General features: G+C 44.8%; 4 protein-coding genes across 12 annotated transcripts; 1 reads left to right on the forward strand and 3 right to left on the reverse strand.

The window, feature by feature from the left end:
- Positions 1-17,305: 17,305 nt before the first annotated feature.
- Positions 17,306-31,033, reverse strand: ROGDI (rogdi atypical leucine zipper). Its single transcript, XM_062503653.1, has 11 exons — positions 30,992-31,033; positions 28,567-28,638; positions 27,189-27,271; positions 25,821-25,875; positions 25,227-25,307; positions 22,807-22,902; positions 21,418-21,516; positions 20,826-20,939; positions 19,432-19,481; positions 18,772-18,898; positions 17,306-18,269 (listed from the first exon to the last, which is right to left on the reverse strand). The coding sequence occupies exons 1-11, from the start codon at positions 31,031-31,033 to the stop codon at positions 18,228-18,230; spliced, it is 861 nt and encodes a 286-aa protein (XP_062359637.1). The 3' UTR covers positions 17,306-18,227.
- Positions 31,034-32,095: 1,062 nt separating this feature from the next.
- On the reverse strand, positions 32,096-58,115 carry GLYR1 (glyoxylate reductase 1 homolog). Of its 6 annotated transcripts, none has more exons than XM_062503648.1 (16): positions 58,054-58,115; positions 56,125-56,161; positions 55,120-55,199; positions 47,747-47,885; positions 46,933-47,175; positions 43,858-43,944; positions 42,918-42,974; positions 41,833-41,883; positions 41,620-41,693; positions 39,779-39,878; positions 38,473-38,565; positions 38,071-38,172; positions 36,909-37,071; positions 36,315-36,494; positions 35,722-35,846; positions 32,096-35,382 (listed from the first exon to the last, which is right to left on the reverse strand). In XM_062503648.1, the coding sequence occupies exons 1-16, from the start codon at positions 58,089-58,091 to the stop codon at positions 35,308-35,310; spliced, it is 1,644 nt and encodes a 547-aa protein (XP_062359632.1). In that variant the 5' UTR covers positions 58,092-58,115; the 3' UTR covers positions 32,096-35,307. The 6 variants fall into 6 exon arrangements, with proteins under 6 accessions (XP_062359632.1, XP_062359631.1, XP_062359636.1 ...); XM_062503647.1 differs by having other exon boundaries at positions 38,473-38,583; XM_062503652.1 differs by lacking the exon at positions 46,933-47,175.
- Positions 58,116-58,210: 95 nt separating this feature from the next.
- On the forward strand, positions 58,211-62,131 carry MRPS34 (mitochondrial ribosomal protein S34). The gene is made up of 4 exons (XM_062503654.1): positions 58,211-58,687; positions 59,570-60,080; positions 60,188-60,230; positions 61,090-62,131. Exons 2-4 carry the CDS (start codon positions 59,763-59,765, stop codon positions 61,365-61,367), a joined length of 639 nt encoding a protein of 212 aa, XP_062359638.1. The 5' UTR covers positions 58,211-58,687; positions 59,570-59,762; the 3' UTR covers positions 61,368-62,131.
- A 2,258-nt stretch (positions 62,132-64,389) lies between these two features.
- Positions 64,390-121,609, reverse strand: MAPK8IP3 (mitogen-activated protein kinase 8 interacting protein 3). 4 transcript variants are annotated; one of them, XM_062503846.1, is made up of 32 exons: positions 121,278-121,609; positions 114,196-114,316; positions 113,375-113,445; positions 112,529-112,620; positions 106,839-106,980; positions 101,374-101,623; positions 98,630-98,732; positions 95,481-95,599; positions 91,774-91,785; positions 90,131-90,148; positions 87,794-87,851; positions 86,679-86,831; positions 85,305-85,386; positions 83,446-83,576; positions 82,812-82,868; positions 82,168-82,338; positions 80,619-80,745; positions 79,778-79,873; positions 78,406-78,567; positions 77,290-77,455; positions 76,637-76,822; positions 76,079-76,262; positions 75,207-75,326; positions 74,858-74,938; positions 74,104-74,171; positions 72,864-73,012; positions 71,859-72,030; positions 71,645-71,758; positions 70,396-70,434; positions 68,645-68,824; positions 68,247-68,390; positions 64,390-67,219 (listed from the first exon to the last, which is right to left on the reverse strand). In XM_062503846.1, exons 1-32 carry the CDS (start codon positions 121,593-121,595, stop codon positions 67,098-67,100), a joined length of 4,008 nt encoding a protein of 1,335 aa, XP_062359830.1. In that variant the 5' UTR covers positions 121,596-121,609; the 3' UTR covers positions 64,390-67,097. The 4 variants fall into 4 exon arrangements, with proteins under 4 accessions (XP_062359830.1, XP_062359828.1, XP_062359829.1 ...); XM_062503844.1 differs by having other exon boundaries at positions 106,839-106,983; XM_062503845.1 differs by lacking the exon at positions 90,131-90,148.
- Positions 121,610-121,896: the final 287 nt, after the last annotated feature.

Raw genomic sequence — 121,896 nt, forward strand, 5'->3', positions numbered from 1 at the left:
TTTGCTTACATAATACACGTCTCTGTTTGCTTAAAAGATATTTACATTTAAACTACAAACTCATATTCTTGTTTTATGTATATTTTACTTTTAATGCTCTAATTCTCCAAACTTTCTCCAGGGTCTTAGGTAACATCTTGCTTCCATCTCTGTCTGTGAGCCTGTATGCACAAGGCCTTGAGAACTCTCCATGCCTGCATTTCCAATGCCACCTGTCATCTCTGACTCCAATTTCCTGCTCTGACTGGAACCTGGGGACACTTTCTCAGTCACGCGTCTCAGTGGGACCCAGGAATGTTATCAGAAACTTTGGAGTTTCATTATGACTGAATTCTTGAGAGGTTTCCTAGAAAACCACGATTCTGCCTTGATTTCTCTCTTGCCTAGTGCCATTCATCATTAAGGTTTTCAACTCCAGTTATGGAGAAATATGTCTAGGAGCTTCTAAGAAATATCCGTCCCTATTTTAAAGGGTATATTTTATTACTGTTGTCTTTAGAGCAGAGGTGATTGCAGCATTCTGTGATGGATATTTGTGTGAAATGGACTTGTAAAGAATTCTCAAAGCCTGACTGAAAGCTCACACAGTCTTGTACATCTGTATGCAAACTCGGAAATAAGGTGTGCTGACTAAGAAGGGCCATGGAAAAAAGAAGATGTTGAGAGAGAGATTGAACTAGAAAAAATTTCAAATGATGACCTTGCAAAAAGACCAGATATTTTGGAGAATGAGAACTCTGAAAGATGCATTGTGGCCAGACCACTTAGGGTAAAACAATAGGTGATTGGTATTAGAAATATTAGCACCATTTTGTGGCAAAAGCTAATAGATTGAGAAACATTTATAAGATATTGTAACCAGGAAATAATTTGGCCTCTTATTGAATGGCACTGAGTTCTCCATATCTTATGTTTCACCTTTTAACAAGACTGATAATGGAATAAAATATTTTTTTTTTAAAAAAAGCCTCTAAGTTTCCCCATCTCTATAGAGCTGGGATTTTCCAACAGTGGTGAGTCCCTGTACATCAGTCCCTGAGAGGGAGCTGAAGGAAAACTTCTCAAGAACTCAAAGTTGTATTCAAACTCCAAAGATTCTTGAAGTTTTAATGGGTCCCACTGAGGGATATGACTCAAAAAAGGTCCCTAGGTTCCAGTTAGAGCAGAACACTGGTGGCAGTGAGGGCAGGTAGGGACAAACAAGGGAAAGGAGGCTCTGGTGATGAGAAAATCAGGATGTGTTTCAAGAATGCAGAGGGCCAAGGGCTGAGCTCCAGCCCCTGGCAAGGCAGATCCTGTCCCTCTCTCATTGCTCAGGGCTCTTCCCAGGGCACTGGGCTCTGGGGATGTGCAATGCCAAGGACCATGGAGCAGCCCTTGCCACGCTGCTGAGCAGGGACAAGGAGGCAATGTGGCCCCCAGCACAGCAAGGCTCACTTGTCCCCTGCTGGCCAAGGACCCAGGGCCAGCAGCCATGGCCAAAGTGCTGCAGCAGTTGGCTCTGTCAGGGCCTTTCAGCTGCTGCCCATCCCTGTGCCCTCTCCAGCCCAGGCTGTCCTATGGTGTCCATGCTCTGCACCTCTGTCCTTGCAGGCGGTTGTCGTCCTGGAGGAAGCAGTCAGAGAACTGCTGAGATCCTAGGATATTCATAGATCTATGGGACCAGATGGGATCCACCCCAGGGTGATGAGGGAGCTGGCAGATGAGCTTGCAAAGCCGCTCTTCATCATTTATCAGCAGTCCTGGGTCACTGGTGAGGTTCCAGATGACTGGGAGCTGGCCAATGTGACACCCATTCACAAAAAGGGTGGGAAGGAGGATCCTGGTAATTATAGCCTAACCTCAGTACCTGGTAAGGAAATGGAACTGTTTATACTAAGTGTCATCATGCAGTACTTACAGGATGGCCAAGGTATCAGACCCAGCCAGCATGGGTTTAGGAGGGGTAGGTCATGTTTGACCAACCTGATCTCATTTTATGATCAGATGACCCACGTGGTGGATGCAGGAAGGGCTGTGGATGTTGTGTACCTGGACTTCAGCAAGGCCTTTGACACTGTCTCCTACAGCATACTCCTGGAAAAGCTGCAGCCCACAGCTTGGACAGGAGCACTCTTTGCTGGGTTAAGAACTGGCTAGATGGCCAGGCCCAGAGAGTGGTGGTGAATGGTTCTGCATCCAGCTGGGGATCAGTCACCAGTGGTGTCCCTCAGGGGTCTGTGCTGGGGCCAGTTCTGTTCAATGTTTTTATTGATGACATGGATGAGGGTGTTGAGTCTTCAATTAGTAAATTTGCAGATGACACTAAGCTGGGAGCATGTGTCACTCTATTGGAAGGTAGGAGAGATCTGCAGAGAGACCTGGGATGTTTGGGAAGATGGGCAGAGTTCAGTAAGATGAAGTTTAATAAGTCCAAGTTCTGCATTTTGGCCACAACAACCCCCTGTAAGGTTACAGGCTGGGGACGGTGTGGCTGGACAGTGCCCAGGCAGAAAGGGACCTGGGGGTACTGGTCAACAGTTGAGTGAACACGAGCCAGCACTGTGCCCTGGTGGCCAAGAAGGCCAATGGCACCTGGCCTGTATCAAGAATAGTGTGGCCAGCAGGAGCAGGGAGGTCATTCTTCCCCTGTACTTGGCACTGGTCAGGCCACACCTTGAGTGCTGTGTCCAGGTCTATCCCCTCAGTTTAGGGAGGATGTTGAGACGCTTGAGAGTGTCCAGAGGAGGGAACAAGGCTGGTGAGGGGCTTGGAACACAAGCCCTGTGAGGAACATCTGAGGGAACTGGGAGCTGGGCTCATTCAGCCTGGAGAAAAAGAGACTCAGGGGTGAATTTATCACTCTACAAATTCCTGAAAGGTGGTTGTAGTCAGGTGGGGGTTGGTCTCTTTCACTGGGCAGCAACTGAAAGAACAACAGGACACAGTCTCAAGCTGCATCAAGGAAAAATTAGATTGGATATTTGGAAAAAGTTTTTCACAGAAAGAGTGATAAAGTACTGGAATGGTCTGCCTGGGGAGGTGGTGGAGTCACCATCCCTGGATGTGTTAAAAAAAAAGAAAGGATATGGCACTCGGTGCCATGGTCTAGTTGACGTGCTAGGGCATGGGCTGGATTCAGTGATCTTGAAGGTCTCTTCCAACTTAGTCATTCTGTGAATTCCGTGAATCCCCCGGCTGCCCCACCTTGCTGGCCCCTTCCTTTGCTGACAGCTCTGTGTCCTGCCTGCCTCTACCTGGGCACACAAAGACTTGGGCTGCTCCAGACTCTTTCTGGAGGACATGTTGCACCACAGCCCTGCACTGGGACCAAAAATCCTTTCTCCTTGTGTCCATTCTGGGCCTCCCCAACTGCCCTTGGCATCAATTCTTTCTTTCTCAGGCTCTTCTCTACTATATCAAAAGGATACAGCATCCCTGAAACTGCTCTTTAATCCCTCCAAGGGGCCTCCTCTGCTGTCCTCTTCTTCACCCCCACTGAGCATTGAGCCCCTCTGTTCCTATACAGGGTTCATGTGCTTGCAGCCTCCAACCCCTGCCTTGGGAGATCTCTGGACCCTCTCCAGTGTGGTGGCAAATGAAAACATTCTGCTTATAATCTAAGAAAGTCACAAGAAGCCAAGCCCTCCAGACCTGTCTGTCCTATTTTTTTCAAGGTACAGTCCGTGGACAGACACAATTTTGGAGGCAGAATCCAAGTTTTGGCCATTGACACCTACGTAAAAGGGCAGTTCTTTTCCACTGGAAGGAAAGCACTGAGCCCCAGAGATGGGTGGCAGATGAAAGACAGCCTACAGGAGACCAAGGCCAGCCAGAGCTGTTTGTCCTGGCAGATTTTAGCTAGGAGAAACCCTTGCATATAGTGATTTTTTTAGGGGAACTATCAATTTCAGTCTTGGGCAGCTGGAAAAAGGGGTCATTCTTTTCCCTTAGAAGGAAGGCACAGAGCCCCAGTACTCCAGGGGCTGATGAGAGGCAACCCTTGACACGCCAAGGTCAGGTGGACCTGTCAGGTGGTCCACAGGAGGCCAAACCAGCTAGACCTGTTCCATCTCCCCTTGATTACAGGAGACCCCACAGTGTCACCATGGCCCCTTGGTTCCATTGAGCCCGACAGTGTCACTATGATTTCCTTGCTTTCATAAGGCCCTGAAACGCCACAATAGCCTTTTGGCTTCACAAATCCTCAAATTGTAAACATGGCTTCCATGGTTTCACGAGGCCCCGCTGTGTCACAATGGACCCTCAGCTCCACGATGCCCCATAGTTTCACAATGGTCTCCTTGGTTCTGCAATGTGAGAATGCCCCCTTGGTCCCTTGGAGCTCACACTGTGACTCTTGTGCCCTTGGTTCCATGAGGCCCTGCAGTGCCACAATGGTCCTTTGGTTCCACGTGGCCTCAAGGTGTCATCATGGTCTCCATGGTTTCTTGAGGCCCTGCAGTGTCACAATGGCTCCTTTGTCCCATGGAGCCCCACACTGTCTCTGTGGTCCCCTTGATTCCATGAGACCCTGCCATGCTACAATGGCCCCAGTGGCCACAGTGGTCTCCAGTGAGACTCTCTACAACTCCCTGAACAGAGGCTGTAGTCAGGTGGGGGTCAGTCTCTTCTCCCAGCAACCACTGACAGAATGAGAGGACACAGTCTTAAGATGAGCCAGGGGTAGTATAGTTTTGAAATCAGGAAAAAAATGTTCACTGACAGCATGATTGGGCACTGGAATATTTTGCACAGGGAAGTGGTGGAGTCACTGTCATGGGAGGCATTTAAAAAATTCTGGATATGGCACTCAGAGCCCCGGTTTAGTTGGTGAGGTGATGGTAGGTCATAGGCTGGACTTGATGATCCCAAAGGTCTTTTCCAACCTTGTTAATTCTGTGATTTTGTTTCATAATATTCTCCATTGTTCCATGAGGCCCTGCAATGTCCCAATGAGCCTTTGGTTTCATGAGTGCCCACAGTGTAACAATGGCCCCTTGGTCACAATGGACTCCTGGTTCCATGAGCTTTCATACTCTCAGCAGCAGATATGCAGTGTCACCATGGACACTTTGTTCCACGAGGTTCTGTAGTATAGTTGGGGGTTGGTTCTCTCCCTTTTCCCTCTGTGGAATTTTCCCCATTGTCATGCTAAGATACCTGTTGACTGGGCCCTGGTGACAAGGGGGAGGGGAAGAGAGAGGAGGGAAACCCCGCGAGATTCAAACATCCAGAAGAGGAAGCAGAAGGCGCGGAAGCCTCTTGGAACCCCCAACATTATCCACCCTAATTTTTCCCCTACCATCATGCTGCATCAAATTAAAATTTTCAAATTATAGACATCCATACAGTTACAGATACAGGCACAGTGTCATAAGTAGTTCACCCTAAAACAAGGTCTCCTTGGGGTTTGCATCGGGTCTTTCCATCCCTTGGCATCACCCACCAGGTAGAACCTGGCCCTTGAGCGAAAACCACCCCACGAATTGGATTGTCTTTGCTGGAGGCAGGGTTCACCCAAACAGTTTTTCCTAGCATACCTCTCATGTGCACTACTGGAACCTTATCTACATCTGCTGTTCTCAAGGGCTCAGACTGGGCAGGGCCTGCTCGATTAGTGGAACCTCAGGTGTTCACTAACCATGTGGCCTTTGGTAGATTAATCTCCAAGTTCTTGAAAGTCCCCCCCACCCAGTGCCTTCAAGGTGGTTTTAAGCAGCCCATTGCACCGTTCCACTTTCCCAGCCGCTGGTGCGTGATAAGGAATGTGGTACACCCTCTCGATGCCGTGTTCTCTGGCCCAGGTGCTTATGAGGCTGTTCTTGAAATGAGTCCCATTGTCTGACTCAGTTCTCTCAGGGGTACCATGTCTCCAAAGGACTTGCTTTTCCAGGCCCAGGATGGTGTTGCGGGCAGTGGCATGAGGCACAGGGTAGGTCTCCAACCATCCAGTGGTGGCTTCCACCATGGTCAGCACGTAACGCTTGCCTTGGTATGTCTGAGGCAGTGTGATGTAGTCAATCTGCCAGGCCTCCCCATACTTATATTTGGACCACCACCCCCCATACCAAAGGGGCTTCACTCACTTGGCTTGTTTGATGGCAGCACACGTCTCACAGTCATGGATAACCTGGGAAATACTGTCCATGGTGAGATCCACCCCTCGGTCTCGTGCCCACTTATAGGTAGCATCTCTGCCTTGATGACCTGAGGCATCGTGGGCCCATCGAGCCAGGAACAACTCTCCCTTGTGATGCCAGTCTAAGTCTGTCTGTGACACCTCTATCCTTGCAGCCTGATCTACTTGCTCATTGTGTTGGTGCTCCTCATTAGCCCGACTCTTGGGGCCATGGGCATCTACATGATGGACCTTTACGGGTAGCTTCTCTACCCGACTGGCAATGTCTTTCCACTCATCAGCAGCCCAGATTGGTTTTCCCCTACGTTGCCAGTTAGCTTTTTTCCATCTTTCCAGCCAACCCCACAGAGCATTGGCTACCATCCACGAATCAATGTAAGGGTAAAGCCTTGGCCACTTCTCTCTTTCAGCAATGTCCAGGGCCAGCTGAACGGCTTTGAGTTCAGCAAGTTGACTTGATCCACCGTCTCCTTCAGTAGCTTGTGCAACCTGTCGTGTGGGGTTCCATACGGCTGCTTTCCACTTCCGGTTCATCCCCACGATGCGACAGGAACCGTCAGTGAAAAGAGCGTAGTGAGTTTCATCTGCTGGCAGTTGGTTGTATGGCGGGGCTTCATCAGCCCGGGTCACTTGTTCTTGCTCCTCTTCCTCGGCAAGACCAAAATTTTCACCTTCTGGCCAGTTTGTAATTATTTCCAAAATCCCAGGGCGATTAAGGTTTCCGATACGAGCACGCTGCGTGATGAGGGAGATCCACTTGCTCCATGTGGCATCGGTGGCGTGGTGGGTAGAGGGGACCTTCCCTTTAAACATCCACCCCAGCACTGGTAGTCGGGGTGCCAGGAGGAGCTGTGCTTCTGTGCCAATCACCTCTGAGGCAGCTTGAACTCCTTCATAAGCAGCCAAGATCTTCTTCTCTGTTGGGGTGTAGTTGGCTTCAGACCCTCTGTAACTTCGGCTCCAGAATCCCAGAGGTCGGCCTCGGGTCTCACCAGGTACCTTCTGCCAAAGGCTCCAGGACAAGCCCTTGTTCCTGGCTGCAGAGTAGAGCACATTCTTCACCTCTGGTCCCGTCCTGGGCCCTGGACTGGGCCGAGGGCTACAGCATGAGCGATCTCCTGCTTGATCTGGGCAAAGGCTTGCTGCTGCTCAGGGCCCCAGTGGAATTCGTTCTTCTTCCGGGTGACCAGGTAGAGAGAGCTCACTATCTGGCTGTACTCAGGAATTTGCATTCTCCAAAAGCCTATGGCACCTAGGAAAGCTTGTGTTTTCTTCTTGTTGGTTGGTGGAGACATCGTGGTGATCTTATTGATGACCTCAGTGGGGATTTGGCGCCGCCCCTCTTGCCACTTTACTCCCAGGAACTGGATCTCTCGGGCAGGACCTTTGACTTTGCTCCTCTTGATGGAGAAACCAGCTCCCAGCAGAATCTGGATGGTTTTCTCTCCTTTCTCTTTCTCCTTTCTCCCCTCATCTCTGAATGTTAAATAGAACAGGTTTACAAGGTCTATTAGCAATGCCAGCCACTATGTGATATAGTTACCATTTAGAAGAGATTTGAACCCTTCAAAAACTGGTGGAGCAGAGCCAAAAAACTGTGTAAGGGGTTGGGACAAAATTTTTCCTGGTGTCATATCCTCACAGTATGTACCATTATTAAAGTAACCCCAAAAACATACGGTTAGAGTATGAAAGCCCTGAATCCATGTACCCACCTTCCAGAGGAAGTTAAAAATCCATGAATTTCTCACGTTATCAGCCCACAAAAGGAACTGGATAATAGTTACAGCAGCCTGAGTTATAGGACCCATGTTCAAGTAAGGGATTGCAAATGTGAGACATAAAGCTGTGGCCACATGGAGCCCAAACCACGGTAAGCTGGACAACATGATGCCACCTAACACAAAACTGAGGTAACTCAAGAACTGTTATTCCTTTTTTCACCCTTTCCTCTCAATGCCCTTGGGCCTCACGTTGGGTGGCCAAAATCTGTCCTGGTTTGAAAAACAGGTGTTTGCTAACGAAAGCAGAAGCTTCCCCTTGGACTGAAAAATGTGATCCTTCCTTCCTACAGATTATTATGATTTTGAAATTAAGGGAGCTCTCAGGCAAAGATATGGGGGTAGGAATAACAGTTCTTTACTAGTATATCTAACAAGACAAACAAGAACAACAACAGCTATGAAATTACCCACAAACAGAACAGTAACTCAGTCCCAGTGTTTTTTGGCTGCAGGCACCTTTTCCCTGAGCTGCAGTTCCCGGTGCTGGGGGCGGGCGGGTCCCGCAGAGCTGCAGGAGGGCTGGGGGTGATGGCAGCGCTGTCCCAGGGGGAGAGAGAGATGGAGAGAGAGCTCTCCGCTCATGGTGTGGATCCCGATGATCAGCAGAGTGCTGGATGGTGGCAGGATAAGGAGAGAAAAAACAGCAGTGAGGATGGCTCCCAGCGCTGGGATGGCAGGGATGGGACTGAGGCGGCGATCGTCCTTATCCGAACTCCGCGGGGGAAATGGGGCGAGCCAGAGCCTTCCGCTTCCTCTTCTGGCTGTTTGAATCTTGTGGGGTTTCTCTCTTCTCTCTCCTCCCCCTTGTCACCAGGGCCCAGTCAACAGGTATCTTAGCATGACAATGGGGAAAATTCCACAGAGGGAAAAGGGAAAGAACCAACCCCCAACATGAGACCTGGTAGTTTTCTTCCTTAAGTTCCTTTTTTAATTTCTGATGGCCCTCTTCAATCAAGCTGTTGAGGGTTAGTTCTCTCCCTTTTTTTTTTTTTTCCCACTGTGGAATTTTCCCCATTGTCATGCTAAGATACCTGTTGACTGGGCCCTGGTGACAAGGGGGAGGGGATGGGAGGGAAGAAGTAAGCCCCGCGAGATTCAAACAGCCAGAAGAGGAAGCGGAAGGCTGGGCCTCGGCCCATTTCCCCCGCGGAGTTCGGACGAGAAGGACGATCGCCGCCTCTCCTCCACCTCCGCCATCTCAGCGTCAGGAAACCATCATCGGACCCTGCCCGGCTGTCTTCTCGCCGTGAACTACCACCATCCAGCACTCTGCTGAGCACTGGGACCCACACTGTGAGCAGAGGGCTCTCTCTCCATCTCTCTCTGTCTCTCCCTGGGACAGCGCTGCCATCACCCCCAGCCCTCCTGCAGCTCTGCGGGACCCGCCCGCCCCCAGCACCGGGAACTGCAGCTCAGGGAAAAGGTGCCTGCAGCCAAAAAACACTGGGACTGAGTTACTGTTCTGTTTGTGGGTAATTTCATAGCTGTTGTTGTTCTTGTTTGTCTTGTTAGATATACTAGTAAAGAACTGTTATTCCTACCCCATATCTTTGCCTGAGAGCTCTCTTAATTCCAAAATTATAATAATCGAAAGAATCACATTTTCTTTCAGTCCAAGGGGAAGCTTCTGCTTTCCTTGGCAAACACCTGTCCTTCAAACCAGGACACAAGCTCCAGACTTGCTCCACCAGCCTTGTTTCCACGGACGAGACATGGGTACGAAATGGGGCAGTGACAGTGTCCTCATAAATTCTTAGTTTATTGGCCAAGACGCCTACCATGTCCTCACCTTCCCTCCATTGCAGCGTTGCCAGGTAACGGGAGTACATCTCTGGGTCAAGCCGTGCGAATCTCAACCACATCTGTGACGTGCACCGGACACAGTCTGGGCTCTTAGGAAATCTCTCATCTTCTGAGAAAATGATCTCGAGCACAGCCAATTCCCTCAGGCATCGGATACCTTGTTCCATTGTGCTCCATTTTCCTTGGTGCACCTGGAGATCTTCTTTACAAAGGTATCTGTCCTTCGCACTTGTCAGCAGTCGCCACCAGAGGCTGAGGGTTTCTTGGGTTTTCCCGATCCCCTGGTCAATGACCACATCCCGGGACAGAGATCCCAGTTGCCTGGCCTCACTTCCATCCAGAACTGTGTCATTGGCTGCAGCATCCCAGATGCTGAGCAGCCAGGTCAGGATGGACTCGTTTGCCTGGCGGGTGAATTCCCTCCGCAGGTCACGCAGCTCACCCAGGGATAGAGAGCGAGTGATGATTTCTGGCTCTGTCTCTTCTGCTGGGTGCGAAGGTCCTGCCACGTCCTCATCAGTGACTATGCGAACTGATTTGCTTTTGATTTCTTCTTCTGAACGGGGGCAACTTCTACTGGTCTGGGCTGTTCTGGTTTGGTGACAGTTTGTGTGGAGATGCTGATGGCAGTTTTGGTTCCTTTCTCCTGGGTGACAGTCTGCGTAGAGACAGACGCTGTTGCTTTTCTTTTGGCTTTTTTCTCCTCTGTGGCAGTCTGCGTAGACATGGATGCAGTTGATTTGTTTCTTTTTTCCTCTTCCTCAAGAATACGCTGCACTATACCATGTAGTGTTTTGTTTCTAAGCAATGTGAAGGCTGTGCAGAGGAGACAAAGCAGAACTAACAACAACACTATGCTGTCCTTGGCATCCAGAGACAACTCAACATTTCCAAAAACTGCTGTGCCAGGCCTGAAAGACTGGAAAAAAATCATCCTCTTCCCCTCTCCCCAGGGGCTGGGTGCGATTGTTGAGACCCCAGATGTGGCAGCCTAGACTAGGACAAAGTTGAGTATATATTCTGAATGATGTTCATTGCCTCAGACGTTATCATGCAATAGACATAATAGACCAATAAAGCAATTTTTTTACCATACCCTGGTGTACACAGGAGCATTACAACTGGCAGAAAAATATAGAGATTAAGATATAAAACCCACGTAAGCATGTTGAGAATAATGGCAAATAGGTGGCTTCCACAATTCAAAATTGTAATGCTGACTTTATCTTACTACCTTCACCTCACGTTGGGTGCCAATAAATGTACTGGTTTGAAAAGCAAAACCAGTGAGAGTTCAAGTCAGTAATACAATTTTCAATAGGGAAGAGAAAAAGGAAAAAAAAAATACCTGCAATAATAAAAAATAAAACCACTGACAGAGTCAGAATACAACCTGATACCCTGTCAGTCAGGGTGTTGGTGCAGTCCGATTAGATGGTGGTTTATAGTCCTGAATTACAGATGTGATTCAGTTGAAGCAGTGGTATTGTAGAAGGTGCAGATTTCCTCCAAAGGGTCCAGCGATGATGTGGAAAAAAAGCCTGGTTCTTCCTCTGGAATCCAGTGGAAAAAGGCTGCCTTTGGCGTTCTAAACCTCAGTTTTTATCTAGGTAGGAAAGGCTTGGCTCTGGCTGGAGCATCTCCCAATGGGATGATGTAATCTTATCAGTTATAGAGTAGGACTCAGTGGCCCATCAACAGAAGATGCTTTCCACAGAGATAAGGATGATCACCCTCTCAGTTACACAGTAGGACTCAACGGCCCATCAACAGAAGATATTTCCCACAGAGATAAGGATGATCACCCTTCTCAGATGGTAATAAAATATATATCTTGTATTGCAAACCAGGACACCTCCTTTACCCTATATTTTCCTATCTGACATAAATTGTCATCAATTTTCTGCACTAATTCAACCCTTGGGAAACTTTCTCATTCATGTTTATCAGTGGGTCTCACTAAAAGTAGGAGAAACTTTGGAGTTTCAATCTGACTCTGAATCCCCGAGAGGTTTCTTCAACTCCCTCTCAGGGACTGATGTTCAGGGACTCAGCCCCAACCCTCAAGAGGGTAATTAAAGTCCTTGTGCTGCATCTGTGCTGCTGAGCTGGGCCTGGCTCCTGGCACAGAGACAAGGACAGCGCTGCAGAGACAAACAATATTTCCAAAATATTTTTTTGAGCTCCTTGGAGCACCAAATGCACCACAGGGCTCATTAGGATCAAGCAAATCCTGACAAACTATGGCTCTGCTGTGATTTCCCTCTTGTCCAGTGCAGTTCATTATGCTTTTCAACTCATTATGTTTCATTATGGTTTTCAGCTCCAGTTTTGGAGAAATAATTCAAAGAACTTCTAAGAAATACTCATTCCCATTTTCAAGGGTTCTCTTGAGAGATGATTGCAGCATTCTGTGATTGATGTTGATCCAGGGCCTCTACTCAGGAGGTCTGGCCTGCTCAGAGAAGCTGTGCCTTGAGGTCTGACCCAGTGTGGACAACTTTGTTCCACATTCCCCAACCCCATCCTGTCTGTCCTCACTCACCTGGGACGTGCTTTGCTTGGAGAACTGGATGCACTCAGGCAAAAAGCAGCTTGTCCTTTTTGTATTTTTGAAGGAATCTGAAAGTTTTAAGTTTCCCCATTGAAAACAGACACACTCCTCAGGTGTGTGCCAGCCCAAGTTGCCACCATGGAAGTTTCCTTTCCCCAAGGCAGAACCCTGCAAGGAATGTTTAAGACCTTTGCACTCCTTGGTTCCCTGAGACCTTGCAGTGTCACAAAAAGGCCCCTTGGTTCCATGAGGTTCCGTACTGTCACAATAGAGATTTGGGTCCATGGGGCCCCACGGTGTCATAATGCTCATTTTGGTTCCATGAGGCCTTGATTTGTCACAATGGACTTTTGGTTCCGTGAAGTTCTGTACGCAACAATGGTCTCTGGACTTCCAAAGTGTCACAACTGACCCTTGGTTCCATGAGGTTCATTGGTGTCACCATGGTCTTTCTCCTTGGTTCCAGGAGCCATCACAATGTCACAACAGACCCTTGGTTCCATGAGGTTCCTGCAGCAGGACTTCCCCTATGGCACAGCAGAGCTCATCTGTTCTGTCCATCATCTGGGCCATAACTCAGGGCATCTTCCCCCTCTCAGGAATTGCTGAGATAACCCAGGCCAGACATCTGTCCTGTCCTCAGTTATCTCTGGTGCCAGGGAGGTGGAATTCCCAGCTGACCATGAACATCTTACCGTGAGAGCAGTCTGAAGGGAGATAGGCCTTGAATTTCTGAGTGACAAACACTTCGCTTTACAAACTATAAAAGCTACACAGAATTTCACAAAGCAAGATTCTTCTGCATAGTCCCTAGAAATGAGCAGGCCTTCTCCCCCAAGTCTGGATGCATCTGCGTGGTTCCTTTTCTGGAAGCTGAGTGAAAGGGCTCCATGTGTACTCCCTCATCAATTCAGTGTAAGTTGACTCCTGATCTCTGCTACTTCTTCACTAGCTGTAATACAGGTAACTTTATTGTGCACTGGGTTTGTATCTATACTGTACTTCTTTTGTTTATCCTGTGCAGTAAGTAGTCCATTTAAAGTCTCTTGTCTGTTAATCTTGAGTCCATTCAGTGAATATTTCATTTTATAATACACATATTCAGCCATTCTGAAGAACTTGGGAGCAAGAGCAACTTGGGGTGCAGGTGACCAGAAACAGAGCTACTGCCAGAAACCTGAGCATGAGCCAGGACTTGTCTAAGCTTTCACTCCATTCGAAACATATTTAATTTATAAACAAAAAGAGAGATCTTTTTTTCCCATTTATTCTTTTCCTATTTATACACTAATATCAGCAATCTCCAGTCAATATTGATCCCCATCACCTCCTAATGCAGTCTGAATAGATATGAAAATCAAGACCCTTTATGGTGGACACTCATTCAGTCTCCCTACCCCCACCCCACCATCTCCCTCATCCAACCCCTGGGACTCAGAGCGGCCCAAATCTGAGTTTCCTCCACTCCAGGCTGTGCTTGCAGCTTTCAGCTCCTTGGCACCAACTCCCACCTGCTTTCCTTGGAGAAGGAGCTGCCCAAAACACAGAGGAATGTTCATTTATTGCCAGCAAACAGAACCAAAGGCAGGCGCAGCTCCATAAAAAACAGAAGTCCAGCCCAAGCAGTGTTTCGTGTCCTGCCCACGCCCGTGTGCACCCGAGCGCGCCCCGCAGCACAGAATGCAGCGGTTGCTGTCCTGCGGCCGCCCTGGTCCTGCTTTGCCAGCGGTAGCTGCACCAGGAACGAGAAAATCCATTTGGCTCGTGCAGCTGTGTAGTCTGCCTCCGAAACTCCGCACTCTTCACTAAGACCTTGTTGAGCCACACGAGCAACTGAGGGTACTGGGCTTGTTCATCTGGAGAAGAGATGGAGATGAGAATTCCTGAGGGGTCTGCAGCTTCCTCCCGGGGGGCAGCTCTCATCTCTGCCCTCTGTGACCTTCCCTTCCAGGGAAGGGCTGCAGCTCCGTCAAGGGAGGAGTAGGCTGAGTATCAGGAAAGGCTCTTCCCCCACAGGGTGCTGGCACGGCCCCGAGGCTGCCAGAGCTCCAGGAGCGTTTGGACAGCGCTGCCAGGGATGCACAGGGTGGGGTTGTTGGGGTGTCTGTGCAGGGACAGGGGTTGGACTGGATGGTCCCTGTGGGTGACTTCCAGTTCGGGATATTCCCCAGTTCTATTCCGTGACTGCTGTCGGGAAGACGCCGGCTTTAGCCGGCTCCCACCCGAGCCGAAGCGCGGCGAGTATCGCAGCCCTTCTCCCACCGCGGTGACTCAGAGGCGGCTCGGTCCGCACGGCCGTTCCCGAGCCTGTCCCAAACTCCTCGTAATAATCCCACGGCGGGACTTGCGGCTGGCTGTGTTCAACACACGGCTCGGCTCGTTTAAAGCGCAGCTCCGTCCCGCCGCGGTCACAGCGCCCGCCCCCTCCTTGCCCTCCTTTCCGGGGCGGGCGGCGCGGAAGGACGCGGGGCCGGGAGGAAGCGGATGGCGGCGGATGGCGGCGGATGGCGGCGGATGGCGGCGGATGGCGGCGGATGGCGGCGGATGGCGGCGCCGGGCGGTGAGCGCGGCGGTACCGCGGGGCCGGGCCGGGGCCCGGGCGCTGCCAGGCGTGTCCCGCTGCGCTCTGCGAGAATGTGGCGGCCCGGCGGTGGCGGCCCCGCGGCTCGGCCGTGCCCTGACCCCGCCTAGGGCCGGCCGTGCCGCGTCCGCTCCGGAGCTCGGGAAGCTGCCGGGGAGGGAGCGAGGAAAGCCCTTAAAGATCTCAGTCGTGCGTGGCTGGCGGGCAGCGTCACCGCTACGACGCTGCGATGTTTCAGCCGCCGCAGGGCAGGGTTTAAATCCAAAACAAACCCTGGTTTCGTTAAAAAAAAAATAAAGAAAAAATAAAAAAAAAAAGGAGGAGGGGGCAGAAACTAAAAATAGGTCGACACTTTTGTATGATCCTTTAAAATATCTTAAAGGCTTCAGTGTTTAAAATATACTGTTCTTTTTACAAGGTCAGAATTAGTAAAATAGATGTGAAAATTGAAGGCTGTCCCTCTGCTTTTGGCACTAGTTTTCCATTAAGCTGGTTGCTGCTCTTCCATGTTGCTGGTAGCTGGAAAACTTTTATTTTCTTCTTTCCCTAAGAAAAAATACTACTAATTAAGTATTTGGAAATAAACTGCTTTAAACTAAAAGAGAAGCAGAATTATATTTAGATCTGTTCCCTGACAAGGTGATGAGGCCCTGGCACAGGGTGCCCAGAGAAGCTGTGGCTGCCCCTGGATCCCTGAAGTGTCCAAGGCCACGCTGAGCATAGCTTGGAGTAACCTGGGATAGTGGAAAGTGTCCCTCTCCATGGCAGGGGTTGGAATGGGATGAATATTAAGGTCCCTTCCGTGTTTCTGTAAAACCCTAGTTGTCTCCAAGAAGCTTTTAAAAAATCCTGTATTTTAAAAGGTGTTTCTCTGGATAGTTCTTGTTTTGAAACACTCTTATGTCATCTTTAGATAATCCCTGTATTTCTTCTAGAACACAGATAAACTAAGTCTCACACTAAGTCTCACGAGGTAGAATGAGGGAGATGGGGGTTTTGTTGTTTTTGTTGGACATGTAAAACCTAGGAAAGGACCCGAGTCAAACCTGCTTTGCAGGAGGTGTCCGGAAGCGTAGGGACGTTTCACTGACACCATCTTATGTTAGACAGGGCTGCCTGTGTTTGAGGCAAAGTGGCTTTCAGTAAAGGATACCATGTCTGCCACAAGCTAGACCTGCTTTCCTTCAGTGTGATGGTGGAAACCACATACAGAGAAGAATGTCTCATGTTTGAGTCTGGAGCTGTGGCCATCCTCTGTAAGTCAATCTGTTTTGATAACTACTGTGTTAGAAAAGTGGCAGGCTTGGCATTGTGTGAGCCATTTATTTGTGGAATGGGAAGGAGCAACTGTTATGTTTCCCTATTTGCTAATGGAGAAGCTTCTGATTTAAATGAGAAAAGAAACCTTTTCTTCATCAGCTGAGAGAATTTTACACATTTAATTACATTTCATTATGCAGGTACATTTTCAAGTCCTATAAATTTCCTTATAATTGCTTCCAACAATATCTTACTTCTTTGGTTCTGAACAACCCTATTTTGAATATGTGATATCTCATTGACAAGCCGATTCTCTGTGTTGCATAAAAATAAGTTTTATATTCCTAAATGTTGTATTATAATTTGGGTTTTTTATCTTTATTTTTTTACAGTTTTGGCTTTTTAAAAAAAGCTTTATTTTGTCCCTGTATTTTAATCTCCCTTGAGACTCTGTATGGTCTTGTAATACAATGAGTAATATTTGGAGCAAGATGTCTTGCATTGCCACAGGAGCTTGGCTGTACTGGCCCACAGCATGCCTGGCATGCATCATATGCTGCCTGCCACTACTAGGGCTCTGTGTGGGGCTTTATGTTCACCCCACCAGCTGTGTATTTGGAACACCTCTCCCAGCCAATCCCTTACTGAATCCTTGCTAGCAAAACCAGGTCTCTTGAGGCCAAACTTTTCCACTGGTTGGGATCTCATCCCTGGGTATTTTTACTTCTTCCATCACATTGCCTCTGCCCCTTCTAGGTTGAGTAGGAGATGTGGGAGAGGAACCCGACTGCCTCTGCTCTCTATTGTACTTCCTGTCAGAGTAGCTGTGCCTTTCACTGTTCCCTGAGGCTATTCAGAACCAAGTGAAACTAGGGAGCATTTACAAATACCTGTTCACAGAAACGTGTATGAGAAGGTTGCAAGAGACTTCCAAGGGCAACAGTCATTTGGGTAGGTGGCAGCTTCCTGAGAAGATCCTGGACAGGGACCTGGAGACTTCACACTCTGACAGAGATGTTCTGAATGACTCTATGAGCCAACCCACCCTAGTCGGAGCTCCTACAGCCTCTTCCAAACACGACTGTAAAGGCATGCTTGGAAAACTACTTCAGGTAGTATTCAAGTATCATATAGCATTGGGCTGAGGCTATGCAAACAGGCTCAGCTTTTGAAGAGCTGCCCAGCTAGTAGTGCCTCCACTACTGTCCTCCCCAGTAAAGCAAAAGACAACCCAATATGCATAACCAAGAACAGTCACTCACTTGTGAGAGAGCACAGAATTTCAGACATTCTTTCACAGCCCACATGAGCATTGCAGGTATAAGGGTCTTTATTTCACAGTTAGCAGTGGCTAAAGGGATGAGTTGCACATCGTAGCATCCATAGGCAGCAAATCACAGTAGCAATGTGGTACTCACTTTGCATTTAATGACAAGATGAAAGATTGCACAAGGTACACCAAGGCAACTCCAAAGGCTGGCAGTGAAAACAAGATACTAAACCTGGAAAAGACCAATTGGCCCAAGTAGGGCTTAGGAAAAATAATAATTATCACACATCATGGATGAGGGGGGAAAGAATTCAAACACCAGCAAGAGCATCCCCAAAGGGGAATGGGCACAACAGGCAGAGGAAGGAGCCACTCAGGGTTAGTTATAAGCACAGCTTGATCAAGTAAGAGAAACTTACTTCACTACATGAAGCAACATGCCCTACCTTTAAGAGGTGTGTTAAGTTAGCCTATTTTCTCCCCTTCCCAGCCACTTCACATTCAAGGAGTTATTTGCAGCACAATGCACAGATCTAGTCAGTGAGGGTGGTCCAGAGCACCTTTTAACAGACCTGTGTAACTCATCAGAAGCTTGGGAAGTGTGAGCCACACACTGCACAAGAGGGACCAATGGAAGCTCCTGCCAGCTACCCAGCACTACTTGGTGCCCTGCTTATGCAGCAGTCCCAGACAAGGCTACTAAAGCTGTGTCTCTGGGTACACTGACTCTGCCCTGTGCAGGGCATCTGGCAGTGAACCCCAGCACTCCTCAGGCTGACCTGGACTCCTCTGGCATGAGAGAACAGAGAGAGACACTGAAAGTACTGTACAGGCTTAGACCATCCCACAGAGAATTAATATGTCCTGTAGTTCCAGTAACTGGAGAAAACGGAGATCTAGAAATTAAGAACAAAAGCAGATAAGTTCCTATACCCCTTGTACCACCAAAAAAAAAAAACCAAACATATAATATGTGAGGGAGAACTTAGCTTCAGAGCATTACACACTTCAGCACACTGCTGAAGGGCATGTTTGCTGCCACTGTCACTCAAGGAGCACAAAGTTACTTGCTCAAGGAGGCAGTTGCAGAGCTGGAACTCGGCACTGATCGACTGGAATCTAGGTTGCTTGTTTCCTCTCATCCCCCTCATGACTGAGAACACAGAAATGTCTGCTTGCTCCTTTCCATCTAGTCACCAGCTAAGCCTCGGCAGACATCTGCCACACCACTATACTTATCCTATGGCTGTTTGCTAGGCAGTGCCAGCCAACACCCCAGATCCAGAACACTGACTCATCCCTTATTTTCAGCAAGCTGAACAGAATAACATCACATCAGGTCTGAGGTCCTATAAAAATCCAGAGTTAAAAACAAAGCCACCTTTTCAAGGCCATTACCTTGTCCTTCAGTTGCTGGCAAAGCTGCAGTGAAACTGTGAAGAAGACAAGGGCATCATTTAACCATGGGACAACACATTCCACTTTATGCACATGGGTGACTTCATATCGCTGGCTGCCAAACTCACTGGAGGGGGGGGAAAGAGCACAGCTTCACACACAACAGCACAGAACTCAACTGTCATACATTTCCATTGAAGACATGATCATGAGTTCTATCACACTGAAATCAGCACCTGGCAAAGTTACAGAATGCCAGTTTTGCAAACTGGCAAAGTCACAGAATGGTCCACCTCTGACCAGATTTACAGTTAAGCTAAAGGGTGAAAGTAGGAACTTCATTCCAGACAGGCACAGAGGGAATGCAGATGGCAATGCCAATAACCAAACACTCATTTTCATTGTAAACTCTCATTGCTACATAAACTCATAGCACTGTCTAGGTAGGCTGAATCCTGGAAATTCATATATTTCAGCCTTTAGTACCACGTCATTAAAGAGACACAACAGAGCATTCACAGGCACAGCAAGTGACTCAGTCCAGCTTCTCCACTTCGGAGATGCTACAATGGAAACTGTACACAGCTGTTTGGATTTCACCCTCAAGGTATACCAACACCTGTTATCCAGGTACACTATCCTTGTAGTGACTGTACTTACAACATGGCCCCAGGGTTGTGCAAAACAGACCCTCCAGCAGGCTTGAAGTTCTAGAGAAGGAAAAGGTCATTAGGATTTTGATGTGGTAAACCACTTAGAAGAAAGACATTTAAGGTTTACACTTTCAGTAGCCTGACCTCAAGAAACACCACACTCTATTTGCCTGGACACTCCATCAGTATGGAACCCCTTCTGTTAGAACTGTTCCTGCTCCTTCATGAAAGAAATTCTACACATTGGCTGAGTTCAGTGTAGCTACAAATTTTATCACTACAGAAATAAGATGAGAAGATCCAGAAGAAAAACAAAATATAGATTTTCAGGAAAATCTTCCTTATGGAAGGAATGCATTTCATAAAGCTTAAGAGTTTAAGGCTATGTCTTGAGTTGCAATGCAGGATGGGACCAGGGATGTGTATTCCATCACCATCTGTTAAAACCAGGTGGGGCAATGCTCTTTATCTTTTGCACAACCTATCCTTCCTCCAGCAGATACCTTCTGTTAATGGGCCATTGAGTCCCACTGCATGACTGATAAAATTACATCATCCCATTATAAAATGCTCCACCCAGGGGGAGAAGCCAAGCATTTCCTACTTATATAAAAACTGAGATTTGGAACATCAGAGCAGCCTTCTTCCACTGGATTCCAGAGGAAAACCACACCCTTCTACATCATCACTGAACCTTCAAAGGAAAACTGCATCCTTCTACAGGACCACTGCTTCAACTGAACCACATCTGTCACTAGAGGACTGCAGCCATCATTTAATGGGACTGCTACCGACACCCTGATGGAGTGTCAGGTTGTATTCTGTCAGTGTGTTTGTTTTGTATTACTATATTTTTATTTTAATTTCTATAGTAAAGAACTGTTATTCCTACTTCCATTTCTTTGACTGAGAGCCCCTTAATTTCAAAATTGTAAGAATTTGGAGGGAGAGGATTTACATTTTCCACTTCAAGAGAGGCTCCTGCCTTCCTTAGCAGACACCTGTCTTTCAAACCAGGACACACTGTTTTAACAGGACATCAAGTTGACCTATGCAACAGGTGAAGCAGAAAAGTATCCATCAAAACTCCATTTGGAAACCCATGACACTACTCTGATGTAAACGGAATTAATGTAACTATGCCCTTCCAAAATTACACAAAGTTATCTAACCATATTTTAAGTATTTGGTAAAAAATGGCTTACTCCAGAGCACGGGTATGTTCTGGGCTAAGCAGCCATGCCCCAAACTAGATTTAGAGCAGACACTTGGCACCAGCTGAACTAACTTCTGTATTATCTTATGAACATAACATTGCACCAGGTAGCAGTGTGATAGCCTCCTCACAGTGGAACATAAAGAGAGGAAACTAAACAAGGCTCATGAGACAGCAGGCATCACCTTGGTTGTGCTGGGCTGCAGCATGTGGAGCTGGTAGACAGTGAGGCACAGCTTGTTAAGGTTAATATAGAAATTCACAAGGATGTCTGGAGGCAGCGCAGGGGTGAACATTTTCTGGCAAGAAAATTAGTTTATTTGTCAGTGAAAAGATCATAATTTCTAATGCTGGGAAATAATTCCCTTGTCCCAAGCTACATTACAATTATCCCATGGCAAAAAAAAAAAAAAATCACGAAGAGAAAAACAAAGACTAAGCAACTGCACGCAACCATTGAACCTCTTGATACCCTTGGTATGTGTACGACACTGACAAGTGAGGATGGAGCAGTTTTCACAAGGGTAAATCATCCCTGGACAAGACTCTTGGGCAGAGAATATAACTTATTCTCAGAGAACCAGAGTCCTCGTGCCCAAGTCATCTGCATTCCCACAGGAAGATACAGAGCATCCAAAACCACCCAGGATTCGCACTTGCTTCAGTTCTGCCTCAGGAAACACTTCAGAAACCCACTTCCACCAGGATGCAGCCTTGCATCCACACTATTGCAATGCTGCCAGACCTGTATAGAGATCTAGACCACCACACACTTACTGTGAGACCACTGGAGGCAATTTCTGGTAGTGTCAGAGTCGCAGGAGTGGTCAGCCGATTTCGGGCTCTGGAGAGCTGCAACATCACAGCATCCATAAGCTACAAAATAATGTACAGAACCACTGCTGAGTGTGATTCCTGGACAGCTCTGGACAATGTGCTGCAGAATCCCACAGCCTTCTACAAGTGTTAAAACAACAACTGCCACTACCCCTCACTCTGCCAGGAATTCAGGAACTTATTGGGAAGGGGTGGCTCCCACATAAATGCAGTTCAACTGTTACCATCGTCAGAGACTTATGAGACAGGTCAGGAGTGTTCAGTACCAGTGGCTGATGAGAGAACAGCTATTCATGGTAAGAATACCAAGGAAACATAAGACCAATTACTGATGCCACAGAGGCATCAACAAACTTATCACCAGCTCTTCAGAAGAACAGGCATTAAGGAAAAAACAATCTGCATTCTCTGTCTCCTCACTCCCACGTCACAGGTACAACTGCTGCATGGACTCCCTCCATTAATAACCAGCTATGAGCGAGGCAGTAGAATAAAGAACCAGCTCATTGCGAGGCCATTCCTGCCAGAAACCACAGTTTGAAGGCTCTATTCAGGCAGACTTCCTCTTCCAGAATAAAAGGGGGAAGGAACGTGTCTGTTATAGAGCTCATGACTGCTAAGATGAAGGCACTTTGTAGTATGACTAATACCACCCCCCCTTACTTCTACTTGAAAGTGAAAGGAAATAGTTTTACTACTTATTTTCTTCCTATGAACAGCCTTTGCCCATATGGAAACTAAAAAGTTTTCGTTTTCTCATGTTTGATGTTGTGATGGATTCCAATAAGCAAGCTGAAATTCTGGTGCCTTCAGAGAGCATTTCCAAGCAGAAGGTTGGGCTTGACTGCCATGCAGCAGCTACTCTGTATTAGATCCCAGGAAATACTACTGGCAAGAGAGGTCACTTTCAGATTTTCAGTAAATCACAAGTACTGTCATCTTCTGTTTACTGATGGCTGCCTCACTGCTGCTCTCACCAGCAGCACTGACCAACAAAGAGCATAAGTTACATAACAACATCATCCACAGAAGATCAAGGAATATCCTCCCAGATTATCACTGGTGTGTAACAGGGCACTGACTGCTCAAATTACTGTTCACCAGGATATACAGCCCTCTTACTAATGCTAAACTAGTACAGATTCACATAAAATATGAGGTCACGTGGACATGAGGACACTTCTTGACATGGGTACATACAGGTAAAACTGTGAAGTCTGTTTCCACTAAGAGACTCAGACAGTAATGTGCATTAACTGTGTTTAAAACAAAAAATTAAGGGAAGAAAAATGAATGCTCCTACCCAAGCAGTAGGGGCTTTCTACTCACCTTGAGCACCTCCAAGCCTGTTTTGAACTGGTAGTTCACATCTCTGCTCGTAAGGAGGTAAATGGCTTGGTTCACATGGTTTCTAGCATCCTGGATCTGCAAAGGTACAAATGCAGCCTTATGGAAGAAACACTCCATATTAACATATGCAGGGAAGTAAAGGTTTCCCCAGTTATCTCACTGACCTTAAGAATGGCGTCTTCTCAAATGTAACACCACATCTAAATGTCAGACACTCTCTAACACAAACCTACCACTGCTGCCCAGAAACATTACTGGGTTCTCCACTCATTGACTGGAGATGCAGAACAGTCTGACATCCTGGATTGTCAGCACAGATACTGGTCCTGTCCTGAAGTGACATCAGGCACTCATCCTGGGAGCACTCTGACCACCACCGCTTGGCAGGAATTCTCACTGCTAATGGCATACAGCAGTCAGCTCTAGCACCATGACAATGATTTTATCTGATCAAGGGCTAAAACAAACTACATCAACGAGCAGCAATGAACAGCAAGCACTGATTTCTAATACAGTGTCTCTGTCAGTATCCCAGAGTCCTTTTAAAGTAAAATTGTTGGGATTGAGAGTTATCTCCAGCATCAAGAAGCTGTGCCAATGTGTGGGACTGGACCAGACTCAGGATACAACTGCCTTGAGTTCTTCTCAAGTAAGAGGAACACAGTTATAAAAGCAAAGGTGATAGGTGTATCCTGGCTTTCATGGAAGCAAGGACAAACCAGAGGAAAGACAATAGCCTTAGGAGAAGCTGACTTGTGCTCAATTTCAGGTAGCAGCATGAAAATTGAAAAACAACCCCAAGGAGTAAACTGGAGGGTGCAAATGAAACAGCTAAGCAAAGAAGCTTGTACGACAAGTGTCTGTTGGGAGATGGACAACAGAGCTTGGGTATTTGTACTTGGATATATTTACAGTGCCTTCCAGCAGTTGCAGCTCCCAGCTCTGCATCTTTGAAGAAGCCTCCCTGGCATAGACCTGGCTCTGGCTCCTTCTAATGCAAAACTCAGGGAACACAACAGCCCTGCTCTGAGAAAGCTCTTGCACTGGAGGCCACAGAGAGAAAAGTGAGACTGGTAAGCCCACTGTCAGACTGCAAGACTGCAGATACTTGGGCATCTTCAAATATTCCCACCTCCAGCCTTCACATCTCCCAGAGGCTTCTGAGCAAGCTAAACTGTTCCTGGAAGCACTACCCAATCAAGCAACACAAATCATGTTATGATTTACTTCATTCATATTCCCCCTTGATTTTGCTTTGTTTTCTAATCAACTTCCTCAAAATTTATGTGCCTGCACTTGGGTTCCTCAAAAATGTGCCTATGCTACAACTTCTTACCCATGACTTCACTTTGTACAGAGAAACAGAATTCCAACTGACATCACTCATTAAGGGAAGACATTCCTTTGAGATGCTAATTTTTAATTCAGACAGGCCAAAGATCACCATATAACCATTTTAAATGCTTATGCCCCCCCCCCCCCCGTCCTTTAGGCACTCACACTCCATATCTGAACAACGTTAGAACAAATGATGTAAGTAAATAAAGGAAGTTGTTTTCCATAAAAGCTGGTAGAAGACTATCAACCAGGCAGCAGTACAAAAGAACAACAAAAGAGGAAGCACTGCTGACTGTTGTCACAAAAACTTCCTTGTTTTGTTGCAAGGCATAAACAAACTCAATCAAGTTTGGTATTAAAATCCCAAGTGCACAATTTTCCAGATTTCTACAAAGTCACTAGGAAGAGCTTTCACTGCTAAAGCAGACTTTTGGAACTACACTCAATGCCAAATGCACTCATCACCTAGAAAAACCTGAGCTTTTTCTGGTACAAGGAAGCACACTGAATCAATTTTCCTCCAACCTACTCAGTTGCGACAAAGTAATTGAGGAAAACCATGTCTTCAGACACTAGGTCAGGTCCTGAAATCATGCATGTGCCAGCAAAATGATGGAAAATAGATTCTGGTTCTGGATAGCTGCATTCTTTCAACTTCTTACTTGAGGGAACTCAGACATGCTACCGGGACACAATAATTTGTTCTCAGTGTAAACAAATGCGTCTGTAAGAGAATGAGAGCAAGCTACTCAAAGCCCCTGAAGCTGCTCTTTGCCCTGCTAGTCTGGGGTGACATGGGACAGTCCTGCACAGGCACCTCAGGCACTCCTTTAAAGGATCATGACTGCTATGCAGACAGCCTTCAGACCAACTAGTGTGTCTGGAATAAGCCCACCCAGGCATCCCAACTGAATTTAACTGATATAATTGCACCTGCTTCCTCCTTTAGCTTTTACCACTGTAGCTCATGTGGAATGGACAAGTCTCTCTTGAAAGACAAAAGATACTGCTCAGAGAGCACTGAGGTTATGGATGGGTGGGGATCTAGAGACAACAGATACCTGCTGCAATTTCCACTGCTTGTCTTCCCGAAATGCAAAATGCAGAAGCTGATTGTTTCTGGGCATTTTCAGATTAACATCCTTGAAAAAAGAAACAAACACATGAGAGCAAAAAATGCCCGTCTGCAGAAGATGGGGGCTGGCAGTCGCATTCCCTTCTTCCAGACCATCCTGGCAAACTGCCTTCTGCAGTCCTGGCACAGCCAGAAGCTCAGTGCTTCCACAGGATGATATTAATAAAAAGAATAGGTTGAAAGGCATTGAGTGAATCGGGATCCAGGCAGGACACATGACCTCAGCCCAGAAACTCCCCAAGGAAACTTATTATTACACAACAAAGGTGGCAAAGGCAAGGAATCCCCATGGAAGTTGACTACAGCACTCACCACCATATGGTGGTGGTAGAAGGGGATGTCAGATGCTGGATCTTGACAAATTTCAATGGTTGCTGAAACATCTAGGCCAATTAGGGAGAACTGACAAGGAACACTGATCACTGGTAAACACATAACCAGGATGGCCTCCCTCCCTCCCTGAGGTGATCAAAGAGTGATATACCCCTTGTACAAAGCAAGAAGTGTGGCAAGTACTCACAGCTTGACACAGTGCCTCTCCCTGCAGTGTCATCACACCTTTCACCTGGTCTGTGCTGGAATGAGAGGAAACATTTGGGTAACACATGTCACAAGAGGCACCAATCGACTGCCATCTTAATTAAGACCTCCCCTCCTTGTCTTGTGTAGCCAGCACGGCTCCTCCTGCCCAGGGTCCGAGCACTACTCCTGCCCAGTAGCTGAACACCACACACATTTTCAAGTCCCCAGTTCTTGGCCTGTGGTAAACTCCTGTCATACTCCTTACAGGCCCACCTCACCCTAACTGCTCTGCCTAAAACATTACCTTCATTTCTGATCCCATTCTTACTCCATTTATCACCTGTCAACAATTTGTTTGGTGTTACAAACAGCTCTAGCAGGCACAAGCACAAGACAATAAATTAATTACTGACATTGGAGTGTTAGGTAATTCCTACAGGAGTTGAAAGGTACAAACCACACCCCATTCCAAGACAAAAGACCCTAAATAAGTAAAGCCCCAGAACTTCAAATAAATAAAAAACCCACACCCCAAACCTTTTGAAAGGTCCTGCAAGATTACTCACACCTACAACAAACATTGTAAGTAGAGGACTGAATCACCTGGTTGGGCCACACTTAACATTTTACAATATTAGAGACTCTTTAGATCAACACTGCAAGATCCACCACAACAACAAATGAAAACTAAATTAAATTGAAGATCTGAAGAAGACAACCTTCAAACTTAGTACAGAATTACTGCATGACTCCTTGCAATGCTGTAACATTCCTAATGACTAAGGTTAACTGCTTTATGGCAAGCTTGTGAACTCTGCCAGAGCATCTACTGAGACCAAGGGCCACACTGAGGATCAGAAAATGGGTATTGGTTTCAGAAGAACTGCACACCAATAGCATCTTTTGCACGAGCCTCAGTTTGCTTTGTGGGAAGGAGATTTACTATTGCTGTTTGAGAGAGATTATGACAAATGTTAAGATTTCTTCATAGTCGGGGTCAGAAACTGAGCCAAGACCAGAATTCAGATCTTGTAACTGCAACTCCCTGTGTCACAATCAGAAAAATGCCCCTTGGCAAACTTCCCACAGCACCTGAGGCACCACACAAGCATGTGGTCAGGAATCAGTGACTGCCTTCTGGGTGTCAGTAGGAAATGGCACAAGGCTGGATCAGGCAGCCCTGGAACACAGCTACAGACTGTTACCTTTACCTGCCATGAGAGTTAGTTTGTTTTCCTTAAGGCAAAATCTCCTATTAAAGAAAACCCATTGTTCCAGGGCTTCTGCAAAGCCCTTCACCACAGAACTCCCAGGAACTGCACCCTTTGCTGCAGAGGAAAGTGACCTGCTGACCACCACAACTTACCCTGATGTGCTTAGTACAAAGTTCTCTTGCTTGACAGCTCCTCCTGAGCCACTGGTGGGCAAGGTAAAGCGGTGGGAGGCCTCCTGCCCGAGAGAGGACACAGTGAGTGCTAGAGCATCTGCCTGGGCCCAGCACAACATGAGCCAGGTACAAAGATAATAGGGACACTAGCAAGTGGCTGAATATGTAGCAGTCACCTTTGCCAGCCTCCTGAAGTCCACCAAGCAGAGCACTTGGATTTCACCCTACCGCAGGACTGGTGAAGCCCAGGAGAAGGCTCAGAACATGCAACCCATAGTGAAAGGCATTTGGAAATCTCACACTCTGGAGCTGGGCAGTGCCAGCAGGATCCCCAAGCTGCCCACAGGAGGAGCAGCACCCAAAAGCTCAGCTCTGCACAACTTCAGCCATCATGTGCTGCCCCTTATTACAGCTGGTCTTTACACATGAAGGAAGTTTGGAGTGAAAACTAACCCTCTCCAGCCCTGCACCCGGTTATACTGGCTGGTGATGCCCTTTGCACACTTCACCCTCAAAACTATAGTAAATTCTTCAAAATGGGTACCATATATACAGGTATTGCAGTCTACCATCACCTGCTACTGACTTCAGTCCTGGGGTTTTGAGTAAGCACTATGGCACTTGCACCTGCTCTGCCACTTACCCCTCACCTCCACATTTTTGGCCCTGCTCTTCCATCACTCCATAACTTCCAAACACCAGGGAGTGTTAAGGGCCTGGGCCTGTTGAACACTGACACAGCAGACACACTGTGCATTCTCAATGCACACAAGTCCCTTTGGCCCGTTCCCCATGGCTGGTTGGAAAGATTCGGCCCCACAGTGCATGCTCAGGCTGGAGAAAGGTGAGAAAAGTGCTGCCCATCTGCTTCAGTTGAACATGTCAGGCCTCTGAAAGGGGCAGGTACCAGCAGAGGAGTGGGGATGTCGAGGAAAGGATGGTTTTGAAGAAGGTGAGTGCATGCTAGTAATTACTGCACAAGTAGCAGCTGTCAGCTAAAGGCCAGGTTGCTTGCACAACACAAGTCAGAGCTACACAGGCAGATTCAGATTCTCTGTTCCAGATATTACTGATATCTCAGGCAAAAGCCTGGCAGATAGGTCTGGCTGCCTCCATGTGCCTTTTCAAAGCCACTCTCGGCAGAGGGTTGAGAATAGAGCAATCTTGGGGAAATCAGCTATACTGGGAGTCCTCAGGAGCAGAGGGCAAGCAAGCACTAGGGACAGAACAGGACATACATGGATGACCTTTCTGTGCAGCCTCTACCAAGAATTTCTTCCAGCAAGGGAAACTTATCACCATTCCTTACACAGAAAGTCAAAGCCACAACACAAAACTCAGACAAAATTAACCTCACCTTCAAAATATCCTGCAACTGTTTCAAAACAGCATGGACCTCTTCTTGTAAAAGCCATTTAAATTCTTCTTCCTGTGTTGTAGGAAGATAGCAGTGGAATCATTAGATATCAAACACTGGAAGCAAATCTCTCAGACACATGGGAAAATTATGTAAGTTCTAAGAGTATTGCTGTTCCCATACTGTTTAAATAAAGGAGACCAAAAGATTTCTTCCTGATTTGTTAAAACACCTCAGTCTCCACATCTCTACTTCTCCACCCCAGTCCAATGAACTGTCCTAATTCTTGCCCTGACTTTGTTTAAGAAAGCAACATTCACACCAATCACTGTACCAAAAAACCTGTAATTGAATGCAACTTTCAGAACAAAGTAAAAATGCTACTGCTTCAAAAGCTGGGGCATCCTTTTAAGCTGTTGGGATGGACTCACCTGGATGCCAGACATCCCTCACTGCACATTCCTCAGTGGGTCAGGAGAGGGAATAAGACCATGGGCCAGTGCAAAGCTAGGGAGATCCATTATCAACTCCTGGGACAGGCAAAACTGAATCAACTTGCAGACAAATTTGTTGCTAATCAGGTGGTAGAAACAAAAGACAAAAACTAAAAAGTGTCCCCCACCCCCATGCCCAGCAGTTCCCCAAGCAATAGCAGTCTAAAACCAAAACCAGTTAAACTGAAAAGGGGGTGGAGGGGGACACAGACTGGCCCAATCATTGGGGCAAATTCAGTAATGAACAAGTTTGGATCTGATCTCACTGCCTTGAGCCTCCATTGGCTGCTGCCACAGAGAAGCCTGTATAAAGAAGATCCTCAAAGCACATCTAATGTTCGCGTTAAACCATGAGTCCCCATGCAGGTCATCAAAGAAGTGGGGAACAGAAGCAAGCGTGGGACAAAGAAAAGATTGCCACTTGTCATCCAGTAAGAAAAGAGAAATTATCTATGGGGAGAGTTCTGAGCAGGTTGCCCACACAAAAATAGGCATGCTATGGTCAACTAAGAACTTTAAGCTTGCGGTTCCTCTGCTAGACGGTTCCTGTTCACCATGAAAACACAACCCCCACTGATGCATCATCACCTTAGGCAAGAGTTATCCCAACAACCAGCCAGACAAAATGAAGTTTGTTTCAGCAAACATTTATCCAAGGCAGGCACACACAAAGCCAGGCAGAATTCCCAGTTATCCTTCAAAGCAGCTGGGGTGCAGGATCACTGACTTCAAGCCTTTAACACTATTCTGGTTTCTGGGGTTTATACTGATCATAGAATGTTCTTAACTGGAAGGGACCCACATGGACCATGAAGTCCAAGTGTGGGTTCTGCACAGGACAGCCCCAGGAATCTACCATGAGCTTGAGAGTATTGTCAAAACCCTCCTGAAATTTGTCAGGCAGGGTGCTGACCACTGCCCTGGGGAGCCTATTCCAGTGCCTGACCACCCTCTGGGTGAAGAAACTTTTTCAAATATCCAGCCTAAACCTCCCCTGACAGAGCTCCATGCTGATCCCTCAGATCCTGTCACTGATCACCAGAAGATGGATCTGCAGTTCTTACACTATGTCTGCCCTCCTCCAGGTTATCAAAAAAACAGTGATCCCATGGGTGCAGCAGATGTCTTTAGTACCTCCAACACCCACCAGCATCATGCAGATATTTCTACTCAAAATGCCCATTGGTGTTTTTCTTCCCTTTAAGCACTGGAAGAAATCTCCCTTTCCCTGTCCATTAATTTTGAACTAAGTCAAGTCCATGCATATCTGTGTACTGCACACTTGTATTTTTGGAGAATGCTGGTCATAGTATTCTAAACCGTATGACATTAGAAAAAAATATTTTCCTATGTGCCTTTCCACCGAGACCGATGGACCTCTGAAGCCCCTCTCCAGACTGGAGATTTCATTCCTCCTCGGAGATCCCGTCCCGGGGAGGCCGCAGTGACGACTGGTCTGCGCTGTCCTCGCTGCTACCAGATCACTGTGGCGGTTCAGCGGGACACAAAGGCCAAAGGGCACATTCACGGCGGGCCGGGAGCAGGGTGGCCCCGGCCCTTCCACCCCACCCCGCCCGGACCATCAGAGGAGCGGCGCCGGTGGCAGAGAGACCCGGGCGCCGCTGCCGGGCGAGGCGGGAGGAGGCCGCGGCCTCCGAGGCACGCGGCGACAGAACCCGGGCACCGGCCCGAGAGCCCGGTCCGACAGCACGGCCGGAATTTGAGCAGCGCCTGCAGTTAGGACAGTTGCTCTACGGCTGGGCCCGGGCAGCCCCCATACAACACTCGGCCCGGACCCAGGCGCAGGGGACGGCCTTGCCGCCATCCCACGGCTCCCCGCCCGAGCCCGACCAGACAGAAAGAGCCTGCGGGGGGCCGGCAGTGCCGTCATGCATAGGGAGAAGCCTCTACCACTCGCCCGCCCGACTCACCAGCACCGCCCGCTCCCCCTGGTTCGCCATCGCCGCCGCCATCCAGGCCCCGCCCCCGGCCCCCGCGCGCACGGCCCAGCAGCGGCTGATTGGGCAGCGCCGCTTCCCTCCGCCGATCGCGGGGCGGGGCCCCGAGCGCCGCGTCAGGCCCGGCGGGCCCGCACGCCCCGAGCCCGGCGCTGCTGTAAGATGGGTCTGACCTGCCTGCCCCCAGCCGAGCGCGCAGCGGCGAGGATCGAACCGTGTATTACTCGGAAACGAGTGAAGGCGTGGATGTCTCATCATTTCTAAAAGTAAATACATTTATCCTGGCAGTGAGGTCTTTGCACAGAAGTCGGCGAGTTCCTGTCACAACGGCTGTACTGCGAGCGAGACGTGAGGACGTAGCACCTTGACCACACCAACCAACCCCTGCGAGGTGGGAGATGGGAATGATCCTTCATACCCAAGGTAGGGAAAGCTTCCAACAGCCCCAGTTCCTGCTGTAAGCACAGCTCTCGACTTCTATCTGCTACTTTTAATGACAGTGCTCAAAAGGAGTGCTTCCTCAGGTACCTCTAACTCACTGCACCTTAAACCCACTCTCATCTAGACTTCGTTTCAACCTCCTGCCTCAGGGCACGAACAGCTACTGCTGTCCAGCTGTCTCGTTATCCACAAGCAGTTTTCAGAGCTTGTAAACATTTCAGTTAAGTATCATGTCTTGGAATACCCAACTCACTGCTGAGTTAGTGTTCACAGAATCATGGGTTGGCTGGGGCTGAGAGGATCCTTAATGCTCATCTTGTTTCACCCTCCTGTGATGGACAGGAATCTTCCACTGGACTCAAAAACCCCCAAATGCCAGAAGGATGGATATCCCAGCCCAAAACTTAACAGAAGTTGTTATCAAAACCAGAACATTGGAATTTATCCAAACTCATCCTCTGTAATGCCTCATTGACAGTTCCAGGCTTCAGCAATGACTGAAGTACTTTCAGGATTACTTGTTTTTTTGGATTACTTGGTTTTCAGCAGCTCTGAGTTTCTAATGTTCTGAGGAACACATACTTCCTTAATGCCCCAAAACAGCTCTGACAGGCTTTAGAAAATGCCACAAGAACATTCTGTTACCAAGAAAAGTTTTATTCTTTTTGCCAGTAGCTTTGTTAATTGCACAAAAAAAAAATCTTTGCATTTAAACATTTTCACACATCCTATTCTGAATGACAAATGTTAATTAAAAACAAGGCAGGAAAATAAAAATTCACAACCTTAATGAACTACGGGAACTATCATAAAAGAAAAAGGAAACTGCTTTTCTTATAAGCTTTTCACAAGTGTCACATTTTCTCTTTAAAAAGGAGGGAGTCAAAAAAAAAAGCAAACTTCTAAAACAAATCTTCATAAAAAGAAACTTTACAGAATTGTCAACAACATTAGGACAACATTTACTAGCCAGTTTTATTAGAGCATCTCTCAATCCACTGCTTCCCCCACTTCCCCAAATCTCAGGCCTAGGAACAGACTCAAATCCATGTTCCAAGGCTACAGACATAAATACAAGAATCCGAGTGAGACTGACAGGAATCTCAACCGGTATCTGGAACAGTCTGGATTCCTCCATTTCCATCCCTCCTTTTCACAGCCGCATCAGAGCTCTTGGTCTCCTCCTGCTCCTCCTGGGCACACCTTTGACTGCACAGCTGTCCAGGCAGGACTGCAGCCACTCTACAGCCACCCACAACAGCTGAAAGTTGCAGTCAGACCCTCCCAGGATAAATTACAGTGATGACCTAGTCCACATCTACCACTCCTGCAGAAATAACCATCTTCATTCTGGGAACTACAGTATTTCTAGAAACAAACCCTGCAGCAGTGAGCTGCCTAGGGACTGGTCCTTTGAATTCATTATTAAATGCTTGTCACAGGGCTTGAGAGCTCCTTCGGCATTCTCTCTGTATCTGGAGGCAACACGAACTAACGAAGATCCTCCATTACCTTTGCTCACACGCGTTCATTGTCACACTGGCCCAAGAGGGCAGGGACAGGTGGGGAATACCACTGAACTAGCTCAGCACAGTTCACTCTCAACTGCACATGGGACAGTACCTCCTTCTACCTCTCAGAAGATTTTTTCCTTTAGTCTCATCTCCTGCCTCCAAACCCACAACTTCTCTCAGATGCCCTCAATGCATAATTCATATGAGAGACTTTTTTTACCATGGCATGTTTAACAAAGGACTTCAGATGCTAACAGTGGAGTTGTGGGTGGAGAAGAACAGTGTGCCAAAGCAGGTCAGTGGCTAGCTATCCTGGCAATTTTATGTGCCTTTAATGTAAATACCTACATGCAGAATGGCAGTGGCATTGCCAAAGGAACATGGGTGTAGAACTACCATCACTCATACGCAGTGGTCAACACGCAGTGAGATCTGACAGCTCTGTTGCCAGGTGTTCACCACAGGACATAAGTAATGCAGAATACAGCATTAGCCTACAAGGAACAGTCATCACAGGAGGTGAAATACTCAAAGTAACATTTACAGCATGAGGCATTAGATGTTATGATTCAAAATTAATGTGACACTCTGTTTGACAAGGTGCCCCTGAACCATATGCACATGCTGCACGAAGCGGGACTGGTAAGAAATCCTAACCCAGGGGAAATTTCCTTACACAGCCATTAAGTTCCTAGAAAAAAAAATAAGGTGATAAGGTGGCAAGGGGCAGATGTCAAGAACACAGCCTAATTTGAATCTGTCTTCTTTTCTTTCAGAATCCCAGCCCAAGGGAGGAAGGAGACTGTACCACTGAGAAGTGATTTTGGCCAAAGTTTCTCACGGTCATTTTTCTAACACTCGAATTTAAGATGCAAGAACACTCCCAAAAGGCTAATACTGAGAATTGGAAAAAAAAACCCAAACAACCCAAAAACCAAGCCACACTCTGTGCATTTTTAGTGACAGCCATCCTTTGGACTCTGGGTTGCTTTGCTATCTACATTGAGAGCATCTCTGATCTCTAGCCTTGGCATCTGCAGTTCCTGTCACCCATCTCTAGACTAAAGCTCAGCAGTGGTCTTAGCCTCCCCAGTTTCAGTTACTGGTCTTTCTAGAAGTTGGTATCTGGCCTCAAGCAGAGTTCACAGATAACAGGGAGAAGGCATATGCTGTGCTATCTTGTACCCAAAGTAATAACACTAAGAACATATATGGAAAATCTGACATGTATAAAGATCACTAGTCAGTACACAAAAGTATCCCTGTGAGGTAGGTAGCCATCACCCACCTTTATAGATGGGCAAACAGGCTGAGAGATGTGACAACCATGCAAAGGCCAGAGAGTGTGGAAAGGAGCTCAGGAATCTCAATCTCTTGGATCATTCTTCTGTCCCCTTTCAGACTCACCACTCTGCTTGTGACACTGCTGTAATCCAAGACACTTTTGTAATTATTGACTAGGAGGGTTAAAAAAAAAAAAAAACAAGTAGTAGCATAACATAAGCTAAGGCCTGAAACAAACTCTCTAGCCCAGTTTTATAGGTTCTATGATTCTCTTGCAGTTTTCTATGCAAACATGTTACTTTCTAATGATCTTTTGGATGGGCTATGATAAGCCTTTCAGGAGCCTCATTGACATTGGCATTCTCCTATTTTCAGTAGTCTGTGTTCCCTAAGCTGTAGTTGTCTGTACAGGGGAAGACATGGATGCAATATGTTATTTTTAACAGTACAGGAATTCTTCCATCAAGGTGCTGGGGAAGTGGAAGTCTAAAAAGAAAATGAATCAAGACAATGTTGCACTCAACTCCCCTTACCCTCTGGAACTGCCCTTCTCCTCCATGGGAGGTGCTTTGTTCTCTAACAGTGGCTAATTAGCAGGAATGCTCCTCACCTTACTTGGGACCATATTCACAGGCAGATGGGATGTATGTCACCCTGTCCCCTTGATGCAGAGAGTCCAACACTTGCATTATTTCACAGCAAAGGAGAAAAGGGATTGCTAGAAACAGCATCTTGGACAAGCAAACAAAGAGGAAAATTAAAGCAGCCAAGCAGCAGATTTCTGGCAGAGTTGCCTCAGAGCTTCTGAACAATTGCCCCCGTTCTGTCTCATGACTGTCAGTGCATGGCATGGATTTTTCTAATTAGACCGCAACAATCCGAGCCCCCTCCTCCCCCCTTGTGCCGCAGTGGAAGGCTCACTGCAGCAGGTCTTAAAGTTTGTGTAAAAAAGGAAATGGAAAGACAGAGATGGACTGGTCCAGAGTTAAAACCCAGTATCATAATAATATTAATCAATAATCATCATATGAACAGTAAGAAGGGTGCAGCCTAATGGATGTAGGCCCTGTACACTGCAGACATGTCGTTGTCAGATTGGTCCAATGCTTTTGCTCGTTTATAGACCTGAAGAGAAATCAGAAAAGGATCAGAGCCTGCTCTTGTGTGAAGCCTTTTCCCAGCAGAAAAAATCCTTTGCTGACCACTGCAACCAGAGAACTGCACAGTATGTCAAATAACCCAAGTGCAGATCAGAAAATGCCAGGTCTTTCTGTGTTTCCTGATGTAACATTCTAAGGGTCTCTACAATCAAAACAAATCCAGTGCCACCCTAGTCAAAATATATTTCAATCACTATTCCCTTGTCTTAGAGATGATGTAATTCTTAGATCCGTGTCTCTGGTTGACAAATGGCTATGTTGAATACATGCTGAAGAACACATCTGAACACTAAACAACTCTTACCTCATTGGCAGCAGCTGCCATTGGAGTTGGGTGGTTGACAGAATCGCCCAGTGCAATAGCTAATCTAAGATCCTTCTGTATGTATTTCAGGTAGAAATCAGGTTTAAAGTTTCCTTGCAAGATATCTGTGGAGAGGAACCCATGTAAAAAAGTAAGCACGACAAAAGTAAGCCAAGCCCATGCTGCAGGGGGCTGCAATTCAACACCAATCTCCCTTTCCATTGCTGATCAATACTTTTAGCTCTCCTGTTTCTCTACTCTCTATCTTCATCTGGCCACAGCAGATGATGTCACTATTGCCCTCTAACAAAGTGAGCACAGATTTCTAAGCAGCTTGCCCTCACTTCACTTGTTACCCTGCCCCAATGAAATCCTAGCTGAAGCCCTAAGCAGTCCTAACTCAGATTCTCAGAAGGTCTAGCCATGAAGGGGAAGGAATGGGAACTCAGCTCTTCATTTCCAGAATACTTAAAATAACCATAATCCCAGCCTGATGAATATGGGACTGTTATTTTCTACCTTTTGCCACTATCTGAAAGGCTGCTAGATTGTAAAAAAATGACCTGTAAGAAAACAATATAAGAGAACTTTACTTTGGCACTTCTGGTCCAGGAAGATGCTGGCAAGTTGTCCCTGGTTGAGGATATCCAGAAGGGTCTGCTGGGACTGGCCAGTCACTTGAGCCAAAGTCAGTCCTTCTGCTATTGTTGCCATGAAGCTGCCTTGGACCATGTTCACAATCAGCATCATCTTGGCAGCATTGCCTACTTCACCTGGGAGCGAGACACACCATTGGGATTTGTCCAGAAGAGAAATAGCAGCCCTGCTTTCCCAGCCCACACAGCAGTAACACTGCTAGACTCCTGGCATCAAGCACTTGGCAGCTCTCCCTTGCCCTGAAAGACTTCAGAAAACATCCCCATTTTCCAACCACTCAAAAGAATGGAAAAATCATAAGAAAACACTATTTTAAACCAAAAGCACCACAGATCCTCTAAAATGAGCCAGCATTCAAAAAAGAAACTGTAGCCTGCAGACTCTGAAACTGGCCAAGTTCCAGAGGAGCAGGCCGATTTCCCACATTGCCCACAGAGAAAAGAAAAAGACATATGCATCTCAGGCTCCTTGCTGAAATTCCCAGTCCTTGCACTAAGAAACTGCTATCAGGCCCTCCATTTTTCAATTACCTAGGAAAAAGGAGGTTTTCCCCATGGCTTGGAAACAGCTGCTGCAATCCTCATATAAACCCCTGTCGCCAGCTGCCAGGATCACAAGCATTCCATCGTTAGAGAGCTGCTGGTTTCCTGAGACTGGTGCTTCCAGAAAGCGACCACCTCGGGACACTATCACCTGGGAGAAGAGCATCTCTGGTTAGCTGAAGCAGGAACATCATTTAGCTCCAAAACAAATAGCTCCAAAATATAAACAGGAGAGGAAAGCACTAATGTGATGTATCACACCATATCCTGCAAAGTGTGCTTAAGACCAACAGCTGACCTCACACTCCAGGCAAGACCATTCTTCACCCATCACTACTGTGCACATTTTAAGCAGCTGCACTGACATGCTTTAGTCATGGCACCCTATACTGGCCAAGAGATCAATGCTGAAGGTGTGTATGTGGCATATGAATTCCAGAAGATTGATCATTATATTTTCCCCTCTTTCCCAGAGAGGAAAGGCCTTTGAGAGATCTCTTCAGCCAGACGTTTACTAATATGGGTGATTTGCATTCTCTGAATTGATGTTATGCATTAGTGCATCACCAACATGTTTACTTAAAACTTCAGCAAAACCAGCTCCCCTTCCTTGTAAAACCACACACGCTGCCTTAGGGCAGTGGGGAACAATCAAAATTCCAAAAAGAAAATCACAGGTATCACAGCAGAAGTAAACAGAACACCTCTACAGAAATCCCACAATAATATTTCTATAGAATGAAATGTGAAGACAGTAATTTTCCCCAACCAGAGCATTTAAACTGGGCAGATTATGCATTTTATCAGCCATTAATCCAAACAGGGTTTTACCCTCCAGTTTGCTACAGAATAGCAACCTGTCTACAAATATTTCTTAGGGGATCAAAATTTGGATATCTGGTGGCAGGTAACAGCTCTGCCAAATCCACAGGCTTTGCTGGTATCACCAAGGAACATCTCATGTAACATTGTTTGCTTGTCAAGATTTGACATGTTATTTTGTCTTGTTTGCCTGGAACTTGAGAAGAAGCCCAGAGACCTCTAAAAGCAGTTTTATTACCAACAGGTAATAAAGTGCCTGAAATAACACAAACTGCAGAACTGCTGCTGAATGCACTTCTGCTGTTAAGAGGCTCAGTTCAATGATTACCTGGGCCAGCTCTGTGACTGTATCTGCATCCACGGTGGACATATCCACATAACACTTCCCTGGGCGAATCCCCTGTAACACTCCACTTGGACCAAGCACCAGCTGTGGAGAACAGAAGAGCGGTAAAGCAATAGGGTGTCTGCAGAGAAACCCCAGTTCTACGGGAGTCCAGCTGAGCCTGGCACTGCAGAGGCAGACCCCCGGAGGGTTATCAGAACCTGCCCACAAAGATACAGTTTTTAAAATGCTTAATTTTTGTTGGGACATTTATTTTTGCACAACTGCACTGCTGAGGATATACAATGACCCAGGCTACTGTGGTTAGCAGGAATCAGAACTGGCATTCAGTGACTGCCATCTTGTAGTCTAACCAGCGGAGGTAAAATAAGAGCTAATCCTTACATCCTTTGCTGCTTTTGGATCTGATACACAGGCAAATGTGATGTCACAGGTGGAGACTACTTCAGCAGGGGTTCTTCCCAGCCGTGCACCCTCCTGGATGAACAAATCACACTGCAAAAGGCACAAGTCCAAAGGTAAGACAAATTAAATACAAATCAAATGGATTCTTTGCATTCTGCTGTAAAAACTCCACTGCTGGACACAACTCCAAAGGGGTCAGACATGTTAATTACACAGCAACTCCCATCTTCTTCTGTTGCTTTGTCTACACAAACAGACACACACAACATGCACATGGGGCTCTTTTGAAGCTTTCCTGAAGAACAGCTGAAGAACTTTGAAAGAAAAGGCAAAAATAAACAAAACTCTTAGATAAAACAGTAAGAATGTTGTGGGTTTGACAAGAAACTATTAAGGGAAAAAAAGCGAGATTTAGGGAAAAAATTGGTAAAAGGACATAACAAAATATGTAACTGGATAATAACAGGAACATACAGGTGAGAGCTGCTGCTTCAAAATCTTAGCTCCTTCTTACCCCATCCCCTCATACCAGGCATGTTTTGCTCTTGAAAAAATATATCTTTTTATCCCCTTTTAACAAAGTAACCACAGTGCCCTTCCCTTTTGCTATTCCACAGCCTCTTCCAAGTACATCTCCCCTAGCTACCTACTTTTCCTCCTCCACTACAAAGATTAACACTGTCTAGGATATAAGTGTAATGCAGTATAAGCTCCATTTTAATTCTGAATACTCCTATCAAACCCTTCTCCATTCTGGTCTCATGACACAGCAGGTCTTTGAGAGAATGCTTGTTACCACTTGACTAGCACAATAGGTGTAGACTGACCCATGGCTGAGCAGTGCATCTTACCATACTCAATCTTGTGGGATAACTCCCTGCACCTGGCCTTTGCGGCACAATACACTGCATGTCTATTCACATCAGCAGTATTTTCAGAGGCATGTTACATCCTATTCTTCAACACACGTATATGGATGTGTATATATTTGTGTGTGTGTGTGTGTGTGTATGTGTGTATACACAAACAAGGGTGCCTTTTTTTGACAATCATCTCATAAAAAAACAGCAGGACTGCTGACATAAGAGTGACCACACTAGAACAGACCACAGTGACATAAGACCATACTAAAACAGACCATGGCTGCACCTAGTCACATGTGCCCACCAACAAGCACTTAGGAAACAGGACAGAACAAGGTGGTATCCTCTCCCAAGCACCACTGACAGATGATTCCATTAGATGGAGGGGGTAATGTTTAGGAGAGGTTTAAGCACATGCCTACCTTCTCCGCAGTCCGGTTCCAGACGGTGACAGTGTGACCCATCTTCAGCAAATTGGAGACAATGCCACTTCCCATCAAACCAAGGCCCAGAAATCCTATCCTGAGGGTATAGATAAATATTAATGCAAGAGCAAGCAATCAGTGTCAGTTTCTCAGGGTGCTGGAAATGATGAAGAGCAAACTGGAGCATCACCAGCACAAAAAAATACCCAAACAAACATGTTCCACTGCAAGCACAGCTATGAAGGGCAAATACTGAGCTTTAAAAGCAAGCTGGAATTTATTTTACTTACCAAGCTTCCCTAACAATTTACTGAAGAAAGTCTTTAGCCTATTTCAGAAGATCATCTAAATATTAAAGGTTTGGATGGTCTGGATTCTTGGGGGTTGGTTGGTTGTGTTTTTTTGTTTACTAAAATTGCTGTTTGTGTGCTTTCTGACAGTCATTGCCTTACTGAAGTTAAAGGGAACATTTAGAAATGAGCAGGTGATTCTCTAATTCATCTGACTTTAAAACTAAGTTACACACACAATGCTTGCTTGTATAACCAAATGATAAATTAGTATCTTAGTTTCTAGCAAAGCCGACTGGGCTAAACATCATGCCAGACCAAAGAACTAGTGTCCCTGCTCTACAGCTGCCATTTCAGACACTGGAAGAAAGGAAGTATTACACCAGTACAGGTCACCATCAGTCCCAGAAAACAGCCTTCCCCTCCTCTCACAAGCTGGAAAAAAGTTTTGCTCCCTCCATTAAAAAAAAAAAAAAAAAGACAATATGCCACCAAGTCCCTACAATCACCTGCAACAGGAATTCCTCTGCAGACATTGCTTCAAGAACCTTTTTATCTATCATGCAACTTCCCACAAAACCCAGTTTTCAGAGAGATTCTGAAGCACTCAGTTACATCCAAAGTAATGTAACAATGAAACCTACCTGGCAAATCCACAGTTAATTCTACAGAATTAGCCACACTACAGCTGCACTGTGGCTTTCACATGCCACCTGTCCTCTTCCAGCTAGCCATGCTATCTTTTCTCCAAGCAAACAAATTTAGACAGGGCAGAGCAAATCAGTACACACTCCTTACATGGCCCAAACAAGGTCTACCTGTTTTCAAATCTCTAAACCAGCAGAGATATTTCTTCCTTCCCAACCCACCTCTGAGACGCACTTTTCTGAAAGACTGTTTTACCTAAACAGCTTCACTGTTATTTTTGTTCCCCTACAGTACAGGTGAGAACTGACATCCCATATGAACTGCCCCAACAGCAAACAGCAAGAGGGGCCTGAACTCAATTTGAACAGAGCAGAAGTTACAGAGCAAAACGGGAAGCTCAAGTTAGGCTTCTCTCCCTCTAAAAAGGAGAACGGGGGTGTTAGGAGAAACCAGAAAGCTCACGTGGTACACAGCAAAGTTCTTGTGATGGGATAACACACCTCCCTCTTCCTCTTGCCTTCTGCATGCTCAGGAGAGTGACTGAACAACCCCAGTCAACTGCCAGGCACTACTAGAGACAAGATTGCCTTTTATCTTCCGATCTCATGTGACACTTGGGAATACTACTGCTAACATCCTGCAGGGGGACCTGTTGAAAAGGGCATCTGCAGAAACACTCCAAGTAGTAGATGTATCCAGGACAAAACTTACTCTGAATTTTGTATTGCACAGCCCGATTTTGTTTTTAGCTTCCTCCCTCCCACCCTGCCCCCCAGAACAATTTCACACAGGGACAGAAGGAGTGCGCAGTTAAAGAAAAATGTTAGGTTTATTCATTCTCAGTGATAGGCTGGAGTGTGAGCTGAGAAGGAAATGGCTGGAATGTACTGAAGATCTTACTTTTTGTCTGTAGGCGTGATGCTGCCATTGACTGCTGTGCTGTCTGCTGCCTGGATGGAGGTGGATCCTGTCTCCTGAGGGAGTGGGGCAGGGGAAAAAGAGGGGGGAAGAGAGAGGGGAAAAATAATAATGAAAACAATATAATGCACAGCTCTGGAAGAACTGCAAGGCCTCATAACAATAAAAATCCATCAAAATGAAGATTTTCTTTACCTCTTCACAAACCTTCAGTTTCTTTGTGATGGCTTGATAGCAGACAGCTGGCTGTATGGAGAAGACAAAGCATTCAGGGGAAGGACAGTGCCGATTTACTCTCCTAAGCAAACAGACCATATCCTTGTTCCAAAGAAACAGGCAGCTCACCCACCCACCACCACCTTCAAAGCAGGACAACTCTTCCCTCAAGGGGAGAAAATAAAACCTAAAATATATTGCAAGATTGTTCTTTCCCACCCTGCCCCAGCAATTCAGCCTGTCTTCTAACAGAGGCCTTGCAAACTCCCTTCTGTAGTTCCTAGACAGGCTCCTCTGGAGGCACCAGAACATGGGCCATCCCTACTCCTACATTTAGATCTCTGAAGCCTGTCATGAAGCCTCGCATCTACACTCACTGTGTCTCTGCAGCTGTGGAACCAAAACCTTCTCTTAATATGAGAAGGCATGAGACCTTCTACAAATGCTAAGGCAAAGACTGTTCCTCCCCATGCTGCTTACTGAGTCTAGATAAAACTGTTAGCAGCTCTTACTCCTTCTGGTTCTGCCCAGATCCTCAGTGAGATATAAATCCTTTAATGCTTAATTTGATCTCTTCTTTTCCTCCTGATGTTCACTTCTGAATATAAAATCCTGCAAGGCTTCTGACTCTCAGGAGATAAACTGGCTGTATTTTACATGGAGCTTTTCTGGTCCCGGAAATTTTCCTGCAACATTCAGTGAATTGACAAGCCTATCCAGATGAAGAAACTGATAGGCCAACCATAAAAAACAAACAAACAACAGCATTTTTTGAACACAAAAAAAGCTTTTCCTGTCCATCCTGCTCATTCTACACAATTTATTACATCAGATCTGTAAAAAACTAGCGTCAGAAAATCCAGAATTACTTAAAACTGTATTCATTGTACTGAATGCTAAAGCACTCTAAATCTTAAGGCTTGGAAGTACTTCAACTAATCTAACTGCCAGCCCTTAAAGAACAGAATTCCGGAGCTCTTTATGCATACTCCTTGTATTCAGTTCCAGCAAAGGGCAGGATTCCAAGCTACCCAGCAGCATGATCCTGTCTGCCAAATCCTTACCTTCTCTGTCTGGCTTAGCAGGAAGTGATGGAAGTGTGGATCACTGTCCTTCACAGGCTACAAGGAGAGAAAGTACAGCCTCAGAAATACATCCAGAGTCACTGAGCGACCACAGCACAATTCACTTTCTCTCCTAAGCTGCATGAGAACAATCGCATAAGGGGGAAAATACCAAATGTATCAGCTGGCACGAGGAGCCTGTTTTAATTAAATAGTTTCCATAGTGTTTAATTCTCAAAACCAAAGCCATTCAAACCAAATTCCTCATTTTTGTACATCTGTAGGAAAAACAAAGACGCATACAAGCAAGATTAACATGAGAGGAAGAAAATACATATTCTGCTCCTTCCTCTCCCAAGCAAATGAAAACATTTATTTTTCCAGCTTTCAAGGAATTCCATAAAACAGCATTCTGGGAATTGACTGGAGATTGCCACATGTCAAGCAAACCCATCCTAACAGCAACAAGGACTGCAGGCCCAGATACCTCATCTCCCCAGTAAGCATCATACATACTAGCCTGGAATCACATTGCTCTTACTCTGCTCTACTGACCACTCATTTATTCAACAAAATCGAAAGGTTTTCAAAAGCTGCTTGTGAAGGAAATCAAATGAAAGCACCCCATGTGATAGCACTCAGACAGGGAAAGACTATCCAGACCACCTCCGCTTTTGGGAAGTAATTCCCAGAAATGCTTTTGAAACAAGAAGTGTAAACATTAGTACAACAAGTTAAGTGTGAATCTGCAAATAGTTCCACAGAGACAGAAATCTCATTTCTCAGGATCTTTCTGAACTGTCTGGGATATTGTTCAGCTTTGTTATGCTGCAGTATGTTCTGACACAAGAAGATAAGATCTCGGCTGTTTTACAGTCAGACAAAAGGCTCTAGATTTGCAGCCACAAACTCAGATCCTAGATGTTGTAAAGCTTCTCACCTCACTCACACTCGGTGGCCATTTAAATCCAGCCACTGTTCCAGTCATCACCCTCTTCACTGTACTTGACTCTGGAATTGTGAGGTCCTGAGGAGACAGAAGAAGGATCACAAAGAGCTTAAAACCTGGCTCAGGGACTGGTCACAGCACAATCATCATTTGAGCACGCATAGAGAGCTCTGAAAGCACTACAAATGCCTTCCATTTCACAGGCCTTTCCATGAGCATTCACATTTAAACATACAGTATTAGCAACACAGGTGAGGAAAACATCAACTGCCAGCAAAGGAATTCAACCAGATTTATGGTTTCTGGACAATCCATTCTTCATACCTAAGAGGAATCACTGCACTTGTGCACTTATGCAATGAGCAGAAAAGAAACACGCTTGATCCCGTATTTTCCCCTGGTGGATGCAAAAATCTTAACAAATGAGTGAAGAACATCATTATAAGCAGAGGTCAGAACTCTTAATGCTACCCTGTCACAATAGAATAGCCTACCTGTTTTCAGGAGAACCTTCAAAGCATGAGGTTGACAGCCACATCTGCTCAAGTTTGCAGAATCCATGAGACAAACTGGTATGTAGGCTGCCTCATCTGCTCCACAGGCCCTGGTTTATAGTATCATGATAGTATTTAACATACTGGGGCTTTTACTGTTGAGCAGATTAAATTTTATCTTTTATTTCCCCAAGACATATAGATTAAAATAGGTCTTTATTCTGTAGGTCATAGACATATGATATAGGTTTTTATGCTACATGAAGAGAATGCACAGGACTTTGGTATAATATGTGCTGTCTTCCTCTGAAATGAAGGTTCAGAAATGGAGTCACATTATCCCTCCTCCAAAATTACTTCCTGAAAATGCACAATATACCTTAGTATCCACACAGAAGCACAAGAGAACACTGTTTGCAAAAACGGCCAGAGCAAGACTCCTTGGGAGTTAACCCAGAACGATGCAACTGTCCAAGTGTTAGCAAGACAATGCAGACATCAGCCTCCAATCCTGTAGTGTCTAGGGAGAGTCCTGCATACTTCAGCTGGTAAAGTGTGGATAAAACCTGCTTTGGTACCTATGAAGTTCTGCTGCTCCTTCAAAAATTTCCATATAGACTTAAAAATAAGAGTATGAGAACAATAACGTATGGCTACAGAGCCTTTCTAGACAGAGCACACTTCAGCAACAACTGGATTCTTGATTGTTATGCATCCTTATTGCTTGGAAGCCAGAAATTGGACTGGGATGGAGGAAAAAAAAAACAAATCCGAGCATCATATTAATTCAGGACAATATGTTTTCTACTCTAGGGCTAAGAACTTAAGGAATTTATGAGAACCAGGCAAGAAGATAAGATTTTAAAATTATTTAAAAGGGGCTGAAAAACAGTATTAAGGCAGCATTGTTATATTTTCATATAACACTATTTTATTTGTCACTTTCCAGACACTGTAAGGCTTACTCTCCTACCTTATCCTGCTTAATTTCCTCATCTGTGGCCACGCAGTTATCACACAGCTGGACAATACTCTGTCGCAACTTTAAAACCAGTTTTAAAACCAGTCTGCCTGTCATGTGCCAGTAAAATGTCTACTACTACAATTAGCTCACTCAAAGCACGCCAGTGTCCTGAGGTAGTTAACACAGTAAAACCTATGCATGCAATGTGTCAGCACAATCAGAATTCTCCCAGCCATTAGTTTTGATCAATTTTGGAATGAGTCTAGCTCAAAGACACAGGATCATTTTGCATGAGAAAAAAAAAAAAAAAGGGGTCTTGTGGCTTTTTTTAACAGAAATATGTTGAGACACAACCTGCTTATAGGAAGATACTTAGAATAGTGAAAATTATGTTGCCATTTTCCTGCATCAGTCAAGACAAGTTCTGTAATTATTAGTTATAATTCATAAACATGCATCCATTCCTCCCCTCCTCCAACTTCCCTCAAAAGAAGAAACTGATGGGATCTATTGCACAGCCTAATTTCACAGACATTGGTGCTAAAAGAGCCAGTATCTCCTTTAACCCCTTTTCAGTTGGACGTGATGATCCTTGTGTGTCCCTTCCAAATAAGGATATTCTTATTCTATTTTATGATGCCTTCACAGCTAATATCTGAGATAATCAGCTTCATTTTATTACATCAAGAGAGAGTCTGCTGTTCAACCAGTGAAGGCCAATCCATCCACAATTCTGAAGAGCAAAGACCACCATCTTGACTTGCATCCTGACTGAAAGAGAAGACTGTGAAGCACAACATGATCCCCTTGAAGCACAGGTGAGCAAGCATGTTGCCGTATGGTGTTTCAATTGAGGTCTCCCAGTTGTCCTCAGATGTAGTCTTCAGTGGAGGATGTGCCTTGCAATAATCCACCAAAATAAATATCCATATGGAATAGGAAGATCTAGACCACAACAGTGAGTTCCACAATAAAAAAGGAACTCTAAATGAGGGTAGACAAAGTGCTGCCACAACATCAAGAAATATCAGGGAAGTAGTGGGAATAAAATATTAAGGCTCCTTTATAATGGAGGATGGGAACATATCTTAAAGCACAGAAGCTGAAACGAAGACAATTCTTCTGGTGGATTCTCCAGGCAACAAATTTCTCCTTTAAGCCCTAGACCTTAAGGATATCTCACTCTTTGTGAGTACTGAGGTTGAAGCTGAGCATCTACTTTTCACCTGATCATACAAAGTAGATGAGATGGGAGAAGTCAGGATCCAGATGAAGACCCATATCTCTTTGCTTATCTTTCCCACACAAACTGAACTCGAAGATGGCAAGACAAAAGAATGAAGTCTCCCTATACAGTTTTCAAAGCCCTCTCAAAGATAGGAACAGAGCCACTCACAGTAACTAACTGGTAAAAATCACTGGAAGAATCAACAATATGCTTGCCAAGGGTATCAGGCAGCCAAATGGTCTAGAAGTACCAACATGGAAAAGCTTAAAAAAAGGGATACTGAACTCATTCTTCCTGCTGGCCCGTTAGTCAAGGTGCCAGTAAGCCCTCAAGTCCAGCTGCCAAGTCCACAGGCACTGGCGGACATGCACAACACAAACCTTCTCATCCTTGGGTGGGCGCCCCCGCTTTCGGGGGCTCTGATCCTGGGCTCTTTTCAAGGGTGACTTTGATCCTCTCTCTGACGAGACAGAAGAGACCCTCTTTTTGCCTTCCCCTGTGCCCTTCTTCACCTTTCCTTCAGACAAACTGGCTTTGCGTTTCTCTTCACCAGCAGATTGCTTGCCTCTTTCTTCACTGGAATTACGCCGATTCTTCTCTTCAGTGGAGTTATGGGCAGATGCCTGAGAGATTATAGAATAGAAGATGGTAAGGAAAGAAGAGAAGAGATGGAATGATTTTCATGCAAAACCAAGGATGTGAAGGACCCTGTGCTGGTAACTATCAAGCAAAACAAGAGCACAGTAACTTGAAAACTACGTATCTGTTAGCCCTTTGGAGTTGGTGAGTGAAGTTCCTGGTTAGTTCTCCTGCAAAAACACAGCAGTTTAAGCAAGCACATAACAGAACAGGCCACCTGAAGACTTGCCAGGACCGTGCACTTCCAACATACTAACAACAAGATTACTAGATACCAAATTCTTAAGACCGATTTATAAAATCGTCACAAGCAGATCAAATAACCTCTTCAGTTTCTTCATCGTTTAATAATCCCAATAATCACTTTTCTCCACCAAACAAGATTAAGTGGGGAAGAAGACAGGACAGGCAATAAATCCCAAACACCAAACAAAGGAAAACAAAATCCTCCTCAACTTGCCAGAGGCAACAAACTCCTTTCACATAACAAGGCATCTAATCATTATTCATGCCAAGACCTGTTTTGATGCACACAGTGAAAAAGAACCCACTCACCTGGTCCTTGCCTTTGGTTTTTCTAAGAAACTCCTCTACAGCATCCACAGCTTGCTGGAAGCGCTTACCCTTGTTAATCTTTATCATTTCCTCTTTGTGAGGGTGATAAGGCTTCAGCTGCTCCACTTTGATCCAAGCACTTGAAACAAAAAGAGAAGCTAGTTATATTCTCTGAACTGCAGCTTTCTCAATCATCCCACTTTGAGAAACACACAACTATACTTTCTCCCCCAGATCTACTGATGACAACAGCCCCAACTCACTTCCTATCTAGAAAGTGAAGGGCTGCCATTACTGCATTCACTGAGAATCTTCTTCCGGCACTTTTACTTTGTAATTTCTTAAGTTTTATCTCCTCTCATTCTAGCAGTGTCCCCCTCTAAACTTTATTCTCTACTGGCAAAATAGCTTTTGGATGTGATCACAGGAGGCATTTAAAACAATGGCGGCCCAGTGACTGCACTTGTTTCACCATATGAAACATGCACAGTCCCATGCCTCCAGATAAAGCCAATACCACAAATCTACTCAACAGGTTGTTGAAAGCAAAGTTCACCTAACAATTCTCTGCTATCAGTCCCTGGTTCAAATACATTAAGCACACTGCTGTTTAAAAAAAAAAAACAGTATGGGAAAAACCCCAATATTATGTATCTCACTAAAGAGATGACCAGACAGAGTGAATACAAAAGCCACAGCTCACTGCTGCACTTATTTCTGATGTATTCAGGTATTCTGCATGAAAACAACAATTTTGTTTTTGAGACAAAAGAACTATTTCCTTCACTGTTGCTATTTTAAGACAACCTGACTTGTACAGTAGCAGAATATTAACCTGCAGTCCTATTAAGACTGCAGTCCTTTGAAGAAAATCAAAATTACTTCCCTGTTCCCACTCCTGCTAAATAGGACATCTTGACATTTACCAAATGGTAAAGTCATCAAGTATGGTGACAACTTCACTTTCCTTTATGTAAACAAGCTCTTCTACCACTTCTTCAGTGAGGCTTAAGGGAGTGCCTTTGCTTCCCTTGACACCTGAATTCCTTGTGACTCTCAGAGATTAAACCACCTCTCTCCCTCCCCAAATTCAAGCCCAGGCTCATCAACCACACTGTAACAAAGCTACTTCCACCCTACTGAAAACAGAACTTAAGTTCTGTTTTAAGTGTAAGTGTAAGTTTTGAAAACTCTTCCCTCAGTTAGTATGGCCAATGGTTCTAATTCTTAGCACATGGCAAAAATGGGGCATTTCTCTTGTCCCCAAATATCTCTATGTTACACAGACTACCCATGATTAAAGGTTTTAAATATTCCCCAGTGCAGTCTAGCTCCTGCAAGCAGATGAAGTGATTTAATAGCTGCATTTTCAGACACTGTAAGCACCATGTCATATAGTTAAACTGAACATGAAGATTAAAACAACAAAAATAATAGTAACATTTTGCTGAATCTTGATTGCCCTTTCTTCAAAAAATAAACTCTAACTTCATTAAGACCTTTCTCCTCACTGGCAACAGCAATTGTTTATAAATTGTTTGTAATCAGGAATCAACTTTAAGAAAGTAGACTGAAACATTTTGCTCTCATTTGCAGAGACAAGACCTCCTGCTAAGAGCTGACTGTGGAAAATGCTAGCATCCCTTCCAAAGAACCCAGTGCTTCTGCATGCAAAGCTGAATCACTTAGTTTACATAATTTTTGTAAGAACTGACTTAATATAACAAGTCAAATCATTGCATTCAGACTAGAGTCTGAGTCCAGCAGCTATGCAGGGAACCTCTCCCAGCTGCCCAGACATTACTGTGAAACACACCTTAAAATTATCTTACACGGTAAAGCCTGCCTGTATGACAATGACAAATATCCCTGGGTACCATAGAGCAACAGTTCACAAGAAGTCTTTCATTATGTGCATAAAGAAAACAAAATTTTGGACCACAATATAAAAAAGCATATTACATGTTGTTGCAGGACTGAATTTCTAAATAAAAGTAAGTTCTTTTGTCTCAAGGCATTCTCTTGGGTTTTTGCACATCCTATCCCTCCTCACTGCACATGTTCATTAGCTTTGTTTTTCATTCCTTTTCCTTTGGTATGGAGAAAGCCCAAAGAATGAAGCTCTCTGGTTCGGAGCTTCAAAGATCTTGGCATCTGTGATCCTCCAGGAAAAAGTACTAGAGATCTCAGAGACAAACTAATAAGTGAAAAACAATCTTAAATGCTGCCTCAGTTAAAAATACACTTTAAAAAACAGGAAAAAATTTAAATTGATCTTTTCCTTTCCAGTTTGTTTATGCATTACCTACCTGGACATGAGCATCTTTTGACACCAATGCATATAAACCAACTCCATGCAGTGTTTCAAGCACTTGAAAGCAAAAGAACTTTTCACCAAATAAAATCATTCATCTTTATACACAAGATCTCAAAATCCTCAAGGCCAATGAAGCCCAGTATTTAGATCAGTCTCAAGGATACAACATATAGAAGTTTCTGTTGTTTCTCTCCTGATTCAGCAGTGAATCAAAGCACAAGAAAAGCATTAGCGATGACACTGAGGATGTCATATTTAAGATGAAATTGCATTCATAGTACTGCACCATCACCAGGCATCTGAAAAGAATGGGCTACATGGAAAGTGAAAAGATGTAGTAAAAATACCCATTAGCCATGGCTTTCTCTTTTCATTTCTCCACACTGTTCCTCATCCTCTCCAAAACACAATTCTTAAAAAGCTCATGTCAAATCCACATTATAAACACGAACAATATGCAAAACTTAGAATAAGCAGAGGCAAGCATGAAAGTGACCTGCAGCCACATGGAAACAGTGGCACAGAGAGATGCAGAGACACCACATTCAAATCCCTGACACAAGCATGGCACAGGCAAGATCTTCAAACCCTCACCATTCCAGCCACTCTCTTCCTGTCTACAGATACTAACTCCTAATGATAAACTGCAGGAAAGAGATGGAAGAATATCCACCAATCTTCGCTTTTTGCAAACCATATAGCTAGGGGTGGAAAACAGTGGCACTGTATCTCCAAATTTCTATTCACCACAGCCTAGGAAAATTTTTATTGCTTTAGACTAGCACTGTAGATGCCCACACTAAGTGCTAACACAACCAGTTTGAAAGTCAAAAGAAAACTGCTTACTTATTTAAAAGGCCAGTGTATGTGAGCACACAACTCAAATCAAGATCTATTTCCTCGTGTTTAAAAGGGAGCATCCCAACCAGCATCAATTAAATAACTCAAATAACTAACCTCTGCAACTTAGTACATAAACTACTAGAAACAAAACACAAAAATCACATCATACTAGAATAAAGGAAGGGATATTTAGAAGAAACCCAGAAGCAGAGAAATACAGAAGGAAATTATTAGGTTTTTCGAATTTCTGCAATAAAATTCCTCAGTATGAGGCACAAGAGCTTTGCCTGTAGTGATTTTCAGCTATGGCACTGTGCCTGCAGGGATGTTGAACAACATTCCAGCTGGCTCTGCTATAGCAACACAGAACTCTGTATGGGATAATATGCTTCACTAAGAAGTACCAGGAACACAAGCTCACCCCCTCCATCAGCTCAGCCTATCCCTCCAGCTCCTCAGACTACTAAGGTCTATTTCCAACAGTTCGCAAATTTAAAGCAAGTATTTTCTGATATCAGGACCTGAAAGAACATTTCAGAAAGACTACATCCTGAATTTACTCTTCCCTTGAAAACCAGGGAAAACAGTGGCAGAAGAAAAGGGCAGGTGTTTCCATCCCAATAGGACATGGAAGATGGAAAGGTAATGAGTGCTGCGTTAAAATCACCACGCTTGATGGAAACGGGCTGCAAATTATTACACCTATCTTAGATTGAAAGCTTCCTCCATTTTTTCCTTAATATATAAAGTCAGGAAGTGCCCCTTGAAGGTTATAAGCAAGAATGATCTGTCCCAGCTTCCTGATAAGACTGTGATATACACGACTTGCAAATCCATTAGGCTGTTAGGGAATACCAAAGGGGGAAGGAAGGTGAATGGCTGTGTTTGTACACACATCTCTGATGGCTGCAGGACTCTCACTAATATTTCTATAAAATCATAGTAGAAAGATTACTTCAAAGCAATGATATTTTTAGTTTTGAAAAATGTCGTAATGAATTTCTAAGCCGGCCAAAAAACACAAAAATATTTTGAACTGTATGACACACACCAAGAAGGGTTTGTGGGCCAGCCAGTCTATTAGTTTCAACTACTAAAAGCAATAAATGTACATAATTTAAGCAAAATAAAGATTCTTACCCAACTACTGAAATACCCACAAAGATATTCTACAAGACTGTAGTATGGAAATAATAATAAAATGAGATTTTAAGTACTATCTGAGAAGCATAGTTAGAAACACAGATAAGAGGTTTAAGTTCCACTTCTAAACTAAACTAAAATTGTTGTTTAGATTATTGTAATGGATGTTGTTACCTGCTTGTCAGATCTATGGGCAGGAAACATCAACTGTTCTTGATTTTAGATAAAGAATCCTTTTAATGTGACTTACTCTAAGAAGAGACACTCGGAAAAACAACTACTAAGACTAGCAAAAGACTGTTCTCCTTATCCATTTGGAGAATAAGTTAATAAAGAGACATTACATGGATTGCCTTAATTGCAATGCACACAATCACTCAGAGTAAGACATGGAAATTACATCATAACTATGAACATCAAGGTGGCTTTCACTGTGGTAAAGCTTGTATGTACTTCACAGATTAAACATAAGCAAAATCGGCCTCCATGGGTAGAGAACCCTTATTTTCCAGAAAACCCATTCCTTCAGAAGTAACAGGAGAAACTAACATCACCAACACAACTAACAGATCACAGAGCTCAGTAGAAAATTTATCAAAAGCCAGGACCTAGAGAACAGTTTGAATGCACTCATGCCCTCACCTGTGTGTCTTGGAACAAAACTACACACAGCTTTCCAGTTAATCTACTCCCTTAGTCACTGTGGCATTGCAGAGGCCCAGTACATGGTAATATTCAATTTGCAGGAAAAGGAAAATGCATTTCCTCTGTGCCATATCCTAAGCTAGCCAGAATTTTACAAATAACCAAAACTTATACACTACACCAAAAACACTGCCAAACTCATCAGCATGTTTTTATTTACCCCTATGCTCTGCTCATGTACATCCATTTTTACTTCTAAACATCTTTCTCCTTAACCTTTAGTATGACAAACCAAAGCCACATGAGTCAGGAAGGAACAATTTGCACCCAGCTGGAACAGGAGCTTTTCTGGCCACAGCAGGCACCTAGGAGTCCTCAGAAAGAAATAAGATGAAAATAGGGCCTGAGACTGCCTACCTCTCCACAAACCGGCTCGCAACAACCCTCAGAAGTTCATGAGAGGGATTCCCAGCAACCAGCATCACCTTTGCATTACAGATACTGGACAAGAGAGGAACAGACGATGACCAGACCTCTCCTGTTCAACCTCAAAGGCTAAGGCAGTAACACAAGAGCTGCAGCAATGGATCCATGGTACAGAAATGCCATCGTACAGCATAAACATGGCAGAAAAAGTTAGGTGCTAAAAAAAGAGCTAAATGCACTAGACCATCAGTATGGGTAACAGTGCTCATCATCCCTTGAACAGGACAGCTCTGCACTCTGCCATTCCTCAGGCTGTTTATAAGGTGGTGACATTCTCTCAGTTATGTATTTCCAAGTCCTGTTTATAGACACACTTGAAAAAGTTATCTGCAAAACCCACTAGTCTACTTGTACGAAATAAGAAAAGGGACATTTTCTTTGTCTTCACAATTTAAATGAAATCATTTATAGTTTTCCTGATTTGGCTCACTGATTATGCTCAAATGTGGGAACTTTCTCAAGCAACACACTGGTTAGAACAGCACAGTTCTAACCAGCACAGTCTTTTAAAGTTCTAAGTCAGGACAGAAGAGGCATACAAGCTTCTCTCTCTTCTATCAACATTATTTGCAAGAAAAGTGATAGTATTTATTTCTATTCAATTTTCAGGTAGGATATGCCAATCAATGCAAGCAAATTTCTAAGTCATTATTATCTAGCATGATATGATTAAATTTCACAAGCTGAAGACTGGGGAAAGGGGCTACACCACAACAACCACACTACCTTACAGTACCAGATGACTGAATTTGCCCCAGCTAGAGCTCTAGAATCTTGTAATAAATCCTGATTATTTTGCAGCTTTGAACTCCTCTTTTGCAATCATGTTATTAATCTCAGCTACATTATCCAAGACATTTGACCGCTCATCTTAAAATGAAAAAAAATCTATATTTGATTCAATATGAAATACAAGAATTGAGAACAAATAATCAAGACAGAAATAATCCACTTCAACTCAGAATTTATTAGCTCAAATAACCATATTTAATAACACCACCAAAAAACGTTCTCAAATTAACATTCACCTGCCACAAGTTACTAGAGATCCAAATATTCCCATTAGCATTCACTACCATTTCAAGTTTAGACCTAATTTCTTAATGGAAAAATACTTTAAAGTATTAAGCAAAAATAATTTAGCAGTGAAAAATTATTTCCTTAAGACATTCAACAAATGGTCTCAGTTCCAGTCACCTTTCTTCCAAAAATCAAAGGGTTTCTTTAGTCTTCCACAGATACTTGCAATTTTCCTCTTTATTCCATCACTTGATAGGAAATAGCAGAAAATAAAGAGAAAAACTGAAAAATGATCAAAATAATTTTCAGTTTCATGAAATATCCAAGTTCTAAGGGGCTTTTTTGTTGGTTTTCTTTCCCCTAGTTTGTAATCATTTAAATCTATGACAAGTATGATTTTGTTCACATTTGAAATCATTACATTCTGTCAGGCAAAAAGGAAGTCTAAAACTATTTTAGCTCTCTTATACTGTGAAGTCTTCCAAAAGCACAGCAAGAATGTTTTCCGTCAGCAGGTAGGACGGTTTATTCTTTCACAAATGGCAATTCTATAGTTAATTTTATTCCTCTGGCAGCAAAATAAAAGAATACTCTGAGCTGTACCTTTCTCATTCATGGTTACACACTAAAATCTAACAGTCATGTCACACCTAAAAGTGGCAAGCCATCATCACAGCAGCAACTCAAATCCTAAGCTAAGTTTTTACAGTCTTCATACACCCTAGTGAGCAGCTATAGCATGCAATAATAGTTAAATTTCTTTTATTGTGTGGTTCAAAGGGAATCCTTTACAATACTACATTGCACTGTGATATTAGCAAACATTTCTTCCACAAAAAAAAAGTAAATATTTCTTCCACAAAAGATCCACATTATGTGGTACAATATTTTCCCCAGATGAAAACAAGCAGGTACATACTGATCTTCTGTTCCAAAAAACTTCACAAAGAAGCACTTTTTTCCTCGAGGTTTCTTCAGATCTTTAGGTGGGTTAACAATCTAAAGATAATTAGAAATCAAAATTAAAAGTACATAGTGACAAAGTGTTCAGCTATGGTAGATTTTTAAAAAAATCTGATTAGGAGGATAACTGGCATTAATAAAAAACAACTCAACTTAGGTAACCTTTAAAATTTAAACTTCATCTTTACTCCCAAAATAGATCGCTTATCAAATTTAAAATTTAGTAAGGAGAAAAGATATCATTCAGTTACACAGGTGACACCTGTAGAGGAGCCTGGTGTTAACCTGGTCCACTAACCAAATGTTTCTAGTTGCCAGCCACACTGACAATTCTTTTCCCTGACTTATGCTGTTACCTCAGCGTGCTTAGCCCTGACAGGACATAAAAGAAAGGTCTTTCAGGGAAGTAGAAATAATAGAAATGGCATATAAAATTAATTTTTAAAAATATTTTATCTGAAAAACCCCCAACCAAACCAGAATTAAGATCAAATATCTGCCCCAGATAATTCTCAAAAAACACAGCTCTAAAACAGTATCTTGAGAAGTCAGACTCCTTATTTCTATTATTTAACACAGTACTGTTAACCAACTTACTATGGAAGAAAAGCGTGTCTTGCAGAAAGTGACGGGGATTAAACAACTAAATTTGGGAAACACAATCAGTTCCAGAGTTGGCTGTCTGTTTGCTTTTCATTCCACATGAACTTCCAGCTGTTACTCACAGATGGAGATAACAGATCAAATAAAGCCCTAAACTAGTTCACACCTTAGATTTGTGGGATATACATGCTTAAAAAAACAAACAAGAAAACCAGTATTAATCTACAACTGAATGCTCTCAAGCAAAGCTTTCCCTACACAGAAGGAAGACACAAAAAAACCCACAGCCAAAAAATAAACCCAAAAACACAAACCATGAAAAACTAAGAAAGCAACAATAAATACAAATAAACCTCACCTTTCCTGGCCATGGAGGGTAACGGCCCAGCTTCCCCCTAGAGAAAAAAGAAAGGATTAGGCACCAGAACCAGAGAAAAAAAAAACATCCCAGTGTCTGCTTTTCACATTACGTCACACTTTTCATATTAAGAGAGTTACAATTTGCAGTGAAAACCTTCTGTGCAAGGCAGGACACACAGCTGACACCTGCACCTAACTCAGGTCTCTGGACAGTCTGATACTGCTAGACTGTCAGAATTGAAGAGAACAGCAGAAGCTACACTGCCAGCAAGATACAAGAGAATAGGCACTGCAGCACCATTTCGGTATATATGGAACTGGAAAAAAAAAAAAAAGCACTGATGCAGGCAATCAGACCAAAGTTCAGGTTGAGAACTTCTATCCACCTGTCTAGAGCAGCTGGAGAGCAGAAAAGCCACCAACTCCCAGCTCAGAAAGCTGAGGTTCTGATTCTCACAGGAAAGCATTAGTGGCAGGATCCCCTCAACAGGTGTACCAATATCACTTTCTTTAGGTGCTCACCACCACACTAACTGAAGACATGAAGAGCCATAAAAGGCAGAAAAGCTTACTTTCTACAACTGCAAATGTTTCCATTATGAAAACTAGGCAATAGTAGAAATAACCACAGAGGAAGAAGAGACATTAATCTTAGCTCTCAGCTCACCAGGTTTCCTGGTGTGCTTTATCCTTATTTCACCCTTGTTAAGGACTGGTGCTGCAGTTCTCACAAAACCCCATTAGTAACTGTCTTGTATGAGACAATGCTGTACAGAAGATTCAGAAGCCAGGGGCAGGCACGAACACTGCCAAGAGCTGTGTCCATGACCGTATCTCATATTCAATGCTCCAATTTCTGTATTGAGAAAAAAAAAATCAGCATACCCTTTCTGCTGTTGCTGTCTGATTGTGAAAGTTCCCTGCAACAGCTCTAGGGACAGCACCTGGACTGGCATGTACAAAACTAAAGCAGGATAATCTGCATTCCAACACTACGAGCAGAACACTCCCGAAATTCTCATCTGAAAAAAAACATGCTAAAAGTGACTAATCCTTACTTACTTTGTTATATAAATTAGACAACAGATTTTTCAGATGAGACCTGCAGTTGTCACAGGCTGAAGCACATGCTTCTCTTTATCTGGGTTAACAGTATAAACGCATGCATCTGAGTGTTGGGAATTAGCTACTTCTTTGAGCTCAGGCAGGACACCCTAGCCCATTCAGCACAACCTATGCACTTAATCGGTGCTTACAGGGCACGGTGGAATGCTCTCACTTCTCCCGACCAGGAAAAAAATCACAGCTCTGACTACCTGAGGGTAAGACCACAGTGACAAGGGAAAACCGCTTCTGGGGGTTTCCACAGGGACAACCCAACCTGCAACGAAACGCTGGATTGTTGTGTTGCATCATTAAAGCATTGCCAAGAAACGGTGCCGTGGCTCTCCCTAAACACTGACCCTCTCGCATCCCTCGGGAGGTGAGCCCGTGCTTACAAGGGAACTTCACAATGCTCGTCCTTTCTGTCCCGCTTCCCTCAGCCCTCCAGCTGATACAGCTTCCGTCATGCGCCGCCCCCGCCAGCCTCCAGCGCCGGCCCGGCTCACAGCCCAGCCCGCCTCCCGCCGGCCCGGTGCCCTCCCGCCACTCCTCCCACACCGTCCAACGGACGGCAGTGGCGATACCTGAAACCCGGCAGCAGCCCCGGCACTGCCCTGCCCTGCCAAGCCCCACCCTGTCCGCAGCCGCTCTCCGGAGTCGACGGCGGGCTGACAGCGCCCAGGACGGCCCAGCCCGACTCGGCTCCCGCTGCGTCGCTCCCACGGCCGCGTATAGTCCCGCCTGCGTCTTCGCAGCCTAATTCCGCTAAAAGCGCCCGGCACGCCATGCTCGCGGCCGCCGCCCAGCCCACGCCACCACTCACCACACCAGGTCTCCGAGCCTCAGACTCACGGCCGCCATCTTACCGACACAGACCGGCCACGCCGCGCGGGGGCTGCCGGGAGGGCGGGCAGGGGGGCGGTGGCCGCGCCCATTGGGTGGGCGCGTCACGTGGGTACGTGGTCACGTGGGCGGGAGGGCTGTCAGCGGCCTTTTCCTCCTGGTCGTGGCAGCGGCGGCTCCCGTTGGTGCGACGGGCGGGGCCGAGGCAGAACAGGGGCTGTCTCCGGTCGCTCTGTCGGACTCTACTGGTGCCACCTGCCGGAGGTGTGCTTGAAGGGGCTGTTTCGCAGGAGCTCAGCGTGGAGCGCATCGTCCGAAGTGTCGGTGGAAGGAGAGCCGTGTGCTAAGCGCATCGTGGGGCGGTGTTACTCTGCTGCGCCACTCTCGTGGTGGCTGCCTCCCCCGCCCCTGTCGGGGCCCGTGTTTGTGCCGGGGCAGCGAAGGGCACTGCAGCATCCCCGAATTAACAGCGGTTCCTTTGACAGAATTCCCCTTGAGAAGCAGTAACCAAAGCACTCCGCTGCTCGCTGCCCTGGGACTGCGTGTGTATCCGCGCTAGCGGGCCACACCAGGAAGTGGCGAATTCGGAATAAGATTTGCGCTCGTTCTCCCGGGTAGGGGGAGACGCCATATGTGTGGCTGTTGTGGAGCTGTGTCGTTTTCCCTAATGACTTGCTGTGTCTAGTGATGCCTTTCGTTTCTCTCCATGTAACAAAGCTAATTTCACATTTTTTCAAGCATTCTTGTCACTTCTTCTGCTCTGTGGACTCACGGAAACTGATGTGTAGGTGCCTTAAACGGACACGAGCTTGATCCTTGCGCTGCACAGCCCCAAGCTACAAGCCCCCAACTCTGTATCATGTAATAAGTGGTTTAACTGCTCTGCTATTTCCCCCAAATTTGGATGGATCGCCATCAAGTATTTTATTCTAAACACGTGTTTAGAATAAAACACCTGCTTACTCCTATGCCCCTTTTTTTCAAGCGATGGACCTTATTAGTCTAGAGAGCACTGTCAGCCTTTTTAATGTGCGGTTTACTTTTTTATGTGTGTAGCACACACGAACACACTCTTTCTCCTCACACATTGATCTTGGCTGCTGGAAAAACCCAGTCAGTATCCTGAATGCCTTCAGTATAGGACTTTGCTGCAATGCTGGAAGTGCTGTGCTTCCTTTAATTTCAGATACGGATCTCAAAGAAAAAAGTCTTCTGTCAGATTTAATTTACCAGTCTTATAGCTAAAATCCAGGGGCTGACCTATGCAGTTTCTAGTTAAAGTCTACTCATTAAAAGTGTAGCCTCACAGTGCTGGCACTCCACGGCTGGAGCATCTTGGAGGAATTTGTCTCATCCAGCTACGGAGTTCCACCACCCGGCTGTTGTTCGTGGCCCCGCCTCTGACTGAAGACCTGGGCCAGACCTGCTGCTTTAATTTTCCCAAAACCTGGTTATTCAGCCTTTGAACGTTCCCTGACATGGCTGGTTCTGCTCAGATTTTTCCAAAACAGACGCGGTTCAGACGCATCTCAACCAACAAGCCCGGCTCTGCCGAGAGCCGCCCAGTACACACAACCCTCAGGCCGGGCCGACTTCCGCGGGGCCCGGCACGGCTTCCGGGAGAGGCGGCGGCGGCGCCTCCAGGTGCGGCGCTCGGTGCTGCTCGGCTGCGCGCCCTCGGCTGCCGCCATGGCCCGCAAGAAGCTGCATCGGCCCATCGCCGCCATGGCCAAGAAGATCCGCGAGTACCGGGCGCTGAAGGATCGGCCGCGGGACTCTCAGCGCTTCGCCGTGGACTACGAGACCATGCGGCGGCCGCTGACGCAGAAACGGCTGCCCGTGAGGGCCTGGGAGGACGTGCGGAACGAGAACCAGCTGTTTGCGCTGCTCTGCCGCCTGCCGCGCTTCGGCGTGGGCCGCACCGTCACCCGCAAATCCTGGCTGTGGGCGCACGACGAGCCCTGCTACTGGGTCATCACCAAGGTGAAGGCGGACTACATGGCCGAGGTACCTGTCCCGTCCCGTCCCGTCCCGTCCCGTCCCGTCCCGTCCCGCCCGGCGGAGCTCCCCCCCCGCCGCCACCCACCCTCAACAGGTTCCTCTTTTCTTTGCAGAACATGGACCATGGAAGAGTCTGGGGCTACCTGACCTTCAAAGGTAAATCCGGCTCGTTTACCCGACAGGGGGTCAGGGCTAGAGGGCACCGGGTGCGTGAGGGTGGCAGGGAAACCGCGGGCTCCCTGCCTGGGAAATTTGTTTTTCTCAGATCTTCTAATGAGAAAATTAAGTTCCCCGCGTTTCAAAACCTGGGTTCTAGCCCCTTAAGAATGTCTTCCTAAGGAATACTATGGGAGAGCCAATGCAGGATGACCTTGGGGAGCAGCAGCACTAAAAGCATATTGGGTGAGCTGACAGACTACTCTGAGACTTTCAAGGCAAGACACTGTATGAGCATGATAGTATTCCAGTTGAAATTGTCACTGAAAAGGAAAAAGTGCATCGGCAAGTAGGTTGTGTTACTGGACTTTTAATGACTGGAGTTGTATGAGCAAATTTTTCTTTTTAGAGCTGCTTTATATTAAGTATACAATTTTCCTTTACTGGAATTACTGAAATAGTACTCATTCAAAGATTTCTAAATTGTTGAGCAATTTTAACACTTAAGTTTTCCAGAAAGCTTTCATCAGTGTAGGGAGAAATTACTCTTGTTCCTTAGCCATGGAAATGGAACTTGAGAGAGACAAAGCAACACTTTAAATTAAGAGAGGGAGTCACCCACACAGCTGGAACATCTTGCCTGTAGTCCTTCTAGCCTGTTCCTATTTCGATTCTCAAGGACAGAAGTGAGATCCTATAGTACAGCAGGGCATAATTTGTCCAGCCCTTTGAAAATTCTGTTTACTCCTGCTATAATGCCTGTTGTAGCATATTGGATGCCAAAGAGTCAACACTTCCTGTGTCTGGAGGCAGTTTATTGTGGTGGTGTTACCCACTGGTGTTCATTATCTTTTCCCAGGCAAAACTGAAGAGGAAGTGAGGGAGATTGACAAAGCCATGTACCATGACTGGCGTATGGTGCCCAAACACGAGGAAGAGGCCTTCAAGAAATTCACCCCAGTGCCTGAGGAGACTGTTCAGTTCCTGCCATACCCACCACTGCTCCGAGCCATGATCCTTGCACAGTGGCAGAAGGAGGGAAAACCAATCATGGAAGAACCAATTATCAATCTGAAGAAGGTCTTGGCCTCTCCCCAAGAGCAGGCAAAGAAAAAAGCTATAGGGACACCGGTATAAAGACTTGTTCTGTGTCCTGAGTATCCCACATGCTCTCACTGCCTGTTAGAAGCTCAGTGTACAGGGGGTCTTACAGAGCCCCTCTGTGCCCATTGTGGTAGGATGTTTCCAGCTTTCTCCTCAGCTCTGCAAAAGTCACCTCATCTGAAAGGGAAGATGCACATACATTCACACTCTTCTTCCATAACTTTGGTTTCAGTTAGGAGAGGAGTCTTCATGGTTCCCTGGACAGTTTCTAAATACACAGCTCCAGTCAGCCAGCTGCAGTTCTTTGGAGCATAACATTTTTTACATAACTTGGATCCTGCACGAATCACAGAAGAATGACTGCGAATATCACAGTACTTCACAGAGCTGTGAAAAAATGTATCTGCAAATGGAAATAAATATTTTCTTAATTCTGCAGCACAATTCTAAGAAAACTCATGAATTTTTTTCAATGCCTGGACATCATGATGACAGCCAAATGCAGAGCCATTAGCTCAGGCACAGCATCTGGTTCTCTGAACACTGCAGAATGATCTGGGTTAATGGCATGTGAAAGCAGTGAACAAGAACTGAGGAACATGACTTAAATACTAAGATAATCCAGAGTTATCGATCTCTTACTCCCCAAGATGGCTGTCAAGAGATAGGAGAAATTATTTTAGTTCTGGTGATGCAAAGGGGGTGGGATTGACTCTTACCATTTAAAGCCAATTATAAATTACCCCTGTTCCAGGGCAGCATATTGTGAACATTAAAACATGCAGCTCCTGAGCACAGTTCCTGGTACTTCATCGTCTCTTGCAGTGGCTGCGGATGCTGCTGCTGTGTCAAAGGCTGTTGGAGGGTCTGGTCTGGGTGTGGGTTGAGGGAGCACAAGAGCTGTTCAGCTCTACAAATCAGTTCCTTGCAGAAGTAACTGTTTAATTCCTGTGTCTGCAGGTAGTCAGGAGGTGGTGTTCCATTAACTGCAACACCCTGAAATTACAAATAGCCTGAAGGGATTTAGTGAGGGAGAGCATAGACTAGACTCTGCTCCACCCAGTGTGTGTGGCCTAGATGAGGCTGGGAACATGTAGCTTCAGCCAGCAGGAAATGGCTGTCATCAGGCAGGAGCACACAAACTGACATTGGCTACCTGTACTTCCATCGGGTTCCTCACCAGAGGCTCCTGAAGGATTAAGATGCTATGGGATACGAAGGAAGGCTTTTCTTGTGAGTTAGAAGCTGGTCCTGTGACAAGGAGCAGAGTCTGGGAAGACTGAGTCTGCCTTCTTGTGGCAGGAGCACTGCAGAGCATGTGCCAGATACAGTTTTCTGGCTTGAGAAGGAATGGGAGAATCCAGAAGAAGGAAAATCAATAGTGTTAAAGGCACAGTTTGAGGCTATGAGCCTTCCCATTGCAGTTGCTGTGGCTGGAAGGTAGTTTCCCATAGCCTCCACTGCTTAGCACTGAGCTGAGCTGGTGTCTTCCTGTCCTCACAATGACTGATGTACTACTGAACTCAAACCAAGACCAAGGGAGATGGGAGGGAGGTGAGGGAGGTATAGTTGTAACTCAGAAGGGATGACTGGAACAGTCTAGTCCTCTGTCCTGCACAGCTGGGATCTGAATGTACCACCAGCAGAGGAAGTGCCTTGCTGAAGGGGCACACAGAATCTGACCACATTGGGCAGACCCAAATGCTGGTCACAGCAGCCCCAGAAAGGCAAGAAATCACCCATGACCAAAGTATAGCAGGGAGCCAAGCCAGCAGCAAAAGCAGATGGAGCTGATAAGGCATAGACTCACCCAGCAACTTGGGTGAGTCAGGATCCCTGAGGATGATGTAGTCAAAATCCAGCCCCCCAGGCCCAAGGAGTCTGTCCAGGAGTGGCTGGAGACAGACAGTTATATGTTGAAGACCCCAGGTTGTACTTCCATGAGGCTCCTGGGCCATAGGAGGAAAGGGCCCCTGTACACGTCGGGGTCTGGGTAACACTTGAAAGGATGGTTAGGACCTGCTAGTGAGCTCAGGGTCATAACACCTGGGGGAATGGGTGTCTTCTCACAGTGCCCTGGGCAGCCTGGGAGCCTTACCCTGATAGTGAAGGTCCCTTCTGGGAAGCTGCACAGCCTGGTTGCCACGTGTTGGATTCCATGCCCAGAACATGCTGTGAGCTCTGATGGGCCTCCCAAACTTGGATGTTACCTCACAGATCGTTTACCAACAGGGGATTGTTTGAAGGATGATGGCAGTAGTGACCTGCTTCCTTAGCCACTAAACATGGCTGTACTTCACCCAGGGCCCTGCTCAAACTGCTCCTGACTCTTTTGAAGGGTGCAGCCCCAGGGATTTAGGATGGATCATAGCACGTTTCCAAGCCTCATTGTGTTCCCTCCATTAACTGCAGAGGCACTGCCAGTTGTACCACACCCTAACCTGTGCCACTCCACAGTACATGTGTTGGTCATGGACGTGACTCAACTTAGGGCTCCCTGCTCGGGGCAGAAGATGCTCCTCTCCAGTCTTAAGGACATGGTTCCCCTGTACATTGCCATGTCTAGCCCTTGGATCAATGCAGTTCCACAAAGTAACTATGAAGGCATCCAAATGCTGCTGGGACTGAGGGGCTCCCTGCAGTCAAATGATGCTGATATCACTGATGCCTATGGGACTGTGAAGTGCCACTCTGTACAGTGAAAACTGACTGGATGTATTATCCCTGGCATTTCACCTGAAAGGGCCACCCTGACTAAAGCTGCAGGAAGCCAGCAGGTGAATGCTTTTCTGCTCCAGCTTCTATTTCTGAAGTTGTGCCACCTTATATTTCCACGTTTTATTTCTGCTGCTGGTACAAGCTACAGATTGCACTGTTGCTGGACCATCCCCTTCTGCTCCAACCTTGTGAGCCATCCACATTTCATTTCTTGCCACTGAACTGCTCAACAGGGAGGACTTGAACTTGCATTCCCACCCATGGCAAGTGTCCTGTTAAAAACTGAGCAGCAATCCCAGTGCCTTCATAGGAACACAACACGCTACCCAAGTTGATGTTAACATGTTTACTACATACAGAACAGATACAGTTTGTTGTTGATTGCATAGGGGACAAAGCACGGGAACGTATTCATACAACAGGCTCTTTACAGAATGCCATCTTCAGACCAAACAGCGGAGTTTACAGGCCTTAAGACACTTTTAAAAATCCTTTTGTGATACTTTACATACGTCACAGTGGAGATATGACAGAGAAGTGTACTGAAGCCAGTCGGTTCTCACCTCGATGCCCAGCAGCCACCCAAGGCCATAGGAACTATCAGCAGAGGCTGGGTCTCCCCCCTTCAGCTGCCCCTCTGGGCCATGTGCTTCTCTTGGAGGAAAATATGGTATTGAGCTGCAAAGTAACCTGATGGGAGATTCCCTCGTGTTTTTATGGCCCAGTGGGTGACAGGACACCAAGTGCTGTCCCTTCAACTTTTCAAACCAGATACAGAACAGTCAGCAGTACAAATGGTGCAATTCTGACTTTGCTATGAAAGAGCTGATAGAGCTAAGGAACTGAACCCTACTAGGGCTCTTTTTCCCTTCAACTAGCCCAAATTCTGAAATTTGCCTGGCCCGAACTGATGAACTGTTACATGACAGTGGAATCAGTGCTCTAAGTTTGATACTGTTCACTTCAATGTACTCTGTCTTGGGATCCAAAGAAGTATTCCTAGCAGAAAGCATATGGTGGAAGTGAATGAGAAGCCTGGTCAGCAGTGCCTCAGCAAAATGTCCCTGGTGAAAGGTCCCCCAACCTGCAGATTGGCTCCAAGTATCCCTTAACCTCATGCCAGTCACAGAGCCCAGTATGCAGATGCCTGGAAGATGCCCTCTGGCTAGATTCCTGCCTTGGGGAGGAGTAGTGTGGGGGGTGCATGTCACCAGCACTGCTCATATGTAGCATGGGCACCACCGTGGCTGGCTGAGGCCTCTGTTCACCAGATACGTCTCCTGCCTTCTTGCAGGGCAAATGTATGCCTCAAACCTTTCCTGAACTGTTCTGAATACAAAAATTGTTTCAGTGCTCCTGTTTCAGAAGAGATGTCACATGTCAGAGCATCCCCTGGGAATATGGCATCCCTGCAGCACACCAGGACCTGCAAGGCTGGTCCACAGCAGCAAGCAAAGGACACAGCAGGGAGCCTTCCCCCAGATGGAGGCTTGCCCAGCTATCCCCATACTGTCACAAGGACATCTCCGTGAACCCTGGAGTGCTTGTACAGGTCAGGGAAGAAACAAGATGGTCACCAGGAGCTTCCAAATTCATCACTAAAATGCAACTTGCCCTAGTCCTGCCCACCCAGAAAATAATGTTCAAGAAACACACCTGGAACGTCCATGTTCTGCAACCTGAGCTCAAAGCCACTCTCCCTGGCCCCATTTTTTGCTGCTTCTTTTGTAAGCAGAATGCACATCTGCAACCGCTCAGCACTGCTTAGACAGAAAGGGCTATCACCACTTTTCCTGGGGGCTGTCAATTATTTCCAGGAGTCAGAAATTTCCAGCTTTTCCAACTACTTACTAGCATAGTCAGTGCTTGTGATGTGAAGTAAAAGATGTCAGTAGTCTAGCCTCAATTCATTTTTCTGTGTGATATCAGGTGAGACATAGCCTTGACTCACTTGTCCAGTGTTTCCTAATCAACTTCCAAGTCTTTGTGAAAAGAGATCTCCTTCCAGCAGGTTATAAAAAGGAGACACAGCCTTGAGATGAGGCAGTCTCAATGTGTTAATGCAGAACTCACAGTAAATCAACACCACCTGCCCTCACCTGTCTTTAAAAAGCCACCAAATGCAATGCAGAGATAACCACCACATGAACCTTTCAGAATGAACTCAGGAATTCTTTTCTGTATGATATTTTTGGAAGGAAGAGTTAAAAGTGTTGCCTTTTCTGGTCTTAAAAAAACAATGTTCTGGTACCCTTTTGTTACTACAGCTGTTTGGGCTTAACAATCAAACACCCATCTCCCATCTGAGCTCACTAAACCTCTTGGGACATACACTGGCAGGCACTCAGCATTGGTGGGCAACAGTGACTCCTGAGGCAACAGCAGCAGCAGAGGATGAACTTTCCCCCTGCAAAGATAAGAGGATGTGATGATCCCCACAGTAAGGGTACTGCTGCCTTCTCCAGCCCCACAATTGAAGTGCTGCTGAAAGCATGATGCTCTTTGGAGGGTTCCTTGGACCCTTAGTTGCTCGAAGTCCAGAGGATGTTATTCTGTGCTTAAGGGTGTATAAGGATAAGATGGAGGTCTACTGGTGAACTAGAAGGATTTCTGCTGGGGTGCTGCAGAAATGATTCACCATCACTGCTTTGGCAGGGAATGCCTGGGGACACACTTCTTTCTCATGCAGGTGGGAGTGAGGTGACCTGCCCAAGAACCTGAGGTACCTTCCTTCAGCTGCCCCTCCCAACACTGGGCAAAGGTTTCCCACAGTCTTGGCTCCAAGCTCACTTAATGGTGTACTGCCATTTCTCCTTTTAGATGCCAGCTCCAGAGCAGAACAAGAACCTAACCACGCCAAAAGCATACAGGCCTGAGATGAAAGCTGCGAGTTCAGAGGTTCAAGGGGGTCACAGTCCAAGGCAGGAACTGCTGCAGTTGTCCAGGATCAGTTTCCAGCAGGAGTTACTATGCAGGCGTTCTGTATGTACATCATGGCATTCAGGCAGGAGGTGGGACACTTACATTGTGGGGAAAGAGGAACTCTCACTCAGGGATGTATGATACCTGCCACACAATAATGTGGCTCCGTTCAGCCTTGGAAAGTACTGGCTTCACCTGGGTGGCATCTCCTACATTCTCTTCCATCTCATCATCTTCCCCATCCCCTGAAGAGAGAACACAGAGAATAAAAATGTCAGGAAAGAAAATGCCACGGTGCACTGCTCTGGAATACCACAGAGTGGCCAATACCCCTTTTAGAGTCCCAGCAGTTTGATAACAGAGACTGTGAGCTAAGATCTTTCTTTGTGCCTGGAGAACATTTACAGCAACCCCATTATTTTCTGAAGCTGGACTGCATGGATGGGACAAACTAGCTCCAGCAGCAGCAAAAACCACCCTTCCTTTCAGGGAAGCGAATTTTTACAGATAGAGCAGCCTCAGCAGCATGGGTGATCATAGTGGGGCAGCAGTGTTTGGAGTCAGTGGCGCAGATGCATTTGTTCTTTCCAAACCCATTCATACTGATGCTATTTTATGATAGTTTTGATGTATCTGTAGCTTTGTAGATTGCTAATGCATGGCTGTAGCTCCCACTACCTTTCCTACCCTTTTCACCTACATTTTAGAACAGTAAGCTAACCTTCTAACATGTTCCTGAATTACTATTTAGTCTTGCCTCTTTAGTCAACCAAGGAGATCTTGCTTTTTAACATGTATCATAGATGTAATAAATGTGGGGCAAAGCTCTTGGACCAACTCCAGTGGGGCAGAACACAGGGAAAATTACCTAATCAACTGCTCTTCTAATTTGACAATACTTGTTAAATATGCTATTTTGTTTATCTTACAGAAGTGCAGAAATCCTGTGTGCATGTCTGTATGTTGCACCTGGAGGCCTCCAGTGAAAGACCTGCTTTTATATTACTTCCTACATTAATATAATCTCAAAAGTGTGTTGTTTTGTTCTTGATTTTATAGGCATTACTACAGCCATGTGGCACTGCAGCCACAGGGCACATGTTGACAGCCTTGTGTTGTGCAAGGAGAGTCCTTATTTGCCCTCACAGCCAGATCCAGGAGAAACAGTGCAGGGCTTTTCTCCTCTGGCTCCCTGCAACAGTGATGCCTTGCTTCATGACCACAGCTATGCACCCACTACCTTTCCAGATGCCTCCCACCAAGGCCACTTACCAATCCGGAAATCAATGTACCCTTCTCCTCCACTCAGCACCAGGACATTCTTTAGCTTCTGGCCCTCAGTCTCAGTGGCTGCTGTGCTGGGGTTCTCCGAAGGGCTGTCCAACACACTCCCGTTCAGGGTTGCAAGAACATTGCCTAGGAGAGGACAAAGGTACTGTCGGTCCCTCTGCTCAGCCCCCATGCAGTTTACATGCACACAAACACATTGCACAGACCAATTCTTTCTGCTAGTCAAATCTGGCAGTCACTCCAGTTTAAGCACGGATATGTGAACCACAGGAAGTGTCAGCCATAGCCTGGACCCTAGTCTCTCCAGACTAACTCCAGCCCCTGCTACAAAAGGGATGGAGGAACAAACCCTGCTGAGGAAGGGCTGTGCACATCCTTACCAGGCACAGAGACGAAGAACTTGACAGCATCACGGTGGCCATGGAAACAGAGCTGTGCCTGAGCCATGGAGCAGTAGGGAATGAAGCTGCTGGCAGATTTGTCACTGCTGTCATCACCATACACGTGGATGACCCCACCAGAGCGACTGCCCTCTCCAGAGGTTGGTGAAGTCTTGTTTGCTAGAGACAGGGAGCAGGAACACCATCAGTGATAACTTTGAGTCCCCTTTAAGAAGAGACTCAAATCAAAGAGAAAACTCATGAGCCGTGAAAGAAAACCTTTAAAGGTGCAGGTCTCTTTAAAGGTCTTTTATGAATGATGATGGACGAGACCACACCAGATTACACAGTCCCTCTCTTTCAGACTGGGGCAAGCTAGACTGATGTCACCAGCAGTGATCCTGTCCAGCCTCCATAAATAACCTGCTGTCCTAGGATCAACCTTGGTCTTTGGTAGATGGCAGGGAACCCAAAGGTTCCAGAAGGCACCTGGAGGAGAATTACTGCTCTGGATTAGTGACATTGCTCAACTTCCAAGACAAGTCCTTTGCTCATGCCCAGTCATGAACACATACACTGCTAAAAGCAGTCTCTGGGGCTGGTGAAGCCACTGAGCCCACTCAGAGCCATCACAGAAGTGGAATGAGATCCTTCCTCATTTCTTGATTTAACCATGACACCAAATTGTCAGCTAGTCCAGCAATGAACATCTTTCAGATGCTCACCATCCACAGCTTCCAAGCTCAGGGGTCTGCATCCTTCATGACTAGGCTACGAGAATGTGACAGTTTCCACTCACCAAGCAACAGATACCAGTGCTCTGAGTTCAGGGCGGGAGAGGCTTTCCTTCTGCATGCACCCACATCAGTACAACAGGAACAATATTAAATCAGGCAGTTTTCACTTTTCTGTGAGAGATGTTGATTGCTTCATTAATTATCTGTAGTTCTGTGTTTTAACTCGGGGTGAATTTTAGTTACATAACTTGGACAAAAGTCTTTTCCCTATCAGACTCGAGCCAGGGCAGCAGGACAAGTACAAATTGATGGAAGAATGAGTCAGTGTGTGTGTACAGTATCTGGCTTTTTACTGCAACTAATATCAGATGCTTTAAAAGGAGAAGACACGTGCTGATGATGCATCTGGACAGCAACATGAATGTCTTTGAGTGAGAAAAAAGCCCCTCTAATTTCTGATCCTAGAAAGGCATGAATTTTAACTCAGATCCTGCCTTAACTGGCACAAACCTAAACAATTCTTCATGCTTATCAAGACCCGTTGGGTTCAACATCTTGTTTGATGACTTACAGCTGGCAGGTGCCATAGCACCACCTGCCATTGGCCTGAAACTGATGAAAGAAGCATCCTTGGAAAACAAAGGATGACCAAGGGAGACCTTGGAACAACACTCTACTCCTGCCTCCTGCTTCTGACTGAATGAATCTTTCTCAAACTCATCTTACTGGTTCCCCACAGTAACGGAACCACTGCTGAAGAATAATTATTCTTAACACAAAAAAACCAGAAGGATCAACAATGAGATGGAAAAAATTGTTCACAGCCATGGGAAATGAGGATATTCACATGACTGTCTCTGGTGGCTTTTCTCTAATTCAACTTAAAACAAAAGAGTGATGAGGAAAAATGAATGGAGAGAAGTTTAATGGCAGAATGGAAGGGTGGGAGAATGACTACATAGGAGATGGGCACAAAAGGAATGACAGCTGTGGAGGGGAAGGCAGTGGACTTACCCCGGAGCCCGAGGAGTTGGCCACGGTGGAGGACTACAGCTAGGCACAGGCAGGGAGTAGGAACACAGAGGGGCACGGGAAGTGACAGGTAGGATGGGAGAGAAGAAAAAGTTGATTACTGGGAGATAATTTGGGGGCAACAGAAATAGTATAAAACCTAGCGAAACCACCACAGAAGCTCCTACGAGTTCATACTAACACTGTTCTTGCTTACTTTGCTCTTACCATACAGGGGCAGACACTGTATCTGAGGTGGGAGAGGGACTGTGTTACAAGGATCCAATGGTACATTTTTAGTGACATTTTCTTGCTTACCACATTTTTTTACTGAACACACAAAGATAAAGCAATTGGTTTACAGCAGGGAAAATGTTTAACTCAGAACAAGGAATGCAGCCTTAAAATAGAATGGGCCTCATAAACGAACTCAGAAACAAAACCAAAATTGCAATGCATGAACAGGACTGTGTCACTGCCCTCCTGGTGTCAACCCCAGGCACATCCAGCCCTCACAGGAGACCATCCCAAGTCTGACTTTCAGGAGCATTACAAGAGGTTTGCTCTTTTGAGGTATTTGTTTCTCAGCTTTCCTGTGAGCATTGGTGAGAAAGCATACATTTGGCTGCTTTCTGTTGAAAGCAACTGCAATCAGCCTCAAATCCTACTTCCCCATGGTGATCTGGGTAAGACCTTCAAAATAAGATGTTGACAGGCAGGTACAGAACAGGACTAATAACAGCTTCAACTGAACTTCCAGCTCCAGAGACTCATCTATTGACTCCTACTGCTGGGTCCCCTCATCAAGCTGATTTGGTAGGATACCTATTTCTACTTAACTGATAAAGCTGAGCCCTAATCTGGGTAAATGGAGCTTTTCTAAGCTCAGTTTCTGGAAAATACTGCTATGGCGACATTTAGATGACTAGGCCAAAATGGAATTTCCAGGGAGATCTTCCTGGTGACTTCTCACCCCATGGCCTCCTTTTGGAGACTTAATACAATTCCCAAAACTTTGTTTCTCCTGTTTGACAACAGCTACAGAACCAGTTCACACCACTGCTCCATCAAGGTCCAGGGCTGCTCATACTCTGGGCTTTTCTCCCTGAACATGGCTATGATTAAAGGGTGTCAAATGTCAGGAAAGCATCAGCCTCCCTGAACCACCTGCCACGCTGTACAAATAACACCTAAAAGCTTCTCTTTTTTTTTTAGGGGGGATGCAGGACTACATTCAATAAATGTCACTTACTCTCAGTCAGGGGAATGGAGATGACAACACCATTCCCGGTGCCCACCCAAAGGCGGTTGCCAGCAATGAGCAGGGCTGTGATCCGCACGAAGGAGAAGCCCAACTTTCCAGTGCCTAGGAAGCAGGAATGAGAGTTGGGGAGTCAGTGATGACTTCGGGCAATGTCTCCTTTGGGCAAATTCTGCCTTGAGCTCAGTAAGCAACAGAGCCTTACCTAGCATCTTGCTGACATAAGGTTCAATGTCGACATCCTGCAGGTGTTGATGGCTGTGGGCATGGTAGAGCCTCAGTGTGGAGTCCAGGCGGATGGAAACCCACACTCCATCTCCAATCCATGCCAGCTGTCGCACCTGGCTCTCCCGACGAGGATGGGCATCAAAGGATTTCTGAAGGAGGTGAACCAATGTGAGTTCACAGAAGTTTTGCCATTATCCATACACATATACTCACTCCATTTCCAACTGAGATCACTTGTTTGGCTTACAAAGATTGTGGAGAAGCTGTGTTAATGCCAGCTGATCCCAGCAGTTCACTACTGTACTCAAAAAATCCTTTGCCTGAGCAGCTGTACAGCAGCTTTGCAGAGCTGATGGTCTTTTCAGACTACTTCAGGAGCAAGAACATTTAGAAACCAAGAGCTTTCAATGCACTTGATAGAAAAGGGAAACACAACTCCAGGATAAATTCCAAAGATCAAACTGCTTTGGCTCACTAATGTGAACTTCAGATTCAGCACTTCTCTCCTCAATTAGAATTATTTCAAGCACTCTCTGATTTTTACCAACACCACTATACTGATTTTCACCCAAAAGGCTCTAAACATTATTTTTTTCTTTAGTGGGATCCTGGGGGATTGCTAAATGTACTATTGCTTTGTGCTATAATGCCTACAGATGGAGAAGCCTCAGATTATACATGAAGAGTCACTCTAAAACCAACACCTATGTTGGGACAGTACATGGCCTCACAGATTCCCCAGTAAAGGCAAAGAAAATTGTCAGTTTAGACTTACTGATAGAACTATGCTCTGCAAAGGGAGGAAGGGACAAATATCCCCTGGCAGATTAGCTCACAACATGACCCAGACTGACAGTCTTGGTCTTGCAGTCAGCAATGACAACCCAAAGATTCTGAATTTTACACACTGCAGCACAGAACAGCTATAAGAACAAATACAACAGAAGTGTATGTATGCACAGACATATATGTGGTCTCTTACCTCAATCTGCATCGTCTTTGGCTGGATAACATGGATTTTGTTCTTGTAGCCACACCAGACTTTATCGTAGACCACAGCCATGCAACGGATGGAGTGGTGAGTGTGGCCAAGATCCATCAGGTGGTAATTACTGAGATCCCACTGACCATCTGAGGTGAAAAACAAGTGTGGGAAGATGCATCTCCTCCATGACACATGACCATACAACAGAATTCTCTACCTTTCTATATATATCTGGGTATACAGGTTTAGCCATTACTCAAATGCTCAGATTGCTTATGTCAGTGACCTTCCCATGACTCCTGCTTCGGGCACAGCCTTACACTCATGAAATATGTAAAGATAAAGTTTAGTTTGGTGTCCAACAGCTCTCAAATCAGGCCTATTTAAGCATCCTTTCTTGCAGTGAAATGAACAGGCTTCTCTAACAAGTACAACAAAACCAGTGGGAGAAGACAGAAGACAGCTGAACAAGACTATACAGAAACTTAAAAGGGAACGGGTCATACAGTCTTTGTGGTAAGGTTTCCTCACATCACAGACCTAAAACATAATCCCTCCAAAGCGTCATTTAGGAAGAAGGAATCTGATCTCCCTTCTCTTACTCTTATTTTTAACTAACCAGGCAGATATTGTGTCCCTCACAGGCAGGAAGCCTCTATGTCATGAAGTTTTATCTTATTTCTGTTGGGAACAATTTTGATGCGCCAATGGTGAGGCCTGAGCTCATGATAAAGGTTGAATCCATTTGAATTGCACAAGCCCAGAAATCTCTATGTATTTCTGCTTACTGAATGAACTGCTACTCAATGAATAACGAAGTTCTTTATATGTTAACATTAGTCACAGTTAGCAAATTCCCATGTGCTGTCAGATGTGAACACAGCTAAGAAACTGTTCAAGCCACAGGCAAACAAAACCCACAGCAGTGAAGAGGATCAGAAATCGAATTTACTAACTGTACCTCAAACAACTGCACAGCATATGTATTCCTAAAAGTGTCACGTTTACTCCACATGTGCTACACAGCACATACACACATTTTTGTTCAGAAAACCTCAGGAAGGGTGTTTGAGCACACCTGAGATGGTTTAGGATAGTGATTATGTGTACAACAGCTATGTGTTTTAACTCAGTGCTTGTACCCTGGCAGCCAGCAACTTTCTCACCTCAGAAGATCATTTAATCCACTGCTACACTTTCAGCCCAGTTTTGTTTTCTCTATTACATTGATTCTTACCTTCTCCCCGATGGAATATGGCTAGTGTTCCATCTGCCAGAGCAACCAGGACCCTCCCTTTCACATGCCTGAAATAACAGAATAATAAATACATAAAAAACGCCACAGAAGTGAGGGACTCAAAAACTCTTCCTGCCATCCATACACACCAGCTTTACACAGTCTCCAGAATTCCCAGCCAACTGAGCATTGCAGAATCCTGCAAGAGGTCACACCTCTTACCTTCACTGCACTAAGATCATCACATCTGTAAATTTTCTGTTGAGGAAATTCTCCTTCACGGTACAAACACCATGAATTTCAACAATTTTCCCCTAATTTACCCCTCAGTGAAATTTTGCCTTTCTTCTCCCCAGTTATTTCCTCCTGATATAACACACATGTATTCACTGAATCAGGTCAAGACTGAACTGAGCCAGAAAATGGGTTGGTATGAGGCTTTCCCATTAAAAAAAAAACCTTGGGGAACTTCTCTCACAAAACAATGCACTAAGGAAAGCAAAGAAGAAGTTGTAGCTGCCACATCCTTGGAAGTGTTCACGGCTGGGAACGTGGATGGGGCTTGGAGCAACCTGGTTTTGTGGAAGGCATCCTTGCTCATGGCAGGGAATTGAAACAAGAGGATCTTTAAGGTCCGTTCCAACCCAAACCAATCTGCAATTCTGTAAGTCTACGACAAAGTGCTGCTGACCCCCTTTAAAGCATCACTGAGGCCTGAACCTTCTCCTCCAGGTCCCTTGGAACACACACTTACACCAGACTCAGCACAGAGTCCTTCAGCTTTATTGAGTGCAGACACTTCTTCCAGTTGGACACAGCTGAGTGCACATAAAGCCTGTGAGAGAGAACAAATTGGGGAGGGTTAGCAGCAGGGCCCCACACCTTCAGCCTGCCCAGGTTTGACTCTTCCCTTCTGGTAGGAAAAGTGAAGGTGAGGTAAGAAAGTGATGTTAAATCCCTGAGACTATGGTTAGCTGAGCAATGAAAACGAGGAATGAAAACCTTCTCCAGAAACACACAGTGAACCAAAGGTATGTGGACATGAAAAATAAGAGCCCAGAGCAGGGAGGTGACAGAGATCTGCCAGCCCACAGGGAACACACCAGCCGTTTTGAGCTCCCAGCCACATGGTGGGGGCAGCACTGGTGCAGGTGCCAGCATCCTTGTTTGACTCCTGATCTGGCAGTGTTGTGTTGGGCTCCATCTTCAGCTGCCCGTTCTCCCTGAAGAGGCAAAAGAACAGTGTTAGAGATTTAGCAGCAGCAGTGCACAGAATGCCCACCTATGCCCACAGCCTGGCACTTACAGACAGGTACGGGCTCTTGAAAACACCAATTGCCTCCTTCTCTTTGGTAGTTTTCAACTGCAAATTTGCAATTTACAGTATTTCCTTTCTCCTTGCCTTGTAAGTTGTACCAACTTCAAATCTACAGACCTTGAGTTTAGCAAGACTACTACCCAAACAATAGTTTCTCTGTTAATTTTCAACTTCAACAGAAGACTTCACCTTAGAACAGCATGGGCATTCAGGGACAATCTGCATCCAAGACTTCCATCCTGTTCTTCAGGCCATCATTTCAGCTTTGTCTCAAAAACTTTTGAGTGGTGAATACACTTTCTTGGTTACTTTTACAGCACATGAGAGGTACTACTAGAATAAATCAACCGTCATTTCTACACACATATCAGTAAGCTCCTTCAGTAAGAACATTAACCACAGGTCTAAGTTCATAGTGAGAGGTCAAATATTTGCATTTTAACAGCTGACCGAGTCAGTTGCAGGCTGAGCCATGTCTGTTCTAATTTCATTTTGTTCCTTCCCTGTTACCACATCTGTAATACTGCTTGGGCACAAAACTGATAGAAGTCTGACACTTTATCAGAAGATCAGGCTGCTTCTCGTATCACTAAGCTTATGAAAACAGAACTGATCAGTAATACAACAGAACTATTACTCTGATCCCAGCTCACCTACCCGTTCTGCCTGGGTGCCTGGGCTGGGACAGGGTCTGTGAATACATGCTCAGTGAGGGGCCCAGGCCGGGCCTGCACTGGCTCTGCCTCGCTGGCACTGCTCTCCGGGACCTCTGTAGCCTCTGTTGCCTCCTCAGTAGACTGAGACTGGTTGATCTTCCCATTGCAGACGGGAGCCACCTCACCTGGAGGACAATAAGCAGTGTAAGACATGCTGAAGAATCAGTTGGTAAGTTACCTATATAGATATCATGCTGTCAATTCTTTATCTTTCTTTGCCAAACTCAGTCAAGCCCTGAGCCTGTGTCACAGACACAGCAGCTCATCCAGTACCTTCTGCCTGAATGGGAAACAGACACTATTCTGAAGTGAGAGAAAAAAGGAGGGCCCTAAGAAGAAACATACCAAAAGGACCTTTGGTACCCCTGTATCATAATAAAATTCTGCAGGCCTCTGAAGTGCTTAACTTGGGGACAGGAGGATGTGGCTGTAACACCATGAGCTCACACAGGACTAGCTGCAGTTGATACGTCACTAAGTTTTACATCCAAAAACTTACTCTGCCCCTTGTCCAGAACAGGTGTCTCCCCACGTGAGGAACAGTTGCTTCGTGGCACATTGCAGCGGGTTGCACAGCCCACCAATGTGATCCCTGCCAAGACACCATCTGCTCCAGCTGACTCTTCGGGATTCACATCCCCCTCCAAGAATATCTCGCCTGGGGGATAGTCACTCTCACTGGCCGCTGAAGGGCAGAGAACAGGTTCTCATGTAAATCAAGCAGTCACTGCTAATTTAATGTAGCTGTATTCCTGAGGTCACCCTAAAGATGGAAGATGCTGATCCTCGGGGTTCACCACCCTGCGGAGGCACCACAGCATCAACCAGCAGCCTGATCCATGGCAGATCCCCTCATCTCTAGTATCAGTATCCAAGGCAGGTACAGAGCCCTTCCACACCAGACAAGGCTCACTCCTGCTTCCAAAAAAACACCCTTTGTGTACCAAAGGAATAACCTACTGAACACTGAACGGGGAGAATCTCCACAGAAAGGTCCTACGGGAAGGCAAGATGTGGGTTATAATTTTGGGGAACAATTACAGAACACATCAAAGCTCAGGGATTAGTTCCCAAGTGAGGATGGTGAGGATGTCTGTTACTCCTCAGTAGGGTAGGTGACCCTGTACAGACCCCAGCCTGGGCCACACTCACCAGGGATGCTGGAGATGCAGAGCACATGAGCATTGCAGACAGTGAACTGGTCCACCACTGTGCCAGGTTGGTTGGCATCAATGATCACAACTTTACTGGTTGACAGTGTGCTAGTGAGGATCCAGACACGGCTGGATGTCGCATCCATTTCATGGAGCTCCTTTGCCTTCAGGAGAGCAGACACACATGGGCACGATCAGCACTCCTCTTGGATCAACCTGAGCCTAACAGTGCTTTGGCAACATTTACACATGGTTTAATTTATTTTAAACTATATATTCTATTCTACAGTAGAACTATAGAAGAAAATTTTCTCTTTTATACAGTTGTCTAATCAGTTATATTTAAATTTTGATTTTAATTAATTTGATTCCATTCATGTTGCTGCACTAGTATCCAGAGCACTGGCCAAAGAGCCTGTCTGACTCCTTAGGGTAAGAGCAATTTTTTGGCCACTAATTTTCTGTTGAGATGTCTGACAAATGTATCACTGAATGTTCAGTCATCCAGAATGCTGTGAGTCTGGGATGCATCCACTGATCACCTTAAGCCAGCTGGTCTCAGGAGAGTACAAGGCAGCAGCGTAAAATGGATGGGGAGAAAAACTCGTCAAACCAGACAGCATAAAATATTCTACTGTTATCTGCAAATTACAAAAGCCTGGTTCTGTAAATAGGAAAAAAAAAAAAACCCCAGAAAAAATCACTTAAGACTACCAGAAACCGGAACTGGATTAAATCTCAAGAGGCCCAAATGGACTCACAGACTCTTCTCTTTTAACAAAGCTTTCCCTGAATGTATTTATTATTTTATTCATTTACAATGATGAGGGCTATATAATCTTCCTAGCACCCTCATCAAGCATTTAATTGCCCTTATTATTAGGATTTTATTCAAATTTCCAAACATTTCAAAAGCAAAAGCTGGAAAACTTTATACTGGATGATTTGTCCCAAATCACACCGAAAGTCACAGAAGAGCCAGCATACCACAGCACTGCCCCACAGGTACAAGAGCATTTTATGGCACAGTACAAAGGTACTAAGAGAAGGGTTTTGGTACGGATGAAATGAGAAAAAACATCAGAAGGAAAAAAAGGACGTTTTATTTTCTGACCTTTTTTTTCTCAGGAGATGTATGGTTACTTTTGTTGTTCTCGCCTTCCACTTCCCTATCACAGGTGAGGGGATCATGCCCAGGATCTAGTTTCTGCCCACTCCCAGGCTCCTGTTCCAAAGGTCTCCACCCTGAGAGATTGACTCCAGCTGCACACCACAGCTAAAAAACAGAAGCAGGAATCTGAACTAAGAATTCTGCAGGCTTCGTGATCTCTTTGAATTTAGGCACCTTTTTGGAGAACTGTCAAATGTGAAATATCTAAAACATTTAGTTGGAAGCACCAGATCTTGATGATTTCTACTAGAAGATAACAGATTTGATGGAGGTAAGACAGAGGATCTCTATATCCAGCAATATCACTGCTTTTTAGTCACTGCAGCGAAGCAAGCCAGGTCATGGCAGATGTTTAATGTGTTCAAACTGACAGAAGGCAGGTTAAATGAGATATTAGAAAGAAATTATTCCCTGTGAGGGTGTGAGGCTGGTGAGGCCCTTGCACAGGTTGCCCAGAGAAGCCTGTGGCTGCCCCATCTCTGGAAGTGTGGAAAAACAGTCTGTTGTTTAGCTCCCACATAAGCAGTTTTCTGAAATCAAATCCAGCTAACCTGCTATGAATTATTTCCAGGAAGTGTTTTTAGAAAATGCCTGGAACAAGAGTACAGAAACAAATACTAAATTTATCTAAAACTTTAAGTAAAGATGCTGCACAGAACATTATCTAAAGATCATGCCTAGAATCTCCTAGAAACAACAGCATTGGTTGTTTTTAACTTACATCAGGATGACTTCTAAAAGTCATCTCTGAATAAAGTAATGACAAACTGGCTATTTCAAAACAACCAGTTACAGTAGGTAAGTCTGCCACCTGCACAGATGACCACTTATGTCCAACTGCAATTCTACTCAAAACATTTGAGTAATAATAGACATGGCTTCACAAAAATCTACTCCCGACTATACTGGCCTGCTAGCAATGAATTCTGGTCAACAGCAGAATCTAAGTAGTGGTAAAATGCGTTTTTTACTTTCACTTGGTCACTTTCATGACTTTATTTAATCCATTTCCATAACACCCTGACGAGTCCTAGTGAAAGCATTAGAAGCATAAAATGTTGCTGTTATTGATGAATTGTATCAAAAAAGCAAAAGAGCAGCAGGGGACTCAGCAACCAGAACCAACTGAGAATTTTGTCAAAAAATACGTTTTTCCTACATTCACTACAAACCACCATTCAAAAAAAAGGAAGTGGAAGATAGAATTTGGAATATATAATACAGACTGTAGTAAAAACTACAGGTTTAGTGACCCAAATTCTTTGCTTGTTTCATGTCCCCTTTCTGGACTGCATGGTGAGCAGAAACAACGCACCTTCATAGTTGGGTCCTTCTCTACTAGTGGGCGGCAATACACAGGCACAGGGACATTTTTCATGCGAGTGTCTTCCTGACCACCATTGGGACTCAGCTAGGGAGAGAGAAGACAAAAAGACAGTATAAAGCTGGAAACACCAGGATATGGCAAGAGAGGTGGAATCAATGTGGCAGAACCAACCAGAGGTGGCTGCTGCTGAGGCTTCCTATCACATCTCATGTGAAACAAAGTCCTTAAGGGGAGAGGGAGCAGCACACCCAAGAGACCATCGCACAGTCATCAGTGCCCCAGTGATGGCCAGCAGGCTACACATTGTCCTGCTGATAGCAAAAGGATGCTATCTGCAAAGAGTCGGGACACTAGCATTCCCTTTCCATCATGACAGCTGGACTTGATTATCTTAAATGTCTTTTCCAAACTTAATGATTCTATGGCCTGAAACCTCTAAGCCATGCTGCCAGTCTCCTCCCTTTCAGGAGGTCTCTGACCAATTAAATGTGTCATAAGCCAACAAATGAGGCTGATGTTGTTTGATTTTATGTTACTGATGGGAAGAAGTAGGCATAAACTTCACTTGTGTTTCATACTAAATGACTGTTAAAATTGTCAGAGTATAAATGAAGTAATTAATGTTCCAGCCCAATTATAACAAAGGAAACTTTATGTCCCTCCATTGACTTTGGTGGAGATACACAGAACATTAATTTGGTCTGTGCTTACAATTATCATACCAAAAAAACATGCACATGGTACCTCTAAATGAAACGGTTAATGACTAAGGTCCTTAGTTAATGACTAAAGTCACTCCCACTCAGCCTGTCCAGAGCATGGTTCCTACCTGCTTGTACTTGGCTGGGAGGCTCCAGCCACAGGCCTGCAGCCGCCCATCATCATTGCGCACGTGCTCCCGGACCTGCCGGTACTGCTCTCGCTTCTGCTCGCGGCGTGCTGAGGACGTGCAGTCACTGAGGAGAGAAGCACAGCGTCACCCAGCTGATGGTTAAAGACAGGAGCTGAGAGTGAAGGGAGTGTGGCCAGTATCAGGGAGGGCACACACAGCAAACCAAATCCAGCTGTGAAAATAGATGTAGGGAATCAGAGACAGAAAAGCTGTTGAGAAGCAGACACAGGCAGTTCTGATATGTCACCTGAGCAATGTGGCAAGCCAAGTCACTGTCATCCCCTCTTATAAGGTCCCAAGAGCCCTTCAGAAACAGAGAATAATCCTTCACTAAAACCTATCTAGGAGACCACACCAATTTTTGCTGAGCTGTTACAATTTACTAATCTAGTGTCTCCATCAGGACGGCATTTTCAGTTCTTCCCCTCCTCATTATAGTCAGCTGTGGATTTTTCTGTCCATTATTAAGCTTTCTCTGCTGACAAGCAAAATACACACTAACTGCTGGTTCCAGCAGAACAACTCTGGCTTTGCAATGGCAAAGGTTAAACCAAAACTTGATCTGTGAGTTTTTAGATACATTTTAATACAATCAAATGCTGTTTGCCAGCTCCAGCTCTGAAAAGGTTTTTGAAGTATCATTCTGAGGCACAAACATCAGCAGAAAAATTAAATCCTGTGGGCAGCCCCTCATGTAATGCACTGCTGGGAAGTACTCAGGACACCACAGCATGACTATGAGATGTCATCAGAGAAAAAGAATAAGGGCAGTGGGCATCTAACAAGTTTAGATTTACCCTTCAACAAGATTCAGTGTCTTTTCACCAAATCCTTTTTATTGTAGAAGTTATCCTACTTTACCACCACATTCTCCAAAGTCCTTCAATAAAAATACACCCCATGTGAGACCACACAACCTTTGCAATGGCAGAAGTCATGTAAAGCACTGAAGAGTTTTCTCCTTTCATGACAGTGACATAAATAATTTGGCTAAGACTGTAGTAGCAATACCCAGAAGCTCATTTTTAGCACGGTTAAGGTTAAAACCAAGTACTAGAACTTAAATGTGCTGTGGAGAGAACTTTTATCTTCACTTAAACCCCTTATCAAAAGGGTTGTGCGGACATTCCACCCCTTTGTCCTGATGCTGCCATCACACTCCACCACCCTCCTTCATTCCATCCCAGTCTGCAAATACAAGTGCAGAACTACACTGGGGCCAACTTGAGCTCCAGTGGTCCCTGCTGAGATGATCTATCATGGCCTGAAAAGCCACGGGCACTGTATGTTTGGGAGGACAAGGTTTGCTGAACCTCTCCATATAGTAACTGATGAGTGTAAGTTCAGGGAGATAAACCACAGAGAATAAAGACATACTAATATCACACGGACTATTTCCAAAGTGGAAAACAGCTTATTTTGAACACTGCTGCTCTTTGGGAGAGCTGCAGGGGAGCCTGGCTTGGCACACAGCCCTGCAACTCACTCATCAGGGAAGAACTCAAGAGTACGGCTGCCGGAGGAGATCTGGCACATGGTGTGGCTGCGCCGCTGGCTGAACCCCGCCGTGGTGGGAGACTTGTAGTGGATATTCACAGAGGGGTAGGTCCTCTTTGCTGGGGGAGGACTGGAGGAAGAGCTGAACAGGCGGCTGAAGCTAGGGACAGAAAAAGGCCAACAAGTAAGAGAAAAGGTGCCTGGGGAGACAGGCACCATAGATACACAAAAGGGGAAACAGGAGGTTGGGATCAAAGGCTGTAAGCCTGTCACAAAAGCTGCTCTACTTTAAACCCAGACCTACATCCTTAGTTTGATTGGCACAAGGTGTTTTTAGCTTCCAATAAATAGGTACCTTCTGAAAACAGCCCTTTATTACAGCTGACTGAGTGTAAGGAAGTTTCCATTCCAGGATACTCATGAACTTTATCAGCTTATGAAACAAAATTAATATGCATGGTCAGATCTGATTTTAATTTCACTAAGGACAAAAGAAGCCCTTGAATGCAAAAAAGTTAAGCCAACAACACTTCTATCTGACATTAATGTCAGAGTCTACTAAGTTGCTGTCTGAAGTAGAAACAGCAACACTCCCCCTTTTCTTAATCTTGCATGAACCACCAAAGAACTTACAACTGCCAAATGGTAGATTTCTTCTTCTCCTGGACAGATGGGTGCTCACGGGAAGCTCTATGGACAAAGACAGTAGAACCAAGTTAATTTCTGCATCTCTGCCAAGCACCAGGTCATTTCCATCAAGGAAGCCGTGTCAAAAGTCAGAATTCATTTTAACATGTTTCAAAAGACATCATGGGAAGGGACATGCATTGGTCTTCAATGCAAGCACACCCATCTACTTTAAGTATCAATGCGAAAGACACGTATGTGTATTTTACATGAAGCTTTATCAAGTCTCTGTAACACTGTCTGCCACAGTGTGAGAATTACAGAACCCATCATTTGAGTCACTTCAAGCCGTAGCATCTAGAACTCATCAATCAGAAGCTAGAGCTTCTCCCAGCTTAATAAGCACACAAGAAATAAGCAAGACAAATAACTGTCAAGTGTCTCCAAATAACACCAGCAACACTGCATTTGCAGCCCAGGAACAAGAGAGAAAGAATTGATATTAGGAGAGAAGCATCTACAGTTGGGAAAACTCCCAGTACTTCTCAACCCTATGTTGGTAGAGGCTGTGCTGACCACAAGGTAGAACATGAACAAGTTCTGTCCTAAACAGGGATGTTTACCCAACATCCAGCCTCACCTGATCATCTCTGTCCACCTGACAGCCTCCTGGAGCTCCATCAGCCTCTCCTTGTACTGGTTGCGTTCCATCAGGACCCGTGCCATCTCCACACGGGTGAAGCGCCGGCGCTGGGCAATGGGAATGTTGTCCTGCAGAGGGGAGGAGCACTGCTTCAGCCAACAAAAGATGGAATAGGATTGAGGTTAGTACTGGCTAATTCAGGGGACAGACACATATTTATCAGTTCTGTCCAGCTTGATTTAACCCCCATTTCCTCATATGAGGAGCTAATCCAGACAGTGAGCTCTAAACTATGGTCATGGACCTCTGAGTGTTCGGCAAACCCACGGGAATTAGAATGAGGATCACCACCAAGCTGAACACATAGCCCTCACATACACACACCCCAGTGTGGGACCAGCAATGTGATTTGATAGTCTGCAAGGAATTGTAAGAACTGGCAGTGGTCTGTTAGTCCAGAAATCTGGAAACCAAAGTTTTAATTCAGTAGCAAAGCCAGTCACACGCAGCACCACATAATGCCATCTGCCCCCTCAGGAGGTATTCTGTTAGTACAGATGGATAAAGATAGGATACAGGAAACTAAGGAAATGCCTTTTCCTCTTTGGTGACATGACCTTCCAGTGAGGGCACAGGCAGCTTTGGGTTGGGAACAACACGAGTGAAAGTCTGTTTGTCTCTTTTGAAGAGTGGAAAATGAGAACAACATGACTAAGTTGCAGAAAATATCTGCACAAAATAAAGACTGCAAGGGTTTCGGGAACTCATTACTAGGAGGTGGCACAGGGTAGTGCTAGACTGTGACAATTCCCAAGCTCAGCCTGGCTGGTAAGTGCTGCTGAGAGCTGCAACAGCACAAATTAACCAAGTCCCTCTCTACCCTCCTTGGACTTTGAATCAAATCTGTGTGACTAGTCAAAACAAGAACCGTATAAATAAAAAGGAATTTTCCATTATGTTTTTAATTAAAAAAAGAACCAGACCTCCTGTCAGTTCAGCTGAAAACAAATCCAACTCTCCAGCAGCTTATAAGCACAACTTGAAAATGTTCCCATGTATCTAAATTCTCAACAGACCAAGTTCACTCCAATTAAGTTGAGATTTAGGCTAAAACTGAACCTGCTCTGATACCCTGTGTAAGAAAGAAAACGGTAGCACTGATAATCAATACATTGAATTCCCTTGCACAGCAGAGACATTTACAAGGAAAATCTTGTTACTGCTTGATTTGCCTTTCTTTTTTTTTTCAGCTATAGTTGGTCTTTGTTGAAAAGCCTCTAGCCCAAGCTAAAACAGTTTCAACAGCTGTCCTAGAAGAACGGCCCATGAGCTTTCTCTGCCTGTACCCTGTAACAGGCAGTGCTGGCTTATAGAAAAGAATTAACAAGAAAAATGCAACTCTAAGACATGGTGGTAATCACTGTTGCAAAAACGGCTGCATAAGCTGGATTTCACTGCATGATGTTCTCACAGCTACATCTTCACTGCCAACATGGGGACAGGCTGTTCTGGAAAAGCCTGACAGCTGTAACATCCTGAGAGTATCCTTACTGCACACTAAAATTTAATTCTAAATTAGGATGGTATTGAGCAGGGCGGTGCTCTAGCACCTGGCTGCAGAAACTATTTCCTGCACAGTGGTATTGTCACTGGGTTGGCTGCTGCTCTGTGCCAGATTCTGGTTTTAAAGTTGTATGAAGGATTTCATGCTCATCAGCCACAACCCATTCACTACCCTTGCCCTCACTGCTAACAAAGGCACATCAATCTGCATCCCAGGACTCATATACATGAAGTAATACAGGTAAGTAAATCAACCCCCTTTTCCCCACAGGCATTTTAGTAATGTCATATACCAATTCTGTACAGAGATAGCTGCTTACATCCTCCACCTCCTCTTTGGGCTCTCGTCGAGCAACAATTGCTTCAGATTTCACTCTAGGAAACAGGAAGAAAGGGATCAAAACAGCAAGTGACACCATGGCTAGCTTTGGGAAGTGAACCAGCTATGGGAATTCTGGTTGCATCCATCACCATGTGTACCAAGTGTACAAATTCTGAGCTCTTCTCTGGCATTTTCCCTCCCTCTTCCAGCGCATTACTCCAAATAGCTTCACTGACCTCACCCCATTTTTTTCAAACATTTGTTGTGAGTACCAAAATACTGACCGCTGGAATAACCCAGCCAGTTTCTATTTCTGAACCAGCATCTCCATTCAAATATTTAATATTCAAATATTTGATGAGAACTGAGCCATTTTCAACAATGCTGGCTTAAATACTTCTGCTGGACTGCTTCTGGTTTCAGTAGATTCTCTGATTATTTGTGACTCAATGCAGTGAAAAAAGCCCCTAACATGAAAAACAGTTTGCCAAAATGGTAAAGAACACAAAATCCTGATAAAAAATACTGAAAGTATTTAAGTAAGTGCTTTCAGTTTCTTTGAACTCCTACTTTATGAGGCATCGCAAAAGGCATTTAAAAAAAATCTCCCTGCTTGCAAGACTACTTTCATTTCAGACTTTCTGAACAATAAAGAGCCCAGTCTGTTGTTCTTGGTGATTCTGAGCTCAGACTACAGAATCTTCTGGATTCCACCCGGAGAAAAAACCCTGTCCTCTGCCCTGAGTGCCTGCAGTCATGCACAGACAGGCACAATGGAACTGTTCTGCTCTGAGCTCCAGGAGGCAGCTTTGCATACAGATGTGAAACCATCCCAGGCTTTGCTGGGGAAAGCTTGAAAGAAAGATAAAGAGTGGAATCTTCCTGTATCAGACTTTAGAATTTCTTCTGCCTCTTCTCACTCTTAACATGAGCAATGAAACAATTACCAATATAGGCATTTAAATATTTCTTGTGCAACTCTGTATGAGCTCTTTCGATGAATGAGCATTCACTTCTCTCAGAGCTACCCTGACTGCTAGGAGGATCAAGCTCTTGGCAGTTTTCTTCAAAACTATTTGTTTTGAAATTCCCTTTCTTTGGGTGGTTTTGCTTGTTGTGGTTGGTTGGTTGGCTTTTAACTGCAAATATAAACCCTTAATGCTTCACTCCAAGGAGCCTGGGTTTGGAGCTGCTGCTTCAGAATCCTAATCCTGTCTTCTTGTGCTAAGGTACCTTTGAATGCCAATGCCAATCCCATGAGTGAAGCAGAGTAAAACAGGAGAGGTGGGTTTACCACTCTTCACTCCCAGCTCCTTGAGGCGGAGGGCGGGGGGTAATCACTCACCTCTTTAGCTCTTCCTCCAGCTCCTTGACTCTGGTTTCTATTTTGGCTTTGGCCTGCTTTGTTGCCTCCAGTTCTCCCTTCAGCACCTCCTGCTCCCCAGACAGCTGGTCCACCTTGGCAATCAAATCATTCTTCACAACGTTCAAAGCATTTCTTAAAGGTGTGAAAGGGATAATAAGCAAAACTACCCAAAACCAGCAGCTGTCCATAAAAGAGACTTTAACTAAAGTCACAGACACTACATGGATAGTTGAAACAAGTGTGTTTAACAATTCAGTCCAACTATGACTCAAGGGAAATTCAACTTTGGGAAGACGGAGCTGTGGAAGAACAGAAAAGTCACCAGAATTGTTCAGGATGAGGTTTGTCCATTCCTGTATCCTGACTAATGAACCAACCTCTCCTTCAGAAGATGGCAGAACATTGCAGAAGGCATGTGTACAGCAACCCATCGATATTTGACAGAATGAAAGTCTGAAATACACCTTTCAAAGCTGCTGTCATCAACAAGCAAGGATAACTGCAGATGATGGCAGTAGAAATATGCATTTCCAATCAGCTCCAAAACATCTTAAATTTATAAAATCAGTAGTTTCCCATCACAGTAGTTCATCCAGCTCTCCCCTGGGAGTACTCTGCCTTCCTCTTCCCAGCTCCTCAGCTTTAATAGCTGGTTTGCCAGCTTTTCTCAAAAACCAACTCCATTACATTTTCTGCTTCTTCTCCATCAACTACAAAATATTTAAGAACTCAGTAGTGACAATTCTTTTTCCTAATAACAAACCTTGCAAATAAATCTTATTATCAGCAATGTCCTCACAGAGGCTCAGACCAACATATGTTAAGTTAAAACTTGCAATTGATCTCAGATGGCATCAGGCCCTAGAAGCACATGCCTAGAGGTTTTATCCAAATGCCTGCAGAAAGGAAACAGCTTAGGAAACAGTGAGGAAACAGCTCAGGAGAGCAATTCTTCCTCTACAAGTGAAGGAACAAGTATTCAGGACAACTAGTTAGATAAAGAAGTGAGGCAGGAGTTTTGGCCAAGACCTACTCCAAGGTGACATCTCATTTATAATCAGGCAGGTAGGTCAAAGCATGCGACACTTCCTTACTTGGTCTCCAGCAGCTGAGAGTTCTCCAACAGCAGATTGCCCACTTCTTTGCCCATTCCTGAAAAGAAAGGCCATTAAGTTTTCATCTGCTCTCCTAGAAACATGCAGCTTTTGTGGCACAGCCTAACTTATGCTTGAGGAAAAGCAATCAGTTTTGTTAGGCTTCCCTAGATTCCTATGTCCTGTGTGGAAAGAGGAGTGTCTCTAGCTGAATGACCAGACATCACCAGCAAAGACATCCATGTGTACTGTAGATAATCCAAATTCAGACCTAGCTTCTCACCCCAACCTTCATAGACCTCTTTGAGAGGGACAGAGAGGAGAGCTTCACTAATACCAGTCAGGGAAATTAAGGCAGTAACTCTTGTTTCAGCCCTGAGCTATTGCAAACATTTTTTATCATTCCTCACACAGAATGAAAGTAGAGTTTATGGATTTTTCACAGAGGACAGCAGAACACTGTCCAAGCTGCTTCCAGATCTGCACACTAGTGATTTTCCTCCATTCTTAGTATATGCCAAATTTTCTGTTTGCATGATTTGGGATCATGGTTGTGATGCCTTTCATGCACATGAAAGGCTTCCCCATTATTGACCTTCTGCTGGAGCAATTTTAATAAGACTTGTATTGTTCTTTGCTATCTCTGGCTCTAACAGCTTTCTCACAGATGTTTAAAATGTGAGGCCTCGGTTCCAGCACTTCAGACCCATGCTCAACACCTACAGCAGACACTGTGCACTTGCACTTGGGCATCCATATACAGCTGCAATCTGCAGACTGGTTTACAAGAACATGGATCTTGTAATCACATGTGGGGCTAAGAGAAAAGGTTGAATACAGTATTTCATAAAACCAATGGTATTTAGGGACTAAAAGCACATCTGGATTGTTTCCCAGTACCAGGGACTTGCTGTCCCATGGTCAGCCTCTGTCTTATAGTGAGGAACAGAGGACACCTGAGAGCTGAAGGCAGAGAGGCCTATCCCTGTTGGAGGACAGTGCTGAGGGGTGCAGCTTGTATCTCACCACAGGTCACAGAGTATGAAGAAATCTCCCCACAATCAGTATTTGTCCTGCCCTCTGAACTCTCTCTTCCTTCACAGCAAAGACATCAACAGTCTTCACGATACGTCATTTGCTGATTAATTAGTATTTACAGAAAATAAAAACAACAAAAACTTGAATTAAATGGAAGTCAGAGGGACATGGCAGTGCATGAACTGAGAACACACCACAACACTCCAACACAGAGATCCTGTTCCCACAATTAGATGGGATGAATTTATGATGACAAAAGCAAATTCCCAGCAAGAATGAGTTAGAAGCAGCATTTTAAAAGAACATTTGAAAAATTAATCAGATAATTAATCACTTTGATGTTTCAAGCAATGTGTGTCAGAGAATATTCCAACAGCATGAAAGTGGGAAACACCAATTGCAACAGTGTATTTCAGGTTGGTAAGGTGAAGGATCTATAGCCCTTTTTTTTTGTGACAATGCTGCATGCAGGTCAGAAGACCCTGAAGTCCTTTGTTTACTAAATTCTTTTCTTTCTCATTTTTAGTGATTCTACAAGTAATCAATTAAATATTTAGCCTGTAATCCACTAAACTGGCACAAGAACATTCAGTGCACTGGAGAACATCCAGGGAAAAGCTCATCCCCATCTTTTTGGATTAAATCTTTTTCCTTCATATTCTTGAGTCACACATCGCTCTCTGGAGCTGTTTTAGGGACAGCAAGAAATTCTAGGGGAGAGGGTGGGCTGTCATGCCAGATAGGGCCACACCATATTCTGGCAGTATCCTTCACCACAGCTTCTAGTTGTGTGTGATGCAGTGACAGCCCAATGCCTTAACCACCTAGAGGCCAAAAAGGCTCCTCTGGCAATAAAGAACAGGAGGAAGCCTCCCAGAGCCATGGAATTGCATACATGATCATCTTGCACAGCTCTGCTCATGGGTAGAAAACTTTCAGTGTGGAGAGACTAAAAGGAGACCTCTTCAACCTTCTGGGGCATGGAGCAAAGGGAGGTGAGGTCTGGGCAGAGCCCTGTCCAGCAGAGCACCTACACCATCTTCCTCCACAGCCAGGCAAACAGTGTGAAGCATCAAAGCAAATAATCAGTTACAATGGAACAGATGAGAATCCCCAAACCACCTCCACAGGGCAGCTACATCCTGCTTCTTGGAGAGGTGCTGCCACCACCACAAAAAAACAAACCAGGGTGATGTAAGACATATGGACAGATGATGAGCGGATGAAAGGAATGCAGAAAAAAATGCACATTTAAAAAAAAAAGAAAAGGAAAAAAAAGTAAAAAGGCCTTCGCCTTACCAAAGAAATCATCCCGTACTATGAGAGCCATCCCATACGAGAAAGGGAACAGAAAGAGATGGGGACAAAGGGGAAGAAAGGAAGAGAAAAACAGCAGCCATTAAGTACCAGTCTGTAAACAGCAAACAGAGCAGCTCATCAGCACATATACAGTGTGTGGTGCCAGCACATGTGATGCTTGGTAGAAAGTTATCTTGTTCTGCTGCTGCCTGACCTAACGGGGAATTTACCTTAGAGCATGACAAAATGATGTGGGTTGAAAGAGATCTTGAAAACTCATCTATTTCCAACACCCTGCCATGGGCAGGGACACCTCCCACTAGACCATATTTCTCTAAGCCCCATCCAACCTGCCTTTGAACGCTCCCAAGGATGAAGCAGCCACAGCTTCTCTGGGCAACCTGTGCCTGGGCCTTACCACCCTAATTGCAAAAAAAAATAATTTCTTATATCTAATCTAAATCTCTCCTCTTTTGTTTAAAACTATCACCCCTTGTCACAACAGATGACAGGATAAACTTGAAATGACCTCATCTGCTTCCTTCATAGTTTTTCCTGTATGATGTATCCCTGAGCTTCCCATCACAACAACAAAGGCAGGTCAATAGACATTATGAACAGGGTGAAGGAGGGATAGTAGCAGGGGGAAAAAAAACAAAAGTGGGGCTGAGTATCAAAGCTTTCACTGGCCTAAAATGGCCCAAATCCACCTCCACACTGCAACAAAATCCAACCCAACTTCAGTGGGAGGTTTTCTGAGGAATGTTCACAAAAAATGCTGCTTACAGTAAAACCAGTCTGAATGAGAAGGGATGATGCCATCCCTTTCTTGGTATCATCACAGAGCCCACACTGAGCAGTGCCGGGCACAGGGACGTGGCAGTGCTTGTTGGTGCATAACACTATCACAGCTACCAGGTCACCCCCTTTACTATACAGCAAATTTTACCCAGTTTGCACTGCAAGGAAGAGAGATCCCCTTCACTTCAACTGAAATTGGATCAGGGCCCAAGTGTGTTTTACAAGCAGGTGCAAACCTGATTGCAGAGCATGGCCCTGGGGCAGCAAGCAGCCTCTCCCAACAAAGGACAGAGCCATCACCCAACTCCTGAGACAGAAAGGCGAAGTGTCCACCAAAGACAGAGGTTTTGCCACTCTAATCCATCACAAAAATGTTTTTAATGTCACTACAATACCTGAAGGGGGTTAGTTTGCACCATGTAACCCCCCACCCAGCCACTGGAACATGGAGGGACTCCTCAAAGCACAGGCCATGGAGAGGACAGTGGGACCCTCACTCAGTCTGTGCCCACCAGACCTCTGCTACAATTACCTTCCTGGCAGAAAAAAAGCTCTTTGAGCCCCCAGACCTTGAGTGACAGGCTAGTGCAATGCTGTGGAGCAAACCTGCCCACAGCCACACTAGAGAAAGCGGGTTGAAAGGTAGCAGGAACATGAGCATAGCAGGGACCTCCTGCTGCAGGGACCCACCAGTGTAAAGCAACCAAGCAAGGCAAGGTGGGAGAAGTCTGCAAAGCCAACCGTGTTTGGACAAGAGCAGGGGAGTATCACATGTGTATACCATATCATCCGACCTCAACCAGAAAAAAAGAAACAAGGAGAACTGAGCAGGAGATACACACCTGAGAACTCCCCTATGCGCCATGTCCAGCGAAGCACAGAGAGACAAGGGAAAAAGGAAGTGAAAAAGGATCCATCAGTGAACTGAAATCAACAAAATCAAAATTTTGTTCAAAAAAAATTAACAATGATTCAGCCATTTCAATGTCAAAAGGCATGAAATAGTAAGGACAGGACCTGCCATAGCTGTTGATGGCATGACTCTACACATAGGACAGAAAAAATCCCAAGGAACAGTAACCCACAGTACAAGTGCAACCACACACCTCAGCTAACCCCAGATTTCCAGACATGAATCTGAGGCAATCAGATCTTCCTGGACTGGGTAAACCTTTATTTTGTTTTTATTTACTCATCTACTACTAAATGCAGAACAGTAAGTTCCCTCTACCTCTCACTTCCCCTCCCCTTGCGATTTTACCAGCTGGATCCTCTGAGAGATTGCACACAGACAATGACTGTGCTCTCCAGTGACACTTCAGCTTGCAAAGGACAACTGGTTGCATTTAAAACCCTTATTTTATCTATCAAAAAGACTTAGTTTGATAATCTCATTTTAACTTCTGTACGAAACACTGTACATAAACTTACCGCTAATAAGGCTGCATTTCTCTCTTAACCACAGACCCCTGTTCTTTAATTTCCAAAGCAAATATAGTTGGTTATCCTAAACCTGAATCACAGAACAGTTTGGGTCAGAATGATCAATGCAGTTCCACCCTCTGCCATGGGCAGGGACACCTTCCACTATCCCAGCTTGCCACAAGCTCCCTCTAAGCTGGCCTTGGACACTCCCAGGGACAGGGCAGCCACAGTTTCTCTGGGCACTTGGCCTGCCACCCCCACCATCCTCAGAAAAAGGACCTGTCCCCTGAGCACAACCAAGCTGCTGTGATCATTTGTGGCTGGAAACACTTGGGATAGGGAAGAGCAGGAAGGGGGATCTGGTAGAAAGACAAGCACCAACTAGTGCTCCTAAGTCTGTAGGAGAAATAAGGGAATTTGGTCCTCAATTCTCATTAGAAAATATTTGTTCTCACTCCGCATTTTAATCCAAAATACTTCCTATACAAACCCATGTATGTAAAGCAGTATTAGAGGTGGGAGGAAACCCATACGTTTTGTGGATTTTATTCAAAATAATAAAACATGAAGAGTGCCAATTATGTACCAGGAATAAATGGGACTCTCCATTCCAGAATCAGACTTGTGTGCCAGCCACTACTCAAGGGTAATTTTTCTAAGTCCTTTTTTTAAGGTCCTCTTTAATGAGATTGCTCTTTCTTTAAGAAACTGAGACCAAAAATAAAGAGAATATTCTTTACAGATTGACTGCCAAGCTTTGAGAGACTGGAGGAAGTAATAAGTCTTCACTTAAATGAACTTAGAGTCATTCATTAATTTGATTTACAGAAAGAATTGAGCTCCAAATATGACCTAGACAGAACTCTTTCAGCTTGTGGATCTTGTTTCTTACATCATGGTATCATAGAGCACCATTTCCTCTGTGTCTCTTCAGACTCAAAGGTACAGCACAAAGAGAGAATATTCTACTTAGGAAAAAAGGCAAAATTATGGATTATGTTGACAGGTTTTTGTCATCCCTAAGATTTAGCCCTTTGCTTCTATCTTCACCAGATTTTCTTTTGTGCTTTCTATTGTACAAAGCCAAAAAAAAAGTACCAGTCTTTGTTGAGAGACATGACCCCTTGAGATCTCTCTGTGCTTCCTCCCTTTGTACAACCAGCAATGTGTGTGTTCATTTAAAAAACACTCTTATGTGCCAGAGTCAGTGGCCAGAACTCAGCAAAAGGATTAATTCGATCAATATTTATCACAAAAAAAGGCATAGCACTACCTGATTTCATCACAGTCCATCTCCCAGGTTTGAAAAGGAACCAGCCTTCCTATTTTACTGGCCTGCCACAGGATCACCTAAAAGGGTTCTGCTGCTCTGCTCAGGCCAACAAATGGTCCCAGCATGGAAATGTCCTCCTCATAAAGCCACACTGCAGTCTTCAGAAACTACACTGTGATCTTCAGGGCCCACACTTACGTGGGCACCATTCAAGAAAGTCTTTGTACATTTTTACTACAATTGGTAACTCCCAAATAACAGACATCTCACCACACCTTTGGGCTGCCTTATAGCAGGAAGAGGTGAGGCACCTTTGACTTCATCCGAGACTTTGAACAGCCATGCAAGATCTGGGCAACAAAAAACTTTGGTTCTTTGAAAACAACAGCCTGCATTTCCTGCTGATCATTGGGTCAGGCTACAGGGCAATCCCAAAGGGAAGTGGATTTCCAGAAGGCAGGCTTCCGAAGTGGGAAGCACATTGTCCAAAGACATTCATACACCAAGTAATTTTCCAGAACAGTAACTCTTCCAAGTCAATAATACCTGATACCCCAGCCATTTTGAGGGGAGAAGGAAAGCAGCAGCTGGCACAGTGATTAGCAGACAGAGCTGCAGAATCAACCCAACACTCCTTGACAAGGACGGAGTGGACATGAGGACCAAGAGAAAACAGATAGTCAATGGTAAGATTTACCATAGTTTTAGTGTTTTGATTCTGCTAGGAAGCGAGCTCCTGATAATGTATGGAGCTGGCTAACAAAAATTCATTCCACAGCTTCAACCATCACATCTAGTTCCTACTGGCAAGCTTCCCTTTAAGCAAGAGCCCCAGCCATTCTGTAAATGGCTACCAGCATCCAGGGGATTCTCAAACCTGGAAATCTTGCTTTTCCTTCAAAATTCCTGATTTTGTAATTCCCACTGGAATTATAATCTGTAATTCCCAGACTGGCTCCCACTGCAGGCAGAGAAAGCCTGTGTGTACATCCTGATTATCCACAAACACATATACATCAGCAATCACAAGAAAGAAAATGTTTGCCTTCAGAGCAACACTCTTGCCACTAAGTGCACATAAGTGCACATAAAGTGTTGTTTTTGGAGTCCTCATGTCCTAAGGCTCCTTAAAGCAAGCAGTAACATAGAAAATGAGCTACACTGTTATAAACTCTAACAGCTGCCCATGTCACCTGAGTATTCAAAGACCACTTGTTCTGTGTTGTTGCAGGAAAACAACAGTAATTAAGAACATGCTTAAATTCTGTCAAAAAATAAGATCTAGATACTCAGGAATCCAATAGAAAAAGTATGGAGAGGGCTCAGAGTGCTCCCTGAAGCAAAGCTGCTTCTCTGACTGCTGCAGAGTCCCAGCCAGGAACACAGCCTAGCTACAGGTATTACAAACACCTTCAAAAACAGCTTTAAAAAGTGAATTATTACATCTCCATGCTGACTGTAAACAGACCATAATATTTCCAAATCATTTAAGCATCAAAAACTTGAACAAATTAGTTACTTTCTTACAGATTTCAAAGAATCTTTTTACTCTGAATATAAAATTACTGGGGGAGAAATTTTCAGCCAGAAGCAGAAGGAGAAAATTTTATCTTATTTGTGTGGGAGAATCCTGCAGAAAAATAACTTACGACAACCCAAATAAGTTACCTAAATGCTGAGATTATTTTCTAAATAATCATTATTGTACTGCAGGTACATGCTACTATCACATGTATCTCAATTTCCATGCATTCTTGAAAAAGCTAAACATCCAAGCTCTGAAAGCAAAATAGAAGCTTAATACAGTGTCATTGTACCAGAGAAAACAGAATGGTTCTAACAAGGTTTTACCTAGCAGATCTGCTCCTTCATCAACATCTCCAATGACCTCAGACCCCGCTGTGGAAAGTTCATGGTACAGGGAGTCTGTGTTGATGCCAAATGCTTTGTTCACAATCCCCTGTGTTGGGCTGTTGTTGGAAGCAAGAAACAGAAGGAATCTTGTTACTTGGCAACATTTAAGCTGAAAAATCTATCTTTGAAATACTGAGCATCTTAGACTGTTGCAATCAAAACTCTGAGAGCACATTCCATCTGTTCACCATTGGCTGAATCGGGGAACACATTGAGTAAAGCAAACAGCATGTGTTATTACCCATATCATAGAATCACGGAACGATTTGGGTAGTAAGGGAGCTTAAAGACCACCTTGTCTATACCCCCTGCCATGGGCAGGGACACCTTCCACTATCCCAGGTTGCTCCAAGCCCTGTCCATCCTGGTCTTGGACACTTCCAGAGACGGGGCAGCCAAAGCTGCTCTGGGCACCCTGTGCCGGGGCCTCCCCACCCTCATAGCCAAGAATTTTTCCCCAGTATCTCATTTAACCCTGCCCTCTGGCAGTGGGGAAGCCATTCCCTGTGTCCTGTCCCTCCACCCCTTGACCCCAGTCCCTCTCCAGCTCTCCTGAAGCCCCTCGGGGCTCTGAGGTTTCCCTGGAACCTTCTCTTCTCCAGGTGAACTCCCCCAGCTCTCCCAGCCTGGCTCCAGAGCAGAGGAGTTCCAGTCCTTGAAGCATGTCCATGGCCTCCTCTGGACTTACTTTAACAGTTTTATGTCCTTCTTGTGCATCGATCATGCACAACCTCAAAGCTCACCCAGATGATTTACTTAGAAATCACACAAGTTAAGGACTATTCAGTATTTCACAGAAAAATTTTAACACACATAAGAACTCAATCAGATTCTGCAAGGATTCCCATGCTCCTATCAATCTAGACAGAAACATCAGACAGCAGTAAGACCAGGTAAGAAATGCAATGCTGAAAACAGCAATGGCCTTTTTACTTGGCCCACCAGTAAGTGCCATCAGCCTAAAGGGTGTGCTTTACGTTTGGGTATGCCTATGCATTCAAATGCTTCTTCACATGTCCCCAAATGTATTTCATTAAAGGCAAATCAAAGTTAATAGTTTTTAGTTTTATCAGGTGACAGCATATTTCCACCTCTCAGTGTCTTCGATACCATCAAGGATTGATCTTCTTGTATTTCTTGACAGTCTCATGGCTCAAAGCAGCAAACAGCTGTTACAGGATGGGCAGGCAAGGCAAACCTCTGGAATTGCAGCTGTCTACTCTAAAAAATTGTCTTAAATGTGGGTTATAAACACTTTGCAGTGCCCCGCCTTGTATAAGTGACATCACCATCATGAACAGCAGCTGTGCAATTTCTCCAGCAACGTATCAGAAAGGTCAGCACCAACTGAGATAATTTCAAGTTGTATGGCTTCACTACCACATAATCTTAGTGATTACAAGTGGAGGGTAGTAGCTGCCTCTGATATTGCAGCTACAGCACACTGCAAAGAAGAGGAAAAAAAAGTGAGTTTTTCAATTACAGAAAAATTTGAGCTACCCAGACATCTGAGAGCACTGAGGAGGTGCAGACGGTGCCCTGATGGCACTGTAATTTATCAGTTCACACAGTCCCGATGGTCAGCACAAATGATGAGAGAAACCAGCACTCAGTCTGACCTGGAGACCTAATTCAGACTGAACTTTCCTGTTCAGCATTCAGCTTTCAGAGTTATATGTTTCATGAAAGCACTCTGCTTTCAGAGCAGCACACATGTCAGCAGTCCAAGGCAGGCTCTGTCTCCTCAGCTCTCAATAGTATCTGACTGAGACTACCTCAGACTGTAGCTCAGTCTCACCACCTGGAGCAGAGATTCCTGCCTGAAGAACTGTGGTGCATCAATCCTCTCTGTTTCCTTCTTTCTCTTGGATTTGACCAATTTTTTATCTGATCTCATCAGTCACTTTTGTCTTCTCCATGCAGAGCGGTTTCAAATCCCTAGATTCCTCCTGACCCTAAAAATAGTCCAGGCATCCTACATGTCCCAAGGGGAGCTTAACTGTGTGTGCCTTCCCAGCTGAGAAATGCAGGTGTTACTGCTGCTCATACCCTTCTCAATAGGGTAGGCAAATCCAGTCCGGCTTGGGACCATGAGATAATCTTGCCTTCACTCTGCCAGGGTACTGTATTTTCTGCATATCTGTAAGATTTTGGGGGGGGGGGGGGGGGTTTGCTGATACAGTGCCAAATTACCCACTGGACAAGGGTAAAAGGTAAACTTTAGTAAAAACAAATCAATAACCTATGCTTCACAGAAATGTGGTGCATTTTAGAACAAAATGGGTGATGGGTAGGGACCAGAGCAGCAGAGCAATTTAGTAGAAGTCTGATGATTCTTCTGAAAACTGTTGAGGATTTGTATTAACTCCTCAGTGCACTGATGGGTCACAATTGCTCTGACCAGCCTTGCCTGGGAACTGCACCTACCCACTGGGCCCAGGGCTCCCTTTGACATCAGGCCTATGCCTTCAGTTCTTTGCTAAGATGAACCTGTGTTCAGTCTTGTCTCTTGCTGCTCGTGGGTAGCACTGGGACCAAATTCACACCATTGCTTTGTCTGGGGCTGCTGACAGGGATCAAATACCAGTGATCTGAGCCATCCTGCTCAGAGCCTGTGGGATTGGGATTGCTGAAGTTACCTCTATTTGTCTTCCCTTGGGGGACAGCCCTGCCTCTACTCCTCAAACACTTGAAAAAATTAGAACTAAAAAAAATCTTGATGTTTTAAAATGGAATTCAGAACCAAGCTCTTAGACAAATGCACCTTTTCCCTCTTCCTGACAGCTTAAACTCATGCTCTCTTTGCTTGTCTTAAACCTTCTGCTGCTCCATCATCTCTCCAAACTCCCTGACCAGCAAGGCAAACAAGCCCAGTCCTGGGTCAGCACTACACATCCTCCTGCAGATCATGAGCAGGCATCTGCCTTTTGGAGAACCCAAAGCAGGTCAGGATCTCTGATACTAGGCAGAATATATGGATTGTCTCAAACAGCTGCACTGTCAGCTCACTATAAGCCAGAGCATCCATTCCTCATTCCTCGTGAAGCCAAGTGACAGAGCACACAGGGAAAAGTCACAATCAGTACCTGCTACCCGCACGCTCCAGGCGAGGGTCCTGGCACATATCCAGCTCTGGGGTAGAATCAATGATGTCCTGCACATCAGACCATTCATCGCTGCTGCCCATTCCTAGGTAAGACAGTACATATCACATACAGGATCGGGACTTTCAGAGACTGGTGTTTCTTGAAGGGACTTTTATAGCTTTGAATATCAAAGTGTGAAAATTTCCTGGTGCCGTGTTCAAAGTCTTAAAATCAGAACAGAAAGTGGTTGAAGGTGGTCTCTCAATTCCAGAGCAGGAACACCATAAGCATCGCCCCTTCCCACCCCCATTCCAGAGCATTACTAAAGTCATTGTTCTGAATATTCACTAAAATGAGAAAAGCAGAAATATTTTATCCACTTAAATAAATTCCAAAATTTCCTTTTTATCAGCCAATAAAAAAACTCCTCCATCCCCATACAGCATTAGCTGAGATTGAAGGCAACACAGTGATTTTCTGTACAGCTTCATAGAAATTACTATTGTTAGGAACTGGCACTATTTAGCTTTAGTAGAAGCAGGTTTTCAATACAAATTCTCAAGTCTACACTGGTTTAGATACCCATTACAGTGAAACTTGTCTTCAAAACCGATAAATGAAATCTGGTTTGTGTGTAATCTACAGCCTGAAGCCAATATTTAAAGAATAAGGAATTTCTTCCTCTTGTCAAGTCCTATTTATTGGATACCAAATTCTTCAAAAGCTCAGACTTGCACCTATTCTGAACAAGCAACATGAATACAGTGTCTGTTCACACAAGGAATTCCTGAAGGATTAACGACCTAATTTGTGAATTATATTAGTCCCTCAAAGAACTTAGATGTGACACTTTTGACCTTTCCAGACAATCTCAGTAGCCAAATATACAAAGTTCATGACAACTGAAGTGTAATTTCTTTCAGGCTTGCATTGTGCACCAGCTGGCAGCAAACCCAGGCTGGAAGACAAAGTGTGATGCAGATCTGTTGCCAAAGCAGGCATCCACACCCAGCAGGTCTAACACAAACACAGCCTTTCTCAGCTTTATCAAGCTGGGAAGCTTTTCTGCAAATACCTGTGAGTACCATTTTTGGTAGCTCAGCTCTGAGGCATGTGCATCACTGACAGACATTTTAATTACAGATGTATAAAATACATGATTAAAATTCAAGTATGTGCATTACTTCTAAGTATGGAGAATTGATTTTGCATTAGAGGTGAGAAATAGCTGAAAAGTTGAATATGCAGAGCACATACGGAAGCCATAACTATCTGCTTTGAGCAAATTCCACAATATCACTTCCATCAAGAAAATGAAATTAAAAAAAAGTTTCTACTTCACAATTGCACACATACAAAAAAGAGATGACCTTGACCCAAGAAAACTGTTGATTGTAAATGAGCTTGTGAAGCAGCAATTGTAAAAATCAGGGTATTTATAGGGCATTCAGACTACTGACATCAATGTTTAGCTTTCCTGATACAAGTGCTTCATGGGCTTGCCTCGGCCAGTATCACAGCCAGACCACAGTCTAACAGCAGGCTGTGAAGAACCCATATGCTTCCATGGACAACTATCCTAGCCTCGAACAAATGGACATTTGTGACCCTGAGCACCCCCTTAGGAAAATACAGACTGGGAGTCAGGCATGGCAGTTATCATTCAATGCTACAGCAAAAGATGCTACATGTTGTTTTACAGTCTTTGTTAGGAACCAGCTTGTGAACATTAGCAGAGGAATTTCTGCTACAGTAATAATTTAGTTAAAACTTCTGCTTCCCAAGAAATAACTTGGGTAAAAAGATCATCAACTGGTTCAGATGCCAACCTCAGAGACCTATGTTTACCCCTGTGCTCCTGCAGATTATCCTAATGACCTTTAATAAATCTTAGTGTCCTTCTGTATTTTAAGTTTATGACCTGTAAAACAGATCACTTCTCACTTCTGATGGCCACTGCAAATCTCACAATCCAGGGTAGATCTGCTCAGACACTAGATGGACACAGCTAAAGGGCCTTTTATCATGTCATTACATCATTTATTTATTTAACAGCCTGGTGCTAAAGCTTAGATGGTGGCTTTCTTGACAAGAAATCATGAATTCAAATTACTAAAGGACTCTGGAAAACAGAGAGAAAACAACTGTGACAACTCCCACAGATTTGGGAATGTTCTTATATGCAAAAGAGGCTAAAAGAAATTAGCTCATTTAGCTGGGAAAACAGCTGGATACAACTGTTTTAAGCAAATCAAAGTATGGGAAAAGAGCACAGAGAGAAAATAATTATTTAATCTCACTGACAAATTTGGCATTTGAACAACAGGATATAAAATACTTATGAATAAATCCACAGAGAAAACTAAATATAAGCTTTAAACTGTCATATTGATGAGGTCCAGAAATAGCTTCCCAAAAGCTCAGTGTAAGACGTAACTTGAGCACTCATGAGAGAGGTTCCATGACATGAATGCATGTCACTGCAGGGAACTGAACACAGTAACCTGTTCCCATCTTGTGAATTTGTGAAATTACTCATACAAGTGATGTTTTCAAAAATTTACTACGCAGAAAACTGCTAATATCCAATTAAATCTGTCTCATTCATGTACCTTCCCAAGTCAGGCTTCCTCAAATTCTATACCTACAGTGCAGTCTCCCAGCCTCTCCCTATAAGAGAGAGACACAAGTACTGAGAAGTCAACTATGTTAGTGACCAAGTACCTGAGCTCCAGATGCCATACCTATGCTGACATTTCTCATCTCCTGTGTGACCTGGACTTCCATGTTCCGGCTGTTCCGCTTTTCCCGTGCCCTCTTATTGCTCTTGCTGGTGCCATTGGTGTACTCGCTGATGGGCTGGATGCTCTCATTCAGAGGGGTGACAGCAGCAGAGGGCACAGATGACGTGGGAGTGTTAGACTTGGTTCCCGTGGTGCTTGGTGTGGCAGCTGCTGAGGACTGCCCAGATTCAGACATTTCGTCTTGCGGGCACTGTGGCAATTCCAGGATGGCAGAAGAGAAAGGGAAAAGCATAATTATGTATTTCAGTAAGTCGCATTTGCTGGTGTATGGCTGCCCTAAAGCATTATGAGCATGGTTCTTGCTCACTGTACCAGTTACATGTCCCATTGTTTGCTGGTGACACCAAGCACTACCACCACAATGAAGCAGCGAGTTCTCATGCTGAACTCAATAAGCAAATCCCACCTGTGGAAAGGGATGAAAACTTTCCTCCTTCACTACAGAATACTGGTCTTCACAAATCACACTGGTATGTGATCTCAAGAAAGGTGACCTTATCACAGCTGAAAAGCACTGTAGCTCATACTGACCACAGTGAAAGCTGAAGGGCTTTGGCACTTGCAACAAACTAGGCCAGTGTTTCCCAAGGCTGGAAGGCAATATGGATATCACTTGGGAAGGATCTGAAGTGGCCTCTTAGAAGTCTTGGCAAATGTCATTAGTGTAAGGCACCAACGCACCTGGATGAGGAAACAGCAAACTAAACTGGTTTTGCCACTAAACTGCAGAAGCAGAGTGGACACCGATCTGGGCTGCTCTGGCTTGTCTGATGCAGGAGACCTATGCCTCCAAACCACCTTATGAAGACCAAGGAAGGCATGGGTCCAGCTTGAGAACACAGCAGAAACAGGTGTGGTCTCCCACTTCCAAATGGCAGGATAACAATACGCAAGAATTCAGAAAGGTGAACAATGAGCACAGGAGATGGATTCTCAGTATGGAATATGAAAAACAGCTCTTGATTCTAACAGACATTACAGCTCTTGTACCATCACTCTTGAGTAACAGGGAGTTTTCAAGGCTTTGTCAGAGTTTTTCACTGTGGGCTGTTTGTCAATTAAAGCAGCACTGCTTCAGTCAGGCAAGGAATGCCCTGACCAGAGCAGTGACCTCTCAGACCCAAATGAGATCTCCTGAGTCATAAGGGCAGCCCGCTCTAATTACTGCCTGCAGGGAGGTGACATAATTAACACTGAGAGTTATATGCAACTGGGTGGAGTGGCATCTGGCATCTGCATTCCAGACCCAGCTTTCATCTTCACCACTGGCCTCTCACCTCTTGTGATAGAGAGAGCCTGGTTCTGCTCAAAGGCTGCTCTGAGCCCCCCAGCCTTGGAGCTGTGACACAGTTCCACTTTGGTCATCTGGAAGTCTCATACTCTTGTTCTAATAACAGCTTCACAACATGACAAGAAAGTCCAACATGGGATGAGTGAGAAGACTGAAAAAATGGTGATTTAACCCTTTGCAGCCTTATTTTTGTTAAATCTGGAACTTTATTAAGATTTTCCTTCAATTAGACTGGCCTCTGTATGCTAATCTTAGAATGCCCTGCTGCACACTGCACCATGGAAGTCAAAGGGTTTACACTGCTATCTGCACAGTTATATTGGAAACTCAGTTCTTTAAAAAAGGCACTGCCATTAAATGCAATCCACATTTTGTCTATTTTCCACATTGTCAGTCCAAAGAGCATCCACATTCCCACATGACTATCCAAACCATCTCTCTGCACATATGCTGGTTTTAGCATCAAGACAGATGAGAACTTTGCACTCAGGCTGCTTCATGTGAAAACCCCACTTCCCACTTCTACTTCATATTACTGGTTTAGGAACTACTTTCCTAGTATAAAAAGAAAACAAATAATCAAATGGGATTTTTGATAATGAATAGGCTCCAATAAGCTTTGGACTACCTCAACTGCAGTTTGTCTTCTGTACTTTCAGATGTGCAAAGGGGCAAAGAGTATCAAGTGTGAAGTGCAACTATAAAACCTCTTTTCTCAAATAGAACTGCTGTTGGATGAAAGAATTCAGGGATGTTCTTGGACCGAATCTATGTCTATGAGAATAACTAAAGTTCAGAAGCATCTCAGCTGTGTAAGAGAGACCCAGGTAGGTCCACTCCACTTGTCATTCCTTGTTCTTATCAACCAGATGCCATTCAAAAGCCCTGGATCATCAGTGTCTATAGGGTGATACTTGTATCAGCAATATCCTGTAACTCTTTGTTTATTGACATAATCTACCCCTTACCCTGAACACAAGAATAAGTAATTACCCTGGTCTTTCACTACTTTTTGGTTATAGATGTGAATTTTGTATTTACCTAGAAAACATCCTTTATCAACTTTCCAACCTGCACTGGAGAAATTTCTCCCAAACGTATATACTACCAACGTGCTCCTCTTCACACCCCAGAAGCTGGTATATTCCTACTACTGTCTGAGTGCTCTGCTAATGCTAAATATTGCACTAAGAGTATAGCTCTTCTCGCCAGCACAGAAGGCATTCTCCAAAACCCATAGCTCACCCAAAGAATAATCTCCACAGCCACCACTTACCTACAGCCATACCTGTCAACCTCCTAAACATCAACTGTGTAGTAGTGACCTCCAAAATGCATTGTGTAAAGGCTCAACATTCATAGCAGTCATATGTCACCATGAGAAGCCATAATTGTATGGTTATAACACTGAAAGTATAGTACATAAAAACAAAAACGTTAAGGACTTTCATCTCCAAAACACTGTATAAAATAAATGTACAACTGAATGCAAAAATAAAATAACAACAGCAACTAAAATAGTAATAAAAAGTAAACAAGGACACTTATGTAAGTACAGCACAGTCCCATGAAGAAAGAAAGCTAGTGAAAATAATCAGGTACATACTGGGAAGGCGAGTCATGTGTGAGTGATGTCAGCAAAATATCAGAACTCTGAAGAAGAGGCAAGGGAGGCATGAGCCCCATCTCTGAGAAGTCAGTCATGCAGAGGATTTAAGAGGTAGCATTTCAGTCACAGAGTGTGCAAGAAGCTTGTAGGAGGAAAATAACAATTCCATACTAGCAAGTCACTTAATCACATCCTTTAATTATTCATTAATTTTCTCCATACTCAGGAAATTCTCCATAACAGACTACCCATCCAAGTCTTCCACAGCATAAGCTCCAGAGGTTCACTACACCATCTAGACTCCTTTTTCCCAGCATTCCACTCTGAGTCTCCCTAATGAGCACCAGCAGGAATCCCAGCACAATACATCTGGAGCAGCACGCTGCTAGCTCTGCACAGAACTTGTTTGGAACCAGATTTTTTTTTTGTGGTGGTGATTTTTTTATCAGGTGGTGGCCTGATACCACCACCACCACATAACTAAGAGATCCAGTCAGTAATCACAGAATGGTTTGGGTTGGAAAGGGTCTTAAGAACCACATAGTTCCAACCCCTGCGCAGGGTGTCTTCCCTGTCCAAAGCAGAACAACCTTTATTACCTGAACTTGGACAACAAAGCTTCCCATTTATCTGGGTTGCTGCTGCATTCCCCTGCAATACAGATGCTGGGGTACTTCTTTTTCAAGTTCTCAGTGGGACCATGTAAAGAATTAGACCTTAGCAAGGCTGTGGAAGATGGATCTAACCACAGTGTCCACCCAACTCTTCTCTAAAAACTAACCCCCGCTGCCCAGCCTGAACACTGGAAGGTCTGTTCACACCAAGGTGTGCAGCACTGACTGGAGAGCCTGAGGAATAACTGATTTGAGGTGGGCTGGGGTCTGTACATATTGGTTATGCTGGCACAGCACTAGTTTGAAGAAACACATTCACTCCACCATCCATTATGTTATCGTACTGTGGCACTGCTATTCCCTAATTCCAAGCAGAGCTTTCCAGAAATGACTGTAGGATCTGAATGGCACTCTGCAAGTTGCTACATTTCCCAAAATTCTGTGCCTCTAACACTACAATAAGGACTGAATTCCAACTCTCCATCCTAGGCAAAGGTATTTTGGATTTCCAAATTCCACAATGGCAGAGAGCTGACAAAGTGCTGACACCTGTGCTGTGCTAGGCCTGGCTGCTTTACAGATGCAGTGTTAAAAAAAATTAACTTGCTGCTTTGTTTTCTGAGTAAATTATGAAACTGTCTACACATCAAAAAGGCCACTTCTGTAGAGTCTCATGTGAAAGCCCATTCATGGTATCTGGAGACATGTAGAACGGGTACAACAAGCTGGGAATTTCTTTTTTTTATCTCCTCCTTGCCTTTACTGCCTCAATGTAGTTTACAGGATCAGCGATTCACAACTTTTCAAAAGGAGACCAGTCCCTTACATATGACACATAAAACAGCTGATGTTCTACAAATTCCAAGCAGAGTGAAAGTAAGTTTAATCAGACACTTTTGAAGTAGAACAGAAGCTCTGTGAGATACCAGTGGACACACTGAGCTGGGCTCAGCAGAGAAACCAGTGGCTCTCAGACCTGTCACCAGGCATTTGTGGAAAATTATTTGAAGAATTTGGCAGGATCCTGAGCACAAAGACTTTGAAAAGCCTACACATACAGCTCATGGGAAATGCGGGTCACCATGCACAGGCTGATCTGTTAACAGCTGCAGTGAGCTGTCAGCTCAGAGCACACCACTTGGGCCTCGGAGCTCAGACCAATCTCCGAATAGTGGAGCGGAGATCCCGGAATGGCAGAGCAAAGCACAAGATGCATCAGGCAGCACCATGAGCTACTCCAGTGCAGCTGCAATGCTATAACGATTTTGGAAGACCTGGTGCAGAAGGCAGAGCAGTAACAGTGATAGTTGTACTGAAGGTAGACAGTGCAAGTCTAGAGCAGTGACCAGACGTAAGAGGAACATAAGACTTTGAAACACAGTGCAAGACTTGGGCATCCAGACAGGATAAGAAGGAGCCCTTTCCAGTGAAGATAGGAAGGCCAGATCAGTCAAAAGTAACAAACACTTAAGGGCAAATGCAACCCAAAGCATGGCCCCACTTGAGTTGCAGAACCATTGCTCTTATCCAAGTGGAGAGAAGGGACAGGCTCCATCATATCCTCTTCCAAATAAGCTATTGAGAAGTGAAGGATTTCTCTTCACTCAATCCCTAACTGCCTCCACACACATACCTCTCAGCTAGGGGCCAGCCAAGTAAAGGAGATTATCCCTGAGACAAAGCAGCATGAGGAGCTGTGTCAAATCCTTCCTGCACCATATGCCAGATCTGCAGAATACCCTCCCACCTCCAGCACAGCTACTATGGGAGCAAACATATAGGGAGAGGCTGCAAAGGGTTACAGATACAGATTGTCTATAGCTTAATGAAAATGTGAGATGTTATCAACAGCGAGAGTGGGAAACCCTTGCTCTGTGATGGTCTAGAAAACCTTGTAGCTGGAGTTGGACTGCAGCTGGCCGAGGTCACTCAGGCACCAGTGGTCCAGTGCTGGGATGATCTTGGCCCCTATCTGCCCACGTACCATGCCATCAGCGAGGGGGAAGACATTCAGGGAGTTGGGACGTTCCTTTCTGCTAAAGAGATAAACAGGGAGAGAGAGGAAAGTATGTTAGCCGTGTACAAGGTTCTGACAGAAAACAAACAGCACACTAGTGTATGTGAAATACTAGTCACTAGAAATTGGACTGCAACAGTTATCCTCACGTGGCAGCTGTCTGAACTCCCAGCTCCCACGCTTCCTTGGTGCCAGCTGATCAGTCCCATAGTGTTACTGCTGAAGTAATACTTCCTCCTGGGGAAACTCTAAGAGGGAGGGGTTCAGTGGCCATAACAGGTACAACTGACTGCTCAACCAGTAGGAGAAATTTGGAGGAACATGAAAGTGCAGGGAAACACCAACCAATTTAAGTCACTGTTTCTTCTGAGAAACAAAGGTACTGGAGGAAAATAAGCCACAGCAAACAACTCTCACAGCAAAAAAAAAAAAAAAAAAAAAAATAAATAAAAGCTCCATAGCTTCTAGAGAAGTCATCACAGGGTGAGGAATAAGGCTTTTAAGTGTCATCTACATGAAACTTAGGACATTCCACCCCAAATCTGGTGAGTTTTAACAGGAACCAGAAGGGTTAGATCACTTCCAATTTTAAGCAGGAGAGTATTTGTACTCTTTGACCTTGCTCCATACCCGTATTACAATGCACTTGCAATTCAGAAACTAAACAAATGAATGTACTGTGCATATTTCTAGGTGTCTCTGTGTTCTGTTCATCCTCTCCTTTCTGGCAACTGCAGTGACTCGCTAGCTTCAGGTTTGATTCTGAACATAAAAGCTGGCACAGATTTTCAGACCAAGCTTCAGTGGGAGAAAATCTAGAGCAAGCAGTGGAGGTGGAAAGGCTGTGGCAGCAGCTTGCGGAACCCAGCAAATGGTTCAGGGTATCTCTGATTGACTCCAATCCCTGCAGAGCTGAAGTAAATTCATTCTCTGTGTGACGTGCACCCACACTTGGATTCAGTCGTACCTCACCTACTCCTGCACAAGGTTTCTGCTTAATAGTGGGGGTGTGATGAAACCTGCCCTTCTGTAGCACGCTGTCACTAACAGCAGACTCCATGTGCCTTTCTGTAATGATCATCAGCATTGGGTGTCATGCCCAGGCTGGGAAACAAGCACAGCCATCTCACCTATGACCATGGCAAACAATTTCTACAGGGTCCCTGGCACAGAGCAAACACACTAACACAGGGGATGGTACACCAAACAGCTCTTTCAGGACATACAGAGATGGAGTGTCCAGCAGAGGAGACAATGTTTGCTGAGAAAAACCACAATGCCCAGCCTTCTCACTCTCAGCATTGCCCAGCCACCACAGCTCGCTACGCTGCTGCATCAGTGCCCACCTCGAATAAGCAACTGTGGCCTGTCCTGGATAGGCAAGATGGGGCAGAAAGGTGTTTCCAGTGTGGCCGGCTTGGCACTTGTCCTAGGAATCTGCATTAAAATCCTCTCCTGAAGATACTAGACTTGTACATGGAAGTTTCATACACAAACCCTCTTAGAAAGGATGCATGCAACTGGATTTTGGAGGAACACAGATCACTGATAAAACATTAACCTTCTCACAGGTAACAAGCAATAGGACAAGAGGGAATGTCCTCAAGTTGCACCAGGGTAGGTTGAGGTTGGATATCGCAGAACATTTCTTCACTGAAAGAGTGCTTAAGCATGGAAATGTGTTTCCCAGGGCAGTGGTGGAATCAGAATCCTTGGAAGCATTCAAAAGGTGTGTGGATGTGGACCTTTGTGATATGACTTCATAGGCATGAGGGTATCCAGTTGAAGGTCGGACTTGATGATCTTGGAGGTCTTTTCCAGCCTTAATGATTCTGTCATTCTCCACAGACTCAAACCCAGATTCCTATGTGATAGGAATTGTAATTTTCCTTGTAGCTTTTCCTTTCTGCTACTAAAGGCATCTTGCTGCTTGTGACGTAAATAATGACTGAAGGTGTAGTGAAAATATTCCACTGCTGTTTGTCTAAATCCCAATTTATGACTGTAACCTGCTACTTATACCTGCTCCGACTAGGTCACGATGCCAAAGGATCTCTGCCTGTCTGCTGTAGGTACACCACTGCTATCATTCCAAGACCCTGAAAGTTTCTAACAGCTGAGATTCAAGTTTCTACAAAAGTTTCTAAATAACATACTAGGCAAATGTTTCCCCTCCTAGGAAATCTTCACCCTGGCACTAATACAAGCACCACAGAAAGTAGAGTTAATTATGTGTAAGAGATTATGAAGGGATTCAAAACTAGAAATCAGAACCACTTCATGCCACAAAATCAAAAAATCCCTAGTTTTACAGTTTAAGAAAAAACCCAAGGGTCCCCAAGAGTCTACTTCAAAAAGAATCTCTCTTTTTATGGGGAAAAAAAAATTGGGCCATTTTTTGAGATGCTTTAACCATTAGTTTTGTATCTTTCCTTTTCTTCAGGACTGAATGACAGTTTTAAGACAGTCTTGCTTTCACGGGTGTATGGAGCAGGAGAAAGTTTCCTATAACTGCAGAACAGTCCTTTCCAAACCAGTAGTGCAGCCAGAATATCTTGGTGACTATGCTGGAATGATTTGACACAACTCATCGACAACACTGAGATGTAAAAGATGCCCCAAAAGTATGCTGAGAGACATCAAATTATACTTTCCCTTTTTCTTTTTTTGTTGATATGCAAACACATACACACTTAACACACAAGGAAATACAGGAGCCACTGAATGGAAGGGAAATGTGTGAATTTCACAGCCCCTGTTGAAGAGAGAGGCACAGGGTCTCTGTAGCATCAGAAGCTGTAGAATCTTCAGGAAAGAATTTTAGCACAGACTGTTAGGAAATTTCCTTGCCGAGTTTCTTTGGAAACACCTTCAAGCCTCTTCAAAACCTCCCAGAAAAGGGGAAAGAACAAACAGCCCAGAAGAGATAACTCCAGTTTTGCAGTCCTGGAGTTGGCAACCTAATTTAAATGCAAATAAATTTAAAGTATCCACAGGGCTGCTCTTAATTTTGAGTGCTGCAGTTACCCTCATATACCCAAATCTTTCCAGGACTCATCTTGGGTGAGTCTCAACACTTGTCAGTTCCACTTTGAGTTACAAGGTGAACAGCACACTCTCATCAAAGGTTTATAGTAGCCAAACCCCGGGATTACGATGTTCTATAAGCAACATCCTAAAGTTTACAGAACATACAACTACAGTTTCTTAGACAGCATTTAAAGAGGAGAACTAGTTTCTATGAAGGCTCTGGGCACAGCACTCATGCCCAACCATCAAACAAAAGTGCCATTGGAAACCTACTGACATTGACATTTGTTCTGCTCCACACAGAAATCAAGCATGGCTTGCTCTCTAGAGTAAAATAAGAGACAAGAAATTTCTTGGAGTCGGATTTGATAATCTTTATGGGCCCCTTCCAACTCAGGATATTCTATGACTCTACAGGTCTACAAGTCCATGACTTTTTAAAACATTAGGAGATGCGAAGTGTAAACATCCCATCCCAGACACCTGATCCAAACTTGTGTGTCTTCTGCATTTGCATGCACAAGCTTCTCCCTGCTGTGTCATCCCAGCTCCATGGCTCCCTCTGTATCCCTGAACCAGCAAGTCCAGCACAGGTGCCAATAGACACAGAGAGCAAATATGAGAATACAATACATTCCCAGCATCACACTGTCACCACTCCACAGCAACCTCCAACATTTGGATTAATGAAGTTCAATGACACAGCAATAGGATTTACCTTTTCCTCCAGGACTGGCGATGACTACAGTGACAAACAACAGCCAAACAGCAGCAATCCCACAAAAAGCGAGACAAAAAGAACAACCATTAGAGAGCAAATGTCATGCAAACATATAACCTACCACAGACACAAGGTACACGTGCACTGCCACCCACACCATGTGGAGGTGGGTACAAACTCATTACACCTCTTGGAAGGCCGCTGATACACACCAGCCCCACGAAAGTTGCGGCACAAACTTCTCCCTAGTCCCATTTATTTTAAATTAATGTACCCAAATTTGTTTCACAGGTCATGAGAAATTATGCCTGTCCCCCCACCCAGTGCACTAAGATCCACAAACACTGGTGCTCCTCCCTCCAGCTGTGTAACGACATCAAAACACACCTGTCCCAGGTGTGCTTGTGCACAAGCACAACAAACAGAGCTACACACGCACACACACACAAACAGTGCAAAGCTGGAAAGTCAGGAAAAGCTCCCATTTCCCACTGGTAGCTCCGACAGACTTGGATCACAGCCGCACCATGGGCTTTTCACAGACATACAGTGTTTCTCTCCAAGGACATTAGCAATATGCCACACTTAAAGAGTAAAAGACTAATTTCTCTGACATGAAAAGGTAATTCTTGATGAAAATTTTGCTCTTCACCACTACTGGCAGTTTTGTAGATACAACCAGCAACACTTTTCACTGGGCAGCTCTTTCATGGAATGTTAACATAAAGCCGTAATTAAAATCAGCTTGAGAGTCAGGGAAGGAAAATCTTTTACACTTTTATGAAAGGAAGTAAACTAAAAACCATTTATACTCTACAGTCCATTTCAGGAGGCAGACTTCAATGATCCTTGTGGCTCCCTTTCAACTCAGGGCATTCTATGATTCTACGACTCAAAGTTGGCAGGTGCACACAGGACTCACCCTTTAAAAGAGAGATGCCCCAAGTTTCCTTTTGCCTATGGTACTTTTAAACTTTACTGTGTAAGCACTTCCACAGATATATTCCTACTTCCAGAAGTGTAACTGGGAGAGAAACAAGCCTAACACACTTATCCTATTCCATCTCTAACACTAGGATCAGTTCATGTTCTAGGAGCTCACTCTATTTCTAGACTGTGAGGGATAGAAGAGAAGGAAGAAAATAATCGGGTAAGGGAGATTTTATGAACAGATAAGCACCTACAAACTACTGGTTCTTTTCACACCATGTCCTCTCAAGCTTTCTACACCCCTCCTGCCAGTCTCTTCTGCCTAGGAAAGCTGACGTATAGCTTTTTTTGGTTTGTTTTTCTCAATTGATTCCTATATCCTAGATAATCTATTTCTAGTCAGAATCCAAACAGTGCAGAAAGGGAGGAAAACCCATTTCCTGGATATCAGTAGGATTTTTGGTGACTGACAGAAAGCTTCCTCTGAAAGAAGAACAGGTGAAAAAATACTGTAATGGCCAATTATTTAATTGCTATGGTTTTGCTGCCTATCTCACATACAAAGATACAGACACACACACACAGACACTTTGACACCTCCATCCATTCTACAGATAAACTCTTACATGTTACCTAAGAATATAAACATGTTTTCTGGAGGCCCCATCAACAGCAGCGTGATGAAGCCTCACCTTTATAAAACAACATAGAAAGCTCCTCAACATGAAGTATCCACAACTCACCCAGAACCCATTAAAAGAGAGCTTCAGCTACAATCTGTGTCCCTGGAGAAAGGTCCTGCTCTCTTTTCTCTCTCAAACACACGCACTCAGTGTGTAAGTTCCCAGGTGATATGTGTTACATGGCGAGGTCATGGCCCTACCTTCTCCCAGGTACACTGCCCTCAGTTTGGTTATTTCCCCCAACTTGCTGCATCTTAGATCGCTCAATGTGTTCCACATAGGTCTGGATCATCTATGAGAGAGAAAAATCAATGAGGCAAACAGATGAGAAGGATCTTTTCTGCTTTTGTTTAATTAATTTTCTGCTTTTGTTTAATTTTCTATGGCATCCATTTCCAATTCCCTGGGTTTTTTTGCACAGTTCCGTTTTACTGTTGCCTTCTAAGCTGATGATGTAAGTGAACAGTCTAATCTGATAGAAAATTTGTCAGCAAATAGTGTCAGAAATCACTTCAGCTGAACCTCATAACCAAAGAGCCTTGGAGGAGAATATCCCAAAACAACATAAGCCTTGAGGCTCACTGGCAATGGGATGAGGTAGCAGGGCACTGTGCACAGCACCACAGAACAGCTGAGATTGTAAGAAATATCCTAACGTCCATCAGTCCACCCTCTGCTGAAGTAGGACCACACAGAGCAGGTTGCCACAAGATCACATCCAGGTGGCTTACGACCATCTCCAACAAAGGAGACTCCAACATGCCTCTGAACAACCTGTGCCAGGGCTCACTGTCCTTGCAGTAAAGTAATTTAGTCTTTGTTCAGAGTGAGCTTTCTGTGTCATAGTTTGTGCCAGCTGTCTCCACTGGGCACCAGTGAACACAGCCTGGCTCCTACCTCTTTACACCCTCCAGTCAGGTGTTTCTGATGTTCCCAAAGTTCAGAAGCTCTAGTCATCACTAGGATTGTAAAGCCAAATTCTTTGACATGATACAGTCGTGTGGATAGAGACAAAGAGTTTATTTCTTTAGAAAGATTATATCTACCTCTGTGTGACGCTGATGTAGAGCATTATATTCCTTCTTCATTTCTGATTCACGTTCTTCCAGTCGAGAAACTGCCAAGAGAAGATCCCTACTATCAGCTAACACACAACTGGCTCTCAAAATAAACTATTTGAGAAACAAAGCCTATTTTTATTTTAGAAATTAATTTACACCTACTGAATAAAGCAAACAGAAGCAGAATTGTGGTATTTGGTCTTTGTTACAAACTTAGTTGATGGCACTTGTACATTCCCAATACCAGCGATTTTGCACTACAAATGCAATAAAACCACAGAAGTCTTTCAGCAGTCGCCTGGTGCCCTCTAAGCATCTTAGTTTGGCAAGAATTTATTGTCCTCTGGGACTGGGTCTTCCGCCTACAGAAGGAGCAGAAGTACTAAACAAAACACCAACAAATTCTGAGGGGAACTTCAATGACTGCACATATTAAGGAATTATTTGTAAAAACAGATACACAAACTAAGTAACTAACTAACTAATTAATGTGATGATTTTTATAAGAACAGAAGATTCTACAAGGAGCAACTGGAAACCAGGTTCCAAAGGCCCAAATCTTGTACCTTGCATCTGGAGAGACTGACCACAAAGGAAAAGAAATGTAGCCTCTAGTGAACTGGTGTGGGTACATCCCACCCTTTGGAAAGCTCAGAATTTGACATTAAAGTAAGGGACAACCAGACCTTTTGGGCTTTGCACAAATTATATGAAAACAAAAAAAGTGTTAGGATTATTTTTTAAGTAGCACTGTATGTGTGGGGAAGGCATGTGTATAATGGTGTCTAGTGCACAGCTTTGCTTACTCTGGTCTGCATAGTTTTTGGTCTTCAGCTCCAGCTGTCGAGTCTGAAATTCAAGGTGTTCCACTTGGATTTGTAATTCTTTCTTCTCCTGTTCCAGTGCATCTTCAAACTCTATGAACTTCTGCATAGGGAAGAAGTGGAGAAGAGGCACAGATGATAACTACATGTAAAGTGGGTTTGCCCTACCACGACCCTTCCTCTCCTCACAAAAACAGAAATTTGAGAGAATATAAACTGAGGGGATATGAATTATAAATTCAGAAATAGGAATTTTTAAGTACTGTAAGTAGCACCATAGTATTTAATCAAACTGAAGAATCTTTTTTGTATTAGAAACTTATGTTATCTTTAATGCATAATAAATATATAAACTATGGTCCAACATGAGTTCTCTAAACCAATATAACATCACCATCTTGAGCAATGATGGTCTTCTTTGTGCCAGGCTGAATTTTGATTCCTGCTAATTTGATGTCACAGAAGGAAAATTTTATTTCCACAATCACATATTTTAAAATAATACCTATGCCAGAAACATTACCACAAGGCTCACAAGGGCACAGTACTGCAAAGCTATCCCACCAGTTGCAGTACACATCCTGGCCTGGCTTACAAACCCAAAAATTCAAGTCTTGTTACATTACTCCTGAACAGTTCCATCCAAGGAAGCCAGAAGTACAGCATTATTTGCACCAACCAGTTCAGTGACTAGAACACCAACCCAATAGCTGAGCTGCATGAGCACGGCTAAGGCTGGGAGCAGCCCTGGATCTGGAACTGCTAAGGATGACAGTGAGAAGGAAATTAAGGCAAGCAGGCTTTAATCCAGCCTTTTAAAATGTTTAGGGGCCAAGAGGAGCCCATAGGAAGCGCCAGGAGCTGTGAAGAGCTCACCAGGCTCTGCTTCTCACCTTCCCCCCCCCCACTCCTTCTGTTTTCCAAATCCTCCTTAGGTCCACGCCCACCAGCACATGCACATTGGCTGGAGAAACCTCCTCTGTCTAAAAGCATGGATACCGGGAGGAAAATCCCTCTCCCTCTGCCTTCTGCATGGGGGAAGTGTTCTCTCCACAAACGCCACTCCTTAGGGGCATGAAATTTTCAATTTAATTTTCAATTTTAATAAATTAAAGCTTTGTTTTACTCCAAAAGAGACAGACACTGGTAAGAATATTTTTTGGTGAAAACTCTCAGGGAAAATAACACATTTAAATGCTCAGTAAGATTATTTTGTTAAATCCTGCACATGAACCAATCTGCACTGCTGCACTCTCAGGGTAAACCCCTACTGCTTTTTCGGGGTAAACTCCTTTTGCACATTCCCTGTTGCTTTTACTGGAATTACTAGCAAGAACACTGGAGCCAGCAGCATTAGAAATTGCATCCTCTCTGCAGGTGACTAAAAGTCACATTATTTATGATTCTTGCAAACTTTTAAAACTGCTAACTAAATTCGTGGAAGCAGTAACTCAGTTTGCATTCCTACATACCTGTATTTATAGAAAAAAACACACTTTAGCCACTTCTTGCTTCCCGGCACTCAGTGTTCTGCAGTGCCTTCAACCTGTAACTAGGCTTTCAATTCTATTCCTCTTCCTACTCAAATTTACTGTAATAAGAGTTTGGGGGTTTTTCCACTTATGGTTGTTTTGCACGGAATTTTCTAGAAATGGCCAACAGTGCCAACACCCTTCTTCCACTATAAAGAAGTCATCTCAGAGGCTAAACATGTACTTTCTTTTTTTTAAATTATTTTTTTAATTGTTCAAGGGTTTAGATTTTTAAGTATGTGTTTCCTCCTGAGATGTCAATTAAACATTGATATCCCTTAGTCACTCACCCAGCAACCTGTTTTATGGATTCTGAGAACTTTTTATAAAACAACCTGCTTTGTAAATGTGTGGATTTATTTTTGAAACCTTTTTCAGAACAACAATATAATCTCACAATGAATAAAAAAGGAAAAGAAGTCCTAACAGACACTGACAATGAGCAACAGAACTGGGAAGCAGCACTTTCACTTGCTCCATCTGGAGGCTATTGGAAATTATTCCAACAAAGAGTCTTTTCCTGGTATAATCTCCATCTCCTCATAGGATTTTGCTGGAAGCACTCTGTGCTAAAGCTTTATTGATGAACCCTTTTAATTACAACCAAGGGCTAAATCCCCATCACATTGCACTGGCTCAGCTTTCACCACTTTCCTGCTCCCATTTCTCCACCTAGGATATGTAACAACCCCCCCCCAAGAGGAGAGAGGTATTTAGAAGTAATAAAAATGAACACACATTAGGGAAATAATTCACAGGTTTCCCAACAGTAAATTACAAAGGAAAAGAAGGTACAAGCCAAATTCTATTCCAGTAACATAGGTCACCTTTAATAGGATTACTAGATTTGCTACTGCTGTTTTAGCTTAATTCAGAGGAAACCAACTGAAAGATTAACTCTTCTGCAAATACGGCTGGTCTTTTTGCTCATACCTGTCTACTTTGCAACCCAAAAGTAAACAAAGAAACATAAAACTAGAGATCAGTTAAGCACCTGGAAAAGAAAGAGACATGGAGATAACAATAATGAAAATTAATATTGCCCTAAGTGTTTGTAGGGCAGAACAGCTTTTTGGATAAAAGCACTGCAGGATGGTCCATCCTGGTGCTGAGGAGATCAAACTGCATTTGTGTGCAGGGGCCCAAGGGCTTGACCCAGTTCCTGGCTCTGCAGCACCTTATCATCCACCACCTGCTCTGACATCAGAATTCATTTCACCTAAGCTTCTCCATACTCATCACAAGCTCTGACAGCAGGAGAAGTCCCAAATCCAAAGTGAAGTGAGCAGCCAACACAGCAGAATAGAGACAATTCCTTTCTTTATTGCCTAAGGAAGATGTTCCTAGCATCCAGATGTCATTGCTGCTCATCCTTCATGGCACCAGTGAGCTCTCACGAGGGTATCTAGGCAGGCTTTATTTTTTCCCAATAAGCCACAACAGACATTCCACAGCATTCAGAAAAACACCTCACTAGTCACTACAAGTAGCAGAGATTTAACTAACTTTAGCCAGAGATGTGTGCATACCCACAAGTAAAACTAAGCTGCACCAAAAGTTTGGAGAAAACAGGCACTTGATTTTCATATGAGTTCCAGAGACAGAGAGCAGAAGCAGAACTTCATCTCCAGCACAGGTCCACAGGTCCAAAGTTGTGGCTCGTGGTCTAAGGCAGGTGGCTGCAGGTGGCCCAGATAAGCAGCCAAATTGGCTCCAGCATCTCTCCTGCCCAAACTCAATCTACCAAGTGTATCCCCAGCACACAGGAAATCTCCAGTCACACGGTGCTCCCCACACTAAACTCTGACTTTCCATGGTGCTGGAAATTCACAACAGGGCAGGGAAACAGAGAACACAAACTGCATGAAGTGTTTTAGGTTTTTTTGTAACGTTTTTTTAATTAACAAGGCTCCCAGAGGCAGTTGTACTGCAAGTGCATGTTATTGAGTGAATGCAACTTGGTAAACAAATACCCATCAGCATTTCACTTTTTCCAATTCTTTCAGAGGGAATATACAATCCTGGCCCTGTTGAAGCTGTGGGAATTGCTCAGTAACTTCGAGACAAACCAGTTTATCACTCCAACCCTTTAAACGTCCTAAAAATAACCAGGCAGAGGGAACACTAACTTGTAAGTCTCCTTCCCATCAGAACATTTTCTGGCTGTAATATTTACAGAAAGCATCAAACCCCATTCTAACAGAAAAAGAATCATTATTTACTCTCCCGCTTTTCCTGTTTTTTATCTGTGTCCAGCCAATCTTCCCTAAATGCTGCACAGAGATTTGATGCCCGAAGATGAAATTCCAAAGTTCTGTGATGCTAACTCACACTTGCTAACCAGCAAGCCTTCCTAAGGGCAGAGAATATTCACAGGAACCAAATCCACAGTTCTGGCCTCAGAATAATACAATTCCAATGACTTTTGAAAGCAGACACTACAAATTTCACTACAAATACTCTTTCATTATAAATATTTAACAGGAGAACAGAATCATACAACTGCATTGGGCAGGAAGGAACCTTAAAAACCATCTTGTTCCAACACCCTGCCATGGGCAGGGACACCTTCCATTGGACCACATTGCTCCAAGCCCCATTCAAACTTGTCCATGAACGCTTCCAGGGATGGGCAGCCACAGCTTCTCTGGGCAATGTGTGCCAGGGCCTCCCCACCCTCACAGGGAACAGTTTCTTCCCAACATCCAATCTAACCCTGCCATCTGTCAGTCTGAAGTCAAGTATGGGACAAAAAAACCCCAAAGAAACAACCAAACAGCATAGCAAACAGCATGCACTTCTTAAATACATCTTAAAATAACCCAATTCACTCTTTACAAAGCACTGTGCCACAATCCCAGTGCCCAGGCTATTAAGTTTGAACACTACATTGCAAATTTGTTGACTGCATTTTTTCACTTTAGTGCTGCCAAGAGGCAAGAGAAAAATCTGGTGGTGGTGAAGCATACCAGGTTGAGCCTGCTACTGAAGCTGCCCTTGATTTCAGAGGTTTCTCATTCCCAGGGTCTGCACATTTTAATGCCAGAACAATGCCCACCTGTGATTCCAGTTACTTTGAATTTAATAAGTTAATACAAAGTAACTATAACTCAAGATTCTTTGATCAACTGCAAGTATATTGCAAGAGAACAGATCTGTTTTTCACCTCCAATCTCTCAGTGTCAATTTAATTGTTGTAATTGGCACTCATGCACAGAGAGCAATCAAACCAGAGGTCAAATCCTGTTTGATCCAGGGGAGGATCTTCCCAGTTAGAACTGAAGATCCCACCCAAGACTTGAGGCACAGCCCAGGAAACTGATGGTGCTGGAGAGTTTGGATGGACTAGTGGTCACTTATGGCACGGCTGAAACAGCAGCAATGGACACATTCTGGGAAGAGCAGCACATGAGCACATGTTGAGCAGCAATGCACATTCTGGGAACAAAAAAGTTTTCTGGTTTTTCATTGTGTACAATTACCTGGTAGACAGTAGAATTCCTTATCACACACAGATTTTCACCCCCGTAACATGTAATTTACTGCAGAGTAAGCAGTGCATGGGAAACAGGTGCAGATAAATAACATACTTTGTTATATACTGAGGAAAACAGCAGCTGTGTATTTCATATATGACCTTGTAATAGGGGGTTTGTAGAGGCAGAATGCTCATTTATTCTTATAAGAAACACATTATCTATTAATTTTTGATAACAAGTCCCCTTTCAGACACTTCTACTTACATTGAGCTGTGTCTAAGGATGAGGGAGTACCTTCATCATCACCACTGGCACTTTTTAAAATCTCACTTTTTAAAAACACCATTGGTAAATGGTATTATGCCATAGTTCCCAAGTTTCCTTGCAGGGAGTGTAACAGCTATCAGCACATATGCTTCCAGAAAACATATCATGTATCCAGTAAACCCAGAACAGAAATCCACTACAGTCCAAATATGCAAGATGATTTCCAGCTGGGCTATTCCAACCCCCATTTGCAGTTCCATTTTTTCCCCATAATTAGTGTACTTTAAAAGTTATTTCTCAGAAGCTGCAAAATGCTGTCTCTACACAACACAAGTAAGCTTCATGTACTCAAAAAAAATTATCAATCCCTACAAGCATTGAAAAGAATTTTAGGATCATTTCTTAGCCCAATTAATACATACTTAGAACTTGGGTCTAAAACTTTTAACTGCCTCTTGCTTTCAGTAACAATAATGGACCACAATTGCCCTCCTCACTGAGTTACCAAGCTTCTCACACATGATTACTAAGCAAAAAGAACATGTCTATGAAAATCTTGCATGTGCTTTACAACATTCTCCAGTTCAACAACTATGTCATTAATTACCACTTCTTTTATTTTATTAATTGCCCCATATCAAACCAGAACTTGAGTCCTAGGAAAGCAACTGAATCTTAAATCTTCTGCTCTTCCTTAACCTAAAAAGATAGAAACCCCCCACTTTTCAGGAAGTTAAAAAGAGATTATGTGTTGAGGATGGACTTTTTTCAGTACCAAAGCTCTATCCCAGCTCACAGACTGTCACTCCAAGAGGATGAACAGCAACCCCTATGGCTCCCAGCCTTCAAGGCTGAAAGGATGCTCTGTATGTCAGCAAGGACAGGTGCAGATGCAGCAAGATGAAAGAGTGCAGATCGTCCCCCCTCTGTCTTATCTACATCCGAGTCCCTGTAACCCGAGGATTCTCCTTCCTCTCCATCAGAGGGGTTGGATTTCTCATGAGCCGCTTCCAAACAACCACAGCAGCTGGGCAACCCTTTCCCGGCTCTCCCGGGAGCGCATCCACACCCCAGGAAACGGCAGGTGCTGACTTGGGAACAATATTATTAAAACTCAAGGCACAGTTTAGATAAAAATAAGTTTCAAAAATAAGAGGTTATACTCTTAAGGCAATTCCTTGCTCCAACGAAACAGCTTACAGCTGACATTGAGAATGATGGACAGCTGCACAAATTTCAAAAACTATTTCTTACACCACAAATTACGCCGACCCCTCCGCATGCTGCTGGCATTGCAAAATGAATTCATAATTCCACAGGATTGCAGCTATTTTGGTTCGGGGTTTTTCCCTCCCACTGTCACGGGGCAGCTCAGCCGCAGTGGCCCCGGCCTCGTGGTGCGGCAGAGGAGCGGAAAGGAGAGGAGAGGAGCCGAGCCGAGTCGAGCCGGGCCTGCCGGGGCCGGGAGCCCGCGCTCCCGCGGGAGGAGATGCGCCTCGCCAGGCCCGGGCCCGCCCCCGCACTCCGCTTCTAGAAGGTACCGGCGGCCACTGTCCCGGGGCTCCCCCCCCACCACCGCCTTCCCTCCAGCCGGGTCCACCGCTGGGGCGGGGGCCAAAAGGGACCTCCTGCCAGTGGTGGCGATCGGGGTACCGGAGCGAAGGCCTGCAAGAGGTGGCCCAGCCGCAACCGAGCCGGCCCCGGCACCCCCTCGGCTCTCCCGCTCCCCTGCATTGGGGCCCCCGCCCGGCCGTGTCCAAGATGGTCGCGGGGCGGCGGCGCTCACCTCCTCGGCCTGCTTGCGCAGCGCCTTCTCCCGCTCGTACTGCGTGAGCAGCTGCTCGTTGTCCTCCCGCAGCAGCTCCAGCTCCACCTCGTGCTCCTGGTTGTCGGTGAGCACCGAGTCTAGGTTCTCCAGCACCGTCACCACCAGCGGCATCAGCTCCTTCACCACCTCCTCGTCGTAGCAGTGAATCAGCCGCTCGAACTCTCGGTAGATGCTGTTGGCGAGGCCCGAGACCCGCTCCGACATCACCGACCCCGAGCAGTAATCATCGCCCGGGTACCCCCCCACGCCGCCATCGTCTAGCTGGATCTCCAGCATCCTGCTGGCCGACAGCCCCCGGCCCCGGTCCGCGCCCAGCTAACGCCGCCGCCGCCGCCACCGGGCGCTGCCCCGCCCCACACGCCGCGTCACGGTCCGCGGGCACCGCTCGGGGCGGAGCACGGCGCACCGCCCGGAGCTGCCGGATCGGGGGCGTGGGCTACTCGCGCTGAGGGAAGGTCCGGGACCGCAGCGGTTCTCGCGCCGGAGACACGAGGGACAGCGGTGACGGCGAGCCGCCCGCTCAGCACACCGCGCCGGGAGCGAGCCCGCCGGCCGCCGGGGCCGAGCCTCGCGGCAC

Source organism: Cinclus cinclus, chromosome 16 (assembly GCF_963662255.1).
Source record: "Cinclus cinclus chromosome 16, bCinCin1.1, whole genome shotgun sequence".
Taxonomy (NCBI): Eukaryota; Metazoa; Chordata; class Aves; order Passeriformes; family Cinclidae; genus Cinclus; species Cinclus cinclus.

Excerpts from the sequence above, each read along its gene's own strand:
- ROGDI (XM_062503653.1), bottom strand. The coding sequence starts at position 31,033 with ATGGCGGCGGCGATGGCGAACCAGGGGGAGCGGGCGGTGCTG. Across the intron at positions 19,482-20,825 it reads TGCAGCCCAGCACAACCAAG|AACTTCAAGCCTGCTGGAGG; the intron begins GTGATGCCTGCT and ends TTCCTTCTCTAG. Across the intron at positions 18,899-19,431 it reads CACAACCCTGGGGCCATGTT|TGAGTTTGGCAGCCAGCGAT; the intron begins GTAAGTACAGTC and ends CCCCCCCTCCAG.
- GLYR1 (XM_062503647.1), bottom strand. The coding sequence starts at position 58,091 with ATGGCGGCCGTGAGTCTGAGGCTCGGAGACCTGGTGTG. Across the intron at positions 56,162-58,053 it reads AGGCTCGGAGACCTGGTGTG|GGGGAAGCTGGGCCGTTACC; the intron begins GTGAGTGGTGGC and ends TTTTTTCTCTAG. Across the intron at positions 47,886-55,119 it reads TTTTTTGGAACAGAAGATCA|TGCTTGGATCAAAGTGGAGC; the intron begins GTATGTACCTGC and ends TTTTGTTTCAAG.
- MRPS34 (XM_062503654.1), top strand. The coding sequence starts at position 59,763 with ATGGCCCGCAAGAAGCTGCATCGGCCCATCGCCGCCATGGCCAAGAAG. Across the intron at positions 60,081-60,187 it reads AGGCGGACTACATGGCCGAG|AACATGGACCATGGAAGAGT; the intron begins GTACCTGTCCCG and ends TTTTCTTTGCAG. Across the intron at positions 60,231-61,089 it reads GGGCTACCTGACCTTCAAAG|GCAAAACTGAAGAGGAAGTG; the intron begins GTAAATCCGGCT and ends ATCTTTTCCCAG.
- MAPK8IP3 (XM_062503844.1), bottom strand. The coding sequence starts at position 121,595 with ATGCTGGAGATCCAGCTAGACGATGGCGGCGTGGGGGGGTACCCGGGC. Across the intron at positions 79,874-80,618 it reads TCCCAGCCAAGTACAAGCAG|CTGAGTCCCAATGGTGGTCA; the intron begins GTAGGAACCATG and ends CTCTCTCCCTAG. Across the intron at positions 68,825-70,395 it reads CCAACTCCTCGGGCTCCGGG|CAAACAAGACTTCACCAACC; the intron begins GTAAGTCCACTG and ends CCCTGTCTCTAG.